The 144,179-nt window shown below is 33.6% G+C and overlaps 5 protein-coding genes, 1 long non-coding RNA gene and 1 other non-coding gene across 15 annotated transcripts in view; 3 read left to right on the top strand and 4 right to left on the bottom strand.

Annotated features, from left to right (window-relative positions):
- Positions 1-40,328: 40,328 nt before the first annotated feature.
- LOC115724483 (uncharacterized protein At1g10890) lies at positions 40,329-45,160 on the bottom strand. 5 transcript variants are annotated; one of them, XM_061117333.1, is made up of 5 exons: positions 44,942-45,160; positions 43,221-44,364; positions 42,881-43,099; positions 41,176-41,395; positions 40,329-40,731 (listed from the first exon to the last, which is right to left on the bottom strand). In XM_061117333.1, exons 2-5 carry the CDS (start codon positions 43,223-43,225, stop codon positions 40,465-40,467), a joined length of 711 nt encoding a protein of 236 aa, XP_060973316.1. In that variant the 5' UTR covers positions 43,226-44,364; positions 44,942-45,160; the 3' UTR covers positions 40,329-40,464. The 5 variants fall into 5 exon arrangements, with proteins under 5 accessions (XP_060973316.1, XP_030509632.1, XP_030509633.1 ...); XM_030653772.2 differs by having other exon boundaries at positions 44,159-44,364; positions 44,942-45,106; XM_030653773.2 differs by having other exon boundaries at positions 44,159-44,316; positions 44,942-45,093.
- Positions 45,161-62,890: 17,730 nt separating this feature from the next.
- On the bottom strand, positions 62,891-63,688 carry LOC115702297 (uncharacterized). The gene has a single exon (XM_030629745.2). The coding sequence runs from the start codon at positions 63,686-63,688 to the stop codon at positions 62,891-62,893; it is 798 nt and encodes a 265-aa protein (XP_030485605.2).
- A 26,601-nt stretch (positions 63,689-90,289) lies between these two features.
- Positions 90,290-92,438, bottom strand: LOC133038879 (uncharacterized). Its single transcript, XR_009688444.1, has 3 exons — positions 91,502-92,438; positions 91,321-91,409; positions 90,290-91,171 (listed from the first exon to the last, which is right to left on the bottom strand). It is a non-coding gene; the product is annotated as an uncharacterized LOC133038879 (long non-coding RNA).
- Positions 92,439-98,179: 5,741 nt separating this feature from the next.
- Positions 98,180-98,286, bottom strand: LOC115696040 (small nucleolar RNA R71). Its single transcript, XR_004007641.1, has one exon. It is a non-coding gene; the product is annotated as a small nucleolar RNA R71 (small nucleolar RNA).
- A 624-nt stretch (positions 98,287-98,910) lies between these two features.
- Positions 98,911-99,822, top strand: LOC133039323 (uncharacterized). Its single transcript, XM_061118190.1, has one exon. It carries the CDS (start codon positions 98,911-98,913, stop codon positions 99,820-99,822), a length of 912 nt encoding a protein of 303 aa, XP_060974173.1.
- A 13,533-nt stretch (positions 99,823-113,355) lies between these two features.
- Positions 113,356-116,540, top strand: LOC115695346 (protein FAR1-RELATED SEQUENCE 5-like). 3 transcript variants are annotated; one of them, XM_061117336.1, is made up of 5 exons: positions 113,356-115,516; positions 115,612-115,734; positions 115,829-115,894; positions 115,986-116,049; positions 116,134-116,540. In XM_061117336.1, exons 1-4 carry the CDS (start codon positions 113,366-113,368, stop codon positions 116,016-116,018), a joined length of 2,373 nt encoding a protein of 790 aa, XP_060973319.1. In that variant the 5' UTR covers positions 113,356-113,365; the 3' UTR covers positions 116,019-116,049; positions 116,134-116,540. The 3 variants fall into 3 exon arrangements, with proteins under 3 accessions (XP_060973319.1, XP_060973320.1, XP_060973318.1); XM_061117337.1 differs by having other exon boundaries at positions 115,986-116,540; XM_061117335.1 differs by having other exon boundaries at positions 115,829-116,540.
- Positions 116,541-133,425: 16,885 nt separating this feature from the next.
- The window catches only part of LOC115695347 (uncharacterized), an 11,205-nt gene continuing 451 nt past the window's right edge, over positions 133,426-144,179 (top strand). Inside the window, exons 1-19 of one of the 3 annotated variants that reach the window (XM_061117338.1) lie at positions 133,426-133,476; positions 133,570-133,611; positions 133,846-133,965; positions 134,073-134,129; positions 134,588-134,673; positions 136,017-136,093; positions 136,535-136,792; positions 136,899-137,314; positions 137,402-137,462; positions 137,570-138,478; positions 138,594-141,950; positions 142,140-142,286; positions 142,407-142,682; positions 142,761-142,857; positions 142,986-143,116; positions 143,199-143,277; positions 143,391-143,534; positions 143,840-144,006; positions 144,088-144,179. The exon at positions 144,088-144,179 is cut by the window's right edge and continues 29 nt beyond it. In XM_061117338.1, coding sequence (XP_060973321.1) covers positions 133,909-133,965; positions 134,073-134,129; positions 134,588-134,673; positions 136,017-136,093; positions 136,535-136,792; positions 136,899-137,314; positions 137,402-137,462; positions 137,570-138,478; positions 138,594-140,122 — 3,450 coding nt within the window. In that variant the 5' untranslated portion in view covers positions 133,426-133,476; positions 133,570-133,611; positions 133,846-133,908 and the 3' untranslated portion in view covers positions 140,123-141,950; positions 142,140-142,286; positions 142,407-142,682; ... (4 more) ...; positions 143,840-144,006; positions 144,088-144,179. The other 2 variants (XM_061117340.1, XM_061117339.1) reach the window with 2 other exon arrangements.

Consider the following 144,179-nt stretch of genomic DNA (forward strand, 5'->3'; position numbering starts at 1 on the left):
CACTTGATGTGTGTGGGCACTACTCTAATCACTAAGGATTTCGAAATTCAAGGGAAGAAGAAAGAAGAAGTGGTAGCTAAAGATAGGGAGAGAGAAAGCTCAGTTTTCTGAAATCAGAAGAAGTGTCAGAAGAAAAGTCTTATTTTCCTGAAGCCTTCACTATCTATTTATAGCATTCCACTAGGGTTAAATTTGAATTATATGGCATTAAAATAATGAAAAAATCAACTTAAAAAACTACAATAGGTGGCCGGCCAAGCATTAGTGGATTGGGCCTTGGGTTTTGCAATTTTGCAATTTTAACACCTTTTGTATCTGATTTTCTCAAAAATGCCAATTTCCTAATTCAACCATTTAAATGCCAATTCTAACTATTTAATAACTATAAATAATTATTAAATAATATTGTCATTTATCATATTTATTAATTGAACCATACAAAGTATCATAATTAATAAATATGCCCCTATAAACTCTTTCTTTACAATTTCGCCCTTACTTAGTGAAAAATTCACAAATAGACATAGTCTAATTTGAGAATTATAATTGATTAATCAAAACCAATTACATGAGTCTTACAAGCAATATTATCTCAACTAGTGGGGGGACCATGGGTCTATATAACCGAGCTTCCAATAAGTAGATCAAGAATTTAGCACTAAAATTCACTAACTTATTAATTCTTCGTTGAATCCACGCATAGAACTTAGAATTGCACTCTCAGTATATAGAATGCTCTATATGTTCCACCATATAGACACATCATTAGTTATCCATTGTTATAATCCTAATGTGATCAATGATCCTCTATATGAATGATCTACACTGTAAAGGGATTAAATTACCGTTACACCCTACAATGTATTTATTCCTTAAAACACTTGACCCCGTATAAATGATATTTCAGCTTATGTGAAATGAGTACTCCACCATTTATGTTCGTTTGGTCAAGCTCGAAGGAGATCATCCTTTGCTTACTATTCGCCAGATAGAAGCTATAGATTCCGTGTTTATGATAGCGATCCCACTCAATTGCACTACCGTGTTCCCAAAATGTACGTATCACCCTGACCTAAAAGTAGGCTTAACTAACAAATCAAAGAACACGAATAGCCTTTCAAGATTGAGCCTAATCATATCAGGATTAAGATCATTTGATCTAGGATCAACTAGGCGATATTGACTTGAATAGATTTTACGGTAAGTTTAATTAAATCTAAGTCAAAGTTCAATATCGGTCCCTTCCGATGCATACTCCATGCATCCAACCTGAGCTTTACTTTAACCAATGCTCTGGAAAGAACATAGCACTTCTCCAAATGCAAGTAAACTCTGTTGTAGATTATCATATCAGTAAAACCCTATGTCTGATAAATCTAGGAAACTTTATTCACATAGTCATGTTTACTTTCCAATGTGTTGACGACACAATAAACAGGATCAAGTATGTGAAAAGGGTTTCAGATGAATTTATACATTATGTACATATAATCATGAAATAAATCATGTGAACCATGCAACATTAAATGTTATTTCCAATCTATATTAATAAGTAAATCTGATTATATTGAAATGAGTTTTATTTAGGGCATAAAACCCAACAAACTCCCACTTGCACTAATATAAAACAAAAAGTGCGTTTCAAATAATCTCAACACCTTGATATACAAATCAAGTGTAGTAGTAGTAAACTCCTCGTAATAGGATCTGAAAGGTTGAATTAAGTACAACCTTTTCTCCACCATTACTCTTCCTTAATCACAAAATCATTGATAATGTGAAATTCCTCTCTATATGTCTACTCTCTTGGGATACTGGATTCTATACCTTTGACAACTACTTTTGGTTAATCAGGAAATTAACACTATTAGCTTAGGCAATTTGGAATGGTGCCAAAGATGTATAGAACTTTCCTTAGACTGAATAAGTACCCTTCCTGCAGCTTTAACATTCAGTCCTTCTCTGGTAGACCTAGAGACTTCAGATAGGTTTTTACACTTCTCCAAAATCACTATTCCACCCCCAGAGTAACCACCATCTTATCAGAAAGATTTTCTAGCACAAAGGCAAATTTCGAAATCTGATATGGTGTAAGTCTAAGAGTTTTAAACACACCCTTATAGACTAACATATAGTTCCTCTTCTTAATCTTAGGATTTACTTGATTGTCTTCCAATGTTCTTCTCCTGGATTAATCTGATACCTACTCATTACTCCCACTCAACAGCAAGTGTCTGGTCTAAGGCATACAAAAGCATATCTAAGACCTCTCACTGTTGATATAAGAAATTCTTTCATGGCTTTATCTTTTCTGGAATAGTTGAGACTTTTCCTTAGATAAATAAAATCTATGCCTAAGAAGTTGTGAAGCTTCTATAGATTTCCATTAGAAAGAAAATGCTTCAGCATCTTACTAAAGTAAGTTGCTTGCATTAGAGTAAGTAATTACCAGGTATACCACAAGCCATAGGTTTAGATAAACTCAAACCTATAATACTAGGAACAGGAAGTTTTGTTAAGTCTATTGAATAGACTTATAAACGAAAATTTCCTTTTATGTCCTTGCAATAGAAAACTTTAGGTTACTCCATGTGAATGGATTAAACCATAGTTCTATTGGCTTTTCTTCTTAGTTTCTTATCTTGACAATCCATTAATTGTTTAAACTCACAATGGATTTTAATCACTAGTGTCTCCCAAGTCATAAGAAGATGAGTTCCTAGAAACTCTCCCACTACGACAAGGTACCGTGAATTATGTCGAAGAAAACTAAATGGTATTAACCTCTTTGGTTGTGACAAGACAACAGAGGCAGTGGGATCATCATATGTAAGATGATAGAACACTTTTGGAATCAAGAATTAAATATCTCCTTTATTTGCTACTTGTTTTTCAGACTTAGTCATTTTCTTAGAAAAGTAGTATTTGTTTGATCAAATACTTTCTTATCTATTGACTATGGGATGGTCCACCCCTAATCACTTAGAATAGCTAACAAACCATGGTTAACAGTTCTAGCTTTTCTTAAGATTTTGATTAGGTCATCCATGAATCTAGTAATGATTTACATTAAGTATACAACCATTACATCATTCTGAAATTGTATTACCATAGAAGGATTTAGGCAACAACTAGTAACTAATCATCAATATGCAACTCGAAATTTCTGGGGAGGTAAGTTTGGATATAATTCAAAAATGAATTTAATGATCTTTGAACTGCATATCTACTAACTATTTCTCCACCCCTATCAGTTCGCAAGATCATTAACCACTTACCTTAATGGTTTTAACCATTGCTAGAAATTAATGAAATTTTTTAAACATTTCAAATTTCTTTGCTAAAAGGTAGAATCTAGAGTTATCGTTTTAAGAATACAACGAAAAACTCATATCCACCCCTGAATGTACATCCATCTGCGAATGAGATGAACTACTTTCAGTGGATATAGGCATATTAACTCTTTGCAGAGATTGATCTTGTCAAATCCACTATGAACAAGATACAAATGCCATAGATTAAAAAAAATGTGGTTATGTCTTTTGATGACATAGGTTTAGTTACATCAAAGAGTTCTTAGAATACTGCAAGTGGATCCTGGTCACAGAATACCTAACTCATATTCCATACAGTTTTAATCCATTAATAGAAGATGGATATTAAACATTTGAGAAAGTGTAACTGTATTGTATTCTGGAATTAGAAATATAAGAAAATTTCTGTTTGGATTCTAAAATTAAAGTCAAAGACTTAAATTCAACCAAATATAATGAGTAATTCTTTCTTGGACCACCACTATTATTTAAACTCTAAGTCAGATTTGCCCATACAAGTAGGAGATTTCTAAGATTGAGGATTTATATCAATTGGGAATAGAATTTCGGGATTATAATCATATGCGTCATATAAAATGACATGAAATGATTTATAGACCATTCATCCAATGATATGTTTTTAAAGCTAATTCGAAATGAATAAGCTAAGAGGAATTAGGATAATTTCGTTTAAAATAAGAATCCAACAATGCTTCGATTAGCGAAAGACAAAGTAATCTTATTTATGTAATCTTCTTGTTTCATATCGTAAAAATACTAGTCTAAGGTGTCATCAATTGATGAACAACTAGATGTCGCATATACAATATTTATCTTTCGAGATCTAACACTATTATGAATGTCTAATGGTGAAAATCCACTATGGATTTATCTCATTAGATAAACAAGCCAAGTTAGACCAACAATGAAGATTCGAAATTAAACTACAACTTAATAACAGAAAATAACATGGTTCAATATAAATTCATACACAATTCAGAAATTATAAGCATATAGCATGTAGGAATGAAAAGTGAAAATACTAAAACATACAATCCTAAATAATTTCCAAGGTTTTCAACAAACTGATATCAGTGTCCCGTTTAGGCGAGAGTCAAAGCTACCATTCATTGAATAGAGTTGTCAGCTCGTCTAAAATGTTAAACATTCTAGCAACCTTTTATTCGATCAAGATTGGAATTCAGCGTTGTCCCGTTTAGGCGAGAGTCAAGGCAATTCTATCTTATGAGCTTCCACCATTGTTTCATAATTTGCAAGTCAAGTATGGTCGCCACCATTAGGGTGATCCATACCATACAAAACACTTACAAACTACTTATCATGCGAGGTTAAACGGTGTGAAATTGCTAATGAGCGTTCCTCCATTAGGGAGGATTACTCACTAAAACAAACGCGGTGTAAAACACACAATGGAGATCGAATATCTTAATAATAAAGCTCATTATTTAAAGAGAGTTGTATTTTCTTTGATTCTCTTTATTTATTCTATTTATTTTAAATATATATTTATTTAATTAAAATTTCCAATTTAGAATGAAAAATTCCAAATATAAATTTTAATTTAATATTTATAAATTTTACTTAGATGGATATGAAAATAACATGAATTATTTCCATCTTAGTAATAATTTCCAATAAATATTTAGAAAAATATTCAATTTAAGTTGTTACAAAATTAATTTAAATTAATTTACAACTCAAATTTAATTTTCTATAAATATATATTGCATTTCGAAAAATTAAAGTATATAAGAATACAATTTTCGAAAAATGCATATTAAAATAAAAAATAAATCCTGGAAAAATTATTCTAATTTAATGTTGGCCCAAAATTAATTAATAAAATTAATTTACAACAAAAAATATAATTTTCCTATTTAATTAAATATATAAGAAAAATTTCAAATATTTAAGTATGATGATGAAAATCAACTTAAATATTAATTTTCTATTTAATTAAATACACTAGAAAAATACTTCAAGCAAAAATATCATCTATCTAGATTTTCTTTTGACTAATTAATTCAATTTCTAATAATATACTTTAATTTAATTTATTTTAAATTAATAAATAAATGAAAAAATTATTGATTTAAGTTGATCCAAGAATTAATTAAAATAAACAATTAATTTACAACTTAATCTATTTTTCAAGATAAAATTCGAAATTTTAGCATTTAAGAAATGCAATTTCGAAAATTGATTAATAAAATAAAAAAAATATATTTTGAAAATTATTTAAATTTAGTTGAAAAAATAAATTTCAACTAAAAATAATTTTCTATTTAATTAAATGTCATGAAAAAGAAATATTTAAGTATGATGATAAAAATCAACTTAGATATTTAATTTTCAAATTAATTAAATGTATTAAATTCAAGAAATAAATAATTAAGTGTAGAGAAGGCTTAATTATTAATTTCTAGTTTAATACTAGGAAAAATATACTTAAAATAAATTGTACCAAAATTAATTAAATAATTAATTTCACAATTTATAATATTTTCCTATTTAATATTAGAAATAATAAGTAGTCTAGAAATAACTATCTAGAAAATATCTTATTTGACTATGTATCTTTTCCACAAAATTTGAAAAAATATCTAATTTAAGTTGTATTAGAAAAAATCTAGAACTTAAATATTTTCAAATTTAAATTTAATTAAATATCAAAAATTAAGTTGTAACCACTTAATTTGAAAATATTCCATTTTAAGTTAATATTCGAAAAGATATTAACTTAAAAAATATCTAAAGAATCTTAATAACCAATGCCTAAAATTCCTCAACTTAATTTTGAAATTTTGAATTCAAAAGATATTCAGATTTAAGTTGGTTAGTTGAAGATAACTAAATTTCAACTTAAATAGGAATATTTAATGAAAAATTTAAATTAAGTTCCAGAAAGAATCTAGATGGTTATAATTCTATATTTAATTAAATACAAGAAAATACATATAGTTTAACTTAGAATATAAAATTCTTTAAACTATGATTTTCTAAATTAATTTCAAAATAAATGAAATTAATTATGTTGCTAATCAATTTTAATTAGGTTAAACTAGTGTAATTAACCTAGTACAGTCATTCAAATCAGGCAAATGGGCCTTCACAATTGGGGTGGTTTGTGTGAGGGGTGCCGGGTTCGGCATGTCGTACCCACTTCTATGGCTCCCAACTCTCACACAAGGCCCAAAAGAGAGGAATTTAACCTTAATAAGAACAACTGTTATTAATTGAATAGGCCCAAAAACTAAATGGGCCTAAATAAATTCTATCAATAACTATGATAATTTATTTTAGCAACATTAACCTATATGCATATATAATAAAATTAAACACATAGGCTCACACAGGCACACTTTGGATGGGTCCTATTATGTTGCTAGGTCATACACAGATGAAAGAAGATTGTAAATATACCTGTTACAAATTATTATCTTGACCAAGGGAGCCATCAGATCATTAGATCTGGCAAAAGGTAACCATGGCTATTTGCAATCAAGTAATAATAGGTTTTAAAAACTTACATACAAGCTAAAACCACATACTCCTGCAACAAGGTTAGTTGGATAGTTGGAAGTAGGATTTATTTAATTTTAAATAAATAATTTCGAAAAATAAATAATTAAAAAATATTTTAATATTCGAAAAATAAAATAAAATTTAAAAAAAAAATTAATTTCGGAAATAAAGTTTAAATTTCGAAATTTAAAAAATATTTAAAATTAAACCTACTTTTTGAAAAATTAGGTTTCAACCAACCTAAATATCATTTCAAAATTTGCTAACTACTTTTAAAAATTAAATGTTATTTTAAAAATAAAAATTAAATAAAAATTAGAAATGATAAATGAAATATCTTTTCAGATTTTAAATTTAATTTAAATAAATAAAATAACAAAATTTAAAAGTTAGCAAAATATCTTACATCTATTTAAATTATAAATATCTTATTTTAAATTTAAATAAGGTCAAAATATCTAAAAAGATTTAATTTTAAAAAAAAAATCTTAAAAGATAAGATATAATTAAAAATATCTTAAAAGATAAGATATTTTAAAAATATCTTAAAAGATTTTATAAATATCTTATAAAATCTGACCTTAAATTTAAAAAAAATAAGATATAATCAAATTTAAAAATAAGATAGATTTTTAAGCAAGAAGATAGATACTAATTCTATTCAAATTCAAATTACACTAATATCTTGAATTAAATTTAAATAATATTAAATTAATTAAAAATGATAATTACAATTGAATTAGGAATAGTAATAGTATATATACAAAATCATACAAAAAATTGGAAGTTAATTACATGAAAAAGCATGAAAAATCGAAGAAAAACGAAAAAATTCGAAACTGTACGGACAGATTTGCGATCGCAGGAAAAAATATCAGTAGAGCCCCGATTTTTTCAAATCTTCAAAAAATCATAACTAATTCAAATAAAATCCAAATTAAGTTCTGTAAAAGGCTAACTTGCTTAATTTTTTCCATACTATCCAATAAAAATAATTCCAGAGATGAAATCGCAATTATTTTTCACGAAAATTTCACAAACATCAATCAATCATCAAATAATACTCAATACAACATGATACCATCCAAAGAACATACAAACAATCGTTTTAAAGTCCAAATTTCTTGCAAGTAAATCAATTACCATGGCTCTGAGGCCAGTTGTTGGAAATTATTTTACCAGGATCTTAGATCTACTCACAAGTATGTTTATTAACATCCTAAATATGAACTTTCTAAAACGATAAATTAAACACATATAAAGTTTAAGAAACCTTACATTGGGTGCAGCAGAATAATATGACTCCTTCCGTTCAGATATCTAGCCCTTGATTCCTTTCTGTAGCAGAGCATTATCAATATCTGAACCTGGATCTCTTTCTCTGAATCCTTGATGCTGAATCTCCATTGTTGATGATCTTTCTTCACGATCTTCCTCACTATGATTGAGGTATCACTTGATGTGTGTGGGCACTACTCTAATCACTAAGGATTTCGAAATTCAAGGGAAGAAGAAAGAAGAAGTGGTAGCTAAAGATAGGGAGAGAGAAAGCTCAGTTTTCTGAAATGAGAAGAAGTGTTAGAAGAAAAGTCTTATTTTCCTGAAGCCTTCACTATCTATTTATAGCATTCCACTAGGGTTAAATTTGAATTATATGGCATTAAAATAATGAAAAAATCAACTTAAAAAACTACAATAGGTGGCCGGCCAAGCATTAGTGGATTGGGCCTTGGGTTTTGCAATTTTGCAATTTTAACACCTTTTGTATCTGATTTTCTCAAAAATGCCAATTTCCTAATTCAACCATTTAAATGCCAATTCTAACTATTTAATAACTATAAATAATTATTAAATAATATTGTCATTTATCATATTTATTAATTGAACCATACAAAGTATCATAATTAACAAATATGCCCCTATAAACTCTTTCTTTACAATTTCGCCCTTACTTAGTGAAAAATTCACAAATAGACATAGTCTAATTTGAGAATTATAATTGATTAATCAAAACCAATTACATGAGTCTTACAAGCAATACTATCTCAACTAGTGGGGGACCATGGGTCTATATAACCGAGCTTCCAATAAGTAGATCAAGAATTTAGCACTAAAATTCACTAACTTATTAATTCTTCGTTGAATCCACGCATAGAACTTAGAATTGCACTCTCAGTATATAGAATGCTCTATATGTTCCACCATATAGACACATCATTAGTTATCCATTGTTATAATCCTAATGTGATCAATGATCCTCTATATGAATGATCTACACTGTAAAGGGATTAAATTACCGTTACACCCTACAATGTATTTATTCCATAAAACACTTGACCCCGTATAAATGATATTTCAGCTTATGTGAAATGAGTACTCCACCATTTATGTTCGTTTGGTCAAGCTCGAAGGAGATCATCCTTTGCTTACTATTCGCCAGATAGAAGCTATAGATTCCGTGTTTATGATAGCGCTCCCACTCAATTGCACTACCGTGTTCCCAAAATGTACGTATCACCCTGACCTAAAAGTAGGCTTAACTAACAAATCAAAGAACACGAATAGCCTTTCAAGATTGAGCCTAATCATATCAGGATTAAGATCATTTGATCTAGGATCAACTAGGCGATATTGACTTGAATAGATTTTACGGTAAGTTTAATTAAATCTAAGTCAAAGTTCAATATCGGTCCCTTCCGATGCATACTCCATGCATCCAACCTGAGCTTTACTTTAACCAATACTCTGGAAAGAACATAGCACTTCTCCAAATGCAAGTAAACTCTGTTGTAGATTATCATATCAGTAAAACCCTATGTCTGATAAATCTAGGAAACTTTATTCACATAGTCATGTTTACTTTCCAATGTGTTGACGGCACAATAAACAGGATCAAGTATGTGAAAAGGGTTTCAGATAAATTTATACATTATGTACATATAATCATGAAATAAATCATGTGAACCATGCAACATTAAATGTTATTTCCGATCTATATTAATAAGTAAATCTGATTATATTGAAATGAGTTTTATTTAGGGCATAAAACCCAACACGTCTCAGGCAGCAACTTTCTATTTCATAAGTTTTTTCTCCCACAGATTGGGCACCTCCACAGTTGAGCTTTTCATCCCTCGTCCCGGGATCCTGACCATTCCCACGCTGAGTTCTCCTCGAGCGCGTTGTCCGCGTACTAGGACCAACGTCGGGTTGAGTTCTTCGGGGACGTGTGGTCCGAGCACTGGGACCATCCTCAAGTTGGGCCCTCCTGGAATGGGTGGTCCTTCTGGACTGCGGATTAGTTGATCTTCTAGAGCCCATGGGCTCTTTTCCAGAACGATGGTTTGTTTCCTCATGTAGGGTGTTAATATTCTCTGGATTTTCAGCCATAAAGGAGAAAGTTTTTCTTTAGAAGAAGGGAAGGCTTTTTCTGAGTTTTTTCACAGAGGCTCTCAATGAAAGCACCAAACTATTCACGCAGATTTTCGTTAACCAAATTTGAGCCTCACAATGATAATTCAACACAGAAATAATAAAAGCTATAGAAAAATAAAAATATGAACACTGGGTTTTTTTACGTGGTTTTGCAATTAAAATTCTGCATAGTCCACGAGTCAATCTTATTCAGATTTCTGAGTATTTTTTTTAAGGGCCTCTTTCATAAGAGTTTTTTTCGTCCCTTTTTTGAGATTGTTTGCCACTATTTATAATTGCATAGTGGCAGTTAATTACAAAGCTGACCAAAATATGATTACAGTCATTATCCTTTAAATCGTGAGATTTGATTACATATCATAAAATGTAAATGTTGTGTATGATTTTGAAAATCATTTAGCTGTGATTTTCCCGCTTTTATTGGGTCAGAAATATCGTGTACTAAACACGTCTTTAATTGTTGAATCTGGAGATGTCTCGACAGAAACTTGATTGTAGTGATCCCAATGGCGAGCAGGAACCATTCTTCTTTCCGAGGTTGACAAGATATGCTTTACGTTGATTGCGGGAATATAGAAATCTTCTGACTTGCCAGGGTTATGAGTCTCGCTTCCATTAGTTGGATGAAACTATAGGAAGTTTCTTTGTAGCGAGATGGTCATCTCGCATTCTTGTACTCCGAGCCGGTCCGACTTTGACACTTAATTTTCTTATTGTAAGCTAAGGTATGTGTTACTCTTCTCCGGTGCCTCGCTATTCTCCTTTAGCGATATATGGTTTCTCGTTAATACACTAAGTACCAGTTCGTACATTGATTCCTCGCCTAAGACCTTACAGTCAGCGGGTTGCAAATATAGTCTGATACTTACGCAATTAATTAGTTATTCCATAAAAAGATATGGCACCGATTCACATTCCCTTTACCTTGACACGTGTCGTCCAGCCGAATTTCGGGTATAACAATAGGAATCATATTCATTTAAAAATATAATTTATATACATGTTACTTCATAAAGTAACCATTTTGATTACATTACATTTTTTTATTTAAATATTTAAAAAGTAAAAAGTGAAATAGGTTGAATGTATTTTACAAAAAAAAAAGGCTAAACTCCTCCATATTTTATTTTTGATAATGAGTCATTTACTCAAAAAATCAAACCAGAGTCAAAAAATAAAGTCAAGCTCCTCTAGAAAACGAAGTAACCTCAAACTCGAATAGAAAAATTCATACTTAAATCTTCTAGTTATAAGAAAATAATTTAATATCATTTAAAAATAATTAATTATTTAAAAATTTATTATACAAGAAGAGAATTCTAATTTGTGTAAAGAAAGTCTAATTTTTGTAAAAAAAAATAAAATTTTATAGTAAATATTATGACTAAATGGCTTAACTATTAAAATAATTATAGTAGGGATTTATATAAAAAATTATTTATAATTATTAATTGCTAAAATAGGTCTTGTTAAATATTCAATTAATTATTTTAAGAAAATAATTAATTATAATTAATTGATTCTAAAAACGGAAGTGTTACCCATTGGTAACCTGCTCTTAGGTAAAAGAAAAATGTAACTATGATGGTTATAATAAAAATGTAACTATTGAGTAATCACCCAAATTATTATAAACTAAATTATAAAATACACACGTGGTGTCCTTACGGGTTAGGACATTGTAAACACATTTTAATCTTTATTTTTTTTCATGATGGTGTGCATTGTAATAATAATGAAACTCATGTACTTTTTTAATTTTTTTTAATATTTTATAATACTAAAAAATAAAGTTTAAACAATTTATTTTGTTACCTTCATACTCATTTTTCTTACTAGAGTAAAAACAGTTTAATGTAAATTCAGCAATATGAACCATTCATAATTTTTGAAAATTTTTAAGATTCACTATAATATTTTCCGACATATAAAATAATTGGAATCAATACTTGAAGTGTGTCAATTAAAATAATATGATATATATATATATATAATAAATATGCACACACAAAATTGAGGGAGGTCAATTGTCCCCCTTTTCCCTTCATAGATCTGCCTATGATCATAAAAATTAAGGTCGATGATGTTTAGTAAACCATATTGTATTGTATGTTAATTGTATTGTGTTGTATAGTATAGTAAAGTATTGTCTTGTCTTGTATTATTTCAATATAATACATGGTTATTTATGACATGTATAAATAGATTGAGTTAAATTATACTACTTTTGTTACACAATAGTATTGTATTAAATTTTTTGTTTTATATAAATAACTAATATATATTAGGATAAATATCATTTTGGATCTTGTGTTTTACAAAAGTTACTGATTGGACCTTCTATTTTATTAAATGACAAAATGGACCATATGTTTTGTAAAATGGTAAAAATAGGACCCTGAGCTTAATTTTTGACAATTTTTTTTAATATAACCAACTTGAAGACAATTTCTAACACGAACAGATACAGAAAATGTAAACAGTTTTGTCATAACACATTTAGATTGAATTATTATTAAATTTTATTTTGACAAAAATTAATTCAGGGTTCTATTTGTACTATTTTAGAAAATACAGTGTCTATTTTGTCATTTAACAAAACTGATGGTCCAATTGGTAACTTTTATAAAACACAGGGTCCAAAATGGTATTTATCCTATATATTAATTATATCATACGTAATACTAACCCCGACCCCAACCCCTAACCGTGGCCCCGACTCAAAACTCCAACCTTGATGTCGGACCCCAACCTTGACCCCTGGCCCTAACCCCGAACCCAGTCCTCGGACCCTAACCCCGACCTTAACCCTAGACCTGACCCCAGACCTGGGTCGTGGAACCCTAACCCCGACCCTAGCACTAGACTCCCTGACCCTGACCTCGACCCTAGATCAAGACCCCGGACCCGACCCCGACCCTAGCACTAGACCCCCTGACCTTGACATCGACCCTAGATCAAGACCCCGAACCCAACCCTGATCCTCAAACCCCATAATCTTGACCCCGGACCCTAACCTCAGCACCCACATCGGACCCGACCTCGATCCTCCGGACTCTCCACCTTGGACCTAGACCCCAGGCCCCCAATCCCTAGACCGCAACTTCGACTTTACTACAATACAACCTAAGTTTATAAATATTACGATAGATGCTTATATCCCCCATGTCTTATGTCTTTATCATAATACCCAATGAGTTGTATCACAAATATTAGTTGTATAACTAAAACAATACAACTTATGCTTTAAACGTAATATTTTACTAATGAAAGGCTTATACGAAGTACCAAACAACAAACCCTAACTTATATATTTGTACTACACCAAGGATTTGATTTCAAAATATATATTTATTGGTGTACAATTGACTTTATTTCATGATATTAAATAGTAGTATTTGTCAAAATTTGTTTGTTACCAATAAATTATATATGTACCACATGCAGTACCAGCACCCCCACCCCATTACTATAGCTAATTCTCTTTAAATTTATTGCCAAATGAATAATGCCAATATCTCTACTGTTTCCTTTTGAGAGAGAGTTAATGAACGTTACACTAAAATAAATAAAGTTAAAAGAAAACAACAGCTGTTAGCTAATGGTCAAACTTATTGTGATGAATGTCAATGAAGACATTTATATATATAAATTATTATTGTCGTTTTCTAATTGTTTAGAACCTTACTGGTTTCATGCAAACTATCCTATATTTCTATTCCCAATTGAGACTAATTGACAGAGAGAAAGAGAGAGAACTACCTGTGACAAATAAGAAAAGAGAATAATTATATATATATATATAAAAATAATATGATGAGGATATATCGTTTGAAGGGAATGAAGCCTGGTCCGATATCACTTGTATATTTTCTTTTTCATTTATATATATATGATCAAAACATTCATCATCATGATCATCTTCATATACATATAATAAATATATATTAAATGAAAATTGTAGGTGATATCGAGCCAAACAACATACCCATCAAAGCCTTAACCTCTCTTGATCTTTACATATATGTTTGATCTTATAATAAAACTCTATACTTGATTTCATCTCCTTAATTTGTAGAGATCACAATTCACAATATATAATAACGATAGAAAGAGAAGAAAGAAGAGAAAGGGATATAAAAAAAGCTTAATTTCTAAGCTTAGTTGTGTGTGTCTATATCATGTGTACCTATATATATAAATATATTGAGAGAGAGAGAGAGAGAAAAGAGCTCAAGAAGCATGTTAATCTAATGGCTCATATATTTACCTAATTTATAAAGAATGACCTGAAAAGATTGATACGTTTCCGCGTGGTTACCACGCTTCACCCACTCCAATATATTTATTTTCTATATGCTAGATTAATATTAAAAAGTGTAAAACACAATGCTTAATTTTATATTAGTTTATACATTTTTTTTATTCAAATGGTACAATAAATAATGTTTTATATAATTAAATTAAATAATTTCTCAAAAAAAAATATAATTAAATTAAATAAATCATATTTTTTTTTTAAAAAAAAAAAGATGTTTAATATAAAGGGTTATAAAATATTAAAAAAAAATTAAAAAAAAAATAGATTAATTATTTTATGAAAAATAAAATTAAATACAAAATGTTCGTAAAATATATTAAAAATAATGAGTTATTACAATAGATAAGGTTATATATAATTTAATTAAATAAATAATATTTTTTATAGAAAAAGATGTTTAATATAAATGGCTATGAAATATAAAAAAAAAAAAAACACAATTAAATTAAAATATTTTTTACAAAAAAAAAAATTAAATAAAAAATGTTAGTAAAATATATTAAAAGTAATGAGCTAATTCTTTATTCTGTGTTGCCATTAAATAATAAATTTATCAAAGATTAAGGTAAAATCTATATTTATTTTGTTATGTATAATGAAATCGAATTGAAATATTAGTTTTATACAATTCATATTGTAAATACAATTTGAAGAAAACTTAATTGAATAAAATAATATTAATATTTGTATATTTATAAAATAAATAGTACTAACAATATTTGTTAAATTTAACGAAATATTTTTTTTATTTTTAAAGTATATCCTGTTAAACTACCAACAATAGTTAAATAGTCAATTTATATATAGAGAGAGTAGGTTTCAACGGTTTGATCATATATGTAACCACTATAATTACATTTATTTATAGTTATTGAATTACTATTGAATGATTATGATTAATTTAGAAATTAAAAATAAATTAAATAATAATTAACTAGTAACTTATACTTTATTTCTTTATAAAATCTTAATTAAAATTAGTTATATTTAAAATTAAATTACTAATAATTGTTAATTAACTTTTTACAATTAATTACTAAGTAGGAATCTTTTAATAAATATTTTTTTTTTGCACTTAATTATTGAAATATTTGTGATAAATTTTTTTAGGGGAATTATCTCATATACTGTTTTTTAACTTTTTTTTTCAAATTTACAGTTTGGGTTTCTAAGTGGTTGCAGTGCTAGTTGTAATAGGGATTTTTATACGATTTTTTGTTCTAATTTAGGTTGCAGCGCTAGTTGCAATAGGGGTTTCTATATAGAATTCCGTAAAAATGCAAAAAAAAAAAAAAAAAAAAAAAACTATCTTGAAGTGTAAAAAAGAAAAAATCTCATTTTTTTAATTTAAAATTATTACACACATAACTTTACTTAATAAAAATAGTAAGAATGACCTCTAATTAGAGGTAATTCTACATTCAATCTTATTTTCAATACGTTATTCATGGATAAAATAACCTTTCTGACGTGGACATCAATATATGACATGTGTCAAGAAAAAAAAATATCCCAGGGTTGAGTAGTTCCGAGTCATATAGCAGTCGACCTAGGAGGGGTCCTTAGCCCTGCGCCTAGGTTGACTCCGAGAACTTCAAAATGAGTGTTTTGATCCCATCAAGTTGTTTCCAACTCACCATATTTTAGTATTTTAAATAAAGAAGACAAGAAGAATCAAGTCCAAGGCATGGAAATTGAAAGAGACGAAACGACACCCCAAAAATCAAACCGGGCGCCTAGAGCTTTAACCTAGGACCCAGGTTGACTTCCCAACTAGAGTTTCAATTTTGGAGTTCATCTTAGTGCAAATGGTCCAAAATTTGTACTTTGACATGAATACGACCTGTCTTACAAATATTTGAGGCATCGAAATCAGAATTGGAACACTTTCATTTTTGAGCACCTAAAGCACTAGGCACCTAATCACGATATTGAAGAAGTATCTCAAGAATTTTATTTGTCTCCATCAAGTGCTTTTAGGAAAGAAATTGATCGACCTAGAGGCCAGAACAGGGACCTAGCGCCTTGGGCCTTAGGGTTTAAGGTTGAAATTTTGTCAACTTGGGTCATTTCCATCAGCAATTCAGAAGAAGTTTTTTGAGCATATCCTCTATTTCATGAAGGATTAAGATTTGGATATTTTCGAGGAAGAAACAAAGTCATCAAGGATCTAGAACTAGGACTCACCGCCCATGTTGACCTAGGTGTTGGGCCTAGCGCCTAGGTTGATATTTTGTCAACCTAGACTATTTTCAATCAATTTCTTAGAGAAGTCTTCCGGGAATATTCTCTATTTTATTAATAACTAAGATACAAGTATTTCCGAGAATTAAATGGAATCAACCAGTGGCAAAAAGCTGGACCCAGCGCCAGGTTGAAATTTTGTCAACTTGGGCTATTTCTAGTCATTTTTTCCTGAAATGTGTTACATGCATCTTTTTTGTCTTCAGAAATAATGAATATACAAGTGATCTTGGGGAACAAACAAGATTTTCTAAGGATTAAAAGAGGAACCCAATGCCCAGGTTGACATCAGCACTGGACCTTGCACACAGGTTGACATGCAACCTGGTTCCCATGATTCTGCTCCTCAAGTGCAAAAACTGCTTTGGGTATTCTTCTTGTTTGGGTAAAAAAAAAATGGGGTAGGAGACCTCGCTCGCAATCTTGAATGCCTTAGAAGTACCAAAACGAGCCTCGAGAAATCACTTGGGAAGCACCCAGCGCCTAAGTTGACGTGTGACCTGGTGCGATAGAATCTACTTATCAGAATTTGATTCTGTCTTGACCATCCGACTACTTTTTGTAGTAAACGACAGCTACAATTTGTGATAGGATAAATTCACACTTTGATATTTTACCCTTTCAGGAAGGTGGAATATCAACAAATTAACAATGCAATAATATTATTGTTACTTTTCTTCTAATAAATTATTTGTTTAATTATAAGGTCTAATCTCTCTAATAAAAATAGTAAAACACATTAGTTGGTTATATTTAAGACTAGAAGGATTCGTTTAGTACGACATATTATATTGTATTGTATTATATTAAATTGAATTCTATATCATATTTGTTATATTATACTATGTTAAATTTTATTTTATACTAGAATATTATCTATATATATATTATATGCTCATAAAATCAATATTACATAGAGTTTTACATAAAAAAAAAAATATTACATAATGCACAATTTAATATAATTATACAATACAATATGGTGTAATACAGCTAGCGTACCAAATACACCCTAAGTGAAAGTCTCGAATTATGATTCTCAAGCCAATTTTGATCGATGACTCAATGTTAACATACATAATACATATTAGAATAATTAATATTTTTGTCACCTGAACTTTCTGTTGGGTTTTGTGCCCTAAATGAAACTCATTTCAATATAATCAAATTTACTAATTAAAAATTAATTATTTTATTTTTTAAATTATGGCCAGATTTTAAAAATTTGTTAATTTGTTAATATTTATATATTAATTATTATAAGATCAAATATTTTAATATTGAGTATATTTTAAATTAAAAAATAGCATTATCCTTTTAATTTGAAATATTATATTAAAGTTATCTTATAGGATAAATTAAATAATTAATATATTTAAAATTAACCTATGTAATTTTTTTTTATAGATATTCTAACTATAATATTTTCAAATTCATAAATAGGTTATTTTGTGAAATATTTAATTGTTTATAAATCATAAGTTAAAAAAATAATATTTTATATCATTTTACTTATTAGAAATTTATAAATAGTATTTTAAATATTCAAATAACCTAGATATTATTGTGAAAATTTGAAAAAAGCTTAATTTGAGATATTTTGACATAATTTGGATAATTATTATTTGTTTATTATTTTAATCTTAAAATGATAATTTTCTAACCATAACTATTTTAAAATTGGTTTATTTTATTTTTTTTAATTTTATTAAATTATAAAATTAGAAAATGATATTAAAAATATCTATTTGGTTATTTTTAAATCATTTATCTTATTAGATATTTAATTTAATTTGATAAAATAATTTAAATAAACCTAGATATTTTAAAATTAGTTTGAATTTTAAATTTTTGAAAAGATATTTTAGATTGTTTTTAACAACCCTAAATTTTCAAAATAGTTGATTAGTTAAAATGATAATTTAATTATATAAATATCTTATTTTACATTTGTTACATAGATATTGTTTGTTATACTTAAATATTTTATTCAAAAGTTTTTTTAACAAACCTATTTTTATTTAATCTAAATTACTATTATTAACTTGTTGACAAATCAAATGATCTAATTTTAATCATAGGCCAATTGTCAATAGATCTTATAAATAATTTGTAACATGTAAATTTTGTATTTCTTTCATATGTGTAAACATAGAAGCATGATAGGGCCCATCCAAATCAATTGACATGTGTGAGCCTATATATTTGCTTTTGGGATTAGATGCATGCAGGAACCCATTTATTTTTGGATAGATAAATGGACTAGGTTGCTAAAATAAAATATCACCGATGATAGTTTATTTAGGCTCATTTAGTATTGGACTTAATCAACGAATAACAATTATATAATGAAGGGTTAAATTCCTCTCCTTTGGGCCTTATGTGAGAGTTAGGGGGCCATTAATAGTGGGTACGACATACTGGACCCAGCCCTCCCTCACATGAACAACCCCAACAGTAAAGATCCATTTGCCTTATTTAAATAATCGTATTAGGCTAATTATACTAGTTTAACCTAATAAAAATTAAATTATCAACATAATTAATTTTGAAATAAATGAAATTATTTTCATTGGATTATTTTAAAATTAATTTAGAAAAACACACTTAGTTTAAAGAAAAGATTCTAGATAGTGAATTCCAGAAACTAATTTATATTTTCTAATATTTAATTAAGTAGAAAAATATAATTATGTTGACAAATAATTTGTTAATTAATTTTAGACCAACTTAAATTAGAATATTTTTCTTGGAACTTAAATAATTAAGTTGGTTTTATTCAAGATACTTAATTATTTATTTCTATTTCAAGAAATTTAATTAAATTAAAAAATATATTTAAGTAGAAAATTAATTTTAGACCAACTTAAATTAGAATATATTTCTTTGATATTAAAATAGAATTATTAATTAAGTTAATTTTATTCAAGATACTTAATTATTTGTTTCTATTTTAATAACTTTAATTAAATAGAAAATTATATTCAAGTTGGAAATTTTTTAAATTTCAAATCAACTTAAATTAGAGTAATTTTTCAAATATATTTTATTTTGATAATAATTTTTCCCACATAAATTTCAAAATACATTTATTTTAAATGTAGATATTTTGAAAATTAGATTAAAGTTGAAAATTAATTTGTTAATTAATTTTAGATCAACTTAAATCAAGTAATTTCCATTAATGATTTAATTAAAATAAACAGACTAATATATTATATTTTAATTAGAAATTCAGTAATTAGTTTATGAATTATTTAGATAGACATTTTCTAGGTAGACTTTTTGGCATTTTTTTAGATATATTTAATTAAATTAGAAAATTAATATTTAAGTTGACTTTGTTCAAGACACTTAACTGTTTGATATTTTTCTTAAGAGATTTAATTAAATAAGAAAATTATATTTATGTTGAAAATTAATTTATTTAATTTTAGACCAACATAAATTAGAATAATTTTTTCAATTTTATTTTATTTTATTTTAATGAATTTCGAAAATGTACTCCTTTAAATAAATTGGATTTTTAATTCAGTCATATATATATTTATAGAAAATTAAATTTGAGTTGAAAATTAATTTTAATCAATTTTGGACCAACTTAAATTAAGTAATTTTTATAATATTTGTAATGCTCTAATACTAAGGCACGCTACAGTAATTTTTCAATCGAAGTGTTATCTTTGCTAATCAAAGAAATCATTTTTGAAAATTGTGTCAAATTAAAACTTTAGAATAAATTATGAAACTTTATAAACTTTATATATATATTTACAAAAGTCGGGAGCCCATTGTTAAACTTTTTACATAATATTCCAAAATACAATAGTCAGGTCGTAGAACGACTACAAAATAAAAACCCCAGATGTCCTGAGACCAAACACTCCATGTCGCACCGCCATGACATGTACAACATCACCCTAGCTCGAGGCTCACTCATGTTCATCCTTCGCCTTTCCTTTACCTACACATGAAAGTAGAACTGTGAGTCGACAGACTCAGTAAGAAAAGCATATAACATATCACATAATATCGACTTGTATCTAGGCGCCCATACACCTATTTACAAGGCTTAAAAATGAGTAAGAACGTTCTACACTAGGGTACAGCCACTGTACCACATACACTATGAACCAACATTGTACGAGTGTTGGTAGGGTTTGTTTCGTACCCTGAGTACCACTAAGTGATATACCACACACACCCTGTACTTTCCTGTACCTGTGCTGGTAACACCGTACTGTACTCTTTAATCAGTATACACTATACCAATGCACTTTGTACCATTTCCGTACAAGTGTTGGTAGTGTACTAACCATCACAATCATGCATATATATTTCACACATACATACATTCGCATATATATCACATGTTCTACACTATTCTTACCTCATTTCCGAGTTCAAGTGAGCTGGCCAACCTGAATGGAAAGTCTCTTGCTGGATGGATGCCCTAACTACATAACATAACTGGGTAAATAATATTCCAAAACCCGAACCTCCAACTTAAGGTTTTGCTAATACCAATTGAAACCACAATACCCTAAGAAATAGGGAAACACCCAAACAAGGCTCTGAAATGGACATTGTTGACCGAGATTTTCGGCAACTATTAAAATATGATTATAGTAGTGAGCTGTAAGAAAGCGAGATGAGGATTTTTAAGTGGTTGGGGCGTTAATGAGCCTTAGTCCACGAGTCTTTGTTATTAATGGATGTATTTAATACAGATTCCACACTTGAGGGAAGGTTGTCCTCATAAATACAGAGAATGTTCTTGGTGAGTATTTGCTCTTCTTGCTTATTTGCAACCCAAGATTCTCGACCCCATTAAATGAGCTTTGAGGGGGTATTTATAGTGTTTTGGTGGGGTAATCCCTAGAATTGTTCTTACACACGTATCTGTAAGTATCCATAAAGTTGGGTATTCCCAATGAATATACCATGGGTGATGCATGGTCAAATCCCTAGGTGCTGTAGGGTTTTTATGAGGAATGTCCTTTTTGCCTTGTGATTGATGCGACTCTTCGCAGAGTAGCCGTCGCTAGACTTAAATGATCATTACTGTGGCGCTGCTGTTTGGGGGTTGTGCCGTCAGACTTTATTGTGTGTTACAGTCCCAACACGCTTCCTCCCATGCGGCATTAAATGCGACTTGATTGCTCAGGAGAGGCCTGACACATCCCGGAGAGGCTTCATCCTATGCGAGCTTCCGGGAGTACCTTGTACTCCGGGTGCCTCCTCCGGGACCTACGCCCAGGGTGCTTCCTTGTGGCGTACAAAGACTTATCAAATATTTACAAGTTATCTGATCCACGTGTCCCTATTCGACTGGTCCACGTATTTTGGGCGAATTCAGGGGCAACATTTACCCCCCAAGCCTTGTTTACTTGGAAAAATAAACCAAGGCTTGCTTAGGTGCCTCCGGTTGACTCCTCGGTTCCCTGGCTCAAGCCCAGAGCGCGGGAGGGCACATTTAATGATGACATTTAATGCAGCGATTCGCTTTTTGCAGAGTTGTCTCCGGCCCCCTCCTCGGTTTCTTGACACGAGCTTGGGGCGCGTGAGGGTGTGTCTAATGATGGCATTAAATGCAGCGATTCGCTTTCCTGCAGAGGCCGATTCGTTTCATGCCCTTTGATTGATGCGGCGCATTAATGGTGTTAGACGGATACTCAAACGTTTCCACCGCCTTTATGGCAGCTCGATCTGATCCGTTGATCTTTGGGTATTCGAATCGTGCATCTCCCCCACCGTACGATTGGTAGGTGGTGACGCCTGTTCCTCATGCACTTTTGCCTATAAAAGCCACCATCTTTCCTTCATTTTGGTTACTTTCCATTCCTTGCCATTTTTGCTCGAATTTCCCAGAGAGAAAATTCTTCAAAACAGCACGAACCGTCCTAACACTTCGCCATTTCTTCCAGTTTTTCCGTGTTTGCTATCATCAGTTCTTCTCAACTTTACTCGGCCATACTCAGGACCCCCAGTTCAACAATTTACTGTAAGTTTCTTGCATCCTTTGATAGTGACATGCTTTTACTTGCCTTGTTTGTTTTTCTAGGTTCGTACTTTGAGATTTCTGGGTATGCAAGTGTTTAGGTTCTTCAGGTGTTCTGTTTTACGTCTATTGCTTTAGTTGTAGGACCGCCATTATCATGCCTCTGTTATAATCGTGCATTTTTGTTGAAGAGAGCCATAGGTTCTTCGTTCGACGGTTGCTTAGGGCATAGAATGGGGTCTTTTCCCTTCTATTTCTTTTACTCTGTAAAACCATTTTCTGCGATTTTACTGCACCCGACACTTGTTCAGGGAATCCTTCTAGGGTTTTCCATGTGACACGTGTCCGGAGGGGGCCTCTTTCCAGCGGTTAGGGGACCCCCACTCTCTTTTTCTTGACTTAGGGTTTGGTACGGGACCTAACTGCTGGAATTTTCTCTTTCTCTCTTTTTTTTGTTTTTCACAGAATACAAAAAGTCTGCTTCTGGTTCGAAATCTTCGAAGAAGAGCGGGAAAGGCATGGCCACTCTGGAGGAGGTTTCCCTGGGACCCGTTGCCCAGGAGGGGTACAAATCCCGAGCGACCGGGTGGGAAGCGGCTGAGCTTCGTTCCACCCTAACTTGTCTTCACCAGCTGGAGAATATTATAGACGTTGCTGGGATCAAACCTTCCACTTCAGGGACCTAACACCGGCCACCTCGCGATTCGGAGACGCCTAATCACAATTATGACGGCTTCGGGGCTTGGAGTCAGACTCATCTGATGGCCGGTGCCATGCTCCCGCTTCAAGATTATTTTGTTAATTTCCTTGTATTTGTCGGCCTTGCGCCATATCAACTCATTCCTCAAGCTTATCGCCTGCTTTCAGGCTTGTTTATTTTTTATACCGCCCGCGGATGGGGATCTCCCAGCCCGGCGGAAATTTTGTATTTTTATGAACTTGTATCCGTCCCCAAGAAAGGGGACAAACTTAAGGACGGTTTTTACGGGTTTCGGATCCATCCCGCTAACGAGGGGGTGGTTCCGTACAATAGGCAGACTCACGTTAAGGAGTATCGCCATCGCTTTTTCTTTTCCTCCGGGTTCAGGGCCGTGGACCACTCGGAGCTCCTTACTGAGTGGGTGCGGATCCCACCCTATCAGCGGACGCCCCCTACTCAGACCTTCCTCCGGAGGGCCCAAGCCTTTGCCTCCTACGACCGCGCCGATCTCGATGTCGGGGGTTTGGTCACCACGGAGAATTGCAGGAAGGCCAAACTTATCCTTCCTCATCAGTCTGTGGAGGACTCCAACCTCTCACGGGTCATCTGTCCCAACGTAAGGGCGCCAGTCGCGGAGAAGGCCTTCCGGGATGAGCTTATTGCCACGGCGGAGAAAAAATACCAAGATTATCTCTACCGGAAGGCCCAGGAGAAGGCATACTCTCAGGCACAGGCTGCCTCTGGGAGGGGACTTCGCGTGGGGAGCCCGGTGGTGCGGAGGAGTCAGGCGATTGCCGGGAAGTCCGAAGCTAAATTTTTTGACAAGATTCTTCAAGAAGAGATTGGGGATCGTCCTGCCAGGAGGCCCCTTCGTATTGAAGATTCTTCTGAGAAGCAAACTCCCCGGCCACAGCCTTCGGTCCCAGAGCCAAACTCGGGGGCTCCTGGTGCTAGCACCTCCGGTACCGGCGGTAAGTCTCCTTTCATAATTCGTTATGTTTCTTCCGTTGGTGAATACGCCAGTCATAGGCCCGTAGGGTTCGACGAGCGTCTTCGTAGGTTTAGGATGCCATCGACCCGGTGGGGGGATCGTTTGAAGGAATTTTATTTTTCGAACTCAGGAGATTACCTAGGTCGATCCCGGATGGGCTCCGGCCCTCCGGAACCTATTTCCTTAGGTCCTTCAGCTTACATAACGTCCAGCTGGTTCCGGCCCTCGGACAGTTATCTCGGAGATGACGCTGCCAACCTTAAAGTTCAGGACTTTGCTAGGGCCGAATTAGGAAGTTCGGGTAGGAGTAGTTTATTTGTTGTATCTTGTATAAGTGGTTCCTCACGGACATCTAACACTTGCTTATTTTGTGAAACGGGTGTCTCCATGGATGCCATTTTGGAACAGCTTGCCGGAGTTCATACTCCCGTGGCTCCTCCGGCCTTTACCTCTTCCCCCCCGGCCCCTTCCCTGAAGGTTTCTTCCAGCGCTCCCCCCGACACTATTGACTTAGTGGATGACGAGGAGGTGCTTCCGGGAGAAGGCCAAGGGAAGCAGTGGGACTTCTCGGAGGAAGTTGCTGATGGTACGGGAGAGCCCCGAGCCCTTCCGGAGGAAGCTGAGGAAGGCGAAGAGGAGCCTGAGGTGGCTCTGATTCGTAAGCGCAAGGGCAAAATGATTGCCCAGGATGAGCCCAAGAAGCCTCGGAGAGCCGACACTCCTGCTCATGGTCTTGACGGCGGGGTTTCCCCCATGGACGAAAATCCTGCTCCTCCCAACATCGTGCTTACCCCGGTTCCGGGGGACGAGGTGAGGCAAGAGCTTCGGATAGCCAAGCATAACTATGCTATGGACGAGTACTCCCGGGGGTACGCCGAAGTGGAAGCCCTTAGGAGGATTCTGCGAGCGGAGGTTGAGGCGAGCATCAACCACCCGGAGTACCAAGATCCGTGGGACCTTAATTTGGACCCCTTATCGGACTGGTTCCGTCGCTTCCTAGGGCCCACCTTGGCTCCTTTTGCCGCGGAGATGACCGGCGAGTTCGCTTCTCAGCTCACTCGATGCGCGCCTAAGCGGTTCGCCACTTGTGCTTCCCTGAACTCCATCTTCCAGGTCCAGGACCTCAGTCATTCTCTCACGGTGGTAAGTACTTCGCAATTTTGCTTTTCCTTTTATTTTTTCTCGTTGAGAGACTTCTCCTTCTTACCCTTGCATTATGGTTCAGTTTGCTGCTGAGGCTGGCCGCCTCTCCAAGAACATCATAAATCATGGCTTCGTTCTGTCCGACTTTGGGGACATGAACGATGTCAGGAAGGTCCTTCAGGACCTCACAGCGGAGAGGCAGATCTACCAGGAAGCTGCCGAGCGCCAGGAGGCGGCTGCCAAGGCCAAGGAAGAGGAGGCCAAACGGAGGGAGGCTCAGGTGGAAGCCATGATCCGGGACGAGGCCCAGCGGAGGGACAGGATGGAGGCCCAGCACCAGGAGGAACTGAGGGCTCAAAGCGAGGCTGCTGATAAGGCCAGGCGAGACCTCCGGGAGGCCAGGGAGGCTTTGGATGAAATGGTCGCCAAGGTGAGATCTTTAGAGGAAACTCACCAGGCGAACATAGAGTCCAAGGCCGCTCTAGCTGCGGAGCTGAAGGAGCTTAGGGACTTCAAAGAACAATCCATCAAGAAGGCCAAAAGAGCCGAGCTCCTCTCTCCTGTTTCCTGCGCCCGGTGTCCGAAGCGCTTTGACGATGGAGTCTACATGGCTTGGTCCACCAACGACCAAAATATCAAGCTTACTTTTTATCCCAAACCCGAGGAAATGATTGCCAAATTTCGAGAAAAGAAGAAGAAGCTTGATGCCGTGTTAGAGGCACGTATCGGACCTCGCCTTCCTCCGCGGGCTGACTGAGCTGCTGTACAACCGACCCAGTATAACCAAGATTCCACCCGGTTCTTTTATTATTCTCTTTTCTTCTTTTGTTTTTTGTACATACTTGCTGCTGCCTTAGAACAATATATATATAGGTAGCAGTTTTTATTCGAAGGGGAGACAATTATATTTTAAGGCCTGTCCCCGAGCCATTTATATGTATATGACCTGCCCTTTGGGCCAGGATATTTTTTATGTGATCTTTCTTTTGTCACACTTATGTTTTTTAACCTGTCCTTTGGATCAGGATTTTTATGCTTATGCTTTTTATTTTTGTGCATACTTTCTGACCTGCCCTTTGGGTCAGGATATTTTACTTAGTTTGTTTTTCTGTTTGTCCGTGCGGTATACCCTAGTACCCCCCTGAGTGGCATAGAAACTTTGTTTTTAAGGCACTCAGTTTTATTTAATATAGAGGAGGTATACATTTGGACGGTACAAACCCTTTGAACAAAGTCTAAGTTTTATTTCGCTATTGGTAATATTTTCTGAGGTGATCGGCATTCCAGGCTCTTGGGACGGTGGTTCCGTCCATTCTTTTTAGTTTGTAAGTGCCGGAGCCGATCTCGTCCTCGATCTCATATGGTCCTTCCCAATTTGGTCCAAGTACTTCCACTCCGGGTTCTTGGGTGGCTGGGAAAACCCTTCTTAGGACCATATCCCCAATAGCGAATTTTCTGTTTTTAACCTTAGAGTTAAAATACTTGGTCACCTTCTTTTGATAAGCAGCCATCCGTATTTGAGACTCATCCCGGAGTTCTTCGACTTGATCCAAAGCTTCTTGGAGCAGTGCCTGATTAGTGGCAGGATCGTAAGTCGTCCTCCTGTGGGATGGGAATAATGTTTCTACCGGGACCATTGCTTCACAACCGTACGCCATTGAGAAGGGCGAGTGGCCGGTTGTGGTTCTGGGGGTCGTCCGGTAGGCCCATAATACCCTTGGCAATTCTTCAGGCTAGTTATTTTTGCAGGCCAGCAGCTTCTTTTTCAAGGTGACCTTTAGGATTTTATTGACTGCTTCCGCCTGGCCGTTTGTTTGAGGCCTGGCTACCGCGGAGAAGCTTTTCACTACTACGTGTTGGTTGCAGAAGTCAGTAAATTCCTCGCAATCAAATTGCTTTCCATTGTCTGAGACTATTTTGTGAGGCAAGCCGTATCAACACACTATGTTTTTGATAACAAAGTCCAATGCCTTCTTGGCAGTTATTGTCTTCATAGGCTCAGCCTCTGTCCATTTGGTGAAGTAGTCTACTGCTACTATTGCATACTTTACCCTTCCTTTCCCTGTAGGTAGAGACCCGATGAGATCTATTCCCCAGACCGCGAAGGGCCAGGGACTGGTCATCAGGGTGATCTCGTTTGGAGGAGCTCTCGGTATGTTCGCGTACCTTTGGCACGAGTCACACTTTTGGACATAGTCTATACAATCTTTTTTCATTGTTGGCCAGAAGTACCCTTGCCTCAATATTTTCTTTGAGAGGCTGGGTCCTCCCGTATGATCTCCACAGAAACCTTCATGGACCTCTAGCATGATTTGTCTAGCTTCAGGGTCCGATACACACCTTAAATAAGGCATGCTGAGTCCTCTCCGGTAGAGAATTTGGTCCATCATTACGTAACGATGAGCCTGATACTGAATCTTTCGAGACAGTGCCCTCTCTTGGGGCAACTCACCTGTGGTTATGTATTTTATGATGGGGACCATCCAGCTGGGCTCTTGCCCAACCGTTAGTGTGGTCTCTTTTATTTTGATGCTTGGCTCTGCCAAGCGTTCCACTGGTACTACCCCCAGCTCTTCGATTTCGCTATCCGAGGCTAACTTAGCCAGACAGTCCGCGTGAGCATTCTTTTCTCGGGGGATCCTTTCTATTTTATAGTCCGCGAACTCGTGGAGCAGTTCTCGAACTATTGTTACGTACGCGGCCATCCGTTCGCCACGAGTTTGGTATTCTCCGGAAACCTGGTTTACGACCAGTTGAGAGTCACTGTAGACTTCTACTCTTTTGGCTCCTACAGCTTTTGCCAATTTCAGTCCTGCTATCAAGGCTTCGTATTCGGCTTCATTGTTTGAAGCTGTAAAATCAAATCGGAGTGCTGCCTGGAGCCGCAGTCCAGTTGGTGATATCATAGCCACTCCGGCTCCTGAACCGTTCTCATTAGAAGCTCCGTCTACAAATACCCTCCAGGTGGGGATTGGTGGTGCCGGCGTATTTACTGTTGCCTCGGCTTCATTGCATTCGGTAATGAAGTCTGCCAAGGCTTGGCCTTTTATGGAAATCCGGGGGACGTAGTGTAAGTCGAATTGACTTAGCTCCATCGCCCACTTGAGGAGTCTTCCGGATGCTTCAGGCTTCTGGAGAACTTGTCGGAGCGGATGATTGGTTAGGATTTTGATTGGATGGGCTTGGAAGTACGGCCTCAGCTTCCTTGACGCCATCAGGAGGCAGAATACTAATTTTTCAATGACTGGGTACCTTGTCTCAGCCCCTATCATGCGCTTACTGACATAATACACGGGATGCTGAATTTTCTCTTCCTCCCGGACCAGGGCAGCGCTGACCGCGTGCTCGGAGACGGCCAAGTAAAGAAACAAGTCTTCTCCAAGGACGGGTTTCGATAGATAGGGTGTTTGGCCATGTGGTCTTTTAACCTCTTGAATGCCTCCTCGCATTCATCCAACCATTCGAACTTCTGGCATTTCTTTAGCACGTTGAAGAAGGGTATGCATTTGTCCGTGGATCGTGAGATAAAGTGACTCAGTGCGGCTACCTTTCCGGTCAAGCTCTGCACGTCTTTATGCTTCTTGGGGGATGGCATATCCAGGAGAGCTTGGATTTTCTCCGGGTTTGCCTCGATCCCCCTTTGGCTGACTATGAAGCCCAGGAATTTTCCTGACTTGACCCCAAAGGTGCACTTTTTTGGGTTGAGCTTCATACCGTATCTCCGGACGACTTCGAAGCATTCTTCTAAGTCGCTTGCATGGCTGTTGCATGCTTTGGATTTGACGAGCATGTCGTCCACATACACCTCCATGTTTCGCCCCAGGAGGCCTTTAAACATCCGGTTAACCATTCTTTGATAGGTTGCTCCGGCGTTTTTCAGTCCGAAAGGCATGACTAGATAGCAGTATACCCCCTTATCGGTCCTGAAGCTAGTGCACTCCTGGTCTGTCGTATGCATTTTTATTTGGTTGTAACCAGCATAGGCATCCATGAAAGACAGCAGTTTAAATCCGGACGTGGCGTCTACCATCTGGTCGATCCTGGGTAGCGGGAAGCAGTCCTTTGGACAAGCTTTGTTTAGATCTGTGAAGTCTATACAAACTCGCCAAGTCCCGTTCGGCTTGGGCACCAGGACCGGATTGGCCAGCCATTCCGGATAGTATACGTCGCGGATCATGCCGCTGGACAAAAGTTTGTCCACCTCTTTCTCTAAGGCCTCGGCTTTCACCGAGTCGAGCGGGCGCCTCTTTTGCTGTACAGGGGGCATGTCCGGGTTGACATTGAGTACATGTGTGATGACATGAGGGCTTATGCCGGTCATGTCTTCTTGGCGCCATGCAAAGATGTCGATGGCGCCCTTCAGTGTTTTTATTATTTTGTCCTTTTCCTCCGGATCCAGGCTCTTCCCTATCCGGAGTACTTTGGTGGAGTCGTCGTCGCACACTGGTATTTCTTCGACGTCCTCCATTGGTTCCACGACCCTTTCGGATCCTATGCGAGGATCCAACTCATCCTCTTCAGCCTTCTCTATCTCAGGGGACTCCCGGACCATGAGTACGGGTAGGTGGGTGGCAACATTGTAACATTGCCTGGCTTCTCCTTGATTTCCCCTTACAGTTCCGACCCCGGCTTCCTGGGTAGGGAATTTTAGGCACAAGTGTCGGATTGAAGTAATTGCACCAAAGTCCACTAGGGCTGGTCGGCCGAGGATCGCGTTGTAGGCTATCGGACAGTCTACTACCACGAAGGTGCAATATTTGAATGTGCTCTGGGGGGTATCCGGGCACAGGGTAACCGGGAGCCTTACTTTTCCCATCGGGATAAGCGTCGTCCCGTTAAACCCTGTGAGCTGTGACCCACTAGGCGAGAGGTCCCGGTCGGTCAACCCTATCGCAGTGAAGGCTTCTTTGAAGAGCGTGTTCACGGAACTCCCATTGTCAATTAAGACCCTAGCCACCACTTTATTTGCGATGGGGGTCTCTATGACCAGTGGGTCGTGATGAGGAAAACGCACCGTCTTGGCGTCTTCTTCCGTGAACGTGATGGGTTGGTCCATCAGCCGAGGCCTTTGAGCTGGGAGTTGAGTAACTTCCCATACCTCATTGTGCTTCGCGGCCTCGGCGTATCGTTTTCACTTCTTGCGAGTGTTCCCTCCGATATGGGGACCTCCGGAGATCATAGCTACCCGCCCATTAGGCCGGGGCGGCAGCCTGGGAATATGCTGGGCGTCACCTGCGGGAGCAGCCGGAGCCAATACTCCTGTTGTACCCCCTGGTGTTCCCGGAGGCATACCCCCAGCCACCTGCCCCGGATTAAGCTGGGGCAACCTATTTTTGATCCACTCATAGAGGTGGCCCAAACGGATTAAGTTTTCAATCTCGTCTTTGAGATTTTTACACTCATTGGTGTTATGACCAATGTCGTTGTGGTACTCGCATCTTTTACTCGGATCTCTCCGGGAGCTGTCTTTGTACAATGGCTGTGGTCTCCGGTAGTGCGTATTTTGCCTAGTGGCAAAGTACACCCGTTCCTGGGAGTCCGATAGCTCCGTGTACTGAGTATATTGGGGTGTGTACCCCTACTTCTGGCGCTTTTCTCCCGTTCGGGTGCTGCCTTTGGAGGACCTTTTGCTCCTCGACCCCTGGGTAGGGCCTGTTAAGCTAGCAGTCGGGGCAGCCTGTGAAGGAGCTTGTCCATTCACTCCGGACGGGTTGCCATAATGGGAAGATGCTGGCGCCAAAGCTTGGCCCTGGCTGTACCCGGGGGTAGCAGAGAACTGTATGCCACTCACCTGTGGAGTTGCGGCCGGGGTAGTACCCGAGGGCGATACTCCGGGCATGTACCCTGCTATCCCGGTGGGATAATAGCCTCCATAAGCCACGATCTGGGCTTCCTCGAGGTTGATATACTTTTGGACTCTTTTCTGGAAGTCCTGGAGGCTAGCAGCCCCCTCTTGTTGCAATTCATTCCAGAAGGGAGTCCCAGTGCGGATTCCTGCCTGGAGAAGGGCAAGCTGTTGTCCGTCATCAACCTTCTTGGTCTTTGAGGCTTCCTCCCGGAACCTCTTGATGTAATTCTTCAAGGTCTCGGTGGGCAGTTGCTTGATATTGGTCAAGGCACTAACCTCCAAGTTAACCTTTCTGGCGGCGACAAACTGTCTCCGGAAGTTGGTCTGGAGCTTGTTCCAACAGCCCACGGATCCTGGTTCCAGCTTTTTGAACCATTCCTCCGCTGACCCGCTCAGAGTGAGGGGGAAGCACAGGCATTTGGCATCATTGCTGACCCGCATGACTGTCATGACACGGTTGAACAGCGACAGGTGGTCACTGGGATCGGAGTTCCCGGTATATGCCGCCATATCGAGCATCTTGAAGTTTTTAGGGAGCTCCGCCTCTAGGATGTGCTTGGCACATGGCTCCCGATCCTCGCTGTCCGAGTCGGAGTCGTCTCCCTTATGCCTCTGGGAGACTCGGGCAATGTCTTTTCGAAGTATGGCGAGTTCCGCCATAATCCCTTCGTTTAACGTACCCGAGGAAACCACGGGCCCGTATCTTTTTTGGTCAAGGTGATCCCGGAGGTCACCTTGATTCCCATTGATTTGATTTCTCAGATCAATGGGAGAACCTCTCTGTCCTCTTCTCCCTCTACCCCCTGGTTCCTGGTGCACAGAAACGCTTTTTCGGTCCCCTCGATCCTGAGGGCCAAGACTTCCCTTTTGGGGCTTGCCCCTCTGCGGACCTTTCCCTTTCGGGAAATCCGAGCGGACCCTTCGCGGATCCTGCACCTTTTTCTTTTGCCCAGGGGTAGAAGTAGGGTTTTTTGTTTTATTTTCCTCAGCAGGGTACCTTATAAGGCTAGGTTCCCTAGATTTTTGCTGCTGGGAATTAGGCGAAGATGTCGCTGGCTCTCTGTTGAGCCCAGCGGTCATTGCCTTGGGGTGCACGTGAATACCAGCTGCCTCCATGGCTTTCTGCATGGCTAGCATTACTTCCTGCATTTTTTGGTTTTGCGCTTTCTGAGCTTCGATCTCGGCTTCATGATTGATAGCTTTTTGTCTGAGGAGCACCAGTTCTGAGTAACTTCCCTCGTCATAGGCATACTCGTCGAGGTTCCCCTCGTAGTCCTCGTCGGGGACTATTTCTTCTTCTTCCTCGGACTCCTCTGCCGCTCTTGAGGCCACATCTTCCTCATTTGGATCTTGAGCATCTTCCAGAGGGCGAGGCTGACGTGTACTTCTTGTCTCCACCATTCTTGTGAAGTCAAATGCTTGTTATGTAGCAGCTTTCCTCAGCTCTCAATGAAAGCACCAAAATGTTGACCGAGATTTTCGGCAACTATTAAAATATGATTATAGTAGTGAGCTGTAAGAAAGCGAGATGAGGATTTTTACGTGGTTGGGGCGTTAATGAGCCTTAGTCCACGAGTCTTTGTTATTAATGGATGTATTTAATACAGATTCCACACTTGAGGGAAGGTTGTCCTCATAAATACAGAGAATGTTCTTGGTGAGTATTTGCTCTTCTTGCTTATTTGCAACCCAAGATTCTCGACCCCATTAAATGAGCTTTGAGGGGGTATTTATAGTGTTTTGGTGGGGTAATCCCTAGAATTGTTCTTACACACGTATCTGTAAGTATCCATAAAGTTGGGTATTCCCAATGAATATACCATGGGTGATGCATGGTCAAATCCCTAGGTGTTGTAGGGTTTTTATGAGGAATGTCCTTTTTGCCTTGTGATTGACGCGACTCTTCGCAGAGTAGCCGTCGCTAGACTTAAATGATCATTACTGTGGCGCTGCTGTTTGGGGGTTGTGCCGTCAGACTTTATTGCGTGTTACAGTCCCAACACGCTTCCTCCCATACGGCATTAAATGCGACTTGATTGCTCAGGAGAGGCCTGACACATCCCGGAGAGGCTTCATCCTATGCGAGCTTCTGGGAGTACCTTGTACTCCGGGTGCCTCCTCCGGGACCTACGCCCAGGGTGCTTCCTTGTGGCGTACAAAGACTTATCAAATATTTACAAGTTATCTGATCCACGTGTCCCTATTCGACTGGTCCACGTATTTTGGGCGAATTCAGGGGCAACAGACATAAATCAAGGAAATGAATTGTTCGGGGAATCTACCAAACCGGTTTTACAGGCCCTAGCAAACCGGTTAACCAGTTTGCACCAGGTTTCCCCAATCAATTCCAAATTTGCTCAAAACATGTCCAAATCCCACCAAGCTCTCTAGAATACCTATAATGACCTTCCACGATATATTCCAATCATCCATAAAAATTAACATACAAAATTAAAACATGCCATTGATGACCCAAGTTTGAGTTTTCAAACTCAAACTTGGTCATCCACCACAACAAACCTCAAATACAGCAACAAGAACCTATTTCCAACTAAAATTAAACTTAGAAATTGACTTCCAACACAAACAAACCCTAATAGCCCCTATACTTCAAAATTGCATAATCAAACCAAACTTCAAGTTAAGAAACTAAAGAACTAGGGTGCTAGAGCTTACCTCCACTTGGAAACACTAAGATCTTTTGCTGAATTTCCAAAAAAAATGAAGAATCAAGGTGTTGTTCTCCTGGTTTTGGTGGTGCATGAGTAAAGAGAGAGAAAGAGAAAGGATTTTTCTCAAATTTTGTTTTTCTTTATTTTTTTCTTACTTTTCCTAAATGAGTAAAGGGTTTGTGGTTACTTCTTGCTGAAATTAAAATGACTAGGTGTCAAATCCCTAAGCAGCCACCTATTTCCCCCACTTGCCAAATTACCAATTTGCCCATGGCGCTTAAACTTAAGCTAATTCAAGCCTAGGGATAAAATAGTCAAAAACCATAACCCCGCTCAAACCTAGTTGTTGACCGAGATTTTCGGCAACTACTAAAATATGATTATAATATTGAGCTGTAAGAAAGTGAGAGAAGGATTTTTACGTGGTTGGGGCGTTAATGAGCCTTAGTCCACGAGTCTTTGTTATTAATGGATGTATTTAATACAGATTCTACACTTGAGAGAATGTCACCTCTATAAATACAGAGAATGTTCTTGGTGAGTATTTACTCTTCTTGCTCATAAGCAGCCCAAGATTCTCGATCCCATTTAATGAGCTTTGAGGGGGTATTTATAGTGTTTTGGTGGGGTAATCCCTAGAATTGTTCTTACAAACGTATCTGTAAGTATCCATAAAGTTGGGTATTCCCAATGAATATACCATGAGTAATGCATGGTCAAATCCCTAGGTGCTGTAGGGTTTTTATGAGGAATGTCCTTTTTGCCTTGTGATTGATGTGACTCTTCGTAGAGTAGCCGTCGCTAGACTTAAATGATCATTACTGTGGCGCTGCTGTTTGGAGGTTGTGCCGTCAGACTTTATTGCGTGTTGCAGTCCCAACACGCTTCCTCCCATGCAGCATTAAATGCGACTTGATTGCTCAGGAGAAGCCTGACACCTCACGGAGAGGCTTTATGTTATGCGAGCTTCCGGGAGCACCTTGCACTCCGGGTGCCTCCTCCGGGACCTATGCCCAGGGTGCTTCCTTGTGGCATGCAAAGACTTAGCAAATATTTACAAGTTATCTGATCCACGTGTCCCTGTTCGATTGGTCCACGTATATTGGATGAAATCAGGGGCAACACTAGTATTCTATTTTTCTCCAATATATAATATCCCACTAAGAAAAAGGTTCTAGACGTACCCATGTGATTAAAATAGCCATCCATCACATTTTCCGTCGTCGCCGAGAAAAAATTATAAAAATAACATAATTCAAATATAACTCAAATAATACACCTAGAGTTTAATAAAATCTCCAAAATTGAGAAATTATAACTCTATTGCCCACTTTTAATAATGGGACCCACAATTAAATAAATTTATAAATAACTATAAATATACCAATAATTAGTGTTAATCACTTTTACTAATCCATATTATAAAATACGGTTATTACAATATTTATTGGAAAAATAATACTAAGGATGGAAAATAATTTTTTATTTTTCAGATCTTCCTACGGTATAATTTTATAAATATTAAATTACAGTTTATATTTAGAGTTATCTAAATTATTAATTTTAATTAAATAAATATATATATATGTTAAAATAAATAGATTAAAATATATATCAACTGAAAATACATCTCTTTAAAATAATGAGCTTTAGTTATAAGGATATTCGATCTCCATTGTTGGTTTTACATGGTTAATTGTTTCAATATAACCATAAGACGCTAGACTTCGTCTCCCTTATGGATGGTTATTCGTTGAAGCATTTAACACCGTAAAGATCTCGAAAGATAAGTATTTTGTAACTTTTCGTCTCTATTAGACTCTCCCCTACGGTGACTACTTAGAGATAAATTTACAGAGTATGAAACAATGGTGGAAGCTCAAAAAATAAGAATAACCTTGACTCTCGCCTACCGGGACAACATTGGATTCTTATTTTGATCGAATAAAAGGTTGCTAGAATGGTGTCCATTTTAGATGAGCTGACTACTTTATTAAATGAATGATATCTTTGACTCTCGCCTACCGGGACACTTATCAGTTTGTTGGAAACCTTAGAAATTATTTAAGATGTGTTTGTTTTGTATTTTCACATATCTTTCTTACTTGCTAAATGTATGATAATTTCTGAATGTGTATGAATTTATATTTAATCATGTTGTTTTCTGTTATTAATGGTGTAGTGCCAGTTTCGAATCTTCATTGTTGGTCTAACTTAGCTTGTTGGTTTTAATAGGAAAAATTCTAAAGGATTATCATCCATTATAGGGTTGTACAAAAAAATTCGTAAACCGCCCAAACCGAATAACCCGCTCAAACCAACCCGAAAAAACCGATAAAAATTACAAAGCGAAATAACCCTACAAACCACCCAATCTGTTAATTGTGCGGGTTGAAAATAGGTCCAACACGTCCAATTAAACCGAATGACTCGACCAACCCGACTTTGGATTTTATTTTTTTTTACTTGTTAGTTTTTATTATATATAACATAAATGATTAATTATATAATAATATAAAATTATATACTTAATTGTTAGTTTCAAAGTCATGTATATTGTGTTGTGATTTGGTGGAATCTGATATTTTTAATTTTTATTGACTTTGACTTTGAAACCAAAAAAAAAAAGTTTGGCTGGTTTGGCAGGTTAACCCGACCAAACTGCCCAAATTGTTGGTCTGTTTATAGATTTTTTTTTTAAATTGGACGGGTTGCACTTAAATTTTAGCAACCCAAACTTTAGATTAGGTTAGAAAATATATAGGATAAACCGTCCAAACCAACCAATGTACAGGCCTAATCCATTAGACAAACATAATAGTGTTAGATCTCGACAGATAAGTATTTGTAAATGTAAAATCTAGTTGTACATCCAAAGATGACAACTTAGACTAGGGTTTACAATATGAAACAATGAAGAGATTAATAAAATAAGAATAGCTTTGACTCTTGTCTACCGAGTTATTGTTGGATTCTTATTTTAATCGAAATTATCCTTTATTTTTTCTCTTAGCTTTTTCATTTAGAAATTTCTTAGAAAGTATATCATGGACAAAAGGTTTATACATCATTTGCTTATGATGTTATCCTATTTTCTTTTATGAAATTGAATGGCGCAAATGACTATATTCTAGATATTCTATCCTGAAATGATATAAATTCTCGACCTTATAGAATCTCCTACTTGTATATACTTACTAAGGTAACTTAGACTTAGAGATAGATTAATAGTGGTGGTCCAGGATAAAATCATTACTCAAGAAATATTTAGTATAAATTTAAGTCTTTGATTTTATATTTTAGATTCCAAATAAAAATTTTAGTTTCTGTTTCCAAGAATACATTGAACATTACAGTACAACTTTCACAAGTTTTTTAATATTTATTTTCTGTCAATGGATCCAAACAGTATGTCTATATATGGAATTTGAGTTTTATATTCTGTGACCAGGATCCACTTGGACTATTCTAAGAACTCTTTCTTGTAACTAGACCTATTTCATCAAAAGACCTCAACCACACTCTAATATATCTATGACATTTGTATTTTGTTCATAGTGGTTTTGACAAGATCATTCTCTACAAAAGAGTCAATATGCCAATATCCACTTGAAAGTAGGATCATCTATGTTCGAACATGTGGATGTACATTGAGGGGTAGATATGAGTAATCGTTAAATTCTTAAACGATCACTCTAGATTTTACGTTATGTAAAGAAAATTGAAATGTTTGAGAAATTTCATGAATTTCTAGCAATGGTGAAAACTATTAAGGTAAGTGGTTAAAGATCTTGCGAACTGATAGGGGTGGATAAATATTTGAATATAAGTTCAAAGACCATTAAGTTGAACTTTGAATTGTATTCAAACTTACCTCCCAAAGTTTTAACATAGGAAAGTCGAAGTATATATTTTACTCGATACAAACTCTTTTTTTTGGAAGATCCGCTGTAATAATGAAAAAGATTTTTGCATATACGCGCAAATCGATCGATAATATCAAAATCTGATAAATTGGCCCATTAAGTTGAACTTTAAATTGTATTTAAACTTACCTCCCAAAGTTTTAACATAGGAAAGTTGAAGTATATATTTTACTCGATACAAACTCTTTTCTTTTGGAAGATCTGCTATAATAATAAAAAAGATTTCTGTATATACACGCAAATCGATTAATAATATCAAAATCTGATAAGTCGGCTCAAGTCGAGTTACTAATGGGCTGCCCTACCTACTACGTTACAAAATTTCATTTTAGCCAACGATCCAATCAAAGGACTAATTGGAATTAATGTATCGATCTTCTTCATAGCATTATCCATTATAAATAAATTTTCTAGCATTTGACTCCGTACTATTGAAAGATTTATTCGCACACTTGAAAGATATCCCAAAAAGCCAAAGGCATGCTTGGATAATTGGTTTATCGAAATACTTCCTGTTTGAGACCATACATAAAAATGGCATTGCCATAAATAGACAAGATAAAATTTCTATTTATTCATCAAAACAGAAATTCAATTTGCATACTGATTAAAGTAAAAGGTCTATGATTAGTTACTAACAATGCCTAAGTCATTCTAGGAAATACCCTAGTGATAGGAAAATATCAGAATGATGGAATGATTGTGTACTTAGTGTAAACTAGGATTGTACATAAACTTTTATAAATCGCCCAACCCGAATAATCCGCCCAAACCAAACTGAAATAACCCGACGAAAAATACAAACCGAAAAACTCGATAAAAATATAACCCGCCCAATCTTTATATTGGGCGGGTTGAAAATAATACCAACCCGCCCAATCAACCTGAACTAACCCGACCAACTCGATTAAGAGGGTTTTTTTTATATATTTATATGTTTTTTGTTATATATATTTATATATCATATAATTTATATGACTATTTAAAAAATATAAAGTTGAAACTAACATGATTTTTTATGGTAGTTGATTTAAAATTTGAATTCAATCTATATATATTTGGCTCGTTATTACAATTAAATAAAATATAATAATTGAATGTAAACATAAAAAAAAAATTAAAAAAAATATATTAGTGGTCGGTTTGGACGGTTAACCCGACCAATTTCATTGGACGGGTTACTATTTTTTTTCTTAATTGGGCGGGTCGCACTTAGATTTTTGTAACCCGATCTTTACATTGAGTTGAATAAAATATAGCATAAACCGACCAAACCGACCAACGTACATCCCTAGTGTAAACCATTACTAGATTCATGAATGTCATGATCGTGAACTTAAGAAAAGTTAAAACTGTTAACTAAGGTTTGGATGTTTGATAGCTATTTTAAGTGATTAGGGGTGGATCATCATTTGGTCATTAAGATAAGAAAGTGAATAATTCAACAAATACTACTTTTCTAAAAATATGACTAAATCTAGAAATAAAGTAGCAAAGTAGAGGAGATATTTTTTTCAAATCGTTCTATCATCTTATTTTATATTGGTCACACTGCCTATATTGTCTTGACACAACCGGTGAGGATAATACCACTTATGTTCTTAGTCAAAAAGTCATGGTACCTTGACATTGTGGGAGGGTTTCAAGGAACTCACCATGTATGACTTGAAAGACACTAGTGATTAAAATCCATTATAAGTTTGAAAAAATAATGGATAGTAAGAATAAGAAACTAAAAAACAAAGTCCAGAGAACTATAGTCTATAGTGAAAACTATTCATATAGAGTAACCAAAAAATTTTTATCACAAGAACAAGAAATAAAATTTCAAAAATAAATCTATTCAATGAACTTACTAAAAAAAAACTTTCTGGCTTATCGTCAATCCTTCTATAAATAATTTACAATTGAAGAGTTCAAATTACTGTTCTACCCTTCATTGAATGATTTATAGTTAACCATATATTACTTTTCATTTTTTCACAAGAATTACCATTTTTTTGTTTTAAACCTATAAAATATGAAAAAAAAAAAAAAAAAAAAATCCAAAAACCATTTTCTGTTTAACTTTTCAAAACACCTTTTCTTTATATAAATATATATATATATATATATATATATATTCTTCTTTGCATGTTAGCATGTTAGTAGTAACTTTGCAAGTAGATACTAGATAGTACATAAAGCTAACATAATAAACGTAACCTGAGAATTGAACTGTTGGGTAAATAATATTAGAATAGATACAGACCATCTAAACATGTCCAAACATGGATATACTTAAAAAGGGAATCAACCTTGCACTGAATTATTCTAAAGAATTTCATTTGGAGCCAAATGCAAATGACAACTTTGGCCTGGATTTGTTTTTACCCAACAATTTTATCTGGTTCAACCGTTCTTGCTCCTCCTCTTGCTTCTTCCTCCGCATCGCCTCTTCTTTTTGTCTTTGAATCTCTTCTAGCTCCCGATATCGTTCCTCCTCCCTCCGCTGCTGTTCCAAAGCTTCCCTCTCCTGCGCTTCTTCTACCCTCCTTCGATTCTCTTCAAGCATCCTTTCTAGCTCTTCCTTCTCTTTCCGTGCTTGTTCCTGAGCTCAACCAAATCCATTGTAGAAATATGAACATTTATTTCACTTCAATTAATTACCACACACACCAAACCAAACAAAAAAAAAATTCTGATTGTAATGTTCATTTCAGAAATAAACCAAACATTATAATACAATTCCCATTACTATTGTTATTACATTTCAATTCCATTACTAAATCAAACACCACCTTAATCCATGCTTGCATGAAAACCGTCTTACCCATAATTCTTTTAGTAGTGCAAGACAGAACTGTTCTCTTATCCGTATTAAATTTCAAAAACACTATCCGTATTAAATCAGATGAGCAAGTTTCATATTGACAATCAGATTCCACAAAATGTACATATGAAGGAGTTTGAATATTTTTAAAGTGAAACATTAAACTACAGTGTAGTTCAGATTCCAGGAAGAGGAAAAGCAGACTAGTTCACAAATATTTACCTCCTTCTGTCTAGCTTCGAGAAGAGCAGCTTCCTTTTCTTTCTCTAATAGAACTGCAACGTCATCTAGAAGTTTCTTGCGTCCTTCTTCCAAGCGCCTTTGTATTTCTAATCTAATCTCCTCAGAATTTAATTTCTCTTCAACTTTTCTACGAATTGCTTCTTCAACTCTCTTTGCAGTTTCTTCCTCCAGCAATTTTAGTTCTGCTTCTTGTTGTCGCCTGAGTAAAGGAGGGGTACAAAAAGTTAACTAAGATAGTGAACAATTTCCGCACTCTCCTGGTTTTTAATGCCCTTAGTCCAGATAACAGAAAGAACTAACACAATCAAAGCATATGATCTTTCCTTTCCTTCTACATTCTTTTCTTCTATGTCGCCATGACTATCAAATTATAAACTGACCTTCATGGAGTCAAAGTCACTAAATACATGCTTATGCTTTTAAGGCATACCTCTAACTGAATCCTGATCCAAACAAATGAATATCAAAACTGGTGAACAAGTAGATAAACGAGGCATGATATTGATCATCAAATACAACAAGTTGAACTATAGCAGTATCTTCCTTCAGAAAAGCCTGTGGAAAAAATATGTCAACCTGTTGCAGTTTTATGGCTAATCACCGAAATACTTGTATTTTGAACTATATGCAGATTATGCATAGAATCGGAAAAGAGCTCATTTCCACTATGTATGGCCAAAATGTCAGCCCTAAAGTTAATTTCATTGAATATTCACCCAAACACATCAGCAAACAAATGCCAATACGCAAAAACAAATGTCAGAACAACCTGATTGCAATTAATATCATACCGAGAAGAAGCATAACAGCAATTTCTTTCCAGATATTTCTTATGAATTATCTATAAAATGATAACATCACAAAGACAAAGCAAAGCAATACATAAAAATGTGTTTCTATTAGTTCTATTTTTTGTTTGGTCAGTGTAATGCATTATAATCACTAACATATAAGTGGTAACAGTACAGTATATGCCCTCTATCAAGCAATAAGTAGAAACTTGAGAAAGCATATTAGAATTCATAATTCACTACTACCAGTGATGGAATTTATTTGAAAAGGAAAAAAAAAAACACATTCCAAGGTACATACAGACATACAGTATTTAATGAAAACAAAATAAGAGGAGAACGGGAGAAACTTGCAAATTTTAACTCATATTTAAAAGACTGATCAGTGTTGCAGCACAGTTTTGTCTCCTAACTAATAACTTAGTGCATTAAACATCATAGCCTGAATATTGTATTATAGCATACTTCAAAAAGATAATCTATGATAATGAACCAAAATTTGATCACTTCAATAAATTTAGGAAAGGTGAATAATATTGATCTGTTACTATTTGGACAAAGATCCAATACGTATATGGTGTTAAATCGAAACAGTACCTGGCTTAACTTTTTTAATTAGTGAGGGAAATTTCAACCTTGATTCATTTCATGAAATTATAATTTACCCATACATATTCCTCCAACACAACTTGATAAAGTAGTTATCACAAGTGTTCAACAGGAACATTCCAAGAGAAAAACTCTTCACAAAATAATTTGCAAAAAAACAATAATTGATTTAAAACATTACCAAAAGGTTACAGCAATGTTATTGCATAGGTTACTCATGTCTAATCATTAAAAAGGTCATAAACTACCCCATAAATTAAATAAAAAATCAGTAAACTAAATACCTTTTCTTCTCTTCTTCTTGTTTTTTCATTTTTTCACTTGCATTCTTGCGCTCTATTGACCCAAGACTTGGACTAGAGGATTTATGAACTGGAGATATTGATGAACTCTGACTTCTTGGTCGCTTATGATGCCTTGGACTGCGAGAACGACTCCGACGACGTCTAGCAGTTAATGAACGACTTCGACGGCGTCTAGGGGAAACAGACCGACTTTTCCTTCTGTGAAGTTATATTAAAGTTTGAGAAAACATAAACAAATGGATACATAAGAATGTAGCATTAAAAACTATCAATACAACCCACCACATTGGCACCAGTAATACAATACACGTGCAGTTACCTCATACATTGTTAAGAATAACCTTTGAGTGCTCCACCTTTTATCACATGAAGAAGCACACAATCGAGCAACAAAAGGACACCCATCACCTGCTAACTTCCCATATGATGGAGAAGAAACTGAATTTTTTTAATTTCTAATGAAGAGTATGAAATTATATCCCGCTCTTAGCCTCTTACAATGCTCTTTCTAATATTTTGGATTTGTTTTAGGTAAACGTAGAGTAGTACCAATTTGCCAAAAGACTATATGCCCATCCTTATACTCCCAACTTGTGATAAACAATAACCAGGTCTTTAAGAAAAGGTTGCCAATAATTACATTGGAATGATAGTAGCATACCTTACTATGAGAATCCCAAACAAATTATAAGGGTAGAGAAAAAAGGTAAGTTAATGATCAAAGAAAAATGTCAACATACCAAATGCAAGGTACATGCAAATAACTCAATTCCCTCCTTTTAAATGTTTAACGAGAAGCAACAAAACTAGCAGTAACTTATGCTCCAAACCTCCAATTACATCCTTCATCATTAAAATAGAAACCAAATCTAGCTCAAGCATGCCTCAACAAGATACATAGCACATAAATCTTAAAGTTCTCTATTTTCTTATAACATTCTGCAATCCGAAAATTATGACCACCATGATGACCATCAGCAAATTCAGTTACAAGTTACAACACCATTCCCATTCCCACATAGCATGCCATCCCATAACTAAGTCAGATATAATATATATATATATATATATAGTAAACTCCGCATTAGAGGTTATGAATAGGATAGAACATTCAATTGGTAAGGATATGTTCCGTACAAGAGATAGTTACTCAGAACACAATGTCAAAACGCATCATCAATATGTGAATCTTCATTTGTTCTTTAAGTCTTTACAAAATTAGTTAGTACAACAATGAAAGAATATAAACGGGATCACCTGCTACGAGAATAGGAGGAATATGGAGATCTGCTTCTATCTCTTCTGCTTCTTCGGCTATTCACCCTATGTCCAATTGGTGACGGTGAACGCCTTCGCCTAGAAGGTGATCGTGACCTTGAGAGATCTCTAGGCATCTTCTTCACCAATCTTTTAAGCTGGGGAATAAGTAAGCTTAAACAATAACAAAAGGCCTTTCTATTTGCCTAAGACACCAAAAGAAATCAACATCAATTAAAAAGAAAATTACTAATCCAATAAGATAAGTTAAAAAACACTAAAAACAGAGTAGCTGAAATATTGATTCACCCAATGAATGGAGACAAAATAACAACAGAACTACGCTTAAAATTCAAAAACAAGTATGTTTATTTGACTGAAACAAACCAAATTAATGAATCAATGACATCACAATTTGATTCAAAGTGCAAATAGGTTTCTATATGGTCCTGAAAAGATGGGATAAAAGAAAAGAAAAACAACAACAACAACAGGACATGGATTCACATCATTCTATTTAAATATAAATAATTATACACATATATATATATATTATATTTTCCTAAATGTCTCATCTTTTTTTCACAGGAAATTAAACACTGAATGCTGTCAACAACAATAACATAAAGAAAAGAGAACCAATTCATGAATGATATTTAATCCGAATCAATCCGTTTGCAAGGACAATAAACCTGAAATTTGAAGAGTGTGTACATACATATGACAATAACAACTTACTTAGGGCAAAATTGAAAAAATAGGAGAAGTAGAATAATGACTTACTGATCAACCCAAAAATTGAAAGAACGAGAAAAGGAATGCTCGGCGAATGGCGACTGAGAAAATAGAGAGAGAAAAAGGAGGGTTATGTAATTAAATTCTCAGCTTCTTTCGTCTTTCGTTCCCAATTCTGAGATATTATACACTCTTTCGGTCTTTATATAAATCTGATTAGGGGAAGGTTTCGCAAGAAAACCCCTATATTCCTTCAATTTCTATTTTTACCCTTCTTTCTAGGTTTTAACTTTTTTATAAAAAAAATATAAGTAAATTCTACATTACACCCCTTAAAAGGGATGAATTGATGGACTCCTATTCCTATTTGTTTTGGTATCCGAAGTAATTTTTGTTGGAAATTATTTTACCAGAATCTTAGATCTACTCACAAGTATGTTTATTAACATGCTAAATAAGAACTTTCTAAAACGATAAATTAAACACATATAAAGTTTGAGAAACCTTACATTGGGTGCAACGGAATTAAATGACTCCTTCCGTTCAGATCTCTAACCCTTGAATCCTTTCTGTAGCAGAGTATTATCAAGATCTGAACCTGGATCTCTTTCTCTGAATCCTTGATGCTGAATCTCCTTTGCTGATGATCTTTCTTCACGATCTTCCTCACTATGATTGAGGTATTGCTTGCTGTGTGTGGGCACTACTCTAATCACTAAGGTAGGTTTGAAATATGAAGGAAGAAGAGAGAGAGAGTGGCGGCTAGAGAAGAGAGAGGAGGCTCAGGTTTTTCTGATGTGAAGTGTAATTTTCCTGAAGCCTTCACAATCTATTTATAGCATTCCACTAGGGTTAGGTTTGAATTATTTGGCATTGAAATGATGAAAATATCAACTTAAAAAGCCTACAAAGGTGGTCGGCCATGGCTTAGTGGACTGGGCCTTGTTTTTTGCAATTTTGCAATTTTAACACCTTTTGTATCTAATTTTCTCAAAAATACCAATTTCCTAATTCAACCATTTAAATGCCAATTCTAACTATTTAATAACTATAAATAATTATTAAATAATATTGTCATTTATCATATTTATTAATTGAACCATACAAAGTATCATAATTAACAAATATGCCCCTATTAACTCTTTCTTTACAATTTCGCCCTTACTTAGTGAAAATTTCACAAATAGACATAGTCTAATTTGTGAATTATAATTGATTAATCAAAACCAATTACATGAGTCTTACAAACAATATTATCTCAACTAGTGAGGGGACCATGGGTCTATATAACCGAGCTTCCAATAAGTAGATCAAGAATTTAGCACTAAAATTCACTAACTTATTAATTCTTCGTTGAATCCACGCATAGAACTTAGAATTGCACTCTCAGTATATAGAATGCTCTATATGTTCCACCATATAGACACATCATTAGTTATCCATTGTTATAATCCTAATTTGATCAATGATCCTCTATATGAATGATCTACATTGTAAAGGGATTAGATTACCGTAACACCCTACTATGTATTTTATCCTTAAAACACTTGACCCCGTATAAATGATATTTCAGCTTATGTGAAATGAGATCTCCACCATTTATTTTCGTTTGGTCAAGCTCGAAGGAGATCATCCTTTGCTTACTATTCGCCAGATAGAAGCTATAGATTCCATGTTTATGCTAGCGCTCCCACTCAATTGCACTACCGTGTTCCCAAAGAGTACGTATCACCCTGACCTAAAAGTAAGCTTAACTAACAATTCAAGGAACACGAATAGCCTCTTGAGATTGAGCCTAATCCTAACAGGATTAAGATCATTTGATCTGGGATCAACTTGGCGATATTGACTTGAATAGATTTTACGGTAAGTTTAATTAAATCTAAGTCAAAGTTCAATATCGGTCCCTTCCGATGCATACTCCATACATCCAACCTGAGCTTTACTTTTACCAATGTTCTGGAAAGAACATAGTATTTCTCCAAATACAAGTAAACTCTTGTTGTAGATTATCATATCAGTAAAACCCTGTGTCTGATAAATCTAGGAAACTTTATTCACATAGTCATGTTTACTTTCCAATGTGATGACAGCACAATAAACATGATCAAGTATGTGAAAAGGGTTTAAGATGAATTTATAAATCAAATAGACAAGCAATTGATAAAGTGAACCAAAACATACACAAATGAATGAAAAATACTTATGTTTCTTTATTGATGTTGAATAAAATAGATTACATTGAAATAGAGTTTTATTTAGGGCATAAAACCTAACAAACTCCCACTTGCACTAATATAAAACTAATTAGTACATATCAATTAATCCTAAATTCTGATGGTGCTTTTCAAAGGCTGTGACGGCCAGGACTTTGGTAAATGGATCAGCTAGGTTGTCCTCTGTGTCAACTTTCTCAACTAGTACATCCCCTCTTGCCACGTATTCTCTGATAATGTGATACTTCCTTTCAATGTGTTTGCTTCTCTTGTGGCTTCGAGGTTCTTTGCTGTTTGCTATTGCTCCATTGTTATCACAGAGTAGTACCAGAGGCTTTTCCATTCCAGAACAACTCCTATGCCGGTGAAGAACTTTCTTAGCCGGACAAGTTCTTTAGCGCTTCGCCGTCGCTATGTATTCAGCTTCCATAGTTGAGTCCGATATCGCGGTTTGTTTAGCACTTCTCCAAACCACTGCTCCACCCCCAAGAGTAAACACCATCCCAGATGTAGATTTCCTGTCTTCAAGACTTGCCTGGAAATCTGAATCAGTGTAGCCTATGGGATTTAAAGCACCACCTTTGTAGACTAACTGTAATATCCCGAAAAATAAATTGATATTTTAATTGGACATATTTTATTAAATATGTGGTTGTATGGGTATTAGAGTAGGATTATAATCCTACTTAAACTAATTATGAGTTGATTAGGGAACTATGAATTAATGAATAATAAAGCGTAATTTATTAATTACGGAGATTAAATTGGAATATGTGGGTATCGTAGATACCATAATTTGAATAAAATATTCTTGGGCCTGAAACTGTGGAACTTGACAGGGAGGTCAGAAAAGTCACGATAATAAAAGATTAATTGAATTGAATTGAAATTACAATGAATTAGTTTTAAAAATTTTAAGTTGTCAGTTTGGCGGATTATTTGTAATGACCAAAATACCCCTAGGGTGGATTTTTAGGCTTTAAGGTTTTGAGGGGTAAATTAGTCTTTTCTTAGAATTGTAATTCTTGTTTTTAGTGTGACTTTTGGGCTGAGATAGAAAAATAAATAAATATGAATATATGTTTTATGCTTAGGTGTTTATTCATTTTTTTAAGGAAACACCTAGAAATTAAGAAATGGCATCACACCATTCCTCTTCCTCTTCTCCCCTTCGAACCAATGACCAGCACCTGTAAGGGAGGGAAATTCTTCACCAATTCTCAAGCTATGGCAGAATTCAAACTAGTCCAAGGATTCTTTAAGCTTTAAGGACCGGGATCGCCTAACGTGTTTTCCACTCAAGTCAGCCCGTACGCTTGAGTTTTGAACTAAGGTAAGAAAAATGGTAAGCACCATATATGGCTAATGTTATGATAATTGTGACTCGATTATGATCGAGATCTCGGTATGTGTTTGTTATAACATAATCTCAATCGAGATTTAACGATATGTATTGGTTGTAACTCGATTATGATCGAGGGGAATGATAGGAAACGATTATTATCGTTGTGACTCGATTATGATCGAGGGTAATGATATGAAACGATTATTATCGTTGTGACTCGATTATGATCGAGGGTAATGATATGAAACGATTATTATCGTTGTGACTCGATTATGATCGAGGGTAATGATATGAAACGATTATTATCGTTGTGACTCGATTATGATCGAGGGTAATGATATGAAACGTTTATTATCGTTGTGACTCGATTATCATCGAGTAAAAAGAAACGGTTATTACCATTATGAGTAATTACTCCTGAAACCGCGGATAGGTTTCTTACTTATCGTTTGCTGTATCGGGCAACAATAGTGACATAAGTAGCTCGTGGTTAACGAGTGGTAAGGGTACTTTATAAAGTACCAAAATTTTATGATTACGAAGTTGTTGAATGACTTAAGCATGTTATTATGTGATGACTTGTAACTGGATATATCTTTGTTATACTTTGAATGAATGGACTGCTTAAGAAATTAGTTTCTTTTCTTGCAGAATCTTAGTGACTCACGAAATGTAAGAATTCATGTTTATAGAGATGTAAGATTAGAGTGCTTTATGAAGCACTGAGATTATGGAGTTATGGTAATGTGTGAATTAGAGTGTTTTATGAAGCACTGAAGGTGAGTATTTATAATGATAAATGTTTAGGAGGTTGTATGAAACACAGAGATTGTTGATTACAAATAACTATGAATATACTTAATTATGGAATAAGTGTGCTCTCATAGACATTAAGTTAATTATGCACATTGAATATGTATGGCCTATTGATATATATATTACATTGTAATGAAATTTGTTGGCACTTTCTATGATTTTATATTCTAGCTTTTCTTGCTGAGTCATTGTGACTCACAGGTGCTTCGTGGTGCAGGTAAGGAAGTTAGAATCTGTGTTCGGCCATGAGTCAGAGGTCTCCCAGCAATGTACATATCAGTCGTTGGGTCTTGGCTTCTGGGAAGCAGGATCGAAGTCCTTTTATGTTTGGAAATGTAATCTATTGTAAAAGAGTTTTGTTTTATAAACAGGGGATCCCTATATTACGATAGTATTTAAAATGGAAGTCTTTATTTTCAATTTTATTAAAGGTTTAAATTAAACCACACTTTTTCCAAAATTATAGATTAGTGATAATAAGTTTATAAAAGCACACACGTGGCGTCCCTGAGGGTCAGGGTGTTACAACATGGTATCAGAGCGACCAAGGTTTAAAGATCCTGAAGACTGGTTAGATATGTACATTGGCTGCGAAGACTCGTTCGACTCATGGTTTAGTAAGCGCTGATTATTCGCTAATTAGTGAATTATTTATTAATTATTTGAATTGTATGCTTATTTGAAATGTGTAAGTTGTTAGAGAAGCATGATAAGTTTTGCTATAAAGTTGCTGGGTATATTTATGCATGTGCGGTAATGCTTATTAGCATTAGTTTTAGTTATAAAGATTATAACTTTGAGCAAGGAATGGTCGCGAGTGTACTAGAAGGTGTACATGAGGCGATCTAGTAAGAATAATTGCGAGTCTGCTAAGCTCGGGGTAGGTGGTGTGGGTATGAATCTTCCACTACCATAAGACTGAGAGTAAATGCATGCTATGAAGTAAGAGATCACTTGAGTAATAAGGTAGTAGAACCTGTATGGTTAATCCCGGGCAGCACAGTGATGAAGAATGACACTAGGCTGAACCGATTGGTAAAGTTTTGTTAAAATGCAGCGGCTATTACTGCCGCTAAGAAGACTTTAAGGTGGAACGAGTATATTGTTCAGAATGTAGATATTATGGCTAAATAACTAGGGGTTTTCTAGTTTTATGCTCAGGTGGTTAAGCTAACGTTTACTGTTGAGGTACATGGATTAGATCACAAAGGAAATAATATGAAGAGAGAGATTTATGAAAGTAAATGTCTAGTGTTGGATTGACTTGTAAAGTTTATTACAAATTTTGATTAGGAAGGAAAGATGGTAACTTTTTGAATCAGAAAGAGAGGACCTTCGCGTTCTTGGGCAAGGATCAAAGGTCTCGAAATCCATTGATCATGACGCTTAAGGCTGAAGGTTTATTATGGGATGGATGTGCCAACCCTTCAGTTAGTGTGGCAAATGTTGCAAAGGAAACATTGGTCGAACTGGGACACAATTTTGTGGCTGAAAGGCTTCTAGATGCCTTTTCGGAAGAGCTACCAAGATTATTGATGAAATGGAAAATTAATTTTGAATTGAATTGATACTAGGAGTAAAACCTGTATCCAAAGTTCTGAATTGGATGGTAACTGTAGGATTGAAAGGGGTAAATATTCCGTTACAGAAAATATTAGGTTTGAAATTTCTAGTTGGAGTAAATTTTAATTATGAGGAAGAAGGATGACACCATATGAGTGAGTATTGACTGCTGGGAGATCAAATCAATTAGCGATGATGAACGAGTATCCTTTGTCAAGGATAGATGTTATGTGGATTAATTTTAAGAAAGAACCATCTTCTCTAAGATCGGTCTTCGATCTGGTTATTACCAGTTGAAGGCTAGAAGAGAGGATATTCCTAAAATAGCTTTTCATATTCAATGACTTTGTAGCTGTCTTTATTAATGATATTATGATTTCTTTTGACTTAAAAGAGGTATATGATATGCATCTTCTGATGGTGTTGCATCGTTCTTGGAAGCATAACCTTTATGCTCAATATAAGAAACACGAGTTTTGATAATCTCAAATTTACAGTGATGTTAGAGGTTTTCTGGAATTAACAGGATGTTGTGGAATAGTTATTGAGAGATGTCTATGTCTTTAGTGGACTTAAGTGAAAAGAATTGAAATAAAAGTTACCTATTGCACCAGTGCTAGCGTTGCCAATTCGTGAGGAGAAGATTGTGAATTATTGCGACACCAATAAACAAGGATTAGATTATGTTTTGATACAGTTCAAGAGGGTTATTGCTGGCGCACCCGGACAACTGAAGGAGTGTGTATAGTAGTGTTCTAATCATGATATTAAATTGTCAGCGACTATTCACACACTAAAAGTTTGGCGTCATTACCTATAACCTATGTGGTGAAAAGTGTGAAGTTTATACGGATCATAAAGGCCTCAAACATTTCTTCACTTGGAAGGATTTAAGCATGAAGCTGCAATAATGGTTAGGGTTAGTTGAAGATGATAACTGTAAGATTTTCTAGCACCATTGGGAAGTAATTGATAGTAGATTCTTTAGTTCGAAGAGGTTTAGATATAACCAGAAAGAGATTTCACCAAAGTTTGCTGGAAATATAAACAGAGCATGGATTGAGTTCGTGACAGGAGAACTTGTTGGTATCACGTTGTAATTTGATCTATTGGAAAGAATAAAAAAAAATGGTCTAATAGGTTGACTCTGAATTACAGGGGTAAAAAGAATGATTTGGGAACTGGTTTGGTAAAGTATTTTTGGTTTTGTTTGAAGGAATTTTAGGATACAAAGACAGGGTATGTGTACAAGTCAATAAGGCTAATGAACAGAAGGTTTTAAATGGGTTTTATACTACTCTATACATTTTATACACGGGAACAACTAAGATATATCACGATGTTACAATCCTTTGTTAGTTATGAAGATATATTGTGAAATATGAATTAGATGGCCAACTTGTTAGTAAATCAAGAAATGGTAGAGCTCTATGAATTTATTTTGGTAAGTAGGAACAGTAAGTTTCTATGATTCTATCTGGGTACGTAGAACAAATGTACAAAGTCAGTACAATTTTCTTTGTTTGAGCGGGATATGATTCAAATGGATTCGTGTGCTAAGTTATTTGTTGAAGAAATAGGTTAACCCCTTGATGCTTCAATGGTAAATATCTCATATCGAGATTTAAAGGTTACATCTAAATTCTGAGGAAGTCTGTGATAAGCATGTGTGATAGATTTTGAAAGTCCCTGAAATAAGCATAAGTTGCTACTGAATGAGTTTTCATATAATAACACTTATTAGAGTACTGTTAATATGGTATTGATGTAGATTAATGATTCAAGTTTGTATGATGCTTATACAAGAGATGGGAGAGCTATGCTAATTCAAAGTGTAGAGATATTAAATTCTAAGTTGGGAATTTTATCTTTCTTCAAGTATGAGGTAGAAGTTGGAACAAAAGGGAAGTAAGTCCCAAGTTAATCGGTCAGTAAAAGGGCAGGTCAGGTAGCTTATCAGCTAGCCATACTCCTTATTTTATCTGATTTTTATAACATATGTTTCAAGGTTTTAGAAATACGAAGTGGAAGTAATCCATATGCGGAGTTGGAAAAAAAAATATTGAATTTCAAATAGACTTGTCATATGAGGAACAATCTGTACAGATTTTTGAACAGAAAAGAGAAAGTGTTGCAGAACCAAGAAAATATCACTAGTTATAGTGTTGTGAAAGAACAATAAGATTGAAAGGCGATTTGAGAGTTAAAGTCGCAGTTGCGAGAGCTGTATCCCGTGTTGTTTGAATAATTTCGAGGACGAAATTTCTATAAGGAGGGGATAGTTGTAATATCCCGAAAAATAAATTGATATTTTAATTGGACATATTTTATTAAATATGTGGTTGTATGGGTATTAGAGTAGGATTATAATCCTACTTAAACTAATTATGAGTTGATTAGGGAACTATGAATTAATGAATAATAAAGCGTAATTTATTAATTACGGAGATTAAATTGGAATATGTGGGTATCGTAGATACCATAATTTGAATAAAATATTCTTGGGCCTGGAACTGTGGAACTTGACAGGGAGGTCAGAAAAGTCACGATAATAAAAGATTAATTGAATTGAATTGAAATTACAATGAATTAGTTTTAAAAATTTTAAGTTGTCAGTTTGGCGGATTATTTGTAATGACCAAAATACCCCTAGGGTGGATTTTTAGGCTTTAAGGTTTTGAGGGGTAAATTAGTCTTTTCTTAGAATTGTAATTCTTGTTTTTAGTGTGACTTTTGGGCTGAGATAGAAAAATAAATAAATATGAATATATGTTTTATGCTTAGGTATTTATTCATTTTTTTAAGGAAACACCTAGAAATTAAGAAATGGCATCACACCATTCCTCTTCCTCTTCTCCCCTTCGAACCAATGACCAGCAGCTGTAAGGGAGGGAAATTCTTCACCAATTCTCAAGCTATGGCAGAATTCAACCTAGTCCAAGGATTCTTTAAGCTCTAAGGACCGAAATCGCCTAACGTGTTTTCCACTCAAGTCGGCCCGTACGCTTGAGTTTTGAACTAAGGTAAGAAAAATGGTAAGCACCATATATGGCTAATGTTATGATAATTGTGACTCGATTATGATCGAGATCTCGGTATGTGTTTGTTATAACATAATCTCAATTGAGATTTAACGATATGTATTGGTTGTAACTCGATTATGATCGAGGGGAATGATAGGAAACGATTATTATCGTTGTGACTCGATTATGATCGAGGGTAATGATATGAAACGATTATTATCGTTGTGACTCGATTATGATCGAGGGTAATGATATGAAACGATTATTATCGTTGTGACTCGATTATGATCGAGGGTAATGATATGAAACGATTATTATCGTTGTGACTCGATTATGATCGAGGGTAATGATATGAAACGATTATTATCGTTGTGACTCGATTATCATCGAGTAAAAAGAAACGGTTATTACCGTTATGAGTAATTACTCCTGAAACCGCGGATAGGTTTCTTACTTATCGTTTGCTGTATCGGGCAACGATAGTGACATAAGTAGCTCGTGGTTAACGAGTGGTAAGGGTACTTTATAAAGTACCAAAATTTTATGATTACGAAGTTGTTGAATGACTTAAGCATGTTATTATGTGATGACTTGTAACTGGATATATCTTTGTTATACTTTGAATGAATGGACTTTTATATTGCTTAAGAAATTAGTTTCTTTTCTTGCAGAATCTTAGTGACTCACGAAATGTAAGAATTCATGTTTATAGAGATGTAAGATTAGAGTGCTTTATGAAGCACTGAGATTATGGAGTTATGGTAATGTGTGAATTAGAGTGTTTTATGAAGCACTGAAGGTGAGTATTTATAATGATAAATGTTTAGGAGGTTGTATGAAACACAGAGATTGTTGATTACAAATAACTATGAATATACTTGATTATGGAATAAGTGTGCTCTCATAGACATTAAGTTAATTATGCACCTTGAATATGTATGACCTATTGGTATATATATTACATTGTAATGAAATTTGTTGGCACTTTCTATGATTTTATATTCTAGCTTTTCTTGCTGAGTCATTGTGACTCACGGGTGCTTCGTGGTGCAGGTAAGGAAGTTAGAAGCTGTGTTCGGCCATGAGTCAGAGGTCTCCCAGCAATGTACATATCAGCCGTTGGGTCTTGGCTTCTGGGAAGCAGGATCGAAGTCCTTTTATGTTTGGAAATGTAATCTATTGTAAAAGAGTTTTGTTTTATAAACAGGGGATCCCTATATTACGATAGTATTTAAAATGGAAGTCTTTATTTTCAATTTTATTAAAGGTTTAAATTAAACCACACTTTTTCCAAAATTATAGATTAGTGATAATAAGTTTATAAAAGCACACACGTGGCGTCCCTGAGGGTCAGGGTGTTACACTAACACAAGATTCCTTGTACTCTTTAAGTATTTCAGAATATACTTAACTGCATTCCAATGTTCTTGTCCTGGATTAGACTGATACCTGCTCACGATTCCAACAGCATAACAGATGTCAGGTCTAGTGCATAACATTGCAGACATTAGACTTCCAACTGCAGAGGCATAGGGAATCTTTGCCATGTCCTCTATCTCTTGAGGATTAGTCGGTGACTGTTCCTTAGATAGACGAAAACCATATCTAGAAGGCATGTTTGCCCCATTGGCATTGTTCATGAAGAATCTCTCTAAGACTTTGTCTATGTAAGTTGTTTGAGAGAGAGCAAGAGATCTGTTCTTCCGGTTTCTGATAATCTGAATACCAAGAACATAGGCTGCTTCACCCAAATCTTTCATATCGAATTGAGTGTTGAGCCATTCCTTAATGTGAATCATTTTCTTGACATTGTTTCCAATGATCAAAATGTCATCAACATAAAGGACCAGGAATACTACTATTTGGTCTTCCTTGAGTTGGTAAACACAAGGTTCATCTTCATTCTGAAGAAAGCCGTAGGTCTTGATGATTTCATCAAACCTCTTGTTCCATGAGCGAGAAGCTTGCTTAAGTCCATAGATAGACCTGTTTAACTTGCAAACTTTCTTTTCCTGCCCAGGAAGAACATAACCTTCTGGTTGCTCCATATAGATGGTTTCTTCAAGTACCCCATTAAGGAAGGCAGTCTTGACATCCATTTGCCAGATTTCATAATCGAAAGCATCAGCTATGGAGAGAAGAATTCGGATGGATTTGAGCATGGCAACAGGACTAAAAGTTTCCTCATAGTCCACGCCTTCTCTTTGGGTATAACCCTTGGCTACAAGTCTAGCTTTAAAAGTTTCGACTTCGCCTCCAGCTCCTCTTTTCTTCTTGTAAACCCACTTGCATCCTATCGGATGATAGTCGTCAGGTGCGTCTACATATTCCCAGACTTTGTTCTTTTTCATGGAATCCATTTCTGAATCCATGCCGACTGACCATCGTTTCCGTTGCGGACTAGCCATTGCCTGTTTATAGGTTAATGGATCGTCATCAATACCGTCACCTACGACCATATTGATTTCACCATCCAAGCCATAACGAGCAGGTTTTGTTGAAACCCTCCCACTACGACGAGGTACGGTTGTCTTCTGAACAGAAACTTTAGTAGTAGATTTCTTAGTTTGTTCAACTGAGGGAGTGGGAATGTCTTCTTCACGAGTGGAAGAAGACGGAACATTGGAAGGACTTATATCTGATAGCAATTCCTCTAGAACAACTTTACTTTTCGGTTTGTAGTCTTTAATATAGTTCTCTTCAAGGAAAGTAGCATTTGTAGAAACAAACACTTTGTTATCCTTGTGACTATAAAATAGTCCACCCCTAGTCTCTTTAGAATTTCTGACAAACATGCATACTTCGGTACATGATTCAAGTTTGCCTTCTTTCTTTCTTAAGACATGAGCAGGGCACCCCCAAATTCTGTAATGGCGTAAACTAGGTGTTCGACCATTCCAAAGTTCGACGGGTGTCTTAGGGACTGCTTTAGATGGAACAACATTTAGAATGTCATTTGCCATTTGTATAGCATATCCCCAGAAGGACGTAGACAGAGTTGAATAACTCAGCATAGACCTAACCATTTCCAAAAGAGTGCGATTTCTTCTTTCTGCAACTCCATTTTGTTGTGGAGTGGCTGGGGCAGTGTATTGGGATTCAATTCCAAGTTCAATTAAAAAAATCTTTGAACTGCATATCCATATATTCTCCACCCCTATCAGTTCGCAAGATCTTTAATGATTTACCTAATTGGTTTTGGGCCAAAGCATGAAACTCCTGAAACTTTTCAAACGTTTCAGATTTCTTTTGCATTAGGTAAAGAAAACTATATCTAGAGAAATCGTCAATGAAAGTGACAATATACTCATAACCACCTCGGGCTTTGACATTCAAAGGTCCGCAGACATCGAAATGCACTAACCCTAGAGGGATTTTGGCACGCTCTCCCTTTGCAGAGAAAGAACGTTTAGTCATTTTTCCTTCTAGGCAGGACTCGCATACTGGCAGTTCACCTAAGACGACATTTTTCAATGGACCGTCTTTGGTGAGCCTATTGAGTCTATCAAAGCCTATATGACCTAAACGTAAATGCCATAGATAAGTTTGATCATCATTATCAATCTCTTTTCTTTTTAGGTTTCTAGGTCTAGCTACACTGAAAAGTTCACTATTTAGTGAGATTTGAGTACTCGGTCTTAAAACATAAAGCCCTTGTTCCATTATAGCGACACATATTTGAAATCCATTACGAGAAATTGAACAATTTGTACTCGAAAAATTCAATATATAAGATTGTGTTTGCAAACATGAGACACTAATCAAGTTTCTACTAAAGTTTGGAACAAATAAAACATTTTCTAAAATTAAAAATCTTTGTTGAAACTTGATGCGGGCTTTTCCTCTAGCTTTTACCGATACTAATTCGCCATTGCCAATTTTAAGCTTTAACTCTCCTGGAAGCAGATTTTCCCAAGTTTCAAGCAACTGCAGTGAAGAACATACATGGTTAGTAGACCCAGAATCAACAATCCAGATGGATTTGTCATTCTCTAAAACACATGATTGAAAGACAAAAGCATTACCTTCGTTTGAATTGTTTAGAAGCCTGGGACATCGTTCTTCATGATGACCCTTTCCATTACAATTCGAACATAGAAGATTATGTCTGATAATTGTACTTGAAGAAGCAGTTTTGCTAGATCCTTCATACCTAGTCCTTTTCCTTCGATTATTGATTGCAAACCCAGGGGGACCCATTGCAATCAAGTTCCGTTCATGGGCTCGTAATTCTGCTTTGAGCTTGTCCATGTCAGAGGAGTTAGAATTGTTGATCATGTAAGAGATAAAAAATTCATTATACTCCGGAGGAAGACTATTAAGGATAAGTTAGACCCATTGTTCTCTTGATAAATCAATTCCTAGTAGATTTGCCTTTCGGAACTTCAGATTCATCATCAACAGGTGCGAGTTAATGCAACTACCAGGATGCATTTTCACACTATAGAGTTCTTTTGCTAAGATAGTAACTAGTAGAGGGTCGGGGTGAGGGTTATTCATAATGACACTACAACTCATCAATAAAACAGAAGTAAGGTTTTGGTTCATAAATTCATACACAATTTAGAAAATAACAAGTAATGACATATGTTATAGAAATACTAAATCTCACATAGTTTATTTTCCAAGGTATTTCAACAAACTGATACAGTGTCCCGTTTAGGCGAGAGTCAAAGCATCATCCATTGAATAGAGTTGTCAGCTCATCTAAAATGATAACCATTCTAGCAACCTTTTATTCGATCAAGATTAGAATTCAGCGTTGTCCCGTTTAGGCGAGAGTCAAGGCAATTCTATCTTATGAGCTTCCACCATTGTTTCATAACTTGCAAGTCAAGTATGGTCGCTACCATTAGGGTGATCTATACCATACAAAACACTTACAAACTACTTATCATGCGAGGTTAAACGGTGCAAAATTGCTAATGAAAGTTCCTCCATTAGGGAGGATTACTCACTAAAACAAACGCGGTGTAAAACCCACAATGGAGATCGAATGTCTCTTGATTAAAAGCTCATTATTTAAAAAAAATATTATATGTATTTTGTATAATCATTTTAATTCGATATTATAATAATGAAAAATTACAAATTAAATTTGGTTTAAATAAAAAATCAACTTTAATTAATTTTCAATTATTATTTAAATTTGAAAAATAAATTCAAATAAATATCGAACAAGTTCCATAATATAATAATGAAAAATTACAAATCAAAATTGATTTAAATAAAAAATCAACTTTAATTAATTTTCAATTATTAATTAAATTCAAAAAAATAAATTTGAATATTAAATGGAACAATTTGAAAATATCTTGTTTAAGTTGTTTTAGAAGAATCTAAAAAATCAACTTAAATATCTTTCAAATCAGATTTAATTAAATTTAAAATTAAGTTGTAACCACTTAATTTGAAGATATTCCATTTTAAGTTAATATTCGAAAAGATATTAACTTAAAAAATATCTAGAGAATCTTAATAACCAATGCCTAAAATTCCTCAACTTAATTTTGAAATTTTAAATCCAAAAGATATTCAGATTTAAGTTGGTTAGTTTTTTTTTTTTTTTGAACAAAAAGGAATTTTATTCAAAACAGGCAGCAACCCAACAGTACAAACAAAGGAACAACAGCCAACAAACCAGCAAAAGAAAACAGCAGCAGCCCCAACCCGAAACTACCAGCCCCTAATTACATCAATTATATACTTATCTTGCTTTTTAGAGGTATTACAAGTTAAGCTCAAGATTCTATAATGAGAGAGCTTCCTTATCTCCATGCTCAATTTAAGAGGAGAGGAACAAACCAAATCAAATATGCAACTATTTCTATTTTTCCATAGCAGGTAAAGCGAAGCTGCAAACACTGAGTTGATCACTCGGTTCTTGAAATCAAGGGGCCCCCTAGTGCACCACTGCTGGATTTTCTCAGCTTCCTTTGGCCAGTCTACAACTCCCAACCATTCTCCAATCTCAACAAAAGTTTTTCTAGCAAACACACAATCAAAGAAGAGGTGTGTATGTGTTTCTATGTCATTCTCACAAACTGGACAGAGAGTAGAGGGAATGATTAGAAATTTGCTCAAGTGATCTCGTGTGAGGAGTTGAACATTACAAGCCTGCCATAAGATGAATCTATGTTTTGGAATAATAAGCTTGTTCCAAATAGCTCTACTATACTTCACTTCCTGAGCTTCCACTTGTAAATTATAGAAAAGTTTAGCATGGAACTTACCTCCTTTTTCGGCATGCAAAATGGAAATCTCATTAGTACTAGATCGTATCTTCATAAGCTTTTTGAAATACCAGCTCACATCCTGCTTGATAGAATAGCTCCAAACATTTTGGCCCTTTAAGTATATAGAATTTACCCATTTCACCCAAAGACTATCTTGTTTTCTAGCAATGGCCCAAAGGAACTTCGCCATCAAAGCTTTATTCCACTTTTTACCCTCGCGAAATCCCACTCCTCCATACTTTTTTGGGAGACACACCTTCTCCCAAGAAGCAAAATGCAACTTCGATCGGTTCCCAGTGGTACCCCATAAAAAATCTCTGCAACTTTTATCAATGGCAGCTATGACTTTACTTGGAAGGGTGAAGATACTCATCCAATAATTTCTGATGCCTAGGAGAACCGAGTGAATCAATTGAGCACGCCCCGCAAACGAAAGATTTCTACTCGCCCAACAGTTTAGTTTCTTGTTTATCTTGTCTAGAATCACTCCACAGTCTTCAGTCTTCCACTTGGTGGGACGGAGCTTAACCCCAAGGTACTTAAGAGGGAAGGAGCCCTCTTCCATTTTTACAAGGTCCAAGATCTGCGCTTTGATGTCATCCCGAACCCCACCAAAATAAATGTGGGATTTGGTCTTGTTAGCTGAGAGACCCGTCGCCTGGCAAAATCTCATAAAAGCCTCATTAACACATCTGACCGAGTTAAGATTCCCCTTGCAAAAGATAATGAGATCATCTGCGAAACAAAGATTAGTTAGCTTTAAATGTTTGCATAAAGGGTGAAAGCCAAACCCTTTCCTCCCGGAGAAGTGAGCTAATAATCTTGTCAAGTACTCCATGATAAGGACAAAGATGAGAGGGGACATAGGATCTCCTTGACGAAGCCCTTTTTCACCTTTGAACTTACCCTGGATTCTTCCATTCATAAGCAGATTATAACTAGTTCCCTTTAAACAAGTCATAATCCAATTAATGAATCTAGATGGAAAACAAAGATTGTTCAGGAGATCTTCAACAAATTGCCAGTCAACCGTGTCATAAGCCTTGCTTAAGTCAATCTTCATAATGCACCTTGCTGAAATATTCTTCCTCAAGTAACCCTTCAGGAGATCTTGGAAAACCATTATGTTGTGAGCAAGAAGCCTGTTCTTCACAAAGGCCCCTTGATTGCTTTGCACTAGAATAGGAAGCACCTCCGCAAGTCTCGAGCAGATCATCTTAGAGATACATTTGTAAATTGTGTTGCAACAAGCAATGGGTCTGTAATCACTAGCAGTTAAAGGATTAACAACCTTTGGGATAAGAGAAATCACCGTTTCATTCAAACTTTTCGGTAATCTTCCATCAGTAAAGAAACCCAAAACAGCTTTGGAAATATCATCACCAATATCCTTCCAGAGATTAATGAAGAAACCCGAACCAAATCCATCCAAACCAGGACTTTTAGAAGAATGAATGCTAAAAAGGGCATTCCTAACATCATTCTTACTAAAGGGTCTGATCAGGTTCACTTGCTGGTTCAAATTCAGTCTTTCTCCATGGTAGAGGCAATCTGTGTAGATTCGGCACGTCGCTGAACTACTGCTACCCATGAACTGTTTGAAATGAGCTAAGAAGTGATGTCTTACTTTATCAAAGTCGTCTTCAATTGTGTTCCCTTGGGTAAATGTAGTTATTCTGTTTTCGAGCTTCCTTTTCCTCATAGCCGCATGGAAATAATTCGAGTTTTCATCACTGTATTTGATCCAAGTGATCTTGCTTTGCTGAGAGATAAAACTAGAATAGTTTTTCTGCAATTGTTGGAGAAGCTGCAACTGTTGGGAAGCCATCTGTTGAAGTCTTTTGTCCGTCGGATTCTTGGCGGCTTCATCTTGAGTTCTACTATAAACATCTTTAGCTTCCCTATATTTCACAGTTAAGTCACCCACTTCACTCTTACTGAACCGAATTAAACTCTGTCTTACCCGGTGAAGCTTCTGCATAATTCCCTCTAAACCCCTTCTATCAGTAGGAGTCTCCCAAGCTTCTAAAACCCTTTGTTTGTAGTTAGAGTGATCTGCCCAAAAGTTACAAAATCTGAAAGGTTTGAAGCCCACATTACTCTTCTTCTGATTCCAGATTAAGCAAAAGCTATGATCCGAAACATTATCCCATTTGAAGATAGCATCTGTGTCCATAAATACATCCATCCACAATTTGTTAACAAACATACGATCGAGCTTAGAAAAAATAAGATCACCAATCTCATGTTTATTAGACCACGTGAAATAGGAACCCGAACACTTGAATTCCTCCACTTGGCCCATGGCTAGCCAATCTTGAGCATCTTCAATGTCCTTGGCTTGGATTTGTCTACCCCCATTTCTATCTTCATAAGAGAACATAGCATTAAAGTCTCCTAGAATTACCCAAGGCAAATTCGGGTGACCAATACTACTTAACTTTGTCCATAGAGCCTTCCTTTCCTCTTTTGAGTTACTACCATAAACCGTCGTGACAAGAAAGATATCCTTATGACCACAAACTTTGATTTTACAATGGATAAGTTGAGCATCTTCATGTAATATTTCTACTTGAACGAATTTGGACTGCCAAAGAATTAAAATTCTACCCGAGATGAGGTGGCTAGAATAAAACTCCCAATTTGGAAAGTTATTTTCTACCATCTCCTTCACTTTGTCATGTTTCACCTTTGTTTCAAACAAAGCTCCTAACCCCACTTTATTCATCCTAAAAACATCGAGAATCGCTTTTTGCTTTTCTCTCTTATTCATTCCCCTCACATTCCAACCTAGGATATTACACACCTCCATTAAAAGTAATGGAAATAGGCGGATCCAAGTTCCCATCGATAGTCTCTTGTAAGACTTCATATCCATTTTTGAAATTCTCTATAGCTTTTGTCTCAACTACATTAGCAATCTTCATTCCTTTTCTTTTTGGAGTCATCCATTCACTGTTTGCAACACCAATAACCTGCATTGACCCCTGTTTCTGTCCTTTTTCCACCTGCTCATTCTCAATGGTTGCCATAGTCCTATCAGTTCTTGCTGTCTCATTCACTATCGGTTGGGAAACTCCCCCAATTGGTTCATCAGGTTCTTTATTAGCAGCTGTACTAGTCTTCTTCTTCCAAGTCACCTTGTTTTCTTTGTTACAGTTCGCCACTGTATGTCCTAGAAAATCACAAGCAGTGCACTTCGTTGGAAGCCATTCATATTCTACCGATTGTTCCATTAACTGTTTTCTCTCATTTATGAACGAAATAGTCTTTGGGGGGTTATCGGAGATCACCATATCCACAAGAACCCGAGCAAATTTAACCATAGATCTTTCCATAGTGACTTTGTCCACCATTATCGGTTTCCCAATTGTACTCGCAAGGGCACTGAGATTGGTTTTACCCCAATATTGAAGCCCCAGCCCATTCAGCCGTATCCACACTGGTACCGATTTAATCATTCTGGCTGCATCCATGTCGGTTGTCCAAGGTCGGAGGACCACTGGTTTTTTGTCAAAATGAATAGCACCAGTCTCTAAAATTAGATCACGAGTAGCTTCGTCTCTGAATTTCACTAGAGTAAACCCCGAATTCATCCTGGCCACTTTCTCAATCCCAAGTTTCCCCATACCCTGTTAACGAACCCCTCAAAAACCTTGAAAGGAGGATTGGCTCCCAACACAATACAAACAATAGCATTCTTCCAATAAGATGCTTCAATCTCAGCCTCTTCAATATCAATTTTAGCCACAATTTGATCCCCCACTTTAATGGGTTCAGTATATTCAAGTCTAGTGGAAGGAGTTAATACCTGGTCTGTTGGAAATTTGCTCCATAAATCTGCCGCAGTCGCCTGAAAGTCGGCCTTCTCAACTTCCTCCGCCCAGTTTCTTGGAATCGAACCATTGCTCTTCTCAGTAGTCGGAGCGATTTCTTCCTCATATCCCAGATCTGCACAAGGTTCATGGTAAATCTCCTCCACCGGTTCCTCCTCACCAACCGGAGAGTGCTCTGAAGCTATCGATGTCGACTCGAGTGGTGTTGATACCGGCTTTCGGACGGCCCTCTTCTTCTTCGCCATGGAAGAGGAGCAGGTCGCACGCACGCCTCTTTAAGTTGGTTAGTTGTAAATAACTAAATATCAACTTAAATAGGAATATTTAATGAAAAATTTAAATTAAGCTTCAGAAAGAATCTAGATGGTTATAATTCTATATTTAATTAAATACAAGAAAATACATATAGTTTAGCTTAGAATATAAAATTCTTTAAACTATGATTTTCTAAATTAATTTCAAAATAAATGAAATTAATTATGTTGCTAATCAATTTTAATTAGGTTAAACTAGTGTAATTAACCTAGTATAGTCATTCAAATCAGGCAAATGGGCCTTCACAATTGGGGTGGTTCATGTGAGGGGGGGCTGGGTTCAGTATGTCGTACCCACTTCTATGGCTCCCAACTCTCACACAAGGCACAAAAGAGAGGAATTTAACCTTAATAAGAACAACTGTTATTAATTGAATATGCCCAAAAACTAAATGGCCTAAATAAATTCTATCAAGAACTATGATAATTTATTTTAGCAACAACAACCTACATGCATCTATAATAAAATTAAACACATAAGCTCACACAGGCACACTTTGGATGGGTCCTATCATGTTGCTAGGTCATACACAGATGAAAGAAGATTGTAAATATACCTGTTACAAATTATTATCTTGACCAAGGGAGCCATCAGATCATTAGATCTGGCAAAAAGTAACCATGGCTATTTGCAATCAAGTAATAATAGGTTTTGAAAGCTTACACACAAGCTAAAACACATACTCCTGCAACAAGGTTAGTTGGATAGTTGGATGTAGGATTTATTTAATTTTAAATTAAATAATTAATTTCGAAAATAATTAATTAAATAATAACAAAAAATTTCCGAAAATTTTAAAAAAATTTGAAAAAATTAAAAAATTTCGAAATTTAATTAAATATTTAAATTTAAAATCAAACCTACAATTTTTGAAAAATTAGGTTTCAACCAACCTAAATATTATTTCAAAAATTTGCTAACTACTTTTAAATTTTAAATGTTATTTTATAAATAAAAATTAAATAAAAAATTAGAAAAGATAAATAAATATCTTTTTCAAATTTTAAATGTAATTTAAATAAATAAAATAACAAAATTTAAAAAATTAGCAAAACATCTTATATCATTTAAAAATTACATGATTATAATTATCTTATTTATAATTTAAAATAAGATAAGACATAATCAAATTTTAAAATAAGATAGATTTTTAAGCAAGAAGATAGATACTAATTCTATTCAAATTCAAATTACACTAATATCTTGAATTAAATTTAAAAAATATTAAATTAATTCAAAATGATAATTAGAATTGAATTAGAAATAGTAATAGTATAAATATAGAACTACACAAAAAATCGGAACTTAATTCCATGAAAAAGTATGAAAAATCGAAGAAAAACGAAAAAATTGTGAGCTGTACGGACAGTTTTCGCGATCGCAGGAAAATTTCAGCACAGCCCCAATTTTTCCAAACCTTCAAAAATTCATAACTAATTCAAATAAAATCGAAATTGAGTTCTGTAAAAAAGTAACTTGCTTAATTTTTTCCATACTATCCAATAAAAATAATTTCAGAAACAGAATCGCAATTATTTTTCACGAAAATTCACAAACATCAATCAATCATCAAATAACACTCAATACAACATGATACCATCCAAAAACAAACAAACAATCGTTTTAAAGTCCAAATTTCTTGCAAGTAAATCAATTACCATGGTTCTGAGGCCAGTTGTTGGAAATTATTTTACCAGGATCTTAGATCTACTCACAAGTATGTTTATTAACATCCTAAATAAGAACTTTCTAAAACGATAAATTAAACACATATAAAGTTTGAGAAACCTTACATTGGGTGCAACGGAATTAAATGACTCCTTCCGTTCAGATCTCTAACCCTTGAATCCTTTATGTAGCAGAGTATTATCAAGATCTGAACCTGGATCTCTTTCTCTGAATCCTTGATGCTGAATCTCCTTTGCTGATGATCTTTCTTCACGATCTTCCTCACTATGATTGAGGTATTGCTTGCTGTGTGTGGGCACTACTCTAATCACTAAGGTAGGTTTGAAATATGAAGGAAGAAGAGAGAGAGAGAGTGGCGGTTATAGAAGAGAGAGGAGGCTCAGGTTTTTCTGATGTGAAGTGTAATTTTCCTGAAGCCTTCACTATCTATTTATAGCATTCCACTAGGGTTAGGTTTGAATTATTTGGCATTAAAATAATGAAAATATCAACTTAAAAAGCCTACAAAGGTGGCCGGCCATGGCTTAGTGGACTGGGCCTTGCTTTTTGCAATTTTGCAATTTTAACACCTTTTGTATCTGATTTTCTCAAAAATACCAATTTCCTAATTCAACCATTTAAATGCCAATTCTAACTATTTAATAACTATAAATAATTATTAAATAATATTGTCATTTATCATATTTATTAATTGAACCATACAAAGTATCATAATTAACAAATATGCCCCTATTAACTTTTTCTTTACAATTTCGCCCTTACTTAGTGAAAATTTCACAAATAGACATAGTCTAATTTGTGAATTATAATTGATTAATCAAAACCAATTACATGGGTCTTACAAACAATATTATCTCAACTAGTGGGGGGACCATGGGTCTATATAACCGAGCTTCCAATAAGTAGATCAAGAATTTAGCACTAAAATTCACTAACTTATTAATTCTTCGTTGAATCCACGCATAGAACTTAGAATTGCACTCTTAGTATATAGAATGCTCTATATGTTCCACCATATAGACACATCATTAGTTATCCATTGTTATAATCCTAATTTGATCAATGATCTTCTATATGAATGATCTACATTGTAAAGAGATTAGATTACCGTAACAGCCTACTATGTATTTTATCCTTAAAACACTTGACCCCGTATAAATGATATTTCAGCTTATGTGAAATGAGATCTCCACCATTTATTTTCGTTTGGTCAAGCTCGAAGGAGATCATCCTTTGCTTACTATTCGCCAGATAGAAGCTATAGATTCCATGTTTATGCTAGCGCTCCCACTCAATTGCACTACCGTGTTCCCAAAGAGTAGGTATCACCCTGACCTAGAAGTAGGCTTAACTAACAATTCAAGGAACACGAATAGCCTCTTGAGATTGAGCCTAATCATAACAGGATTAAGATCATTTGATCTAGGATCAACTTGGCGATATTGACTTGAATAGATTTTACGGTAAGTTTAATTAAATCTAAGTCAAAGTTCAATATCGGTCCCTTCCGATGCATACTCCATGCATCCAACCTGAGCTTTACTTTTACCAATGTTCTGGAAAGAACATAGTATTTCTCCAAATACAAGTAAACTCTTGTTGTAGATTATCATATCAGTAAAACCCTGTGTCTGATAAATCTAGGAAACTTTATTCACATAGTCATGTTTACTTTCCAATGTGATGATAGCAAAATAAACATGATCAAGTATGTGAAAAGGGTTTAAGATGAATATATAAATCAAATAGACAAGCAATTGATAAAGTGAACCAAAACATACACAAATGAATGAAAAATACTTTTGTTTCTTTATTAATGTTGAATAAAATAGATTACATTGAAATGGAGTTTTATTTAGGGCATAAAATCTAACAATTTTTTGGTCAAATTTTTTCTCATGATCATGTATGTTATAGTTATTTAAGATATTTTACAAAATTTTAAGAGACTCGAAAAAATTTAATACATCGAAAACATGGTTCAAACAGTGTGTTACATGCGTGATTATTTTATTTTATTTTATACATGTGTGAAATAAACAGTTTAAACATTGTTTTCTATATTATAAATTATTTCAAATTTTTCAAAATTTTGTAGGATATCTTAAATAAAGTATAACGTACACGAATATGAAAAAAAAATGAACTAAAAAATTATTCGGAATATCGAAATAGGTAGTGTTGGGTTTTATGCCCTAAATAAAACTCATTTCAATATAATCAGATTTACTTATTAATATAGATCAGAAATAACATTTAATGTTGCATGGTTCACATGATTTATTTCATGATTATATGTACATAATGTATAAATTCATCTTAAACCCTTTTCACATACTTGATCCTGTTTATTGTGCTGTCAACACATTGGAAAGTAAACATGACTATCTGAATAAAGTTTCCTAGATTTATCAGACATAGGGTTTTACTGATATGATAATCTACAACAGAGTTTACTTGCATTTGGAGAAATGCTATGTTCTTTCCACAACATTGGTTAAAGTAAAGCTCAGGTTTGATGCATGGAGTATGCATCGGAAGGGACCGATATTGAACTTTGACTTAGATTTATTAAACTTACCGTAATATCTATTCAAGTCAATATTGCCTAGTTGATCCTGGATCAAATGATCTTAATCTTGTTATGATTAGGCTCAATCTCAAGAGGCTATTCGTGTTCTTTGATTTGTTAGTTAAGTCTACTTTTAGGTCAGGGTGATACGTACATTTTGGGAACACGGTAGTGCAATTGAGTGGGAGCGCTAACATAAACATGGAATCTATAGCTTCTATCTGGCGAATAGTAAGTAAAGGATGATCTCCTTCGAGCTTGACCAAACAAAAATAAATGGTGGAGATCTCATTTCACATAAGCTGAAATATCATTTATACGGGGTTAAGTGTTTTAAGGATTAAATACATTGTAGGGTGTAACGGTAATCTAACCCCTTTACAGTGTAGATCATTCATATAGAGGATCATTGATCAAATTAGGATTATAACAATGGATAACTAATGATGTGTCTATATGTTGGAACATATAGAGCATTCTATATACTGAGAGTGCAATTCTAAGTTCTATGCGTGGATTCAACGAAGAATTAATAAGTTAGTGAATTTTAGTAATAAATTCTTGATCTACTTATTGAAAGCTCGGTTATATAAACCCATGGTCCCCGCACTAGTTGAGATAATATTGATTGTAAGACTCATATAATTGATTTTGATTAATCAATTATAATTCTCAAATTAGACTATGTCTATTTGTGAATTTTTCACTAAGTAAGGGCGAAATTGTAAAGAAAGAGTTTTAGGGGCATATTTGTTAATTATGATACTTTGTATGGTTCAATTAATAAATATGATAAATGACAATATTATTTAATAATTATTTATAGTTATTAAATAGTTAGAATTGGCATTTAAATGGTTGAATTTGAAAATTGACGTTTTTGAAAAAATCAGATGCAGAAAAGATAAAACTGCAAAATTGCAAAAAGTGAGGCCCAAATCCACTATGCATGGCCGACCACTTTTGTAGGGTTTTCCATCTGATATTTTCATTATTTTAATGCCAAATAATTCAAACCTAACCCTAGTGGAATGCTATAAATAGATAGTGAAGGCTTCAAGAAATTTACACTAAATTTCTACACTTTTCTTCTGACTTTTCATTGAGAAAAAACTGAGCCTCTCTCTCTCCCTATCTTTGGCCGATCACTCCCTCTCTCTCTTCCTCATTGAGATTTCGAAATCCTTAGTGTTAGAGTAGTGCCCACACACAGCAAGTGATACCTCAATCATAGTGAGGAAGATCGTGAAGAAAGACTTTCAGCAAGAAGGAGTTTTAGCACTAAAGAATCAGAGAAAGAAATCCAGGTTCAGATATTGATAATGCTCTGCTACAGAAAGGAATCAAGGGCTAGAGATCTGAACGGAAGGAGTCATATTATTCCGCTGCACCAAATGTAAGGTTTACAAAACTTTATATGTGTTTATTTTATCGTTTTAGAAAGTTCATATTTAGAGTGTTAATCAACATACTTGTTAGTAAATCTAGATCCTGGTAAAATATATCCAACAACTGGCCTCAGAGCCATGGTAATTGATTTGCTTGCAAGAAATTTGGACTTAAAACGATTTGTTTGATGTTTTGGTTGGTATCATGTTGTATTGAGTGTTATTTGATGATTGATTGATATTTGTGAATTTTAGTGAAAAATAATTGAATATCTGTTTCTGGAATTATTTTTATTGGATAGTATGGAAAAAATTAAGCAATTTACCTTTTTACAGAACTCAATTTCGATTTAATTTGAATTAGTTATAATTTTTTGAAGTTTCGGAAAAAACCAGGAATCGGGCAACCACGCGCGCGCGCGGAAATCATGCAAAATTTCCCCTGCGCCCATGGACAGTATGCAATGCATACTGTCCGTACAGCTCGCATTTTTTTTTTTCGTTTTTCTTCGATTTTTCATGCTTTTTCATGGATTTAACTTCCGATTTTTTGTGTAGTTCTGTATTTATACATTTACTATTCCTAATTCAATTCTAATTATCATAATTAAATTAATTAATATTTTTTAAATTTAATTCATGATATTAGTGTAATTTGAATTTGAAAAATAGTAAATATATATCTTTTTGCTTAATTATCTATCTTATTTTTAAATTTGATTATATCTTATTTTATTTTTAAATTTAAGGTCACATATTAATTTTTTTTTAAATTAAATTTTTTTAAAAATAATTTGACCATTATTTAAATTTAAAATAAGATATTTATAATCATGTAATTTTAAATAGATGTAAGATATTTTGCTAACTTTTAAATTTTGTTATTTTATCTATTTAAATTAAATTTAAAATCTGAAAAAGATATTTATTTATCTTTTTTAATTTTTATTTAATTTTTATTTATAAAATAACATCAAAATTTTAAAAAAGCAGTTAGCAAATTTTGAAATGATATTTAGGTTGGTTGAAACCTAATTTTTCAAAATTGTAGGTTTAATTTTAAATATATTTTTTTAATTAATTTCGAAATATATATATATTTTAAATATTTTCGAAAAATTAATTTTTTTTATTTATTTAATTATTTTTTTTCGAAATTTAATTATTTAAAATGAAATAAATCCTACATCCAACTATCCAGCTAACCTTGTTACAGGAGTATATGCTTTAGCTTGCTTGTAAGTTTTTAAAACCTATTATTGCTTGATTGCAAATAGCCATGGTTAACTTGTTGACAGATCCAATGATCTGATTTTAACTCATGGCTCCCTTGGTCAAGTAAATAATTTGTAACAGGTATATTTGCAATCTTCTTTCATCTGTGTATGACCTAGCAACATGATAGGATCCATCCAAATTGTGTGCCTGTGTGAGCCTATGTGTTTAATTTCATTATAGATGCATATAGGTTGTTGTTGCTAAATAAAATATCATAGTTCTTGATAGATTTTATTTAGGCCCATTTAGTTTTTGGGCCTATTCAATTAATAACAGTTGTTCATTTTAAGGTTAAATTCCTCTCTTTTGGGCCTTGTGTGAGAGTTGGGAGCCACGGTAGTGGGTACGACATACTGAACCCAGCACCCCCTCACATGAACCACCCCAATTGTGAAAGCCCATTTGCCTGATTTGAATAACTGTACTAGGTTAATTAAACTAATTTAACCTAATAAAATTGATTAGCAACATAATTAATTTCATTTATTTTAAAATTAATTTAAGAAAATCATAGTTTAAAGAATTTTATTCTAAGGTAAACTATGTGTATTTTCTTGTATTTAATTAAATATAGAATTATAACCATCTAGATTCTTTCTGAAGCTTAATTTAAATTTTTCATTAAATATTCCTATTTAAGTTGATTTTTAGTTATCTCTAACTAATCAGCTTAAATCTGAATATCTTTTGGATTTAAAATTTCAAAATTAAGTTGAGGAATTTTAAGAATTGGTTATTAAGATTCTTTAGATATTTTTTTTTAAGTTGATATCTTTTCGAATAGTAACTTAAAATGGAATATTTTCAAATAAAGTGGTTACAACTTAATTTTTTGATATTTAATTAAATTTAAATTTGAAAATATTTAAGTTCTAGATTTTTTCTAATACAACTTAAATTAGATATTTTTTCAAATTTTGTGGAAAAGATACTTAGTCAAATAAGATATTTTCTAGATAGTTATTTCTAGACTACTTATTATTTCTAATATTAAAATAAGAAAATATTATACATTGTGAAATCAGTTATTTAAATAATTAATTTTGGTACAATTTATTTTAAGTATATTTTTTCCTAGTATTAAACTAGAGATTAATAATTAAGCCTTCTCTACACTTAATTATTTATTTCTTGAATTTAATACATTTAATTAAATTGAAAATTAAATATCTAAGTTGATTTTCATCATGATACTTAAATATTTCTTTTTCATGACATTTAATTAAATAGAAAATTATTTTAAGTTAAAATTTATTTTTTCAACTTAAATTTAAATAATTTTCAAAATATATTTTTTTTATTAATCAAATTTCGAAATTGCATTTCTTAAATGCTGGAATTTCGAATTTTATTTGAAAAATAGATTAAAGTTGTAAATTATTTATTTTAATTTTGGACCAACTTAAATCAATGATTTTTTCATTTAATGATTAATTAAAATAAATGAAGTAAAATATATTTTATTAGAAATTTAATTAATTAGTCAAAGGAAAATCTAGATAGGTTGTATTTTTGCTTGAAGTATTTTTCTAATGTATTTAATTAAATAGAAAATTAATATTTAAGTTGATTTTCATCATCATACTTAAATATTTGAAATTTTTCTTATATATATTTAATTAAATAGGAAAATTATATTTTTTGTTGTAAATTAATTTTATTAATTAATTTTGGGTCAACATTAAATTAGAATACTTTTTTCCAGGATTTATTTTTTATTTTAACATGCATTTTTAAAAATTGTATTCTTAAATACTTTAATTTTTCGAAATGCAATATATATTTATAGAAAATTAAATTTGAGTTGTAAATTAATTTAAATTAATTTTGTAACAACTTAAATTGAATATTTTTCTAAATATTTATTGGAAATTATTACTAAGATAGAAATAATTCATGTTATTTTCATATCCATCTAAGTAAAATTTATAAATATTAAATTAAAATTTATATTTAGAATTTTTCATTCTAATTTGGAAATTTTAATTAAATAAATATATATTTAAAATAAATAGATTAAATAATGAGAATCAAAGAAAATACAACTCTCTTTAAATAATGAGCTTTATTATTATTAAGATATTCGATCTCCATTATTGGTCTTACAATAGTTAAATGTTTTCAATATAACCTCGAGGCGCTAGACTTCGTCCCCTTATGGATGGTTATTCGTTGAACGCATTTAACACCGTAAAATCTCATTTGATAAGTGTTTTGTAAGTTTTCGTCTCTATTAGACTCTCCCCTACGGTGACTACTTAGAGCTAAACTTATAAAACATGAAACAATGGTGGAAGCTCATAAAATGAGAATAACCTTGACTCTCGTCTACCGGGACAACGTTGGATTCTTATTTTGATCGAATAAAAGGTTGCTAGAATGGTTTGCATTTTAGATGAGCTGACAATTCTATTCAATGAATGATACTTTGACTCTCGCCTACCGGGATACTGTATCAGTTTGTTGGAAACCTTGGAAATTATTTAGGATTGTATGTTTTAGTATTTTCACTTGTCATTCCTACTTGCTATATGTTTAATAATTTCTGAATTGTGTATGAATTTATATTGAACCATGTTATTTTCTGTTATTAAATTGTAGTTTAATTTCGAATCTTCATTGTTGGTCTAACATGTTGTTTCTCTAATGAGATAAATCCCTAATGGATTTTCACCATTAGACATACATAATAGTGTTAAATCTCGAAAGATAAACATTGTATATGCGACATCTAGCTGTTCATCAATTGATGACACCTTAGACTAGTATTTTTACAATATGAAACAAGAAGATTGTATAAATAAGATTACTTTGACTCGCGTTAATCGGAGCATCGTTGCATTCTTATTTAAACAACGAAATTATCCTAATTTCTCTTAGCTTATTCATTTCGAATTAGCTCAATAACATATCATTGGATGAATGGTCTATATATCATTTAATGTCATTATACTTTCTCTTAAGAAATTAAATGACGCATATGATTATAATCCTGAAATTCTATTCCCAATTGATATAAATCCTCAATCTTAAAAATCTCCTACTTTATGGGCAAATCAGACTTAGAGTTAAATTAGTAGTGATGGTCCAAGATAGAATTACTCATTTTATTTGGTATAAATTAAGTCTTTGACTTTAATTATAGAATCCAAACAGAAATTCTCTTATATTTCTAATTCCAGAATACAATACAGTTACACTTTCAAGTGTTTAATATACATCTTCTATTAATGGATTCAAAACTGTATATTAAAGTATGGAATATGAGTTTAGTATTCTGTGACCAGGATCCACTTGCACTATTCTAAGAACTCTTTGATGTAACTATACCTAAGTCATCAAAAAGACACAACCACATTTTTATTAATCTATGACATTTGTATCTTGTTCATAGTGGATTAGACAAGATCAATCTCTGCAAAGAGTTAATATGCCTATATCCACTGAAAGGAGTTCATCTCATTCGCAGATGGATGTACATTCAGGGGTGGATATGAGTTTTTCGTTGTATTCTTAAAACGATCACTCTAGATTATACCTTATGCAAAGAAATTTGAAATGGTTGAAAAATTTCATTAATTTCTAGCAATGGTTAAAACCATTAAGGTAAATGGTTAAAGATCTTGCGAACTGATAGGGGTGGAGAAATAGTTAGTAGATATGCAGTTCAAAATCATTAATTTGATTTTTGAATTATATCCAAACTTACCTCCCCAGAAATTTCGATTTACGTATTGATGATTAGTTACTAGTCGTTGCCTAAATCCTTCTATGGTAATACAATTTCAGAATGATGTAATGGTTGTATACTTAATGTAAATCATTACTAGATTCATGGATGACCTAATCAAAATCTTAAGAAAAGCTAGAACTGTTAACCATGGTTTGTTAGCTATTCTAAGTGATTAGGGGTGGACCATCCCATAGTCAATAGATAAGAAAGTGTTTGTTCAAACAAATACTACTTTTCTAAGATAATGACTAAGTCTGAAAATAAAGTAGCAAATAAAGGAGATATTTTTTTCTTGATTCTAAAAGTGTTCTATCATCTTATATGACATATGATGATTCCACTGCCTCTGTTGTCTTGTCACAACCAAAGAGGTTAATACCATTTAGTTTTCTTAGACATAATTCACGGTACCTTGTCGCAATGGGAGAGTTTCTAGGAACTCACCTTCTTATGACTTGGGAGACACTAGTGATTTAAAATCCATTGTGAGTTTAAACAAGTAATGGATTGTCAAGATAAGGAACTAAGAAGAAAAGCCAATAGAACTATGGTTTAATCCATTCACATGGAGTAACCTAAAGTTTTCTATTACAAGGACATAAAAGGAAATTTTAGTTAATAAGTCTATTCTATGGACTTAACAAACTTCCTGTTCCTAGTATTATAGGTTTGAGTTTATCTAAACCTATGGCTTGTGGTATACCTGGTAATTACTTACTCTAATGCAAGCAACTTACTTTAGTAAGATGCTGAAGCATTTTCTTTCTAATGGCAATCTATAGAAGCTTCTCGACTTCTAGGCATAGATTTTATTTATCTAAGGAAAAGTCTCAACTATTCCAGAAAAGATAAAGCCATGAAAGAATTTCTTAAATCAACAGTGAGAGGTCTTAGATATGCTTTTGTATGCCTTAGACCAGAGACCTGCTGTTGAGTGGGAGTAATGAGTAGGTATCAGATTAATCCAGGAGAGGAACATTGGAAGACAATCAAGTAAATCTTAAGATAAAGAAGAGGAACTATATGTTAGTCTATAAGGGTGTGTTTAAAACTCTTAGACTACACCAAATCAGATTTCGAAATTTGCCTTTGTGCTAGAAAATCTTTCTGATAAGATGGTGATTACTCTGGGGGTGGAGTAGTGATTTTGGAGAAGTGTAAAAACCTATCTGAAGTCTCTAGGTCTACCAGAAAGGGACAAAATGTTAAAGTTGCAGGAAAGGTACTTATTCAGTCTAAGGAAAGTTCTATACATTTTTGACACCATTCCAAATTGCCTTAACTACTAGTGTTACTTCCTGAATAACCAAGAAGTAGTTGCCAAAGGTATAGAATCCAGTATCCCAAGAGAGTAGACATATAGAGAGGAATTTCACATTATCAATGATTTTGTGATTAATGAAGAGTAATAGTGGAGGAAAGGTTGTGGTTAATTCAACCTTTCAGATCCTATTACAAGGAGTTTACTACTACTACACTTGATTTGTATATCAAGGTGTTGAGATTATTTGAAATGCACATTTTGTTTTATATTAGTGCAAGTGGGAGTTTGTTGGGTTTTATGCCCTAAATAAAACTCATTTCAATATAATCAGATTTACTTATTAATATAGATCAGAAATAACATTTAATGTTGCATGGTTCACATGATTTATTTCATGGTTATATGTACATAATGTATAAATTCATCTGAAACCCTTTTCACATACTTGATCTTGTTTATTGTGCTGTCAACACATTGGAAAGTAAACATGACTATGTGAATAAAGTTTCCTAGATTTATCAGACATAGGGTTTTACTGATATGATAATCTACAACAGAGTTTACTTGCATTTGGAGAAATGCTATGTTCTTTCCGGAGCATTGGTTAAAGTAAAGCTCAGGTTGGATGCATGGAGTATGCATCGGAAGGGACCGATATTGAACTTTGACTTAGATTTATTAAACTTACCGTAATATCTATTCAAGTCAATATCGCCTAGTTGCTCCTAGATCAAATGATCTTAATCCTGTTATGATTAGGCTCAATCTCAAGAGGCTATTCGTGTTCTTTGATTTGTTAGTTAAGCCTACTTTTAGGTCAGGGTGATACGTACATTTTGGGAACACGGTAGTGCAATTGAGTGGGAGCGCTAACATAAACATGGAATCTATAGCTTCTATCTGGCGAATAGTAAGTAAAGGATGATCTCCTTCGAGCTTGACCAAATGAAAATAAATGGTGGAGATCTCATTTCACATAAGCTGAAATATCATTTATACGGGGTTAAGTGTTTTAAGGATTAAATACATTGTAGGGTGTAACGGTAATCTAATCCCTTTACAGTGTAGATCATTCATATAGAGGATCATTGATCAAATTAGGATTATAACAATGGATAACTAATGATGTGTCTATATGGTGGAACATATAGAGCATTCTATATACTGAGAGTGCAATTCTAAAATCTATGCGTGGATTCAACGAAGAATTAATAAGTTAGTGAATTTTAGTTTTAAATTCTTGATCTACTTATTGGAAGCTCGGTTATATAGACCCATGGTCCCTACACTAGTTGAGATAATATTGCTTGTAAGACTCATATAATTGGTTTTGATTAATCAATTATAATTCTCAAATTAGACTATGTCTATTTGTGAATTTTTCACTAAGTAAGGGCGAAATTGTAAAGAAAGAGTTTTAGGGGCATATTTGTTAATTATGATACTTTGTATGGTTCAATTAATAAATATGATAAATGACAATATTATTTAATAATTATTTATAGTTATTAAATAGTTAGAATTGGCATTTAAATGGTTGAATTTGAAAATTGACGTTTTTGAGAAAATCAGATGCAGAAAAAGATAAAACTGCAAAATTGCAAAAAGTGAGGCCCAAATCCACCATGCGTGGCCGGCCACTTTCGTAGGGTTTTCCCTCTGATATTTTCATTATTTTAATGCCAAATAATTCAAACCTAACCCTAGTGGAATGCTATAAATAGATAGTGAAGGCTTCAGGAAATTTACACTAAATTTCTACACTTTTCTTCTGACTTTTCATTCAGAAAAAACTGAGCCTCTCTCTCTCCCTATCTTTGGCCGATCACTCCCTCTCTCTCTTCCTCATTGAGATTTCGAAATCCTTAGTGTTAGAGTAGTGCCCACACACAACAAGTGATACCTCAATCATAGTGAGGAAGATCGTGAAGAAAGACTTTCAGCAAGAAGGAGTTTCAGCACTAAAGAATCAGAGAAAGAAATCCAGGTTCAGATATTGATAATGCTCTGCTACAGAAAGGAATCAAGGGCTAGATATCTGAACGGAAGGAGTCATATTATTCCGCTGCACCCAATGTAAGGTTTACTAAACTTTATATGTGTTTATTTCATCGTTTTAGAAAGTTCATATTTAGGGTGTTAATCAACATACTTGTTAGTAAATCTAGATCCTGGTAAAATATATCCAACAGGTAGACGATGCATTAGTAAATTCTTTTTAAAGGGTTGTATTGTAGAAGCACCCAAGAATGTATATCTATAGCATCTATATATGAATACATGTTTAAATAAAATAAAATAAAATAAAAAACGACTTGCCTTTGTCGTTTGGTTATTTTTAATACTATTTTTTGGTAAATAATTTCTTGTACTTATTATTGGCACCTTAAAGTGTTCAATTTCATATCGATGTGGTACTCAATAATTAGTTAGTAATTTTTTTTGTCTTTTGTGTTTTATTTTTTATGAATGATCTTTGTACTATTTTTTTTAAATGATTTTTTGCACTATTATTGATATGTGGTACATTAAGGTGCTCAATACTATACTGATGCACATACACAATAATTGGTTAGTAATTTTCTAAATCATATTAAATTAAAATTTATAAGAATTGATATTGAAATGCACCAATAACGATATGTTGCATTTTGTGGTGCTTGGCATCTTAATGTGTCCCTTAACATTTCCGTTATTAATATGTACATATCTTTATTATCTTCCATTAGAATTTTAAATTTTTGTTATTGTATATGTTTACACCAAAAGTAGTCATAATGACGTGGACATCAATGTTTGACATGTGGCAAGAAAGATGACATCTCGAGGTTGAGCGGGCTTGAGTCATAGCAAGTTGGCATGGGAGGGGTCCCTAGCCCTGCGCCCAAGTTGACTTCAGGAACTCCGAGATGGAAGTTCGGACTTTCATAACTCATTTCCAACTCACTATCTTTCAGTATTTTATACCATGAAGACATGGATCAATCAGATCCAGGTCATTAGAGCTGAAATTAACATTGGTAGTATTTTCTATAAATAAAATAAAAAAATCGTAAAAATATTTAAAATTTAGTGAAACCGTATTTTGTAATTTTTTTGTTATTTTTGTGTCTTTGTGAAATAATCCCTTTAAACTTTTATATCAATTAAGAGTTTTTCGCAACTAAACCCTCTCAACTATTACTCCACTGGCACTTAATCCTCTAAGCTCAAATTTTGACGGTAAAAATCTCCAAATTACTAAACTATTAACAAATTTAAGGTATCATCCATTTTTCACAGTTAACAGCCAATATAAACTGTTTATGTCTACACCCTTGTACATGTGGCACATTTATGTTGATACACCTAATATTATTTAAAAAATATATAAAAATTATTTCAAATTTTATAATATTTTTTATTTTTATAATTTTATTTAATTTTAAAAATAATTTTTAAAAAATAATATTAGGTGTACCAATATAAAATTTTTAAATATGGAAGAGTATACACATAAGTAGTCTATAGTGGCAGTTAACTTGATGACACCTTAAATTTGCTATTGGTTCACTAATTTGAAGAGTTTTACCGCTAAAATTTGAGCTTGGAACGTTAAATGTAAGTGAAACAACAATTGAAAAAGTTTAACCGCCAAATAATCTACCAATTAAGTGCTCCCTATACGTTCGATTACGTTAGATTGGAAAGTAATCTAATCTAATGGTCGTAGTAAATCTGCATGACCGGTCATGATAGGCACTAAATTTGTCCTTATTTATATATACATATAAGGAACACTTCTTAATGAGTATTACACATGAATAGTTACTAAATAAATTTAACTATAAATATTAATTTTAAAAATATCAAATTATCGAATTTTGATCTAATAACGAATAATGAAATCACAAATTTGGATTTCTATGCTTAATTTAACTACTTAATTAAAAAAAAAAATATATCAAAAAAATATCTCTTTTTACACTATATCAAAAATATGTTCATACAAAAATATTTAACTCAAACTCAACTTTTTCTTTTCTTATTTTTCTTGCTAAAAAACTTTTTTTTAATTTTTTTTTTACCGATGGAACAATCTCAACCCATATGATATAAAAATGAGAGATTTTTTTTTTTAATTAGATTGAAAAATTAAGCATAAAAACTCTAAATTTTCTAGGGTTTAAGGACATTCGGGCTCAGATCTTGATTATACTCTGCAACAGAAAGGAATTAAGGGTTAGAGATCTGAGTGGAAGGAGACATATTATTCCGCTGCAATCAATGTAAGGTTTTCTTAACTTTTTATGTGTTTATTTATTATCGTTTTAAAAGTTCATATTTAGGTTGTTAATCAACATACTTGTGAGTAGATCTAAGATCCTGGTAAAATAAATTCCAACACTTTCTATCCTCAAAATGATGGATAGTCCAAAAGGACAATCCAGATACTGAAAGATATGTGACATGCCTTTGTGTTGGATTTTGAAGGCTCTTGGAGTAAGTATCTACCACTGATAGAGTTTTCATACAACAACAGTTATCAGAGTACTATAGGGATGGCTCCCTACGAGATATTGTATGGCAGGAAGTGCAAATCTCCAATTCATTGGTATGAAACTGGAGAAAGGAAATGATTAGGTCTGGAATCAGTGCAACGGACCAATAAGGCTATAGAAAAGATCAAGGCCAGAATGCTTGCTTCTTAGAGTAGGCAAAAGAGTTATGGAGACCCGACGCGTATACATGTAGAATTTTAGGTAGCGGATCATGTATTCCTACCGGTGTCTTCGATGAAGGGGACCAAATGTTTCGGGAAAAAGGCAAGCTATGCCTTAGGTTTATAAGGCCTTTCAAAATTCTCGAAAAGGTTGGACTGATAGCATATCATCTAGCCTTGCCTCCAGCACTTTCAGCACTCCACAACGTATTTCATGTCTCTATGTTACGAAAAAATGCTTCAGATCCTACCCATGTGTTGAGTTTTGAGAACCTAGACCTTCAGACGAACTTATCATATGAAGAACAACAAGTTCAAATTTTAGAAAGAAAAGATAAAGTCATTCGGAATAAGACCATAACTTTGGTGAAGGTGCTCTGGAAACATTAAGGTGGAGGAAGCCACCTGGGAGTTAGAGTCCGACATGAGGGCTCAATATCCAGAGTTGTTCAGGATAAATTTTGAGGATAAAATACTTTTAACGGGGGATAATTATAAAGACATCTTAATTTTAATATGAAATTAGCAGATATTAAGGGCTTAATTATGAAATTAGATTATTAATTATGAAATATGAATTTATGGAGATTTAATTGAATTCTAGGTGTATTATTTATGCTATATATGAAATTTCATGTTTTTCATATTTTATGCCCGACTACTTTGGAATTAGGCGTTTGGCCAATATAATCATATTTTAGTATCTTAGTAGTAATGTGACAATATAGATAGACATTGGGAATATCGAGAATATTTGAGGTTTTAGATTTGACCAATATGTCCCTAGGTGGCATGTATGCTTTTTGGTGCGTGCTAGGGTAAAATGGTCTTTTGCCATTTAGTTAGTTTGTCCTTTAGTGAAATTTGATGGTATTAGTTTAATTCTGATTTTTGAGTTTAAGTTAATTTTAGATAAATACTAAGTATTATCTCTTTATTTCAAAAATAGGAAAAAAAATCAAAATTCAACCTTTCTTTCTCTCTTGCTCGACCCCTCCAAGAACCAGCAGGAAATTTGTGGATTTCTTTAGCTTATTCACTGGTATTCTAGCTAGATTTTCATAGCTCAACCCAAGGTATCCATCAAGATCCCTTTAATTTCTTTGTGATTTCTTAAGTTCTAAGCTAACTTTCATGCATGATTTTAGAATTAGGGTTCTTTGATGCTGATAGTGTTTGGTTTTGTATTTTGAAGTTATTTAAGTTGATTTGAGTTGAGTTTGTGGCTGGTTGTGAGGTTTGTTCAAGGTTTGAGCTGAAGAGCTCAAACTTTGCTCTCACATGGTGGACTTTGATTCTGTAAGTAGGTTGGTTGTATTGCTTGGTTTCAGTTTATTATGGTATAATTAGGTGTTTTGGAGGTTCTTGTGCAATTTAGGGTCAAATTGAATTGTTTAGATGGAGTTTGTGTTTCCACCGGTTCAGTGGGACTTATATGAACCAGAATTCCAGTTGGTCCCTAGGAAACCCACATAATTAGACTTTTAGTTGGGGAACCGGTCTACAGGTTGGGGCAATTTAGGGAACCCTAATTTTTCTCGTTTTTGCGATATTTAGGGTATTGCCATGTTATCCATCGATAGAAAAACTTTTAATTTTGATTTTAAGCCTCCGAAAAGTGATTTAGCGTGTCATTCATCAGTTTTGCAAATAATGTAATTTAGTGTCCTATAAATCGTCGAGCAGGAGTTCCACTAAGGTTGACTGGCACACCAGAACTCGAAAACGAGGTAAGATTAATATAATTATATGCATATGTATTTACATGTTTAGCGTGCATATTTATGGAGCCTGTTAGATTACATTGATAGCAGTATCAGTATATGTAGGGTTGTATTGGATACCGATAACTATATATTTGGCTCAAGTACGAGATCGATGCTATCACATCAATACGACTAGAGTATGACTAGAGTACTGAGTATAGGCTGATATTATGGTCGATAGTATTGTCTTAGGAACGTTCTAGACTCAGTACCGTGTAGGACACATGGATAGGGTTATAGTTGGGTGTATGGGCGCTTAATTATAATTCGAGTTATATTTACGTTTATGATTATGCTTTTCTTACTGATTTTGTCGACTCACAGCTATTGCTTGCATGTGTAGGTAAGGGCAAGGCTAACGTTGAGCAGCCATGAAAGCGAGCGGATGAAGATTGTACATGTTGGGACTGTTAGGCCTTGAGCGTATATGATTTTTGGGACAGCTGGTCATATTTTGTATAGTCGCTAGGCAATAACTTTTGTATCAAATACCTGAAATAGTTGTAAATATTTTGTACACGGGATCCCGGTTATATATATATATGTTATTTATTTTGGTATTTATAAGTATTTAAATAAAGTTTTAATTATTCATGATTTTCAGTAAACTTGTTGATTAGCAACGAACTGAACAATTAAATTAAAATTATGGTAGCACGCTTAAACTAGTAGGATGTTACACCTGTTATGACATTTTTGGCCCCCGATCGAGTCTCTAAAGTTGCCACACCAAAAAATATTTTTATTACACTAGTAACTCATTACATTCACATATGTCATATAAATCTCTGTAATTTATAAATTACGTTTATTTATATCCAATTATAGCAAATTTAAAATTTACGTTTAACTAAATTAGTATGATCATAATCTTACTTATTACCTAATTAACCCATAATATAATTATAAATTCTAATTATTTACCATGAAGCTTATTTGGATATTACACTGCTGGTCTTTTCTGCTCTTTGAGCACCATTCTTAATTATTAAGGGGTGATAATCGATCACAACAAGAACTTGGATCAAACCAGAAATAGTTGTACGTATAGAAAATCAAAGCTAACCCTCATGAGACTATTTACAAACATTTGGTATGCAAATAAACGTAGTTGAAAATTAAATAACATAAAGTGATCATATATACACTACAAAAAATTGATGTTTTTAGTGACATATATAAATCATAACATAATCTTTTTAAGACTAAATATGACTTGTTATAGCAAAATGTTATTTGTGACTAAAGCATAGTCTTTAGTTACAAGTTGTCACTAATTTAATTTTAGTCACAACAAGTATTGTGTCTTAAAAATACATTTAGTCATAACAAATTGTAATTTTTGTGACTAATATACCTTTAGTCACATTTTTTTTTACTTTTAACCACAAATTTTGTTGTGACTAAAAATAAAAATTTTTGTACTGTTATAAACGTTACAACTGAATTTATGCTCTACAAGTTTGAAAACCAGAAAAAGAAGAAAATAAACCAGAGAAATGAAAAATGCTCAGCTCAAAGAACAATAGGCTGGCTGCTCTATATTTATACTGACTAGGGCATTTACAGAGGAATCATCTAGAAATGGTCGTACAATCATGACCTCATAATTACAAAGTAAAGAATAAAATAACAGAATTGTACAATTGAATATTCTCTAGGGATCTGTACTAATCATTACAAAATTGGTTATGACACCTCAGCAGGTAAAAGGGTAGGTGAGGAATTTCATTTCTTGACAGCCCATCTCAAACTTGGTGGTGTTTCAACTACACCGAGTTTGTCAACTAGGAAATGAAATCTGTGATTTGTGAGACTTTTGGTTAAGCAATCTGCTACTTGATCACTAGAGGGAACATAGCGAACTTCCAGGCACTTGTTAAGAATCTTGTCTCGAACAAAATGAACATCAAGCTCTATGTGCTTTGTTCGAGCATGATACACCGGATTTGCAGCCAAGGCACTTGCTCCCATATTGTCACACCATGTTATTGGTGTATATTGAAGCGGGAAGTCGAATTCTTTGAGAAGGGACTGAATCCATGAAATCTCTGCTGAAACATGAGCAAGTGCCCGATACTCTGACTCTGTACTAGATCTTGAAACTACAGCTTGTTTCTTTGACGACCAAGAAACAAGTGTATCCCCAAGAAATACACAATAACCTGCTACACTTCTTCGATCATCAGGGCAGCACGCCCAATCGGCATCAGAATATCCTGTGATGGCAAGCCTGTTTGAGTTTTTGATGTGTAAACCATGATACATAGTGCCCTGTAGATATCTAAGCACCCTATTAGCAGCACTCCAGTGAGCTGTAGTGGGGGCTTGAAGGAACTGGCTTAACTTGTTGACTCAAAGGAGAGATCAGGTCTAGTGTGAGTGAGATATTGAAGCCCTCCTATGATACTCCTATATTCAGTAGGGTTGTGTAGAGGGTCTCCATCCGATTTAGATAGTGGCTTACCGACTGTCATTGGTGTGGAGCAAGACTTCAGATGCATCATACCAGTCCTTTGTAGGAGTTCTCTCACATATTTTCCTTGGTTTAGATACAAGCCTGTCTCATCTCTGTGAACTTCAATACCAAGGAAATAATGTAGAGGACCCAAATCTTTCAAAGCAAACATATTATTCAACTTGTTAATGAACTGATTTAATTTACTAGTATTGTTGCTTGTCACAATAATGTCATCCACGTATATCAACACCATAACAACTAGACCAGGTACTTTGTAAAAGAACAAAGAAGAATCAGCCCTTGAATTTCTGAAATGCCAGTTGATAAGAGTGCTTTTGAGTCTATCATACCAAGCTCTTGGAGCTTGTTTCAAACCGTAGAGAGACTTTGTAAGCTTGCAAACATAATCTGGTTTGGATGCATCCACAAACCCTTGAGGTTGTTCCATAAAAACATCTTCCTCCAACTTGCCATTAAGAAATGCATTATTAATGTCAAGTTGTCTAATCTCCCAAGACTTTGAAACTGCAATAGTCAATATAATCCTGACAGTGGAAGCTTTTATAACAGGGCTGTATGTTTCTCCAAAATTAATTCCCGCTCTTTGTTTGAATCCCTTGGCAACTAATCTCGCTTTGTACCTCTGAAAAGAATTATCAGCATTTCTTTTCACTTTGTAGACCCATTTATTCCCAATAACGTTCATTCCAGCAACTCTTGGCACCAGAATCCAAGTCCCATTTCGTTTAAGTGCAACCATTTCAGTTGACATAGCTCCATTCCAACCATTGTGTCTAAGAGCTTCTTCAACTGTTGTTGGTTCTTCATCATTGTGACTCAAACTGATTTGGCCAGTGTAAACCTTAGGCTTGAATATACCAGCCTTGGATCTGGTTACCATCGGATGAGATGGAATTTTGGGAGCAACCACTTGATCTGAAACTTCAGCTGAAGTATCACCTTGCAATTCTGAAACGTGAGATATATCCCTGTCCAGGTTATGACTGCCTGAACCATGCTGAAAACTAGCAGGAATAATATCAATAGAACCAGTAGAATCTGAAGGCAAGCGAGTTTGTGATACCTGGTTTTGATCATGAGAACCCGACTGTGTTACAGTAGTTTCTCCAGGGACTTGAGATGGTGTTGCACGAGCCTCAGGTTGTTGTGAGTTGGATGGAGAGGAAGACCTGTGGGACTGAAACAAGGCTGACCAAGAAGGGACACTAACACAGATTTCTTGTTCAGGTTGGTAGTTGTTTAGGAAACCTGTTTTAAAGGGAAAATCTTCCTCATTGAATATAACATTTCTAGAAATAAACAATCTACCTGTGGAGCTAAGGCATTTATAGCCTTTGTGGGAATCACTATACCCTAGATTTACACATTTAATCGAGTGGAATTGAAACTTGTGAGTTTGATAGGGTCTAATACAAGGATAACAAGCAACTCCAAAGACTTTGAGAAATTTATAATCAGGTTTCTTTTTGTAAACAACTTCATAAGGGGACTGATTTTTCACAACAGGTGTTGGCAATCTATTTATCAAATAGACAGCCGTCTGAAAAGCATCCCACCAGAATTTTAAAGGCATTTGTGCTTGAGCTAGAAGGGTCAAGCCCATCTCAACAATATGCCTATGTTTCCTCTCGGCTCGACCATTTTGAGCCGAGGTATGAGGACAAGGATGTTGAAAGTCTATTCCATTTTGAATGACACAATCACTAAAGGACTGAAATTCACCTCCCCAATCAGTTTTGAGAGCTTTGATTCTCCTCTCAAACTGATTTTCCACTAGCTTTTTAAACTGAATAAAAGTTGAAAGAGCCTCATTTTTTGTTTTGAGAGGATAAATCCAGGTATAGCGACTATGATCATCAACAAAATGAATATAGAACTTGTAGTTTGTGTTAGATGTGACTGGTGCAGGACCCCATAGGTCTGTGTGTATTAAATCTAAGACATTTTGGGCACGATGAGAATTGGTATTAAAGGGCAAAGCATGCGATTTGCCATATTGGCAAGCTTCACAGAAATGTTCTTTTTCATTAACAACAGATTTTACATTAAGAGTGCTTAACACTTGACTCAAAACACGACTGGAAGGGTGACCCAATCTCTTGTGCCACTTATCCTTTAGGGAATGAAAATTGTGTTCAGCAACATGCCGATCACTTGATTTAGACACTACACCAGTAAAAGGTTTCACAGACAGAGAGTTAGACAAACTAGGAGAACCAGTGCTCAAACTTCCTTGTTGGCTAGCAACTTGATACAATCCATCTCTAAGAATCCCTTGAAGAAGTACCTTCTTTGTGTCCAGGTCCTTCACAAAACAACATTTGGCAAAAAATTCAACAAACACATTATTTTCAGATGTCAGTTGGGAAATACTAAGCAAGTTCTTAGTAATATCTGGTACATGCAGAACATTATTTAGGACTAAATGACTGTTATCAACAGAGAGTAAAGAGCTTTTACCAACATGGGTAATTTTTAACTGATTACCATTTCCCACAGTAAGAGTATCCTCACCATTGTAGTCAGTCTTGTGAGTCATATTGTTGCTGTCAGTAGTAATGTGGCTACTAGCTCCGGAGTCCATGTACCAAGCCCCATCTTCAACCATCTCAGGTGTAGCAACAAAAGCAGAAGCCCCATTGTTATTACCAGTTTGCTGACCTTTGTTTCCAGATGTAGAACCAGATGCAGTAGGATCTGAACCCATGTAGTTTTCGTCATAACGATTGTAACAGTACGCTGCGGAATGACCGTAACGACCGCACACCTGACATGTAGGTTTAGTGTTGTTGTTCCTTCCACCTCTGCCTCTGAATCTACCAGGACCCCTGCCTCCTCTCTGTTGAGGCTGACTTCCACGATTTCCAGGACCAAAATGACTTGGCTGGTTGTTTCGATTGCCAGAAAAACCAAAAGGTTTTGTTGCAGCAACATTTGCAGAAGGAGAGGAAAGATTGAGATTCTTTGTAGCTCCTGATAATGTTGTCAACCTGTCTAGTTTGCTATCAAAGCTTAAAAGAATATCCTGCAACTCTTGCCAAGAGGTAGAAACTCTGGCTTCAACTTGTAGCACAATAGGTAAGTATTCTATATCAAGACCAGAAAGAATATTTGAGACAAGTTGTTTTTCAGGATATGGTTCACCTGCAAGGGCCAGAACGTCTGCCCATTGTCGTTTTTGACGAAGATAGTCAGCCATGGACATGGATCCTTTCCTGGCTGTCTGAATCTTAGTGCGATACTCATCCATCTTCACGCGAGAATGAGCTCCAAACAAAGTTTCCAACGCTTGCCACAGACTTGAAGCTGAATCACAACCCATTACTTCAGTCACAATGGTTTCGGTCATTGACCCGTAGAGCCACCCAAGAAGAAGCTGGTCATTAACAATCCACGTTTCGAACTCTGGGTTTATCACAACGTTTCCTTCTCCTGCATCAAGATCCCCAGGGAGGAACTCAATCGGCTTCACCTTGGTACCTTTCAGATATCCGTCCAGCCGATGACCACGAACAATGGCAGACACCATTGTTTTCCACAGAGTATAGTTATTTCTGTCGAGTTTAAGGGCAAAGGGTTGGTTTAATGTGCTAGCAATATGGGTTCCAGCAGCACTTGCTGAAGGAACAGAGGATTGAGCAACTGCACTTGCAGCACTCTGTTCTCCTGAACGAATCGGAGTTTGTTCTGCCATGGAGCAATGAGCAACGAAGGACACCACCGGTGTGAAAAGTGCTCTGATACCAAGTTTGAAAACCAGAAAAAGAAGAAAATAAACCAGAGAAATGAAAAATGCTCAGCTCAAAGAACAATAGGCTGGCTGCTCTATATTTATACTGACTAGGGCATTTACAGAGGAATCATCTAGAAATGGTCGTACAATCATGACCTCATAATTACAAAGCAAAGAATAAAATAACAGAATTGTACAATTGAATATTCTCTAGGGATCTGTACTAATCATTACAAAATTGGTTATGACACCTTAGCAGGTAAAAGGGTAGGTGAGGAATTTCATTTCTTGACACTACATATGACAAATAATGTGAAACATGAAATATGCAATATAAATGATGTTATTATATTTCTTGCAACAAATTAATAATAGAGCAATGATATATTTAACTGCAACTCGAGCTCCATAATTTCATTACAACATTTCCTCCAATCATCGAAAGTCAATTGAATTAGCAGTTATATAGCTAGTCATGAACTTTAGAGTTAACAACCATGTTTTTTCTGCCGATCAATTTGTTCATATGTTATATCACAATCAATTATTATAGCATCAACCATGAACCTTGGACTTCATAAATAATCAATGAAATAAAAATATTGGAGAAAACAATTATAAACTTGCTCATGAAACCCATAGTGACTTGCGAGTAACCAGCCAGTGGTGTTTGACATTTATGGTAAGTTCAATCCATAAAGAACTATTCAAAGTTTCAATTAATGCCAAATTCACATAGTTGAACATAAAATAGAAATAATTAACAGGATGATTTCATAGAATCATATATTAATTAAACTAACAACAGCATAGAATTTCTTTAAGATATAGCCAAAAAATAAAGAACATACTTGATCAAAAGTAGGAAAAAAAAAGACCCTAAAGGAAAGAAGAAAATATAGCAACAATTTATATGACTCAAAAGAGGGGTTTAATCATGATAAAGTACAATGAACAAATAATAACTGAGATGCTTCTCTTACATGCATGTTGTACTTCTTTGAGATCTAAATTTGTTAGTAATCTGACGCAAAAGCAAGAAGATAATGGAATAGTGAAAAAAGTAACTGGAGCAATCTAAACCGTAAATTTTAAAGAAAAAATTAAAAAACAATATATGAAATAATTCTCTTATAATTAACTGTGTGCTCGTCAGCGTGTGACTGAAAAAAAAAATTCGGCATTTGGCTTCATTTCGGATGCCTTAGCATGCACCTCAAAATTCTTGGAACATTTTATCAAACACAGTAATATATGCTCAAAAATACTGATGATCTCAACAACTTTAATTAGCACAAATATTAGTGCTTGTGATCATGATCAAATACTAATCCAAGTACAGGTCTGTATAAATATCGCATGCATATTATACAAATAAGAAAAAGTACCTACTTGCTAGTAATAAAAACCACAAGATCCTTAATTAAGCTACGTGATCAAAGCTCAAAAAACTTAAAATATATTACTTATTTTTATTATTAAGAACAACGAACAAAATTACAATGAGGAATATTCTCTCAAGAAAAAAAAATAAAAATAAAAAATAAAAAGAAAAGCTATCCTGATTCATATGAATAATGCTTTAACATATCCGATAACAGAGCCACTTACTATATGGTAACAGAAATAATATTTTCGGCTACCATTACATTGAAACCAAAGTATACCATTCACAAAATCAATAGGGAAAAACTTCATTGTAATCAAATGTAAATTTAAGAAAGCTGAGGAGATCTCTATCACTTGTTCATTCCAACTATAATCATTCTTCATCACCAAAACCCTAAGCCCATGTTCCTTACTCAATTCACCAATAGCAGGATCAGATTCCCAATAAAAAGGAATGAGCTTGGTTACATCACAGAAAATATTTCTTGGAAAATTTCTAATAGTCTCATATTCCTCTGTCCTTAGATCAAACAAAGTAACCCGTAAATCAAAACTGCCTTGATGAACAAGGCAATAAAAGAAGAGCATTTTCTTCCTATCATTTGACATGAGCACAATTTGATCTTTTCGAAAATTGGGTTGTAGGGGTCTCCAATTTTGGTCACCAAGTTTGAGAATTTCTTAACTTTTTTCGGAATTGATGATAAATTTAATGTCATGAGTGAACCAATCATAATAAAACACATTTCCGAGAATTTTTTCGGCCTGAGGAATGGGAAGCTGTGTTATTTCTCCGGTTCCCAGGTTTCGAACGCGGCAGAATACTCTGTGACGATGCTCTATTATCAAGCCCTCATAGTTGTTTGGGATCTCCATGGAAGAAAATAGAAGAAAAGATATGATCGTTGTTATATTTTTTCTTATTTCTTGAACTGATGAACAGAATTACATGAAATGCAAGAAAAGGAAGAAAATGATTTAGACATTAATATGCATAAATTAAGAAAGAATTATAATACAATAAATAAAGCTATATATAATAATATGAAAAAGAAAAAGTTACAAAGAAGAAATATTATACCTAGCTTGGGATTTTTGAAATTTTCTTGACTTTGCAAATTCTTAAGTTGAATGGCGCACGTACAATTGAAAAGGAAGAATTTGCAAGAACTATATAGATAATTAACAAATAATTAAGATGATCATTAACAATGAGAAAGCAATAGAATATTATGTATGGTAGAGAAGAGAAGAGAACTTACATTATTGAATTGAAATTATTTGCTCTAAGCTGAGATGATAATTATGTCTCTCTAATCTCTATTATGGCGGCACTGTGTTTGTTTACTTGTGATGAAATTAATTACTTTGGTCTCTCAACACTAATTCTACCAACTATTTATAATGTAAGCACATTTATAACCGTCACAAGATTTATTTTATTTTATTTTGGTTGCAAGATAAAACTCGGTTTCAATAAGCTAGATGAAGAAACACAAATTATTTTTAAAAATTAGACCAATTATGATCTTTTTTTTTTATTAAGGTATAAAAAAGAAATTATTAATACTTAATCCATTTTCATTTTGTTCTAATATATGAGGAGTGCTAATTACAACCTCCTATATTACAATCACTTAGTTAATCTCTACATCCGAACTTATATGTCAGAATTTTATTGTTTTAATTTTTTTTGTAGCAGTATTTGTTATATTTACAATGTCATACCTTGTAAAATTATAAAAAATTTCAAATAGTTTACAGTATGAAAAACAAAACTTTCGGATATTCTAATTTACCACTTGTGTTTAAAAAGTTTTGAACCTATTTTTGGTATTATAAACTATTTGAATATTTTTTAAAATTTCTAGAACTGATGTTGTAACTCACTGCAAGAATTATAGTTTTTAGTGACAGCACTATGAGTGGCGCCATGCCCCCTTTAATGATGACAAGTTTTATTTAATATCAGTGAAGATAATATCGTTACTGATAATATTTTATGAATTTTGAAAAAAAAAACTAGTAGGATTTTTCCCTCTAAAATATTTTTTCATTTATTTATTTTATCTTTTATAAATTTTTTTCATTCGAAAGAATCCAAACCCCTTCCCTTTGTTATCAATATTAACTAATGTTAGTTAGTTTCCTGTTAATTCACAAAGTTGACATAAACACCATCTTGCCGTGAATGATCTTTCGGTGAAGATGCAAGCTAATGCGGCCTTTGGCAATGGAAAATTTGGTGTTCGACCTTTTTGCCAACTCCAATTCTGTTGCTCCAACCAATCAACAAGCACCACCAACAGGTCGAGGCATGACTTTTTCCAGGTTTCCTAATCAGAGGGTGGTGTGTCAAGTATGCATGAGATTGGTCATGCACACTACTGTTGTGTGTGTCATTATCGTTTTGACAAGAATTGGACAGCCCCAAAACCAGGTTACCTTGCTAATTGTGCCTTTTTCACTGAATTAAAATTTGACTGCGATCCTCAAGCATACACCACCACTATTGTGCAAGACTTTCACTACAACAAATTTGGTCATTAGCGGCGGACCACAATATCCGCCGCTAATGGGGCGGTTTATTTTTTCTTTAAAAAAAGATACTTTTAGCGGCGGCAGTCCGCCGCTAATGCCCGCTGCTACTAATATTAGCGGCGGACCCTGTCGCAAATACTCCGTCGCTAATGAATGGGCGTGATAAATCCCACTCATTCAGTTCGAATATTATTAGTTAGTGGCGGGGCATTAGCGGCGGACCCTGCCGCTAATAATAATTAAAAAATATAAAAAAGCTTTTTATAACTATTAGCGGCAGACTATCTACCGCTAATAGTCTGCCGCTAAGAACTCTATAAAAACCCCATCAGACCTATTTTCCCCTTCTTCTCTTTAAATCCCAAACTTCTGAAACCCTAATTTTTTCCTCCATTTTTGACCACCAGCAGCTGAGGTCTGATTTTGGCGACCACCATCCCCACGTCTCCGATTCCTCTTTGCGTGCAGCTACAAACAGGTATGGATCCTAAACCTTCCCTTATTTCTCAGTCCGATTTTGGGTTTTTATTTGTTTTTGAATTTTTTATGGCTTGTTTGTGATTTGTTTTTCTTTCGAACATATATAACTGTATGTCTGTTAGTGGATTAGATTTTGATCTGTTGATTGCCGAAAAAATTTGTGGGAAAAATTTGTGGATTAGATTTTGGTTATTTTCTCTGTCTTTTGATTTATATGTGTATACATATTAATTTTTGTTATTTTGTATATATATATATATTTTATTTGAGTATATTTTTGAAATCTAATGTATTGTCTGTGTATTCTATACATATAATATATATATATATTTTATTTATATATGTGTATATATAATGTATATAGTTTTGGTAAATGTATATATAATAAATAAATATATTTTGTACAGTTTATTTACATATTTGATTGTAGTATATTTTTTTTTATTTATTTACGGTGGAAATTGCTTTGTAAGTCTAAATTTGAGGGTGGCATGGGATTCCGTTCTTTTGTACATTACAACCAAGCTCTACTTGCAAAACAAGCTTGGCGAATATTTGACATGCCCACATCTTTACTGAGTAGACTCTTAAAAAGTAGATATTTCTCAAATAACAACTTTTTAAAGGCTCGACTTGGTAACTCTCCATCTCTTACTTAGCAAAGCATTCATTGGGGACGCGAATTGCTGCTCAAAGGCCTTACATACAAGGTCGGTAATGGTTACCATATTCAATGCGGATTTGACAAGTGGATACTAGGACATACGGATTTTTCTCCGATCAATTACACAGGCCCTCCATCTTTGAATGTGGCTGCCTTAATTATGGAAAAAAGGGAGTGGAACATCGAGCTTGTCACTTCATATTTTAGCCACCTCGATACAGAAAAAATTCTCTCAATTCCATTGAGTTTCTTTCCCTCGAATGACAGATTAATATGGCATCATACCACTTCGGGGATTTATACTGTCAAATCCGGTTTCCATCTAGCTGCCACTTTGGATGAGCAAGATCAATCTTCATCCTCGAACCTCCATAGTACGTGGTGGAAAACTTTTTGGAATTTGTCTCTTCCATCAAAGATCAAAATATTTGCGTGGAAAGTTATGCACAATGCACTTCCAACTGCCGCTGCCTTACATAGGAGGAAAGTGATTGATTGATCCCCTGCCTGTTTAATGTGTACCAATGCATGGGAATCCATTGGGCATGCCTTATTCTCTTGCAAGCACGCTAAATCGGGGTGGGAAAACACTGGCTTCTCTTTCGATTTTCGACAAGCACAACAAATGTCCAATGGTGATTACCTTTTCCACCTTTCGACTTTGCATTCCCAACTTGATTTTGAGCTTATTATATGCACAATGTGGGCTATATGGTCAAGTAGAAACAAGAACTTACATGGTAGTGCAAGTTCGGATGGAACAACGGCTTCTTTGCAACAACGATCGTCGCGCCATCGCTACTTCTTCCAAAGAATGACCACAATGTAACTGCTGTCCGTTTGCAGCCTCCAACTGGTATGGGATTAAAAATCAACATTGATGCTGTTGTAAATTCTGCAGCAAAAAAATTGGGGGTAGGTGCCATTGGTCGGGATCATGGTGGCCATGTTGTTGCTGCTCTTTCCAAGTCAGTGCAGGGCTGCTTTCGGTCAGATGAGATGGAAGGCAAGGCACTTTTCCACAGTTTGAATTGGGTATTGCAACATCAAATAAGCATCACAAACATTGAGACCGATGCTCTTAGAGTCTTCCAAGCTCTAACCTCTACATCGACAGATTTATCTAGTTTCTAAGATTTAATCTTAGATGTTCGTTATCTTTTATCCTTTTTCCCTGAAGCATAAATCTCTCATACTAAGAGAAATGCTAACCATGCTGCTCATGGTTTAGCTAAACATGCTTTAGAGTTGGATCAAGACGTTTGTTGGTTAGGGGAAATTCCCTTTCCTATTTTCACTACTGTTGTAAACGATTGTTGATATAGTAGCTTTCTATAGTCATGACGACAAAAGGTTTTAGGAACAATCCACCAGAGATAGTGCCTTTGAGATATCTCAGCAACTTCTTGCATGCTTCCCAAAGTAACATTATTGGAGATTTGAGAAATTGAATGAGTTTTTTGATAGCGAAGGCAACATTTGGTCTGGTAAGAGTAAGATATTGGAAAGCCCCAATTATGCTTCTGTACAAAGTAGGTTCTCTAAATGGTTCTTCATCATTTAAAGACAGTTTTGTTGTATTGCTAATAGGTTTAGAGCAAACTCTTAGCTCCTTCCATATGAAGCTTAACTAGAAGATTTGTGATGTGTTTAGTTTGAGACAAGAACATCCCATTAGAATCTCTAAATATTTCCAAGAAAGTAGTGATTATCACCTAAATCTTTAAGAGAAAACTAATTGTTGAAATCTGTAACTAGTTTAGATATAAGATTCTTGTTTGGGTCCGTTCCTAGAATATCATCAACATAGACTAGGAGTATAAGAAGGATGTCGCTAGTACCATACACAAACAAGGATGTGTCCGGTTTTGATGTTTTGAAACCCCAAGTAGACTAGTTTTAAGTTTGTCATTCCAAGCTCTTGGAGCTTGTTTAAGAACATAAAGAGCCTTGTGTAGAAGTCATACATGATTTTGGTTTGGTCTGATCTACAAACCTTGGAGGTTGTTACATAAACACTATCTTAGTTAGAAATCCATTAATAAATGCATTGCTAACATCCATTTCAGTGACTTTTCAATTTGAAGTAACAACTAGAGACAGTACAGTTCTGACTGTAACTGGCTTAACTACTGAAGAAAATGTCTTCTCATAGTCAATACCTAGGGCCTGCATATAGCCCTTTACTACTAGTCTATTTGAACATGTACAATGAACCATCAACATTGAGTTTCACCTAATGAACCCACTTGGTGACAAGAAGAGTTCCCTAAAAAGTTCAAAAGTGAAAAATGGCATGATATGGTCAACAGAAAGGCAATAAGAATCATGAATACTATTACGCAAATAAGACAAGGACACTTACGGCAACAAGCATGTGACGGACATAGTTGGTGAGATAGATTGGGTCTTTGCTAGCAGCTGAAGCCCATTGGTCCATGCTCAGCTCAAGCCCATTGGATATCTTTACTTTTGTAAATTTTATTGAATTCGAAAAGAGGAAATTACACTTAATATAATATTTTTAAACTTTCTTCGAAAAATATGACAGTTTTATGTTTGCCCACTTTTTATGGGCTTGGTTATTTTTTATTTTTATTTTATGGTATTTATTATGCTATTTTTTGTAATTATTAATTTGAAATATCATATTTTATTAATTTTTCTCTCTCATTCAACCCTAATTGTCGAAATTGTTTTTCTCTCTTAATCACTCTAACTCCCTTCTCTTTCGATTGCCAGTCGTGGTTTTCAATTCGCTCACCCTCCCTCTTCCTCTCTCATTTTACTTTCCTCAACCTTGTCCTCGTGACCGTTGCTCGCTCCAACAGAGCTATTTTTGCCATTAATAAGTGTTCAACATGTCACCATAACAAGGACATTTGATTGTGATTCGTAGTCATTTATTGTTCATCCCTCTGTTTTGATTTTATTGCAAAATACAGTCACTAAAACATTGTATATTTTGAAAGGAAATTTTTTTTTTAGGACACAGTGGATTGGGTAGGCCCAAAACAGATATTAGCTCACACAACAAAAAATCTTAATTTTAGTCACAATAAAAGTTATGATCAAAAGTAAAAAAGTTGTGACTAATAAATTTGTGGATAAAAGTATTAATCACAAATTAAAATCACAATTTATTGTGACTACATGTATTTTTGGTCACAATACTTGTTGTGACTAAAACTAAATTAGTGACAACTTGTATCTAAATATACTATGTATTATTATCACAAGTAACTTTTTGTTATAACTAAAAGTCACATTTAGTAACAAAAAATTTATGCTATTCTGCCACATCAAATTTGTTTTGCTTGCCAAATTAAATTTTTAATTTACATTGTTATTTTTTATGTCACGGTCAGTAATGCTAATAAGGTTGTTATTGGCTTGGTAAAGCATGCTCTAAAGTTTGATGAGGTGATAATTTTTTGATTTGGTATTCACTCACTTATTTACTCTATTATTGTAAACTAACTATACATAATAGCAATAATTTTCCTTGAAAAAATATTGATTTACAGGTATGCATGGTTCTATATGTCGATGACATATTGCTTGCCACTAATGATATATATGCTTATTGCACGAATCTAAGAGATTTTTATCTAAGCAATTTGAGATGAAAGACCTTGGTGACGCCTCTTTTGTTTTAGGAATTCATGAAATACGTCGAGATCGTTCTCGGGGTATTCTTGATTATCACCAAAGAGCTATATCAATAAAGTACTCAAAAGGTTTGGCATGCAAGAGTGTAGACCATACCCGTGTTGCTAAAGGAGACAAATTCAGTCTTAGTGATCAATGCCGCAAAAGCAGCCTTGAAATTGAGGAAATAAAAAAGATTCCCTATGCATCAACTGTAGGGAGTCTAATGTATCTTCAGGTATGTAAGTGTCCTGATATTGCGTACAATGTTGGGATGTTAGGTAGATATTTAAGCAACCCTAAAATCCAAGCACCTCACTTTGAGCTTAAGCCCTTCATGTTTCAAATGCTCCAAACGGTTGGTCAATTTGGTGGGTCGCCAACGGAAGATCCTCACCTGCATATTCGCTCATTTTTGGAGGTGAGTGACTCTTTCAAACTACAAGGAGTAAGTGAAGAGGCTTTAAGATTGAAGTTGTTCCCATTTTCCTTGAGGGATCGGCCTAGAGCATGGCTTAATACTCTTCCTCCCGATTAGGTGACTAATTGGAATGATTTGGCTGAAAAATTCTTCAGAAAGTACTTTCCTCTAACAAGAAATGCAAAGTTTCGAAGTGAAATCATGTCCTTTCAACAATTGGAAGATGAAACTACTAGTGACGCATGGGAAAGATTCAAGGAGTTGTTGAGGAAGTGCCCACACCATGGTATTCCTCATTGTATTCAACTTGAGACATTTTACAATGGTCTCAATGCAGCATCTAGGATGGTGTTGGATGCTTCCGCTAATGGAGCCATTCTTTCCAAATCTTACAATGAAGCTTTTGAGATTTTAGAAAGGATAGCTAGCAACAACTATCAATGGTCAACTAATAGAGCTCCTACAAGCCGAAAGTAGCGGGCCGGGTGTTCTTGAAGTAGATGCTTTGACCGCTCTAACAGCTCAAATGGCTTCAATGACCAACATTTTGAAGAATATGAAAATGGGAGGAAGTGTACAACCAGCTGCTGCCATTCAAAGGGCAGAAATTTCTTGTGTGTATTGTGGTGATGGGCATACTTTTGAAAATTGCCCTTCAAATCCACCTTCGGTTTACTATGTGGGTAATCAAAACTTCAACCGCAATAACAATCCATACTCAAACTCCTACAATCCGGCATGGAAGGATCATCCAAACTTTTCATGGGGAGGTCAAGGGGCAAGTTCAAGTGGAGCACAAGCACAAGGAAAACAATCATTTCCACCGGCCATAATATCAACAACCAGGACCTCAATAACCTCACCAACCTCAAGGCTCTCAAACTAGTTCTTTGGAGAGCTTAATGAGAGATTATATGGCCAAGAATGCCACTGTAATTCAAAGCCAGGCAGCATCTCTTCGGAATCTTGAAATTCAATTGGGGCAATTGGCCAATGATTTGAAGAATAGACCACAAGGCACGTTGCCTAGTGACACCGAAAACCCCAGAAGCGATGGCAAAGAACATTGCAAAGCGGTAACCTTGAGAAGTAGAAAAATTCTTGAGTCAAATGTGGCTGCTACAGGCAGTAAGGAGCCCTCTTCAATCCAAAAGGAGGGGGAACTGAAGGAAAAACCAGCAATTTTAGCTGCTGAAATTCCCCTAGTAGTTACAGCATCCAGTCAGCATTCTGTTGCAGAAAAGTCTTTTCAAAAGCCACCTCCACCATTTCCTCAACGGTTCAAGAAGCAACAAGACGATGGTCAATTCCGGAGATTTCTTGATGTTCTAAAGCAGCTCCACATCAATATACCATTAGTGGAAGCTTTGGAGCAAATGCCAACCTATGTGAAGTTTTTAACGAACATTTTGACAAAGAAAAGGAGGCTTGGCGAGTTTGAAACTGTCGCTTTAACAGAGGGCTGTAGTGCTATGTTGAAAAGTAAAATTCCAACCAAAGTGAAAGATCCGGGCAACTTTGCAATTCCAATTTCTATAGGGGGTCAAGATGTTGGAAGAGCTCTTTGTGATTTGGAAGCTATTATTAATCTTATGCCTATGTCTATTTTTAAGAAGTTGGGAATTGGAGAAGCAAGGCCAACCAGCATCACTTTGCAATTAGCGGATCGTTCCATGGCTCATCCAGAGGGGAAAATTGAAGATGTGTTAGTACAAGTGGATAAGTTCATTTTTCTGGCCGATTTCATTATTCTTGACTATGAGGAAGATAGGGAAGTTCCAATCATTTTAGGGAGGCCATTTCTCTTGCCACGGGAAGAACTTTGATAGATGTTGAAAAGGGAGAGCTTACCACGAGAGCTCAAGATGAGCAAGCCACGTTCAAGGTTTTCCATCCATACGTGCTCCGAATGCAATAGGAGAATGCTTAGCAATTGGAGATATGGATCCTAACATGGTTGAGGAGTCCAAATTCAAAAATAGTAAGAAGGTGAGAAAGAAGATTCCCCTTAAAAAAATTGCTAAGGATCATAAGCCGCGAGAAAGCAAAGACAAAACATCATTTGAACCTAAAAAACCACCCAGAAAGAAGAGAAAGAGAAAGAAGTTTAGTAGAAAAATTTGGTCTCAAATGTTTAAAGTTGGGCGACAAGTGATTTTTACTAACTCTTTAACGAAGGCTACTCATGGACGACTAGATTCAAGGTGTGATTTATCTTTCTTGGTGGTGAGAGTATATCCCGATGGGGTGGTGGAACTACGTGATGCACTTTTAAGAAGAAAATTCTTGGTGAAAAGCCAAGGAGTGAAGTTTGGGGGTGGTGAGGTCAACCAAGCAAAGACCTCCATCACTTTGAAAGAAGCTTGAAGAAGGACTTCGGGTTGCCTTGGCCTTATTGTATCACATTTGGGCAACCCAAGAGTGGAAGAACAAGATTATATTTAATTATATATATATATATTATATAATAAGTTTGGGTGCCACCCCTTGCAAAAAGAAAGAGAAGAGTGTGATTAAAATTAAGTTTGGGGTGTGCCAGACCTTGAAAAAAAAAAAAAAAAGAAAGAAAAAAAAAGAAAAAAAATTATTATATACATACTTATATAATTACATATATATATAACCTTCAATTTCCTATAGTTACTAATGATTTTGCTGTGGTGTGGTGATTTTTATTGTTGGTGCAAAGCAGGGAATGATAGAAAAATAGCCTGCCGCAATATGGTGTGAAGCAGATTTGTGTGCTAAAGCAGTAAGTCCCAGTTGTTACAGCATTGCATCAGCATCGCTTCAGCATTTTGAAGCAGGGAAGAGTCTGAATCTTGAGGGAGTTTTCTTTTTCCTTAAATTGCTTGTTGTGTTTGATTGTTTAATTAGTTTACTTTTATTGTTGTCTTTAGTTGTGTGAGTGATAAACATTATGTGGAGTAGATGTGTATTAATCATGTTATTTTGTCAGGTTTGTTATGTTCTGTTTTAGCTTGCAAATGAGAAAAATAGTGATTGTAATTTCAACTTGGTTTAGGGTAGCACTCGATGATGAAAAATATCCATTTCTTCCTTTTGTGGAGTGTCTTGGTTTATGTGTTGAAAATGTTAATTTTAAGTGTTATTCTTGTCTAAATGCTAGCCTATGAGGAATGCTTTCAACAATTGTGTGCTTGTGTTATCCCACCATACTTTGAGTTTCAAGAATAGCTAACTTCTTGAGAAAGTTTAAGCATCTAGAATTGGTTAGTGTAATCCTTGAGGCGAAATCCTAGCGAGCTTTATAACTTGGAAACGATCTAGGCCATTCTTGAACGATTGAGCCTTTCTAGCCAACCCGAGAGTATTTAATTGTCAATAGTCACCCAGAATTGAGCCAAAAGCCTTTTTTTTTTCTTGACACCCATCAAAATCACTATATCCACACATATACGCACAAAATGTTATCCTTCACAACCCAAACCTAATTGCTTAAGTTATCAAGGACTAATCAAACATTAATGGGGTTAGGGAAGTGATGATACAACTTTACAAAATGTGGTTAAACAAGTTCACATTAGAGATGATGATAGGATGTGAGTCGGGGTGGTGAGAGTTTTGATTCACATAACACTATAGATTCCTTCTCTTGCTATATATTGATATGTAAAAAAAACGAAAAAAAAAAAAGAAAAACAAAAAAATATATATACATATATGTACAATCAAAGTATTAAATAAAATAAGAGAGAGAAAAAAAGGGACAAGTTTAAGGCTAAGTTTGGGGTGTACCACCCCTAATCAAAGAAAAAGGTTGTTGTTTTTTCTCTCTTTATCTAGTTTATTTGAGCTGGAAAAAAAAAAGAATACACATATATATAGCACATACATATAGCAAGAGAGTGGGAACTAGATTGAATGAACATTGTGGGTTGAGAATGAAATCTTGGGTGAGCGCTTGAGAGAGAAAAAAAAAAGTCCTTGATAAATTGAGGTAATTAGGTCATGAGCCTAAAAATGTCATCCTTTAACAAACCCGAGCCTAAACCTCACATTTCAAGTCTATTTAAGTCCTTTTGATCTAAGTTGTAAAGCTAAGCTACATTAGTTGAGAGGATTGCACTAGCTCAGCTTATGGAAGCAAACTTTTAAACTTGAGGATCGAGGGTACTTGTTACAGAAATTAATTCAAGGTGTTGGTGGGAAGTATTTGCACACTTTAGTGATTTAATTACTCTTGGTAAGCATTAAAGACATAGATATCATGCAAAATTCTGTTGAAACACACAAGTCAAGGCATATTCACTACCACCAATTACACTTCCATTCCATCTAATTCTGAGAGCATTTTCGTCGCTAAACCAAGTGTGAAAGAGCAATATTTTCTCTGCTGCAAGCATGTTAGTGTCGCTGTCATTTTCTGTTTTTATTGTTTAGTTCTTTTTGTTTTTCATTACTCGAGGACGAGCAATACTCTAAGTTTGGGGTGTGATAACTCTATGGTATAGAGTTATTTTTATGCTTTTAAACTAAAAGTATTGTGAGAAGAGTAGTGAAAATGTGTTTATTTTCTTAATTTTAATTAGTTTTAGTGTTATTTTCTATTTAGTAAGCTAACTTTTAAGTCTTGTAAATATTGATATTGTTGGGTGTGTTTTTCCAATTGATTGTGCTTGTTTGTTGTTGGAAAAGGAAGAATTAAATTGATAGGAAAATGAAAAGGAAGCAAGGAAGAAAAGGAACACAAGCTTAAATTGGGGCAGATTGCTGAAGCAATGCTGAAGCGAATTCAGCATCCTGGCAGTGACGTGGATACACGAGTTTCACATATCCACCTCAGCAAATTCGGTCCAGTCACTCAAATTACACCAGCTGGCTGATGTGGAGGAAAAGGAAATAACCTAGCGGGCCAAAGTGGAAAAGTTTGGGCTTCTATTTTGGGGTATGAAGTTTGTACCCTAAAAACCCAACACCTAAAAGAAGAGCAATAAGGAAGTACACCTCCATCATTCTCTAACATGTAAGGCAGCTGCCATATTTTTTGAGAGGAGCTTTAACTACAGCAGAAGTACAACATAGAAGAAAGGAGAGGTGACCAAGTTTCTAGTGTTTGATTTTTCTTTTACCCTTCTTTAATAGTTTTCTGTTTTCTACTTTCTTTATTGTTGTTTGTACTTAGTAGAAAAAACTCTGCGAGATTGTAAACTTGGGCAGCAGCCATGGATGAGTATTTTTCAGTTTGGATTTTAGTTTCTTACTTGATTATGAGCTAGATTTTCGAGGCTTGAATGGCTATGAACTTCTATGTTGGGTATGATTAATTTTTAAGCTTACTTTAGCATTTTCGCCTTTGTTCATTCAAGTGAGTTTCATTTTATTAGATTGTATTTTCTTGGCCATGAATAACAATTTGCTAAGCTAGTTCTTGTACCGGAAGGGCTAGATCTAGTAGTTCAACTTGAATGGAGCAAGTGAAAAACGTAGATTTAGGTTTTTTCTATGTAAGTGGAATAGGAATATTTCATTTACCTTGCATAACTTAAAAAATTGATGTTTGAATAGTGTTCTGCTTGCTCGTTTGATATAGGAATATATTGAGCTAAATGGTAAAATTAAATTTGTGAGTGTTGGAAAATTCTCACAAGCCTAGAGGAATTTTTTTTGTTATCTCTGTGCAGAATGCTAGAGTAAAGTTGAACCGATGCTGTAACACCTGGAAAACAAAACCTGACTAGAAGGAAATAGCTATTCAAGCCATTTTTATCATATTACATTTTTTATCTTGCAAGCAATTTTACTAGCAGCAGTAGTATTAATTTTAGCAAGTTTAATTCGTGTCATTTTTAATTTTGGATATTACTCAACCATTTTCATGTTATTTCCTCTTACTTTAAGTTGTAATAAGTTAGTTTTACATCAAACTTTGTTTGCAATCCCTGTGGAGACGATCTTACTTATCACTTTATTACTTGTATGACTGCGTATACTTGCATATATAATTTTCACAATAGTTTACAAAAGTTAATGTGCAACCCTAATGACAACCTTTTAGTCATAACATAAGTTTTTTGTGACTAAATGTGACTTTTAGTTATAACAAAAAGTTACTCGTGACAATAATAAATAGTATTTGGATACAAGTTGTCACTAATTTAGTTTTAGTCAAAAAAAAAAAATTGTGACAAAAAATGCATATATAATTAGTCACAACAAATTGTGATTTTTGTAACTAATACTTTTATCTACAAATTTTTTAGTTATAACGTAGGAATAAAAATTTATAATTAGTCACAATTTTTTTACTTTTAGTCACAACTTTTGTTGTGACTAAAATTAAGATTTTTTGTTGTGTGGGCTAGGCATCTGTTTTGGGCCTACCAATCCACTGTATCCTAAAAAAATATTTCCTTTTAAAAATGTACAATGTTTTAGTCAGTGTATTTTGCAATAAAATCAAAGCACATGGATGAACAAAAAACAACTACGAATCACAATCAAAAATTTAATTTGAGAAGCGAAACAAATTTGATGTGGCAGAATATGTCGAGCTAGCATAGACTGAAAAACTACTTTTAAATTTGAAAATAATGATTGATGCTACTTATGTATATGGGTTAAGACAGTGCTAAAAAAAGACCTTTGATGACAACTTTTTAGTCATAACATAAATTTTTTGTGACTAAATGTGACTTTTAATTATAACAAAAAGACACTTCTGATAATAATACATAATATTTAGGTACAAGTTGTCACTAATTTAGTTTTAGTCACAACATGTATTGTGACTAAAAATACATGTAGTCACAACAAATTGTGATTAATAGTTTTATCCACAATTTTTTTAGTCACAACTTTTGTAGGGACTAAAATTAAGATTTTTTATTGTGTGAGCTAAGCATCTGATTTGCGTAATAGTATTCATGGGTCTTACTACTTTTCTGTTGACCATCTCCTGCCATATTCACTTTTGAACTTTTTAGAGAACTCTTCTTATCGAACGATGGTCTTAGGTAGTAACAGACATGACCCTGGAGCTTGGGAGCCTCTGGGCTGAGTGCGAGGATGCCGTGACCAAGAAGAGTTCCCTAAAAAGTTCAAAAGTGAAAAATCGCATGATATGGTCAATAGAAAGGCAATAAGAATCATGAATACTAAGTGTTCAACATGTCACCATAACCAGGACATTTGATTGCGATTCGTAGTCATTTCTTGTTCATCCCTGTGTTTTGATTTTATTGCAAAATACAGTTACTAAAACATTGTATATTTTGAAAGGAAAAATATATTTTTAGGACACAGTGGATTGGGTGGGCCCAAAACAGATGCTTAGCTCACACAACAAAAAATCTTAATTTTAGTCACAATAAAAGTTATGACCAAAAGTAAAAAAGTTGTGACTAATAAATTTGTGTATAAAATTATTAATCACAAATTAAAATCACAATTTATTGTGACTACATGTATTTTTTGTCACAATACTTGTTGTGACTAAAACTAAATTAGTGACAACTTGTATCTAAATATACTATGTATTATTATCACAAGTAACTTTTTGTTATAACTAAAAGTCACATTTAGTCACAAAAACTTTATGCTATTCTGCCACATCAAATTTGTTTTGCTTGCCAAATTAAATAATTAATTTACATGGTTATTTATTATGTCACGGTCAGAAGTGCTAATAAGGTTGTTATTGGCTTGGTAAAACATGCTCTAAAGTTTGATGAGGTGATAATTTTTTGATTTGGTATTCACTCACTTATTTAATCTATTATTGTAAACTAACTATACATAATAGCAATAATTTTCCTTAAAAAGATATTGATTTACGGGTATGTATGGTTCTATATGTCGATGACATATTGCTTGTCACTAATGATATATATGCTTATTGCACGAAACCAAGAGATTTTTATCTAAGCAATTTGAGATGAAAGACTTTGGTGACGCCTCTTTTGTTTTAGGAATTCATGAAATACGTCCAGATCGTTGTCGGGGTATTCTTGATTATCACAAAAGAGCTATATCAATAAAGTACTCAAAAGTTTTGGCATGCAAGATTGTAGACCATACCCCTATTGCTAAAGGGGACAAATACAGTCTTAGTGATCAATGCCGTAAAAGCAGCCTTGAAATTGAGGAAATGAAAAAGATTCCCTATGCATCAACTGTAGGGAGTCTAATGTATCTTCAGGTATGTACGCGTCCAGATATTATTATTAATTTAAAATACCATATTTTGTTAATTTTTCTCTCTCATCAAACCCTAATTTTCTAAATTGTTTTTCTCTCTTAATGGCTCTAACTCCCTTCTCTTTTGACTGCCAGCCGTGGTTTTCAGTTCACTCACCCTCCCTCTTCTTCTCACATTTTATTTTCCTCGACCTAGTCCTCTTGATCGTTGCTAGCTCCAACAGAGCTATTTTTGCCATTAATATATAAGTGTTCAACATGTCACTATGACAAGGACATTTGATTGCGATTCGTAGCCGTTTCTTGTTCATCCCTTTGTTTTGATTTTATCGCAAAATACAGTCACTAAAACATTGTATATTTTGAAAGGGAAAATATTTTTTTAGGACACAGTGGATTGGGTAGGCCCAAAACAGATGCCTAGCCCACACAACAAAAAATCTTAATTTTTTATGTTTTGACTTTTTCCAAATTCTAATCAGAAAATAGTCGAATTCAGGCTTGAAGTTTTGAGCTGTATTTTCTTACACTATTTTCTCTATTTTATATATCTTCTTTTTGTGATATTTTTTTTATATTTTTTCGATCTTATTCCTTTGATATTTTCTAATCTTCTTCTATTTTAAATCTACAAAAATAAAAGATAAAAAGCGTAAAATTGTTCCAAATAAGAGTAGAACTAAATTAAAAACACACTAAAAATTATCCTAGAAATAATACTAAAAAAACCTAACACCATGCTCAGCCAAAGCCCATTGGATATATTTACTTCTCTAAATTTCATTGAATTCCAAAAGAGAAAATATAATATTTTTAAACTTTCATTGAAAAATATGATGGTTTTATGTTTGTCGACTTTTTATGGGCTTGGTTATTTTTTATTTATAATTATATGGTATTTATTATGCCTTTTTTTTTTTTTTGTTCTTATCAATTTAAAATACCATATTTTATTAATTTTTCTCTCTCATCAAACCCTAATTTTCTAAATTATTTTTTCTTTCTCAATCGCTCTAACTCCCCTTCTCTTTCGACTGCCATCCGTGGTTTTCAGTTTGCTCACCCTATTCTTCTTCTAACATTTTATTTTCCTCGACCTATTCCACCAGATCGTTGCTAGCTCCAGCAGAGCTATTTTTACCATTAATATATAATAACATCCCACTATTCTTGGATTTTCTGAATTTGATCATGAAAATTAAGCACTAATATTATTGTGCTGAAATTGTTGAGATCGGTATTTTCGAGCATATTCGATCAATAAGTACTACTGTTTGATCAAATGTTACAATTAAATAATTTCGAATTAATACTTGACAAGGAAGAAGATGAGAAACTACCGCCCAAGCTTAAAGATCCGAGTAGTTTCAATATCCCATGCTCAATAGGGGGTTCGATACAAACGAAAGCTTTATTTTATCTAGGAGCAAGTATCAACTTAATGCCCCTATCTATGTTTAAAAGATTAAAATTATGAGAAGCCAAGCCCACAACAGTGACTTTACAAATGGCAGATCGTTCTTTGACTCATCCACGAGGTATAATTGAAGATGTTTTGACGAAGGTTGGTAAGTTCATCTTCCCTGCTGATTTCTTAATACTTGACAAGGAGGAAGATGAGAATATTTCTAACATTTTGGGAAGACCATTCCTAGCAACATGAAGAATATTACTTGATGTACAGAAGGAGGAGTTAAAGATGTGTGTTCAAAAAGAAGAAGAAACTTTCAAAGTATTTGCCGCAACAGAAATTCCTACTTGTTGTCGACTGGAAGTTGTAACGGATGGTCGAGAAGTCACTACCAACAACAAGAGAGAGAAGTCTAAAGAACGATTTCAAACTGTTCGACGACGTATGAAAAGACTGTTGTGTGGGAATTATGAAGGTGACTCTCAATCCAAGGACAACTTTAATAATTGCAACGTTGGAGGACAGTTTTTTTCGTTTGGCACAAGGGCTCTCATGGATGCAAGATGTGGATTCCACCCGCCGCCACCACCACCACCGCCATACTGACATGACGCTCAGGTAAGTTCCCTTCTCTTTAGTTTTAAATGTCACGTTGAGGACAATGTGTCACTTTAGTTTGGGGGGTAGTGAACTTAAATTTTAAATTTTAAATTTAAATTTCAAATGTGGAAGTTGACTAAAAATTGTAATAAGAGGTTAAAATTAACATTCCTGACGTATTAGAATAAAAAGAAAATGGATTTGGTTTTAATTTTTTATTGATATCTTAATGGAAAAATAGATCATAATGGTCTAATTAATGTGTTTTTCTTTCATCTATCTATAATTGAAGCCCAGTTTATTTTAAATTGCAAAACAAAAAGAAAAAAAAAACCTTGTGGCGGTTTTAAAGTGCTTATACATTATAAATAGTTGGTAGAATTAGTGTTGAGAGACCAAAGTAATTAATTTCATCACAAGTAAACAAACACAGTGCCGCCATAATAGAGATTAGAGAGACATAATTATCATCTCAGCTTAGAGCAAGTAATTTCAATTCAATAATCTAAGTTCTCTTCTCTTCTCTACCATATATCATATAATTTATATGACTATTTAAAAAAAATATAAAGTTGAAACTAATATATTTGTTTCTTTATGGTGATTGATTTGAACTTTAAATTCAATCTATATATATTTGTCTTATTATTACAATCAACTAAAATATATATAACAATTGAATGTAAAAAAAAAAATTAAAAAAAAATATTAGTGGTCGGGTTACTATTTTTTTTCTTTATTGGACGGGTTTGCACTTAGATTTTTGTAACACGCGCGATCTTTATAATGAATTGAATAAAATGTATCATAAACTGACCAAACCGACCGACATACACCCTTAGTTGTTATTATAAGTCTTTTTTTTTTTTTTTGTAGTACTGTCTTAACCCATATACATTAGTAGCATTAATTATTATTTTCAAATTTAAAAAGTAGTAGTGTTTCAGTCTATGCTAGCTCAACATATTCTGCCACATCAAATTTGTTTTGCTTCCCAAATTATTTTGATTTACATGGTTATTAAATTATTTGTCTACTTTTCTCTAAAGTTAGTTATTTTATGTCACACGGTCAGAAGTGCTAATAAGGTTGTTATTGATTTAGTGAAACATGCTCTAAAAAGTTTGATTAAGAGATAATTTTTTGATTTGATATTGACTCACTTATTTACTCTATTACTGTAAACTAACTATACATAATAGCAATAATTTTCCTTAAGAAAATATTGATTTACGGGTATATGGTTCTTTTTTTCTAACAAAAAACAGTTTACAGTACCAAAAATAAATTTGAAAATTTTTAAACATGCATGATATATAATCTGGAATAATATCAAAAACTCTTTTTTCGGTACTATACTTATTCCGAATGTCCTAAAAATTTACAAGAATAATATTACTATAACAAATACCGCTATTAAAAAATTAAAAAAAAAAATCCGTCATGTGATTTAAATGTGAAAAGTTTATTAAGAAACTATAATAAGAGGTTAAAATTAATTAATATTCCCAACTAGAATAAATGGATTTGGTATTAATTTTTTATTAGAATCTTAATGAAAAAATAGATCATAATGGTCTAGTTAATGTGTTTTTCTTTCATCTATGTATAATTGATGAAACCCAGTTTTATTTTGCAAAACAAAAAGAAAAAAAAAAAAAACCTTGTAGCGGTTTTATAGTGCTTATTATTACATTATAAATAGTTGGTAGAATTAGTGTTGAGAGACCTTAGTAATTAATTTCATCACAAGTAAACAAACACAGTGCCGCCATAATAGACCATTTGGATCATTTGGAGGGTTATGATGTATCTTCAGAGAATAAAAGATTACATGCTCACATACAGGAAGTCTGATCATTTGGAGGTCATAGGGTACTTTGATTCTGATTTTGCTGGATGCCAAGATAGCAGAAGGTCTACATCAGGCTATATTTTTCTATTAGTTGGTGGAGCTATATCTTCAAAAAGTGTTAAACAAAGTCGACACTTATAGCTTCTTCCACTATGGCAGCAGAATTCGTATCATGTTATGAGGCATCAAATCAGGGAATATGGCTGAGAAACTTTGTCACTAGGCTGCTTATTTTGGAGAATGTAGAAAGATCACTCAATATATTTTGTGACAATAAATCAGCAGTGCTATATTCCAATAATAATAGGAGCTGATCCAAGTCAAAGTATATTGAGATAAAGTTCCTTGTTGTGAAAGAAAGAGTGTAGAGTGGACAAATATCCATAGAGCACATTGGGACAAACTCCATGCATGATAGCGGATCCGCTCACAAAAGGATTACCACCCAAGGTCTTTCATGGGCACACTGCTCATATGGGTGTAGTATTGGTTGATGATATCATGATTTAGTGGGAGTTTATATTTTCTTTACTTTAAGTTTGTTTAAGAAATTTATATATTTGGTTGTTTTCTGATCAGAAATAAAGTTTTCAGTTTATTCACTCTGTTTTTTTATGTTTAAGTCTGACCTCACTTTGATTTAAGGAGGACCAGTTGGAAATAGGCATGTTAGGTTCACATTGCATGTAATTTCCATGCTACACATCCATGATTGATTTATGTCATTTGGCTATATTTGTATATGTGACCATTGATGGGTTTAGTCGTGATTGATATGAAGAAAACCGCTTTGATCCTATATGGGTATAGTTGATGGACGAGATTGTTGTGAATACCTTTACATAATAGCAATTTTGAGCTCATAAAATTATACATTCATTAGGTAACATATGTTGCCCAAGTGGGAGATTATTGGATTAAAATTTTATTGTAGGCACATATGTATAATGTATATGCTATTATAAAGTATGATACAAAATTAAGTTACCAATTATGTTATATGTGTCAAAAAAGTATTAAATTGTGATGAAAATAATGTGTAGATATACCATAAGTTCATTTATAATTTGTTGAGCGGCCGAATTATGAATACCCAAAACTGATTATATAATGAGCCTATAAATAGGTAGTGGTCCCCAAAAGAAAATACTTAAATAAAAATAGTGTATTCTTGGAAGATCATAACCTTCTCTGCAATCTCCATCAATGACTCTAGGATAGTGCTTCCGCTCATCTTTTATCGTCTTCTTCTTCTTCAATTTAGGAAAGGTACGTTTGATAGATTTATGATTTACGGTATTCTATAGTAAAACGGTTTTTGGAATATGTTTAAATCTGTGATATATATAATTCTTGAATGTTTTATAAGTCCTAACACTTACATTATAAATAGTTGGTAGAATTAGTGTTGAGAGACCTTAGTAATTATTTTCATCACAAATGAACAAACACAGTGCGGCCATAATAGAGATTAGAGAGACATAATTATCATCTCTTAGAGCAAATAATTTCAATTCAATGTAAGTTCTCTTCTCTACCATACATATTCTATTGTTTTCTCATTGTTAATCACCATACATTAATTAATTAAAACTTTTATTTGTTAATTATCTATATAGTTCTTGCAAATTCTTCCTTTTCAATTGTACGTGCATTAATTCAACTTAAGAAAGTCAAGAAAATTTGGAAAGTCCAAGCTAGGTATAATATTTCTTCTTAATTTATAACTTTTTCTTTTTCACATTATATATATAGTTTTATTTATTGCATGTATTATAATTATTTCTTAATTAATTATCCATGCATATTAATTGTCTAAATCATTTTCTTCCTATTCTTGCATTTCTTGTGGTTTGTTCACCAGTTCAAGAAAGAAGAAAATAAACAACAATCATATAATCTTTTCTTCTACTTCCATCCATGGAGATTCCAGCAAACAACCAATATGGCTTGAAAGTAGAGCATCATCACGGTGTGTGCCTTGCTTGAAACCCGAAAACCGGAGTAATAGCACACCATCTTCCTAGTCCTCAGGCCGAAAACGTTTTCGGAAATTTCTTTTATTATGATCCCCGCACCTGTGAAACTAAATTTGTCATCAATTCTGAAAAAGGTTACGAAATTCTCAAACTTGGTGACCAAAATTGGAGACCTCTACAACCCGATTTCCGAAAAGGCCAACTCGTAGTCAAGTTCAAAGTCAAAGATAGGGAGAAATTACTCTTCTTTTACCCTGTTCGAACTCGACAACAACAAGGTACTTTTGATTTAGAGATTAGTTGTTTTGATCTAGGTACTGAGAAATATGAGAAGTTGAGAAATTTTCCAAGAAATATTTTCTGTGATGTAACCAAGCTCATTCCTTTTTATTGGGAATCTGATCCTGCTATTGCTATTGGTGAATTGAGTAAGGAACATGGGCTTAGGGTTTTGGTAATGAAGAATGATTATAGTTGGAATGAACAAGTGATAGAGATCTGCTCACCTTTCTTAAATCAACATTTGATTCCGACGGGAATCATTCCTGTGGCATTTGTGAATACTCTTCTGTGGTTTAGATATAGAAAGCACAATCATCGTAACATAGAGTATTGTTATGATACTATCTTAGGGGAAGCAGATCCTCTGTCCAGATTTGGTGTCCATTCCTCTGTCTAACCAATCAAAACAATTCATTTCATTAATGACTTGACAGATTTTTATTTATCAACTCCATTCCGTTAGTTTATTATATTTCCTATATAGAATATTTATTTATAATAATAATAATAAAAATAAGACTTTTTCAAATACAATATTTATTAATGGGACCCACTATTATTAAACCAATTGAGAAAAGGAAACCGATTCTTTTTAGCCTTCTTTTTAATATATATTTTTAAAATTTTTAATTAATTTTTTTTATATATATTTATTCATCTTTATCAATATCATTCAATAAGACTTTTTATATTCTATAACTAGTCTATTTTTTAAACACTAAACATCACTATTCATCCTATTCTTCTACAGCAAATTCCATTTTAATTTTTTTTGTTTTTTTTTGTTTAAAGGAGTGGCTACATATATGAGCATTGGGAAGTCTTATCTCACAATTTCAGTATTTTTTTGAGTTTAAAGAAGAAAAGAAAAGAGGTATGTTATAGAACATGAATTTTCATGTATATATATAATATTGTTTATGTTTATTTATTTATTTTTTTTTTTGAAGAAAGTTTATGTTTACTTTTAATTTTATGTTATTTGTATCATTAATTTATTAAATATGAATTGTAATAAAAAAAAAATTAAGTTTATTATACATGGAGTTATCATATATTGCAGATTTAAATTTTATTGGAGAATGAATTGTAGTAGCGATTTGGATGGAAAAACAAGAATAGAGTTGATTCATTCTAAAATTTTAGATGAAGTAATACCAAAAGTGGGTATGGAGTTTGAAACTGAAGAGGAAGCATATGATTTTTATAATAGTTATGCTTATAAGGTTGGATTTAGTATTCGTAAAAGTAAAGGACAAAAGGATAATAAGAATGGTAGAATGATAGATAGAATCTTTTGTTGTTCATGCCAAGGTTACCGCGAGAAAGATAAGCGAGATGTGGAAGTAATACGTCATAGAGCAGAAACAAGATTTGGTTGTTTAGCAATGATGAAAATTTGCTCTCGACAAACTAATCGATATCGTGTTGTTGAATTTATTGCTGAGCATACTCATGTTACAACTAGCCCTAGTAAGAGTCATTTACATAGATCACATCGACGAGTGACTGCAGTTCAAGCAGCTGAAATAGATATGGCTGATCGCTCAGGAATTTCTCCTAAAGAAAGTTGTGAATTGATGGCAAGGAGAGCCGGTGGTCGAGAAAATCTTGGTATGATTCCAGTTGATTACAAGAATTATCTTCGAACAAAAAGAATGACCCAAATGAAAATTGGAGATACAGGCGGTGTTTTAGAGTACCTTCAAAGTATGCAGATACAAGATCCAAACTTCTTTTATGCTATACAAGTGGATGTGGATGATTTGATCACAAATATTTTTTGGGCAGATGCAAAGATGATACAATCATACTCTTATTTTGGTGATGTTGTAAGCTTTGATACTACATATAAAAAAAATCAAGATGGGAGACCTTTTGCGATGTTTCTTGGAGTTAATAATCATAAACAAACAACTGTTTTTGGTGCTGCTCTCCTTTATGATGAAACTACTCAAACATTTGAGTGGTTGTTTGATACGTTTGCCACAGCAATGTCGGGGAAGAAACCAAAGACGATTCTTACTGATCAAGATGCCGCCATGGCTGAAGCACTAGGTTCTCAATGGCCACAAACATATCATCGCTTGTGTATTTGGCACATATATCAAAATGCAGCAAAGAATCTTAGTACTGTATTTGAACGATTTCGAGAATTTTCAAAAGAATTTAGCAACTGCATATATGATTATGATGAAGAAAGTGAATTTATTGAGGCTTGGAATAAGATGCTAGCGAAATATGGTCTTGAAGATAATAAATGGTTGAAAAAGATGTACAATTTAAGAGAAAAATGGGCTTTGGTGTATGGTAGAGAGACATTTTGTGCTGATATGACAACTACCCAGAGAAGTGAGAGTATGAACAATGCAATAAAAGGTTACGTAAGCTACAAACATAACCTTTTACGGTTTTTTGAGAACTTTGAAAGATTGCTTGAGAGTCGTCGCTATGAAGAGTTGCAAGCTGATTTTAGAGCAACCCAAACTAAAATGAAATTATCATTTGAAGTTGAAATTTTAAAGCACGGGGCAAGCTTATACACTCCAACAATGACCAACATGTTTCAAACTCAAGTATGTGAAAGTTATGATTGTGCAATGACTTTATGTGGTGAGAATGAGACATTGTCAAAGTACAAAGTTGTCCCAGCAAAGAAAAGGTATCTCCATCATACTGTTCACTTTGATTCAACTGATAATACTGTGACATGTTCTTGCAAAAAGTTTGAGTTTACAGGTATATTATGCTCACATGCTCTTAAAGTTTTGTCTGCAAAAAATGTAATGAAAATTCCTCTCCATTATATTTTGAAAAGATGGACAAAAGATGCAAAATTTGGAGATGAATTAGAAAATGATGTGCAACATGTATACAATAAAGATCCTAAAGTCAACATGGCAAATCGTTATCGAGAGATTTGTAGATTTATAACTCATATAGCAACAAAGGCATCCGGGGATGAAAAAAACTATGATTATGCTATCAGTGGTTTTAGAAATATTTTGGAAGGTTTGAAAAAAATTGAAATTGGAAATACTAGTTCAAATGACCAAGTATGTTCCCAAAAGAATGAGAATCAACTTTCTGGAAGAGATGAAGAGATCAACAATATCAAAGGAGTGAAATTAAAAGGAAAATTTCGTGGCAAATCTACAAGACATAAAAGTGCTCTTGAGAAAGCTACAAAAAAGAAAAAACAAGTAAAACACCAAAAGTTACCTACACATGAGGTAATTTTTTCTTTTTTGTTCTCTCTCTCTTTTTTTTTTTTAATTTTTTTCTAAGTAGTATTTTTACAATATTTGTCTTTATGTTATATGTTCAGGGTAATTTTATTGGAAATAAGCAATTTACTTTTGAAGACTCCTTTACTCAAGCTTTGCCAAATTTACAATCACATCTCTCAGTGCCATTACACTACAACCAATCCTTATTTCATGTTAACCAAGTAAGCATATAAGTCTAATAATTTTTTTTTTCAAAGCATACATACAGAACATTTTATAGGGTTTATATTAATATACATGTTTTTTTAAATGTAGCATGAGAGTGAGTTCACTCATAAAGATTCAAGTACAACAACCAGCATGATGGAATTATTACAACAGGTACAATATACCAATCTTGATTTGGTAATTCAATTCTTTAGTCACTTATGTATATAAATATAATTTTAATTGTTTGTTTTATGATGTCTAGACACATTCATTCTCTACAAGAAACCATATCTAAACTTCATCAACTTGAAAATGAAAGACAATAGGTAATATTTATTTACATATATGTAATGGTAATATATATTTTATATGTTCTTATTTATTCTTTTTAACTTTGAATATTTATGCAGCTTTTAAAGGTGCAAGTGGCAGCATATTGTATTTCAAGATTTGATTATAAATTAAACACCCCTTAAAGTTGTGAAAGACTAGTTTGTTAATGTATTTTCTTCGGGTCTCGTTTTGTTTTTAGAGATATTATTAGTTATTTGTTATTTTTTTTTTTGAATAAAGAGATATTATTAGTTATTTAAAATTATTGGATGATGATTATTTAGTTTGTATTGTTTGTATTTATTTATTTTTCACAAACAATGTATTTACTCATGATATTGCAAAATTATTAAGATAGTGATTATTTATCAAGTAAAAAAAATTATCACTAGTGAAAAATGTGCATTTCAATCCTAATATATTATTTTATGTATTTTTTTTTTTTTTGAAATAAGCCATAGTTTTTTAAGTATAAAATTATATAATAATTTTTTTTATAAATATATATATGTATAATTAAAAGGAAAGTACATTTTTTTTAATATAATTATAATAGATTTTTTTTCTTTAATAAAATATACAATACAATCAATTTTTTTTTTTTGTAGCAACAATACAATCGATTTTGAGTTCTCTCAAAATATATATATATAGTTTTTTTATTATTTATAATAAAACATATATATTAATTATTATGTTACAAAATAATGATGAAAAATAATGAATAAGGAACATTGTTAAAAAAAATGGATAAACGAATTGTTTTTTTTTTTTTTTGAAAAGAATGGTTAAAAATAATGATAATAAGGTTTTTTCAAAAAAAAAAACAAATAAATAAATAAAAAAAAAAACTGCTTTCTTTTTTTTTTTTAAAAAAAAAAAGTTAAATTATTTTAGAACTTTATACCAAAAAATTATAGAACCATCTTATACAATTTCTAAAATAACTTATTTTAAAAAAATTGATTAAAATTTAAATATATATATATATATTATAAAAAGAATCAGTTTCCTTTTCTCAATAAGTATGATAAATACTGGATCCCATTAATAAATGTTGTATTTGAAAAAGTCTTATTTTTATTATTATTATTATAAATAAATATTCTATATAGGGAATATAATAAACTAACGGAATGGAGTTGATAAATAAAAATCTGTCAAATTATTAATGAGATGGATTGTTTTAATTGGTTAGACAGAGGAATGGACAGGTTATTTGGACAGAGGATCCACTTCCCTATCTTAGGTCGGGTTATGGGCTATAAAGAGGTATCATATAACCATTGAGTTCATTAATTAATAATGTTCATTTTTGACCCTTACGTTAATTAATTAAGTTCTTAATTGTGATTTTTATATATTATAATTAATTAATAGCAAGTCTATGCGTCTACTTTTCTTATTTATATATGTGCACATAAATTATTAAAAAATGCAAAAAGTGAAAAGTGAAACATGACCAACATCCTTGTGTAGTGAACTAATCTCTAAATCAAAAGTAACGTACCTTGTTGTTGTGGAGTTCGAACTTGACTTTGAGCTTGAGTACGAGTTGGCCTTTTCGGAAGTCGGGTTGTAGAGGTCTCCAATTAATTTTTGTCACCAAGTTTGAGAATTTGGTAACCCTTTTCTCATCTCATCATCTCATCAATGATGAAAAAGGTTACGAAATTCTCAAACTTCGTCACAAAAATAACAATGCTTTACTAGATCCGTACGTTTTTAAATGTTGAAAAGGCTTATTACTAACCTCTCCTCTATTCTCCATGAATCCCCAATTACCTAACCCTTCGATTTCTCAAAAATAAAGTTCCCAATTACCTAATCCGTCAGATTAGATGATCATGACTCTGATATATATATTTTAAATGTTCATAAAAAAGATATATATATATAAATATATTGACCGATTGTTATTATTAATTGTTAATTTGGTTGGGATTACCGATTATTTAGGAATAAAGATAATTACGGATTTGGAAAAACAAATATATAATTAGATATTAGGGAATTAGGAATAGGTTATATATATGTGAGTCGCAATATTAGGAGGAATATTAGTACTGTGAAAAACATGAATACGTAAAAAAAAATAATTTTTGTTTTTTTTTTTCTTGTAATTATATGAAATAATTAGCTTTTTTATGACAAAATTACAATGATATATATTATTATTTTTAATTGGACTTTTTACACCATATACTTAAATTTTTAACTTTTTTATTTCTTTTACTGTGAGTTGGAATTATTTTTAAAAATACTGTGTAAAACTGTAAATTTTAGACTGCGTATTGTGTTAAGTTCTTACGGTTGTTCCACGGTTGTTTTTTAGTTGTTCTACTGTTGTTTTAATTGTTCTATTTTATTGTTTTACGGTTATTTTATAAAAAGATAGTATTTTTGTAAAAAAATCGTGTGATAGTAAAATTGTAAACTTTTATACAAAATTCAGTATTTTTTTTGTAAAGATTCTTTTTTAATTGGCCATAGACTTAACTTAATGACATTAATTATTAGCAAACTGATCTTCTCCATCTCTCTCTCTCTCTCATTTAGCTCAATCAAAAACTGATTGGCCAAGCTTGTACTTATAAATAAACAAACTATTATAAGTTTGTTACTTTAGTAAACTAACAAATAACAATTGTAATAACTAATTTTTGTAACAATCTATTTCTGTTACTCTATCATCCCCTCAAGTTGTACTGGTCTAGACCACGTGCTAACTTGTCTTTGAGGAAGTGGAATGAAGATACAAGTAAATATATCAGCTATTTGATTCATAGAGTCCAAATATCTTACATCCAGTTGGCTGGAAAGAACTTTATCTCGAACAAAATAAAGATCTATGTCAATATGCTTGGTTCTTGCATGAAATATTTGATTGGAAGCCAAAGAATCAGCTCCCAAATTATCACACCACAAGATTGGACACTGAAGAATTGGTATGATGTGCTCAATGAACAAAGATTGAATCCAAACCAGTTCAAAGGTGGCCAGAGCAAGGGCCCTATATTCAGATTCAGTGCTTGATCGGGCAACCAATGTTTGTTTCAAGGAGCACTAACTGACCAAGTTACCTCCAAGGAAAATACAGTATCCAGATGTAGACTTCTTATCATCATGACACCCTGCACAATAAGCATCTGTCTGCAACTGTACTTTGGAAGCTGGTGTGAAGACTAAACCAGTGTCCAATCTCCTTGCTAAATACCTTAGTGTTCTCTTGCAAGCACTACAATGTTCTGAAGTAGGACCCTGAAGAAGTTGACTCAATTTATTAACAAGGAATGGTATATCGGGTCTAATCATTGTCAAACTTCTATACATTGTGGGATTTTGCATTGGAGTTCCTGTTTAAGATTACATCTTTATTGTGGAACACTTGGGAGTTGGCTGGGGCTCGGAGTCACTGAGTTGAGTTTTCTGTAATAAGTCTCAAATGTACTTCTTTTGATTGAGATAAATGTTTTGGCCATCCCTGGTGACTTTAAAGCCTAGGAAGTACTTGACAGTTCCTAGAACTTTGAGTGCAAACTGGTTATGTAGAGGAGAGATTATGTGTTGAACTTGTGATGATTCTTCTCCTACGATGAGAATATCATCAACTTATATGAAAAGAATGAGAAGCTTTTTTAGTGAAGAACATGTTTGTATCAGACTTACTGTTGTGAAAAACCCACTACAACAACTGACTTTTGAGCTTCTCAAACCAGGTTCTTGGTACTTGCTTAAGCCCATAAATTAATGGCTTTATTTAATTTGCACACATGATGTGGATATTCAAAGTTGATGAACCCTTGTGGTTCATACATGTAGACAGCTTCTTGAAGCTCCCCATTCAAGAAAGGATTATTAATGTCTACTTGTTGAATGTCCCAACCATGAGTGGCTGCAAGATTAAAAATTATTCTTATTGTACAGGGTTTGATAACAAAATTGTAAGTCTCAAAAAAATCAATATTAGGAATTTGTTCAAAATCTTTGGCTACCAACCTAGCCTTGAAAAGATCAACATTTCCATCTTTGTTTTTTCACTCTAAAGATCCATTTGTTGTGAACAATAGTCATGTAAGATGTAGGAGGAACCAAAACCCATGTTTTCTTCTTGGTAAGAGCAACTATTTCATGATTCATGGCTGCATTCCACTTAGGAATAGTAAGTGCAACTTTAATTGATTTAGGTTCTAGTTCAGTGCTTGTGCTAACAAGGTAGGATTTTAGTTTAAAAATTTTATGTTTTGATCTAGTCACCATGGGGCGATTGTTTAAAGTTTGGATGGGTTGAGATCCTATCGAGGTAGAATGATCGACAAAGATATTAGTGACTAAATTTTGTGACACGGGAGAGGTAGTGTCTGCCTCAGGAATGATGGGGGTGGGGGAATGAGACTAAATTGGAGACAGAGAGCTGCTAGAATCATTTTGGGAATTAATGACAGTTCTGGTTGCGGGGAGATTGGGAAGTGTACTGGAAGGAATTTGAAATTCAATTCATGGTTAATTATCCTAGGAGCACATTCAGTTGTCGTTTGAGAGAATAGATGAGGATAGGGAAACTCAGTTTCATTAAAGGTGACACTTCGAGATACATAGACTCTCCCACTAGGATGTAGACATTTATATCCTTTGGCAGGACTGTGATAGCCTATGAACAAACATTTGGAAGACATGAATGAAACTTTATGAGATTCATAGGCCCTAAGTAGAGGAAAGCAAGAGCAACCAAACACTTTCAACATGTTATAATCTGGGGGTCGTTGGAACAGTGTTTCATATGGTGCGACAAAGTTCAATTGTGGGTGGGGAAGTCTATTTGTTAAATAAGGGGCAAATGTGAAGGCATCCCACCAAAAATTTAGTGGCATATTGGCTTTGGCTAACAGGGTAAGCCCTATGTCAATTACATGCCTGTGCTTTCTCTCAACTTTTCCTTGTTATTGATGTGTGTGAGGACAAGAATTTCTTCTAACAGTGCCTGGATTTTTGAACAGATTATAGAGGGGTTCATATTTTTTTTCCCATGTTAGACTGAACACTTTTAATTTTAGTTTGAAAATACCTCTCAACAAAGGCATTGAACTATTGAAAGATATGATTAACTTCAGATTTGGCTTTCATAAGAACCATAAAAACTTAGTGAAATCATCAATGAAACTTATGCAATTTGTATCCTTCATTAGAAGTATGAAAAGACGGTCTTCATACCTCAGTAAGAACAAGTTCAAAAGGTATTGAAGTTTAATTGCTGGAATTTTTAAAACTGAAGTGATGCATTTTGCCAATTTGGCAAGCATCACAGAACTCAAACTAACTACACTTGACAACAGGTAAAACAGTGGCTAGAACTTTTGTTGTAATATTTTAACATGCAAGTACACGTATCGTAAACAACTAATAGACTCACAAAGAGTGAGGTCGATTCCACAAGGATTGTAGTTAAGTACTTTAAAATTAAATCTTTACTTCTATTTGCCTTTGTCAAATTTAAGAGAAAATTAAAACTAGAAAACAATAAAAACAATAAATATAGGAAGCAAGCTAGTAAATTAATAGATAAATTAATGATGATTAAAAGTTAGGGGTTTCGATTCCAATTGTATCTATCGATTATGGTTTAACATGATTCAATTCCTATTACCAAATTCTATGCAATAGCAAGTTTACTCAAGTAATTTATAGTCTTTTCAGATATATAAATCTCAATTACATGCAAATTTTCTAATCTCGTGATAAATTAAACATGTAAAAGACATTAAACACAAAAATTCTATAAGCTATCCAAATTATATAGGTACTCTTGTCCTATATATTAACTTGGTTCTATTTCACTATAGCATAATTGACACTCCCTTCTCAGATTTTGTATCAAAATCATAAACAATAATTAAAAGTAATTAAGTACAAATGAAATAGAATACATAAAAATTGAGGGGAAATTAAATCAAATTATAACGAAAAATTAATGTCAAACTTTTTAGCTATTTATGTTCATCGTAGTAATTTCACACATACTAATTCAGAATAGAAGAAGAAAATAGAAGAAGAAAATAGAAAAGAAAAGAATGCTGAAAATCTTGTTGAGAAAGCCTTCACTATTCACTTTGCTCTCTAAAATTCGTACTCCTTAATTGCTTGCCGAAAACTATTGAATTCCACTTCTTTTATAGCCATAAAAAGATAAAAAAGGATAAAAAAAAAACACTGAAAAATCCTATTCTGCTTGGAATTAGATGGGGTGGGCCGCAACATAGGAAGTTCTGTTTTTGCAAGTATACACGTCTTCAGAATGCATTGACACGAGCCTAGGCGTGGGATTTACATGCCTAGGCATGACTCCCTTTTTTATGGGCAGCAGTGAGCATTTATTTGATTTTTTTTTTCCTTCTTATTCCTTCAATATTTTTTATTTTTCATCTATTTAAAATCTGCAAAAATAAAAGATAACAAAAAGTCTAAAATTGCTCCAAACAAGAGTAAAACTTAATTAAAAACACACTAAAATCAACCTAAAAATAGTACTAATAACATCCTAACAACTTTGTTTAAGACATATTTAGAAGGATTCCTAGCTTGCAATGCCATGTAGAAGCAACTTGGGACTTGTCTCGGACAGGATGGCTAGTGGTGGTAAAGTTGTGGGCAGTAGAACTAGGATGAATGGACACCACATAATTGTTGGATGAATCTTGAGACTTGGAATGGGAGACATGTAGCTTGTATAGGCCCTGAAGAAAAACTTGCTTAGTGCTCTTGTCCTTGATAAGACAACGCACATCATAAAATTCAAAGGTAACATTATTATCTTTGGTAAATTAAGATATGCTAAGGAGATTCTTGGTGACATTAGGAACATGAAGAATGTCATGTAAGATTAGGGATTGGTTAGGAAAAATTTGTAAGCACTGAACTATGACCTATATGATGTATTGGAAGAGAGGAGCCATTACCTACAACAACTTTGGCTTTTCCTTTGTAATCTATGGCAGAGTTGAGTGTCTGAGTGTCATTGGTCATGTGATTTGTTGCTCCACTATCCAAGAACCAGGTTGTTGATAGATCTGAGGAAAAATTGGACTTAGTTAGGAAGGCCTGGGGTGCACAATGTATTTCATGTATCTTAACTCCGAAAATATGTGTCAGACCCATCACATGTTTTGAGCTATGAAACACTGGGTTTGCAGGAAGATTTGTCCTACAATGAACGTCCGGTAAAGATTCTTGATCAAAAGGATAGGATTTTGAGAAATAAGACAATTACCCTAGTGAAAGTCCTATGGAGAAACAGCGTGGTTGAGGAAGCTACTTGGGAGCTAGAGTGTGATATGCGAGAACAATATCCAGAATTATTTGAGTAAAATTTCGGGACGAAATTTTCTTTTAGAGGGGGATAATTGTAATATCTGCTAACTCTGAAAGGGTATTTTTGTAATTTTATTTAGTTGAGCGTATTTTTTTACATATTTATGGATTTAAATATGTATAAGATTTTTCTTTGTGATGATATGATATTATTGGCATGTGCATAATGCCTAATAAATATATATATCTGGCTATTATTATATGGGTGTGTGAATTGTTTGATTTTGGTACATATTATTATTAGTGTAGGAATAATAATAATGATGAATGTTAACTTATAATAATATTGGGATTATTATTTTGGTCTAATAATATGGGTAAATATTATTATAGTGTTAAAAGGTATATTTAATATTATTATTATTATTATTATTATTATTATAATCATTAATATTATTATTATTATTATTATTATTAATATTATTATGATCATTAATATTATTATTATTATTATTATTAATATTATTATATTTATCTTTAACGTTGTTATTATTATTATTATTATTATTATTAATATTATTATATTTATCTTTAACGTTATTATTATTATTATTATTATTATTATTATTATTATTATTATTATTATTATTATTATTATTATTATTATTAATAAGTTGAAGTTGTTAACGTATATACATACGAAACAGAATATGATGTAGTTGTACGTATATACGCACGCACCGAACGCCTATTTTTGTGGAATGGAAATCGCTCCACTTCGATTCAAAGCGATATTTTGCTTGGGTTTAAACATGATAGAAATTAGGTTTTAAGCTCTATTTTCGTACACCCAAAACAGAGAACCAACGAGAGAGAGAGAGAGAGAGAGAGAGAGAGAGAGAGAGAGAGAGAGAGAGAGAGAGAGAGAGAGAGAGAGAGAGAGAGAGAGAGAGAGAGAGAGAGAGAGAGAGAGAGAGAGCACGTATACGGCGTATACGATACCGAAAAATTTCGTTTCTTCAAGCGGAGTGCAACCTGGGTGAAAGTGGGGGTTTGGGATCACTTATATACGACCTAAGGAAGCTTTTTAACGTGGTATAAGGAGCGGAAGTCGTCGTTTTGAGATTCGCCATTTTTGAAGCTTCAAAGGTGCGGCTTGGATACGGACTCGAATTCGAACGTGTTTAAGCTTGTTCTTGGGTCAAGGGAGGTTATATTTGAGTGCATGGGACCCTAAGGATTGTTTTTGACGTAAGAAAACGAAGCTTTAACGTCCAAAACGAAAATCCAATATTTTGACTCCATTAAAGACGGTACACCGCCAACGAAGAAGATGACCCCGATCTGCGTTCTCGGACAACTTTTCTTGATCGTTTTGAGGTCCTGAGCACTATGGAGAGCTTCCCCAATCGAAAGGACGCTTCAAGAGCAATCGGAGACAAAGTTACACTTTGCCGGCGACGAAACCGACGAGAACGCCGGTGACCGCGTTCTGACCGTTTTTGAGGTGTTTTTCTTAGATATTTTTGTATATTTTGATTCCTTATTTTATTCTAAGGTGCTTGGTGAAGTTTCATAATTTTCTGAATTTATTTAGAATTATTGTGAATTATTTAGTATAATTCATAGATTAATTATGAAAAATACTTAGGGTGCTCAAAAAAATCTATTATTTTATATGATGGGCTATGATATATAAACTATTATGAAATTGATAGATTGAATTTTCAGGAGATTATGTATTTTTCATGAGTTATTGATGTTATTTCTTATTTTGATTATGAAAAATACCTAGGTTGCTTAGAAAATTCAAAGAAAATTATTTATGACTTAGTACAGATTATAAATTGTGTTAGAAGAGTTAGATTCGGGTTTTAATCAATTTTGGTATTTTTCATGAATTTACTTAATTAATGCTTAAGTTAATTATGAAAAATGGATAAGTGTTGTTAAAATAGTAAAATATATTTTTGTAATACCATTTACTGCCTATGATATCAAAAGGAATAGGATTTATTATTTATTAGTTGTTGTAGGTATTTATTATAATTATTGGTGATCAATTAACTATTTATTTGAGTTTTAATGAGAATAAATAGCATTTTAGTAAATTTTACGTAAAAAGGTGTTGTATGAATTCATGTTTTACGTTAAAAATATTTGTTTGAGTGCATGCAATATGTTTGTGAGAATCAAAATAATAAATGCTTATGTATGGTGTGCCATGCAAGTGAAATGGACCTATGTGTTACGTATTTTTACGTAAGTTTCTGTATGAGTTTAGGGATTCATACTTGGATGTATTTTGAGTGTATTGTTGTGTTAATGAATGTTTAGGATCTTGTTCTCAACAAGGAAATTAGTTGAGGTGCTCGAGGTAGCAAGTGTGGTCTTAGCAACTGAGGTAAGAAGAGTGGACATCTGTGCACAGGGTGTATGTTATGCATACAACTTGGGTTGGTTTGCTATTTAATTTGATTGCGTTGTGATTTCCTTATATTTTGTGAGCATCGTTAGCATGAGAATAATATTAGGGTCTTGCTGCTGGTGTGAGCATAACACTTGCAGGTTATAACTTTATCATGGGTGAGTACAACTTATGGTAATTAATTGCCCTGTTGGATGCCAAGTGTGAGAATAACACAAGGCAGGGTAGGTTACCTCATGTCTGATCAACATGAGTGAATGGTTGATTATCGTATGTGAGTATAATGTGCGATATGAGACTTGATGTGTGCATGTGAGAACAACATGCGTTGTGGATATATTTATGGAATGTGAATTACTGTTGGTTAATGTTAAAGAGTAACTTATGTCAAGTAACTAGTTAGGAGGGTTATGTCCTACATAGCTCTTCTTACTGGGCGTTAGCTCACGGGTACTCTGTGTGCAGGTAAGGGTAAGGCTAAGCAGTGAGATTGAAGAGCTCGAGGCGTGGACCGCATGTTAGGGGGCTGGCACAGTATTTTGCTTTTAATGTTTTTAATTGCTAAACATTGTGAAACTGTTATTTTGATTTAACTAGTTCTTATTTAAGTTTACGGTACTAAAAGTATTTTGTTTTAAACAGTGAGATCTCATGCTTAGATATTTTTTTTCAATAAAGAAGTATTTTATTGTCTTTATCTTATTAAATTGTTTTATACGGACTATCCTATGTGACATCTCGGGAAATTGGGGTGTTACAAAGTGGATGGTGGAGGTCCAGTGAAAGCAATATCAAATCTGTGATAGCACTTAACAAGAGTGTGTCCAACTCGACGAAAAAGTTAACACGTGGGTCTTGAACCTCTTCCTCATCCTCTTCCATTGTTAGATGATTTTCTACCACCGTTGTAGGCTCCTCGATTTCCACAATTATTGTATGAACCTCTGCCTCCAATGTTGTAATTTGAATTTTCCAAATTTACTTGAACATTGACAAGGGAATCTATTGTGAGTTGTTGAATTTGCGTTTCTTGATTTTGAAGCATGAACTGTACTTCTTGGAGAGTGAGAGGTTATGTGTGCGAAGTGAGATTGATCACAACAGATTTGTATTCAGATCCCAAGCACTCATGTAGTAATCATAAATATATTTCCCTCTCTTATGCATATCATGATCATCATCAAGATTAATAGTGAAACCTGCATCCACAACAAGCCATTTGGAAACCTTCAAAAAGATCCTTCTTCTTCAATCACACTTTTCACTTCTCTTAATCCACTTGGAAAATATAATGGCATCTTAAAATTGTCTAGCCTTTTTTACTTCATTCCATTATATTCAAGTATTTATACGAACTTAATTAAATTTGTACCATATAAGATTTGTTGTATAATAATAGGCATTTTACAATTTTGTATACATTATTTTAATTATTTACAAAATATGTGCAAAAAAACTTATTATCATTTTCTCATACATTTTTATAAATAATTAAAAACTTTTTTCAATTTCTTTTATAATATAAATGGTAATAATTATTGATTATTATATATATGGTAATATTGACTATGTTTATTTTTATGTTTACAATTATAATAAAAAACATACCAATAATATGAAACATTTTATATATGTGTTTATTTTATTTTCTATTAATTAAACATACTAATTTAATAAACAAAATAATAATATTCACATAAGTTTATTATATCACTCTACGTGTGTTATGTTTATTTTTTAGTAATTTTTTAGAAAATAAATAACATATATATATATATAAAAGAGTAATTTGCGGCAAAACCCCCTTAACTATCAATTTACTTGCAAAAAACCATCCAACCTCATATTTTGGTGGGAAAACCCTCCAAAGTACTATTCTGTTTACATTTTAAGATGCCGTCTGTCCAGCTCATAATTTTGCCCACGTGGCAATGACAAGTCACTAAAAAATTATCCTATGTGGCCATATTTTACAAAATAAAAATAAAACTTTAAGAGTAATTTGCGGCAAAACTCCCCCAACTATCAATTTACTTGCAAAAAACCATCTAAAAAACTTTAAGGTTGGATGGTTTTTTGCAAGTAAATTGATAGTTGAGGGAGTTTTGCCGCAAATTACTCTTAAATTTTTTGTTTTTATTTTAATTTTTATTTTGTAAAATATGGCCACGTAGGATAATTTTTTATTGACCTGTCATTGCCACGTGGGCAAAATTAAGACTTAACGAGGCTGAATAGACGACACCTTAAAAATGTAAACGAAACAGTACTTTGGAGGGTTTTCCCACCAAAATATGAGGTTGGATGGTTTTTTGCAAGTAAATTGATAGTTGAGGGGGTTTTGCCGCAAATTACTCTATATAAAATTATTTCTTTATCTTTTTCTTTGTTTATTGTGTCATGTTTATTTTTTCTAATTAAATAATTTTTAGAGTTTATAAAGTTATGTTTGTTTATTTATTTTTTGATGTAAGAATTATACTTCAATAGAAAATTCGTTCACTAATTCATTAGAAAATAATCAATATATAGAAACAATAGAAAAAAAATATATACTTATTTTAGTATTGTATAAATTGTCTATGTCTGTTTTTATGTTTACAATTATAATAAACATACTAATAATATAAAATACTTTGTATATATATGTTTATTTTGTTTTCTATTTATCAAACATACTATGTTAATAAATAAAATAATAATATTCAGATATGTTTATTATATCACTCTATGTGTCATGTTTATTTTTAGTAATTTTTAGTATTGATTTATATTTATATACATTAATGTTTATAATTTTGATATTGCATTTTATTAAAAAAATCTTATTAAATTATAATAATTCATACTAAAATAGATAATAAACATTTATCTTTTAATAAAAAAAATGAACTTGTTTATTTTTATAAAACTGTTTAATTAATTTTACGAAATTGTTTATTTTGAGTTTTAATAAACATAGTTTATTATTTATTGATTAAAATGTATGGTTTGATGTAATAAGTTTTCAAAATATATAAGTTTTTAAAATAATTTTTTTTTGCACATTTTTTGTAATTATATTGTTTTTGTTGTACATTTATGAAAAAAGCCCTACAATAATCATGGAATAACTCCTATAATCATATACATAATATATTAAAGATAAATAAAGAACTAAAAATCATATACATAATCATATACATGATCTAATACAAGGATATTATAAGAGATTAATTATATAAATATTACAACACATATATTGTTATAATTAATAAAGACACTAAAAGATATTGGAATTTGCCACATTACCAAGTGCTCTAACTAACTCTGTTAGTTACAACCTAATATTACAACATATATATTCTTATAATTAATGACACTAAAGGATATTGGACTTTGCCACATTAGCAAGTGCTCTAACTAACTCTATTAGTTACAACCTGCATGTCCTAATTATAAATAGCTAGAGGACTTGCATCATTATTTTATAGAAAGAGAATCAGAGAGAATATTGAGCCATAATTGCAGACATGAGATTTCTTGGAAGGATGTTAAAGGGATTGTCAATTCTTGAAATAGCTTCCCTGATCATGAGAGATGAATATGTAATCCTAGTTAGGGTAGTTTAGGGTGCTCGATCCATTGATTTCTCTCTGGTTTTGTACTAAAAGTTCAACAATAAAAGCTTCTTCATTGTTCATAGTAGGTTTGATCATCATGAAACACATTGTTTCATAGTTCAGTCTACTCAAATTCTGGTGTTCTTCTTCCTTTTCTGTTTTATTCATAGCTTTGGTTATTCAATTCTTGTTTAGTTTGTTTAATTCTCTATTATTGATCTTGATCAAGGAATGTTCATTCACAACAAATGGTATCAGAGCCGAGGTTAGCTTGACGAGATCATGAACTACTCAATCAAAGTTCAAAGAAGCCAAGAATGTCAATGATCAAGTTTGAAATGGATAAGTTTATTGGTGGGAATGATTTTAGGTTGTGGAGACTCAAGATGAAAGCTATGTTGGTACACCAAAGTTTGTATAAGGCTCTAGATACAAAGGCTCTTGCAGCTATTGAAGACCAAAAGAAAAAGAAAGAAATTCAGATCAAGGCTCATAGTGTATTATTGTTAAGTATTGGGAATGAAGTTCTTCGAGAGGTATCTGATGCTGATGGCTTATTGGAAAAGTTAGCTGGGATCTATTTGAAAAAAATTCCTTGCTAACAAATTGTACCTCAAGAAAAAGCTATAAAATATTGATGAAAGCAAGGAACTAAGAAGGCACCTTGATGAATTCAACAAAATTATTCTGGAACTGAATAATATTGGTGTCAAGATTGATGAAGAGGATCAAGGTATAATTCTATTCTGTTCTCCACCCAAATCTTTTGAGCATTTTGTTGATATAATTTTGTATGGCAAAGAATCACTAACAATGGCAGATGTAAAGTCTGCACTTATCTCAAAAGAAATTCAAAAGAAGTAATGAGACATGTGACAAAGGCATGTTCACCAAAGGCAAATAATATAAGAGAGGCTTCAAGAATTATAACAACAACTCCAAGAATGGTAATCAATCCAAGTCCCAATTTAAATTAGGGAAGAAGTGTTACTACTGTCAAAAACAAGGGGCACTTCATAGATGAGTGCAGAGCACTCAAAGCTAAACTTGCCAGAGATCAGGGCAAGAACAAGGAAGAAGCAGACATTGCATCTCAGGATTACATATCATCAGATGTATTGGTAGTCTCATGTGAAGCCTATGATCATGGACTCGGTTTTGCATTCCATATGTGACCCAAGATTGAGATGTTCAGTGACTTCAAGAAAGTCTCAGGGGTACTCTTCTATTGGGAAACAATAAGGCTTGCAATGTTCTTGGTATTGTCTTAGTTGTCATCACCCTATTTGATGGCATATCAAGAACCTTGCAAAATGTAAGATATGTTCATCATGATTTCAGAAGAAACTTACTGTCAATTGGCATGCTAAACATTATTGGATGCACCATTAAGGTTGAAGGTGGAATCTTTAAAATTTCAAAGGATTCCACAATAGTGATGAAAATTGAAGAATGGTTTACTTATATTCTTTAATTGGCAAAACTCTTATGGGCAAAGCTGCACCTGCAATAACAGTTCCAGAGTTTGACAAAACATCGCTATGGCATCTAAAGTTTAGATATGTAAGTGAGAGGGGGTTGCAAGAACTTGAGAACAAGGACTGTTAAAAGGAAAGCTTGAGTGAAGATTGTGTTTATGGTAAGTTTTGCAAGAAAAAGTTCACCACTGGTATGGATATATAACAGCAAAGAACAATTGATACACTAAGACTTGTGGGGACCATCAAGGGTAAAAACTCTAAATGGTGCTAGTTATTTTCTAAGTATTATTGCTGATTTTTTAAGAAAGGTTTGGGTATTCTTACTAATATTTAAAGATCATGCTTTTAATACTTTTGTTACTTGGAGAAAACTAGTTGAGAATCAAACTAGTAAAACTATGAATAAACTCAAGACTAATAATGGTCTTGAGTTTTGTTCTAATTATTTCAGTGGGTTTTGTAGGAAAGGAGGCATAAATAGGTAGAAGATAGTTTTCAAAAATTCACAACAAATTAATGTATTGGCAGAGAGGATGAATAGGACACTCATAGAGAGGATCAGAAGCATGCTTCACAATACTGGCCTTGAGAGACCATGTTGGGGAGAAGTTGTAAAAACAGCTAGCTATCTTCTAGAGATGACTACTTCACTTCCAGATCCTTTGACTTCAAGGCAGAGATGACTTCTTCTTCTAGAGTTATCTCTTTATTCCATACTTGATAAAATTCTTCATTTTCTAGCGACTGATGAACAGTTCATCTAAAGTACACTAACGATTATAAGCATAATTTCATAATCACAATTATTAATTAAAGTTCAAAACTACTAGCTATAATTGTCAATATATCTATAACTAGTAAACATCCCGCGCTTCGCGGCGGATATATAAAATATTTTAAATTATATATAAAAATAAATTGTGTATTTTAATTAATAATAATTACTTAATAAAATTATATTCAAATTTTAACTTTACTATTAAAAAATTTGTGACATAAATACTTAAAATATTAAATTTGTTGCTAATAAAAACCGAAATTCGAAAAATAGTAACATAAATACTCATTTATGGTTTAATTTTTATTCTGATGTGTGTGTTAAGTTTTGGGTTCGAATTTTTAATGTTTGAGTTTTAGTATTTTAGTGGGATTTTAATGTTTGAGTTTGTGTTTATGAGATTTGTTTATTTATTTTATAAATTTTGAGAGCTTCAAATTTTATGTCATTTCTATTAATTATTGAGATTGAAAGTTTAATTTTTCATACGTGAATTAAATTTACCTTTTCGTTTCATTGATTGAAAAATATTAGTAGAAAGTTTATGGAATGAGAATTTTAAATATATGAAAATAGAATTGAAAAATATAGCATTTGAATCGAGAATCAAAGTTTATTATTTATCTCCTTACAAAAAAAAAAATTTATTGTTAATCTGTAAAGATAATATAGCTGGAAGATGGAAAAATTAATTTTTTATTTTATGTAATATGTATATATATAATATGAATTTATTTTAATTAATTTATTTAAATTATTTTTTCTAAAAGAATTATTAGTTTTGCCAATATTATATTTACATGTATCATATGAAAGAAGTAACAATATTATTTATCATAATTAATTAGTTACAATAAATTTATATCCTCATACTTCTCCTTTTTATATCTTTATATCTTTATATATTAAAAGTGCCTATCTAACGACAATTATTGGTTTAACGGGAATTCTTGGTTTAACGATTCTTTTATTTTTTTTAATCCAAAAATAAATAATTTTTTATTTTTTTTAAACGGGTTCTTTTAACGCCGTTAACTTTTTTCTTATAAAAATATATATATAAAAAAAAATTCATCTCAATCGTAGCTTTTTGCGTTTTCATTAGAGGGTTTCGTGCAGACCTTTTGCTCAATCAAGCCTGTATAATTTCTATAAGGCTCTTTGCTTCACGTAATTGCCTTATTGGGATTATCTATATATCTTGGTTTCTCGTCTAAATTCAAGATTTTCGTTCTAACCCTTTTGCCAAAGTCTTCAATGTCATCGTTGAGAATATTTTGATAAAAGATTAGGGATTCTTGGTGAGTATTTTGGTTGAGTTTAGTGCTTAATTTATTTCCCAGTACAGATTTTTGTGTGTTTATTTTTTTTTCCATAACAAATATGTTTTTGCGTAATCAATACAGATTTTTTGTTTTTGTGATTTTTCTGTTGTGATGAAGTTTGTGCGTGTAAAGTGTTTGATTAAATTCCTCACTGAAATGTGTTAGTTTCGTGCTTATTAAGTGTTTGATATAATTCCACAATGACATTTTGAAGTGTTAGTTGTGTTAGTTCTGATCATTTTGAATGATGATCAATCCTGAGAATGAGAATGATGATCATGGTGAAGTTTTCCTTGATGAGTCTGACATTCTCCAGGAAATTAATGTAGATGATGAAGGTATCTCTCTCTCTCTCTCTCTCTCTCTCTCTCTATATTTATATATATATATAATATATATAAATTTATCTCTTTTGCATAATTACCTTTGTTAATTTTTTATGCCATGCAGACCTTCCTGATGTGGACGATGAAGAGGGTGCCTCTGAAGCTGAAATGGCTGGTATGCTTACAAATTTAGGAATGTCAAAGTCTATTATTAATGGCTTTGATACCAAGTTGAATTGATTGGTGTATTCTCTTCTTCTTTTTTCAGATGAGCCTGATGATTCTATGCACATATTCACGGGTCATACTGGTAATACATATTACTTTCTTTGCTTCATTTTCATTTGTTAATGAAACTTCATTCCCTTTACGAGTTTCATAATGTCTTTTGTGCAACTTATGATGGGTTTGGTGTGGTTAGTCTTATGGTTTATTCCCATGTTTTTTTTAACTTAGCAATATGTTGAATCTTATGTATCTGAAGATTGTTGGGTATGATTGTGCTGAGCATATTACATAATTTCCTTGACAACTATGTGTGCAGACGAGCTATACTCGGTTGCTTGCAGCCCAACAGATGCCTTGTTAGTAGCAACTGGGGGTGGAGATGACAAAGGTTTTCTTTGGAAGATCGGTCAAGGAGATTGGGCTTTTGAGCTTCAAGGTATGAGCATCAGAAATAGCAATACGCTTTGTGTTCTTTCTTCATTGTTTTACATTTGCGATTAATTTGATTTCATATTGGTTTCATTGTTTTAAACTTATTTGTAGGTCACAAGGATTCTGAGTTTCTTGACATCGTTGAGGCCAGTCGTACTGCTAATTAAAGTAATATACGTATTTATTGTTATTTTCTGTTATTTTTTTTTTTGTTTAAATATGAATTTGAATTAAAGTAATATACGTGTATATTAAATAAATATAAATATACATGTGTTTCCTATTTAAAAGTTATTTGAATGTTATTCAAATTATTGTTATTTTTTTTATTTTTTTTTTAAGAAACTGAATATTTTTAGTTATGCTCATAAATATCATCATGAAATAAGGAAGCAGTTTTAATTTGAAAATTGTTAATTAAAACTGTAATGCAATTTTTAATTAAAACTGCCGGCTCATCTCTTCTTCTCCTCTCTCCATAGATTTGCTCTCAGGTCTCAATTCCATCTCACTGTAATGCAATTTTTAATAATCTCACTTTCATATTTATAATGTTTAGATTTAATTAACTAACACTAAAACTCTCTTTCTTTATCATCGTCTTCTCCTCTTCTTTCTCAATCAAGGTCAATCCTGAAGCCTCCACTCCAATTTACTCGCTCCGTGGCCTCGACAACTTCAAGTTCTTCTCATTGTCTTTCTACTGGTACTGGTAAGAGTACTCTGTCTTCATTGTCTTTTTACTTCTCAACACCTTATCGTCTTTTTACTCTATTCTCAAATTTGCTGGATTCTTTCCAATTTCGTTGACTTTATGTTTGCTGGTAATTAAAGTTTATTGCAATTTTTCTAGAATTTTCAATTGCGTGGGTACTGATTTTGCTGCCCTTTTATATTTTAAAGTTATTTGTTTTGTGAAAAAAATAGTAATAATAATAATTTGTTTATATATGTGTAAGTATTTTTGACGGCCAGTCTGCTGAGTTATATTATTGCCTAACTCACTGAGTGTGTCACTGCCTTTTATAAGAGAAAATTAAAAAAAAAAAATCACACAACTGAGACTCGGTCTTTCTGTGTTGGGGTAAAATTAGTACAAATATTAAAAAAAAAAATAAACATAATAAATTTTGAAAGAAAGAGTAAACATTAATAGATATATAGTGTAATTTCCTTTTATAATTCTCGTTTTGTATTCGACCCACCAGTGCTGACCTCAATGGTTTGTTTCAATTAGTTTACTATGAATCTATGATAATCCTTTTTCCCTGATATTGTTTTGTAATTCAATAAAAAGAATCACAGTACATACCTATCTATTTGTAACAAAGTTTTTGTTTCGCCATTTACCTTAAAAACTCCTCAGATAAATTAAATTTTGGAAACAATAATTATACAGTAAAATATTCTCTATTCAAATTAAGTATTTACGATTTTATAATTTATTTATTAAACGAAATCATTACAGCCAAAAAGTATGAATGAAATTATGTTTAAAACCTCCATTATTAATATGGTTATAATAAATGAGCAAGGAACCAAAACATTATAACAATATAAAATATAATTATCCGTACTCTATTAAATCGTGTTTGCTTTCTTGTTTTAAATTCTGCTCCATTGTTTTGTTTCTTCTTTCTAATTCATGCTTCGGTTAGCCAGTTTCTCGTTTTAAATTCTGAGCACTAGAGTTAGATCCAAACAAAGGCGTTTAAAGTGGGGTTGTTGTTGGTTGTAGTCTGTCTTTATGTTAATTTGTTTTTGGGGTGTTTTTGTTTTATGGTTGATCCTAAATTTAAGTTTTTGATATGGTGGGAATATTGTCTCTTATGCTGTTTGCCATTTTTTATTAAGAGTGTTATATCATGGCTGTGTAATAGGAAGATGTCATGTATTAGCAATCATATAATTTGAGATTGACAATTATCTTTTCTTAGTATTGGGACAACCACACTATTTTCCCTTTACAATGAAAGGCATCTATCATAATCATTCAGCTCAATTCTTTTAGTTTCCATATAGTTCAACTTATCTATAATGTGATTTTATTTACAGGGAAGAAGAAGGAAAGCCAATTACATCACCAAGTCACAGGGTGTCAAACATTTTCAAGTCAATTTACCTCTTTTCAGGTCAGTATATTATTCTCAAATTCAATGATGTTGTGCCATGTCTTTTGAGCATTTATGTTGGAATTTGTATAAGTTATGTGTTCATTGTATGAGTCATTTACGTTTTGGGTATCATTTGTGTTGGGTGGAGTTTGTTTTTATTCGATTTCACTATGTTATATTTGTTAATGTATTTATTGTGATATATACAATGGAAAACGCTTGGAAAAAATGAAAAGACCAAAAGATATATACTTTAAAGTTAATAGAGCATCATAATTATTATACTGACCTTAATATTTTATTGATGTAGAATGATATTTGACGTCTCAAACCTACATTTCCTTGATTGACATAATGACAGATGGTATACCATACTTACAAAATTTAAATTCAAATCTACATAATATTAAACAACAAATTTCTTAAAACATTTATGTATTGCGATTTGATTTTTTGAAGATCAAAACACACGAGCTTCTAAAAGAATCTCATATAGAGAACTGCCAGAAGATAAGAAGGAAGAAATACGTAGGAAACAACGAGAGAGATATGCTAAACAAAAAGCATTGAAAAACTACCAAATTGATACGACTAATTCAAGTTATTTGAATCGTAACAATTTACCTTTATGTACTGATGATCATGTGGCATCTACAAGTACACAACATTCGTATTATCATGCTGATAATATTAACAATGATCGACAACATGGAGATGGTAAGATTGTACAGATACCATACTTAAAAATTTAAATTCAAATCTACATAATATTAAACCACAAATTTCATAAAACATTTATGTATTGCGATTTGGTTTTTTGAAGATCAAAACAACCGAGCTTCTAAAAGAATCTCATATAGAGAATTGCCAGAAGAGGAGAAGGAAGAAATACGTAGAAAACAACAAGAGAGATATGCTAAACAAAAAGTATTGAAAAACTATCAGATTGATACGACCAATTCGAGTTATTTGAATCGTAACAATTTACCCCCATGTACTGATGATCATGCGGCATCTACAAGTACGCAACATTCGTGTTATCATGCTGATAATATTAACAATGTTCGACAAGATAGACATGGTGACAGAGTATCAAAGAGACAATGCAATCATCATACCAACTTAAGCTCTACTGACAAGAGATCTTCTTATCAAGTTCTGGATTCTTCAAATGGATGCAGTGGTAAAAATAGTCTCTACCAAAATTCATCTTCCAAAAATAATGGGAGATTTGATCAGGTATATACTGAACACCGCCTTCTTTTTTCTAATTGATCTTACCTTTGGTTTTTTCTCAACAGTCCACCTAATAAAAATTCCACACAGATACATTCAGTTGAACTCGAGAACTCAATTAGCCACACAATTATGTCAACAACTTCTAGAAGTAAGTGTTATTCCAACATCACAATATTTGTTTCATATTAGTATACATTCATAATAACAAAATATCAGTATGCTACTTTAACCTAATTAAACCGTTCATCCTGATAGGTCAATCGCAAAATAGGGTCACTCGATTTCGAGATTTGCTACAAAATGTGCCATCTGAAGCATTTTCACTTCCGTCGGTCCCCATATGCATACACTGTAAAGCAGAGAGATTTATCCATGAAACAAATGGATTCTGTTGTGCAGATGGAAAGATCTATCTGGCCACAAATGAAGTTCCAAATGAACTTTTCGCATTATTAACCTCCACCACAAGTGATTCTGCACATTTCCGGACATATATTCGAACTTATAACAACCAATTTGCATTCACATCTTTGGGTGTTAAATATGATCACAATCTCTGCCAAAGAAACAATGAAATATACACTTTTAGAGCACAGGGACAAATCTACCACAACATCACAGATTTACTTCCTTCTGATGGTCGTCCTTCTAATCTCCAATTATATTTCTATGACACGGAACATGAGTTAGATAATCGACTATTAGATTCACAATACAGAATGCTCCCAACAGTCACAAGTCAACTCATCCATATTCTTCGCATCAATCTGTACTCTATTTTCTTTCGTTCACTTGGTGATATGCCAGACTTGGAAAGACAAATAATACATGTTAGGAGTGACGCTGGCCTAGATCAACGTGTATTCAATGCCCCTACTTCCTCACAAGTAGCGGCAATATGGGTTGAAAATAACAACGAGAACCAAATTGGAAGGCGTGATATCTTTGTATATAACCATTCCGGTAGACAATTTAAAGTTCAATATTACTACGGGTGTTACGACTCACTGCAATATCCATTGTTATTTCCGTACGGTGATAATGGTTGGCATAAAGGGATTGAAAAGGTTGGAGAAACCCAATCAAGATCCGTCGAACAAACTCAAACAACAAACCCTCGACGATCATCAAATGTAGAAGAATTATTAGCAGCAGAAGAAGCAGGTAAACAATCCTTGAATATGTATAAATATATATTTATTTAAATAAATAGGTACAAATCACTCAATGTTCACATCTAACTATATTATTATACTCCCTTCAATTCAAATTGATGCAGTATCAATCCAAGAAACGAAAGAACCAAAGGTTTCGTGCCGTGAATATTACTGCTTCAAGTTCCAAATACGGGAAGATGAAAGATCGATTTTGCTACTCTCTGGTCGGCTACTACAACAATATGCAGTAGACATGTATGTCAAGATGGAGACTTCAAGATTGGATTATTACAGAGGCCAGCAAATGCACATACGAACAGAATTATATCAAGGTATAGTTGACACAATTACGCTGGGAGAACGAGACGCTTCTAATGTTGTGAAGCGAATCATACTCCCTTCATCTTTCATAGGAGGACCAAGAGACATGAGGAAGAGATACATGGAGGCAATGGCGTTGGTACAATGCTATGGTAAACCTGATATTTTTCTAACGATGACATGCAATCCAAACTGGAAGGAAATCACAAATGAATTATGTCAACACGAGGAGAGCCACAATAGACCTGATCTGGTTGCACGAGTTTTCCATGCAAAACTAGAGGAATTAAAGGACAGGTTATTCAAGAAAGAGATATTCGGCAAGGTCGCAGCATATGTTTACGTTATTGAGCACCAAAAAAGAGGTCTTCCACATGCACACTTTTTAATTATATTGAAAAGGGATTGGAAAGTCCATGCTCCTGAATCCTTCGATGAGATCGTGTCAGCAGAGATTCCAGATAAAAACTCTAACATCCACTTGCACAAGGCGGTTGTAAAACACATGATGCATGGACCTTGTGGGGATTTGAACAAAACAAATGTTTGCATGAAGGGGGAGAATCCACGTTGCAAAAATAATTTTCCAAAAAAATATGCTCCATTTACGTCTGTCGGAAATGACTGTTTCCCTATTTATAGGCGTTCAAATAATGGTGTGACCGTAAAGGTCAGAGGGGCAACATTAGACAATCGTTGGGTTGTTCCCTTCAACCCATATCTCCTTGCCACATTTGACTGCCACATTAATGTAGAAATTTGCTCTACAGTGAAGGCAGTAAAGTATCTCTATAAATACATTTACAAAGGCCATGATCGTGTTGCATTCAACTTGGTCTCCAAAACAAACAACCAACAAGTTGATGAAATACATCAGTTCCAGACAGCTCGATGGATTGCTGCCCCCGAAGCAATGTGGAGAATATACGGATTTATTGTAAATGAGATGTCCCCAGCAGTATATAGCTTGCATTTACATCTCAAGAATCAGCATACGGTTACATTCCGAGGAAATTCTGACCTGTCAAACATTGCTAATTCGGAACATTACAAAAAATCTATGTTAACAGAATTCTTTGAATTAAATAAAGTAGATGAAAATGCAAGGATGTTACTGTACAGACAAATTCCTGAATACTATGTTTGGAACAATCAAAACAGAAGGTGGACTCCCCGAAAAAAAAAAGACAGTAATAGGACGTATTGTAACAGCAAACCCATTAGAAGGCGAAAGATATTTTTTGCGGATACTGCTAAATCACATAAAAGGCCCGTTATCTTTCGAAGATATCAGGACAGTACATGGCATATTGGCGCCAACATATCGTGATGCAGCAATAATGCATGGATTGCTACAGAGAGATAGTTGCTTAGAAGACTGTTTACACGAAGCATCCCTTTATCAAATGCCTTCCAGTTTGAGGCGATTGTTTGCAACAATATTAGTCTACTGTAATCCGAACAATCCCAGAGAACTTTGGGAACATTTTGAGGAACAAATGTCACTCGATATCAAAAAAACAGAAAATGATACACAAAACGTAAGATATCAAGTATTGCGGTCGATATCTTCGACAATTGAGTCTATGGGAAAAGACATTAATTCATACCAACTGCTTGACGAAGACATCATCTTTGATAATGACGAATTTCAATCCAGAGAAATTAACGATGAATTGAATGTAGAAATTCCAGAGGAAGATGTTACAGCGTCAGAAAGACTTAATTCTGAGCAACAACAAGTGTACAATGCAGTAATGGATAGTATTTCATCAAAAAAAAAAAAGCAATGCATTCTTCGTGGACGGGCCCGGTGGGACAGGTAAAACATACCTATACAAGGCGTTACTTGCAGCCGTACGATCTAATGGTGCCGTGGCACTCGCAACTGCTTCATCAGGTGTGGCAGCATCTATTCTTTCGGGAGGTCGTACAGCTCACTCACGTTTCAAGCTTCCTCTCGATGCCGATGGAAAAAGCACATGCTGTGTAAGCAAACAGAGTGCACTGGCCAAACTACTTTGTGCAGCAAAATTAATTATATGGGATGAGGCCCCAATGACCCGAAAACAGCACATAGAAGCGTTAGATAAAATGCTACAAGACATTAACGATACAACCTTACCATTTGGTGGAAAGGTAATTGTTTTTGGAGGAGATTTTCGCCAGGTGTTACCTGTGGTACAAAAAGGAACGAGACAGGAGCAGATAAATTCCAGCTTGGTATATTCATACCTGTGGCCTACTTTGACTAAATTTCGACTAATTCAAAACATGCGAGCCAGGCTGGATCCGTTGTTTTCGGACTACTAGTTGTCGGTGGGCAACGGCACGCCACCAAACACAATCAATGACATAATAAAAATACCACATGAAATGCTTGTACCGTATGATGACGACAACAGTTCCTTAAATATCTTGATAGAAGACGTTTTCCACAACATTCAGCAATATCCAGAAAATGTGTCTACCATGATGAACCGTGCAATACTAACACCAAAGAACAGCTTTGTCGATGAAATAAATTCGTTGTTAATTGGACGATTCCCAGGAGAAGTCCACCTATACTATAGTAGGGATGAGACGGTAGATAATACTGAGCAATCGGTAATGGAGGACTTCTTAAACACTCTAACTCCGAATGGATTACCCCCACATGAATTAAAACTCAAAAAAAATTGTCCCATAATGCTGCTTAGAAACATTAATCCTTCTGAAGGTTTATGCAATGGAACACGTTTAATATGTCGGGCATTCGACCAAAATGTCATAGATGCTGAAATTGCCGTGGGACACCATATCGGAAAAAGAGTGTTCATTCCAAGGATACCATTCCTGCCAAATGTGGATGAAAATAGTGGTTTTCCATTCCAACGAACACAATTCCCAATCAGATTGAGTTTTGCAATGACTATAAATAAGTCCCAGGGACAAACATTGGATTACGTTGGGATCTCTTTACCACAACCTGTTTTTTCACACGGTCAGTTATATGTAGCAATATCACGAGCAAAGACGTCATCAACAGTTAGAGTCCTGATCCAACCTGTGTCAACTTCGCAACAAGATAAGAACTCGACTAAAAACATCGTGTACACAGAGTTATTAGCATTATCTTGTTTAAGTTAATCTCTTCAAACAACTTGCAAAGTGACCGAGTAATTATCTATCCTAAACTCATGCATATCAATCTAAGTACTTTTTTTTATATGAATTATAATTGCTACCATATTAACATTATATTGCATTAATAATTTATTACATTTGAAATGCTACTTACACACAATAATTTTTAATATTATTTAATTAACAATTAACGAAATATAATTATTAAATGTGCATTTCAGATGCCGACTCTACACCAATCAGTTGATGACATCACTCCAACCACAGTTGGATGGAAAATAAAAATGACAGTTTTACAAAAATTTCCACCACGAACAAGCATGAGTTCACCAGTCCGATATCAGAAGCTGTATTTATCTGATCCAAAGGTAAATTTATTCCTCTTTTTTTCAATAATATTAGTTGCACATTGCTAGACAAGTTTTAATTTAAATAGTTATCTAATACAAAATCTAATTGCATGTCTTATATTGATAAACTTCACACAGGGGACGAGAGTAGATGCAGTAATTTTCGCAGAAGATATTGAAGCTTTGGAGGACACTTTGCATGAGTTACACACCTACCACATCAGTGATGCCCGTGTCAACAGAATCCCCGCGTATACCTTAAAAATGGCACAAATTACAATTTTAGCTGGACGCTGAACTCAAAAACACAAGTTGTTGAAGTCCAAGAAGAAGACAAACAAATTTCTAAGCCAGTCCATGAGTTCGTTTCGTTTAAGAACTTGTCATCTGACAAATACTCCAACACACCACAAGGTAACTTCGGATCCCAACGATATACCAACATGACAAATGATTGACGAAGTTTTAACTAACATCACATTCAATTTTTAGATATCATAGGAGTAGCTGTCAAAATAAACCCAACAAAAGTGGTGAACACAGTGTATGGACAGCGAACCATACAAGAAATTTATCTAATCGATGACAGGTATATATAATATAACATACAAATATATAATGATAATCTTCATTGGAGCACTCATAATAATTTCATATGGATTTAAAATTATGATACATAGCAAAACTAATAATTACCATTACTATTTTCAATTACAGTTGTAGCTTCCACCCGATATGTTTAACTCTGTGGGGTGCTTTGGTACAAGATATTAGTGAAAAATTGTCTGAAGTTACTGGAAACAACCCAATAATAATGGGAACAAAGATGATTGTTCAAACTAAGAGAGGTACTTATATACTAACTACCACCGTATATATTTCTATCAATTTCGTACATTTAAATATGCTGAAAATATTATTTTCCTACAGGACTGTCGTTGTCAAGCCGTGAATCAAGTACAATCGAAATCAATCCTGATAATTACGAAGCAACTACTCTTCATCAATGGTACGACTCTTAAACAAATTGATTTACCTTCATTAAATATTATTTTTTGATTAAATAATATTGATTGTTTATTACTTTAATAAGTAAGCTAACATTTAAATTACAATGTCAAGAGCTGAAAATAACAAAGCAGACATAAATAATATTACTATTCAAGCACCTACATCTCAGTATTCTCCAAATTCATCTGCTGCAAAACGAGAATATGTTAAGAACAACGAAGTTACCGATTTGGTAAAGCAATTAAACCAACTCAGGTAAAAAGAAAATATATAGTACTACTTAATACTTTTACATGTATAATATATATTGCTTAGTAATTACTAATTACTATCTTGATTTTTGTTTTTATTACTAACCAATTCAGACTGTATAATTAGTATAGTTATTTATTTGTTTTAGGTGTTTTAAGAGCTTAATAATATTGAATTAATTAAAAATCATTGATTTATATTGTAATTAATATACACAAAAAATTAATTAAAAATCATTGATTTTTTTGTACTTAATATAATATTGAATTCTATTACATATGTAGTTTTTTTTTTTTTTTTTTTTGCAGAAAGCATATTATTGGATTGAAGCTGAAATCATATTAAAAAATATCAACCAAGATTTTTATTACATGTCGTGTGATTTTTGTAATAAGAAACTTATGTTCTACAACGACAACGAAGAAACAGATTGTGAAAATCCAAAATGCGGAAAAAGATGTCTTCCTACACCACGGTAAGCACATTATAACTAAATTAATACTTGAACTTCTTGCATATTCATACTAACCGTTACATATTCTGTATAAATTATTAGTGAAAGGACATATGTACAACTCGACGATGGTACAGAGTTGCTAGATGCTGTGATGTTCGGTGATGTTGCAGAAAACATATTCTCATGTACTG

The sequence above is a fragment of the Cannabis sativa genome, chromosome 6 (assembly GCF_029168945.1).
Source record: "Cannabis sativa cultivar Pink pepper isolate KNU-18-1 chromosome 6, ASM2916894v1, whole genome shotgun sequence".
NCBI classification, from domain to species: Eukaryota; Viridiplantae; Streptophyta; class Magnoliopsida; order Rosales; family Cannabaceae; genus Cannabis; species Cannabis sativa.

Bases quoted from the DNA above. Each gene is read 5' to 3' on its own strand.
- LOC115724483 (XM_030653772.2), bottom strand. From the start codon at position 44,295: ATGCCTAGAGATCTCTCAAGGTCACGATCACCTTCTAGGCGAAGGCGT. The intron at 41,396-42,880 runs GTATTTAGTTTA...TCCTTTACTCAG, and splicing joins CAAGAAGAAGAGAAGAAAAG to GCGACAACAAGAAGCAGAAC. The intron at 40,732-41,175 runs GTAAATATTTGT...GGTTGAGCTCAG, and splicing joins TCGAAGCTAGACAGAAGGAG to GAACAAGCACGGAAAGAGAA.
- LOC133039323 (XM_061118190.1), top strand. From the start codon at position 98,911: ATGGCCAAGAATGCCACTGTAATTCAAAGCCAGGCAGCATCTCTTCGG.
- LOC115695346 (XM_061117335.1), top strand. From the start codon at position 113,366: ATGAATTGTAGTAGCGATTTGGATGGAAAAACAAGAATAGAGTTGATT. The intron at 115,517-115,611 runs GTAATTTTTTCT...TTATATGTTCAG, and splicing joins AAAAGTTACCTACACATGAG to GGTAATTTTATTGGAAATAA. The intron at 115,735-115,828 runs GTAAGCATATAA...TTTTAAATGTAG, and splicing joins CCTTATTTCATGTTAACCAA to CATGAGAGTGAGTTCACTCA.
- LOC115702297 (XM_030629745.2), bottom strand. From the start codon at position 63,688: ATGAATTCGGGGTTTACTCTAGTGAAATTCAGAGACGAAGCTACTCGT.